This window comes from Manis pentadactyla, chromosome 10, assembly GCF_030020395.1.
Source record: "Manis pentadactyla isolate mManPen7 chromosome 10, mManPen7.hap1, whole genome shotgun sequence".
In the NCBI taxonomy this organism is placed as follows: Eukaryota; Metazoa; Chordata; class Mammalia; order Pholidota; family Manidae; genus Manis; species Manis pentadactyla.
In genome coordinates this window covers 67,730,304-67,874,482 of record NC_080028.1, presented here as the reverse complement: position 1 = coordinate 67,874,482, position 144,179 = coordinate 67,730,304, and the positions used below count along the sequence as shown (strand labels likewise).

General features: G+C 37.8%; 1 protein-coding gene across 2 annotated transcripts; it reads right to left on the bottom strand.

Annotated features, from left to right (window-relative positions):
- Positions 1–26,627: 26,627 nt before the first annotated feature.
- Positions 26,628–111,186, bottom strand: KITLG (KIT ligand). Of its 2 annotated transcripts, XM_036905334.2 has the most exons (10): positions 110,702–111,182; positions 76,913–77,026; positions 66,516–66,578; positions 54,103–54,273; positions 51,761–51,920; positions 50,976–51,059; positions 39,967–40,076; positions 39,214–39,281; positions 38,149–38,225; positions 26,628–31,859 (listed from the first exon to the last, which is right to left on the bottom strand). In XM_036905334.2, exons 1-9 carry the CDS (start codon positions 110,714–110,716, stop codon positions 38,186–38,188), a joined length of 825 nt encoding a protein of 274 aa, XP_036761229.1. In that variant the 5' UTR covers positions 110,717–111,182; the 3' UTR covers positions 26,628–31,859; positions 38,149–38,185. The 2 variants fall into 2 exon arrangements, with proteins under 2 accessions (XP_036761229.1, XP_036761230.1); XM_036905335.2 differs by lacking the exon at positions 50,976–51,059 and having other exon boundaries at positions 110,702–111,186.
- Between the last annotated feature and the right edge of the window lie 32,993 nt (positions 111,187–144,179).

Genomic DNA, 144,179 nt, shown 5'->3' with positions numbered 1-144,179 from the left:
GAGCTTGCTGGGTTCTCATTCAGGCCTCTTCAGACACACTTCCTTCTTGCTCAGTGAAACTGCTAATTGGCACAGGAAACATCCCAGCTTTGTCCATTTTTCTATAGAAGTTGAAAATGCTTCTACCTGACTGTGCTGACAGCATTATATTTTCAATGGTATGAATGCCCCAGACATTTCAATGCTAACTTTGGGAATAAAATAATACACATAATGTAGTTGCGGGGTCTTACACAGCCTCATGCCACAGAATAAGTGGTTACAAGCAAGAATTCTTCAAAATTAGGGGCTAAAAAGTGGGTGCTTAGGATACAGTGATTTAAATTTTATAAAAGCCATACATAGCACTTTCTGTTCCTATGCTCTTTAACTTAATTGGTCCATTTGCACTATTATACATTTAATCTACTTGCTACTAGTTATAAATTAAGAGGGTCTGCTGTGGTCGGTTTCCAAGGAATATTTTTCCGTCAGCTCAAGAAAACATGTTACATTGCCAAGAGTGAAGAAAATTGTCCTTGTATTTGCTGCTGGCCAGGAGCCCATGTCTTCCATATGTGTGAAGGGAAAAAATTCTCTACATTCTTGAATCCATATTTTTAGGTTTTGCCTGCTTTTAATGGATTTGTATAAAGTGAAAGGTAAAAAGGAGATATAATTCCTCGTGAGAGCATTTGGCTGGGTGTTGAAATTATTGAAAATGTCTTAAGCCACTCTCAACATTCTGAATGTTTATTTATGTAAAATTGCCAAAAGCTACATTAAATTTTGTCCATATGTGTAAGTATATGTGTCCTCTTTGGATTCACAGTACTTGTATATATTTTATTGAGACTTTAGAGGATAATGATGTTCTTTAGCTGTGACATTTCATCAAATATGTTGTTATGAGAAAAGCCCATTCAAAACTCTCATTACAAAATAAGAGATTTTTATTAATATTTTCATTTGTGTTTCTGATTATATATGGTGAGGTTTTGAAGTATTCACTGAGAACAAGATAGCAATTCATGACATCACTGTCCTTGTATTTAAAAGATGACATTGTGACAGGATGACTGACCACATTGTGGTTATGTACAGGAAAATTCCAGTCATGACTACTTTTTACCTTACTTCATAAAAGTTTATTCCTGTTGCCCTCTGTCCAGTGTTAGAAGGTATTTGATTCATTGAAATTCTGTGTGCGTATATGTCTAGAACTGTGATAAATAGCTGATTGGATAAAAAAGAAGTCTCCTAGAGGATTTTTATTTAGGTCCTCTAGGAATTGTGATTTCTAATTCTTGCTAAGTGGTTTTGTTGGAATTAACTTTAGAGGGATAGTTTCAAAGAGTAATATTTATACCTCTCCAAATTTAAGATCCATTAGTTTGTGAAACAAAACTAAAAACAATTTTCAGGGTCACACTAAGTCGAAGAGGTTGGTACTTGTCAATAAAACAGAATTGACAGTTCTAGAAATGGAGCCAAAATACACATGGGGATTTAGTGTGTGACAAAGCTGTTATTTTAAAACAGTGGGGAAAGATCAATTACTTAATAGGCAGTTTTCAGGTAGTCAGCTAGCCATTTGGATGAAGACCAAGTTGGATCTCTATACTAAAGCCCTAATAAATTCTTAGTAAAATAATAATAACTTTTAAAATCTTTGGATACAAATTCTTTATTTAGGATCATGAAGTGGGCAAAGTCCGTTTAAACATAAAATATCACTTATCAGGAAAGGAAATGGCAGAATTGACTATACAGAAACTTAAAGTATCCATGCAACAAAAAGTCTCATACAAATGTCAAAATATCAAAGACAAAGTGGGGAAAATATTTGCCAAACATATAATAAACAAAAGGCTAATTTCCTAGATATGCAAACTATTCAAAAATTAATAAAAAGATAACACCTGGAAGAAAAAATTGGCAAAATATAGTGTTCACAGAAAAGTAAACATAAATGACCACTAATCATTTATGCCACAAATGCATGCTGAAAGCCTATGTATGCCAGGATTATTCAAGGTGTTTGTACTCTATCAGAGAACAAAACACACCAAAGTTCCTGTGCTTGAGTGCAGCCTGTCGTGCAGGCTGGTGGTGAGGAAGACAGTAATTACTGCACCTAATAATTATACAATATGTTAGACTTGAGCTCCCAAATTGTGCCAAAGCATCATAAGGTGTTCCCTCAAAATTACACAGACAATGCAGATTATCTAAAATTTCAATGGAAACATGGCAACATCTGTTAGACAATGCACAAATTATTAGCTAAGGTAGCTTGAAATTCCAACATTAGATCATACTAAATTTCCTTCTGTGGCATCATATCTTTTCAAAGTCAGCTTTTCAGTGGTTGCTGTAAGGACAAGCCAAATGCTGTACAAAAATCAGTGTGCATCAGGACATGTGGGTGGTGGTGTCCATTATGATTTCACGTTGATAAGCCACTCAAGATCCAACAGGCACACACATCCTATTAGTAAATAATTATGATTAGTTAAGAATGAACTATCCTCATCATAATGTAAGTTGTTCGTGGGGATAGTAGTACAGCATGGAGAATACAGCCAATAATTCTGTAACATCTTCCTATGTTGATATTAACTGCACCAGTTTGGGTGAGGAGTTAATAATGTGGGTAACTGTTGAACCACTGTGTTGTATACTTGAAACCAATAGAGGATTGTGTATCAGCTATACTTTAATAAAAAAAATATTTTCTTCCAACTTCTGGGTATTAATTTTTCAAATAGTTATTAAGTTGATAGGTCATAAATACTGATTAAGTTGTGTCGACCTAACTATTCAATAAAAGGAATTATTAGGTATTTCCTTTTGCGAGAGGTGCTGTGAGAAACTTAATGGAGAGACTAAAGGCACCATGAACTGATTAAAGTTTGGGGATCTCTGTGGTAGAGAGGAATAAGTGCTATGACAAAAAATGCAGAACATACTAAATTGGTCTGAGCACTGGGGGCAAAAGCGGGGGCAGGTTACTATTTGAAGTATGGTGTATAGGTCAGGCTTCACTGAGAAAATGACATTTAAGTGAAGCTTAAAGAGGTGAGGGAGTGAGCCACGCGGATGGATATCTGAAGGGAGAATGTTCCCAGCAGAGTGCACAGCCAGTGCAAATGTCCTGTGATAGGAGCATGCTTAATACATACAAGGAGTTCACTGTAGCTGCAGCAGAGTGAGCCAGAGAAAGTAGCAGGAGGTAAGATCGAGCAGGGGTCAAAGAGGTAAGTTGTTAAAGAACTTTGGCTGTTGCTCAGAGAGAAAATCAGAATCATTGTATTTTTTTTGCCATGATCTATCCAGTATTTTTTTTTGTTTCATTAATCTACAATTACATAAGGAACATTATGTTTTCTAGACTCCCCCCTTCACCAAGTTCCCCCCACATACTCCATTAGTCACTGTCCATGAGAGTAGTAAGATGCTGTAGAATCACTACTTGTCTTCTCTGTGTTGCACAGCCCTCCCTGTGCCCACCACACACATTATACATGCTATTCCTAATGCCCCCTTTCTTCTCCCCCTGCTCTCCCTCCCTTCCCACCCATCCTCCCCAGTCCCTTTCCCTTTGGTAACTGTTAGTTCTTTCTTGGGTTCTGTGATTCTGCTGCTGTTTTGTTCCTTCAGTTTTTCCTTTGTTCTTATATTCCACATATGAGTGAAATCATTTGGTACTTGTCTTTCTCTGCTTGGCTTATTTCACTGAGCATAATACCCTCTAGCTCCATCCATGTTGCAAATGGTAGGATTTGTTTTCTTCTTATGGCTGAATAATATTCCATGGTGTATATGTACCACATCTTCTTTATCCATTCATCTACTGATGGACACTTAGGTTGCTTCCATTTCTTGGCTATTGTAAATAGTGCTGCAATAAACATAGGGATGTATCTGTCTTTCAAATTGGGCTACTGCATTCTTAGGGTAAATTCCTAGAAGTGGGATTCCTGGGTCAAATGGTATTTCTATTTTGAGCTTTTTGAGAAACCTCCATACTGCTTTCCACAATGGTTGAACTAATTTATATTCCCACCAGCATTGTAGGAGGGTTACCCTTTCTCCACAACCTTGCCAACATTTGTTGTTGTTTGTCTTTTGGATGGTGGCGATCCTTACTGGTGTGATGTGATATCTCATTGTGGTTTTAATTTGCATTTCTCTGATGACTAGCGATGTGGAGCATCTTTTCATGTGTCTGTTGGCCATCTGAATTTCTTCTTTGGAGAACTGTCTGTTCAGCTCCTCTGCCCATTTTTTAATAGGATTGTTTGCTTTTTGTTTGTTGAGGTGCGTGAGCTCTTTATATATTTTGGATGTCAACCCTTTATCAGAGCTGTTATTTATGAATATATTCTCCCATACTGTAGGATACCTTTTTGTTCTATTAATGGTGTCCTTTGCTGTGCAGAAGCTTTTCAGCTTGATATAGTCCCACTTGTTCATTTTTGCTTTTGTTTCCCTTGTCCAGCGAGATATGTTCATGAAGAAGTTGCTCATGTTTATGTCCAAGAGATTTTTGCCTATGTTTTTTCTAAGAGTTTCATGGTTTCATGGCTTACATTCAGGTCTTTGATCCATTTCGAATTTACTTTTTTGTATGGGGTTAGACAATGATCCAGTTTCATTCTCCTGCATGTAGCTGTCCAGTTTTGCCAACACCAGCTGTTGAAGAGGCTGTCATTTCCCCATTGTATGTCCATGGCTCCTTTTTGTATATTAATTGACCATATATGTTTGGGAGAATCATTGTATTTTAAAATAAACTTTTTAATATACTTATATTCCCAAATGAATTAATAGTTAAAAAATGAATACATGGACTCTTCTAATATTTCAATAAAGTACTCTTGGTAGAGTTGAGGTTTATAAAGTTTAATCTATTATTCTGTATATTTCAAAATTCAAGTATTTTTAAAAAATAAATAAATGTACCTATTTGACTTAGGAAACTTAGCTTTCTACTTTTGAAGTGAATCATTTAATGACACCATTATTTAGAATGCAAAGTTGTCCTTCAGAGTATTACAAGCTATAACATTGCTTCATTCCCCACCTCGTTTCCGCCCCCACAAGACCCTTCCAGTAGTTAAGCATAGCTTTGCCCAATCTTAAATCAAAAAACAATTGTGCATAGAAAGTAGAGAAAGATTATTTATTTTATAGTAGTTCTCATTATCAAACAGAGTTGTAAATAGTAACTTACTCTTAAACAGTAGTCTTTAAAGTTTGATTATTTTCTGAAAGCTTTAGAGGGAGTGTTATTCCATAACATTTAAAAATATTTGAAATGACACATATTTTACATTGTATAATTATTATACAACTGTATTTAATTGCATATATGATTTCCTTTTGCCTGAGATGAAAATCCTAGACAGTCTCTATGATCCAACATAAATAGCACACTTGTATAAGTTCATCTCAGAATGAGAATTAGGGTATTTAGAGACAAATATGTATTAAAAATCATGGTATATATCTGTAAAAGAGCAATATACCTTCAGATGTACTTAGGTCACAGCAAAAATATTATTTGTGTAGAATTTATTCTGCTGAATAAACAATTTTTAACTGTAGCAGCCAATACTAGTCATAGAACAATTTTCAATTAATAGAGGTACAAACCTAGGGTATAAAGTTAATATTTCCAAGACTTCATCTGGATAACAGCAACAAAGAAGTTCTTTTAAAAATGTCAGGTTAAGCAGGGATTTTGTATTTTTTGTTTCTTTTTGCAGTGAGATCAGAAGTTCAGTTTTGGATGTTAACTTTGTGTTTATACTCAGATATCCAAGAAGAGAGAGGTTTGGACTGGATAAATTAAGTGGGAGTATTTGTGATATCCGTGTTATTTAAAGACAGTAGACTGAAAGCAAGATCACCAAGAAATGAGTGGATTCTAACAGAAGAGGCCCAATGTTGGAGCCATGCAGCATTCCAACACTGAGAGGACAGGAAGAAGGGGAGGAAGGAAGAGAATGAGAAAGAGCAACTAGCCAAGGAGATACAAGACTGAATAGTGTACAGGGAATGCACAGCCTATGTGGATTCTGAATGGACCCCTGGGATTCATTACATCATAATCTTGATAAGAGCAGTTTTGATGGAGTAATGAAATAAACACCTGATTGCGTTTAACAAGGAGTGCAAAATGGAGAGGATTTCCACTCTAGTAACTTCATAGGTAAATTGAATCAACCCTCCAGATAAGGAAAACTAGACAAATTGGCAAAAAACAAACAAACAAAAAAGACCCCAACTCCTCCAAGGTACTGGAGAACTAACAGAAAACTTAGTGAGCAATGCAAAGCAGTTACAGATGCCTTTTTCTTAGCAGAATCTACTGATGATGGAAATGTCAACTGAAAGGTTGAGAAACTGAATAGAACTTTCAATGACCACTCAGTGCTGGTGGGCAACACTGGACTCCAGGTTTGCCAAGGAATATGAGCCCTGTTAAGAAACAAAAACAAAAACCCAAGTCCCAGTGAGTTGGGATCCAGAGTGAATAGAAAAACAGATCCAACCAGGGACCCAGATTTAGTTTCGAAGTTCTCAATTTCTGATTAGATTAAAATAATCAGTGGGGAGGGGCCAGTTTTGTCCTCAGAGGATATTTGGCGGTCTCTGAGATGTCTTTCATTATTATACTGAGGGCTGCTACTGGCATCTAGTGGGTAGAGACCAGAGATGCTGCTTAAAATCCTAAAATGTACAGGACATCCCCCATGACACAAAACTGATCAGCTAACAATGTCAGTAGTGCAGAGGTCCAGAAAACCTGGATCAAGGTTACCTGGAATAGCTGGTGCCCCTAGTTGCCTTCAGAAAGTAATAAATTCTTTTTAGAATGAAAATAACCCTATTCTGGGACTCAAGCTCTAACTATAATTGGTTGTATACAAAATCTCATGAGAGGTCAACATAATCAGGTACATAAGGAGGTAAGACAATGAGATCAAAATTAAAAGAAACAGAACAGATATGCAGACACATAATGAAATATCTCACGAATTTCATATTTTTAATTTGTATTATGGAAAATTTCAAACATATATAAAAGCAGAAGAAATAGGCATATAGAAAGAAAAATGAACACCCATCTCTCACTCCTGATAGACCCATCTACTACTCAGGAATGCAATAAAAATGAACTCATAAAAGCTTTTGTTTCATCCATCCTGCTCTACCACCACTAATATTCTAAGACATGTTTATAACATTTCATTTATAAGTATTTCAGCATAGACCCCTAAAAGATAAAGACTTCTTTTAAAAATATATTTTATGAACTGAATGTGTACCCCCAAAATTCACATGTGGATATCGCTAACCTCCAAAATAGGATGGTATTTGGAGATGCGACCATGTTCAGAGAAATTCAGCTTCTTCCGTTTTCCTCCCAGAGGGGGCATAGACTTCTTTCCCCCACAGGTAATTATTTGTTTTAGAATTTAACATTTTATATTTTAAATATAAGCAAAGAAAGGCATAAGTATATTCTTAATATATTCCCATTTCTAAGATAAATAATAGCATATTTATTTCTTTTACTGCTTTTAATGTGATACATTTTTTGTTATAGCTTGCTACTTAATGTGAGAGTAATTTAAATTGATTTCCTCATTTATCATTATTGACTTTGTTTCATATCTATTTGTTATTTACATAGTTCCTCATTCTTTAATAAATATAAAGATGACAGGAAGGCATCCTTTATATCCATTTTATATGTTGAAATCAAGAGTTTGTAATTCTTTCAATTGTTTTTATGAATCCTTCCAAAACATCTTTCCAAACTGGAGCTAAATAATATGCCTGAATTTTATCAACTTTTTTCTTCTCATGTGTTTTGACTTTTTGTTTTGAGTCTTTAAAATGAAAAAATATAACAGTTGCATAATACGAAAGTAATCAACCATTTCAAGTACTGTGAAGACTGTTTTCACTCTCATGAGATTAAGGGAATGAATTGAGCAGAATACATACTCTGTGCCCTTACATGTGTTTCTAAAAAAATGCTTGCAGCTGCTCTAAAAAAGAAACTGTTAAACCACAGACTGGCAGAAAATATGTGTAAAACACATATCTGACAGAGGGCTTGTATCTAAAATATACAAAGAACTCTTAAAATTCAACAGTAGGAAAAAAAAAACCAATGTAAAAATGGAAAAAATGAACAAAAGATTTGAACAGACACTTCAGCAAAGAAGATATACAGATGGCAAATAAGCATATGAAAAGATGCTCAACATCATTTGTCATTAGGGAACTGAAAATTAAAACAATAATGATATACTATTACCCACCTATTAGAATGGCTAAAACCCAAACATCTGACAATAACAGTTGCTGGTGAGGATGTGGAACAGCAGGTCTCATTTACAGCTGCTGGGAATGTAAAGTGGTACAGCCTTTGCATTCCCCGCATAGGGAAAAATACAGGGTTTGCATTTTCTTACAAACCTAAATACAGTCAGCGCACAGTTCAGCAATCAGTCCAAATCCAGTCCAAATACGAGTTCAAAATCTTAGGTATTTACCTAACTGATTTGAAAATCTATGTCCACAGAAAATTGTTTACAGCAGCTTTATTCATAATGACCAAAAACTGGAAACAACTAAGATGTCTCTAATGAGCGAATGGATAGACAAACTGTGATACATCCATGCAATGGAAATATGATTCAGTGATATGAAGAAATGAGCTATCAAGTGGTGAAAGACATAGACATATCTTAAATGCATATTGTTAAGTCAAAGAAAGCTATAACACAAAAAATAAAAAAATAAAATCATTGGTTTCCAGAGGTTTAGGGTGAGGAGAGGAATATTGAATATGTAAAGCATAGGGATTTTTCTTTTAGGGCAATGAAACAATTCTGAATGATACTATAATGATGGATATAAAACACTCTGCACGTCAAGACCAGTACACTGAGAAGCCTAAAACATTCCTCACATACAGATTTCCTGGTTCTGTAAACACACAGCAATTTTGTTAAATTTTATTGTGTTTTCTCGCCATTAAGAGAAAAAAAATGTATAGCTTGTTTATAATTGTAGCCTCTACACCACATTACCTAACTGGGGAAAGCTGTTGTTTAGGCCCGGCATTGATGAAGCCTGAATCTTCCACTAACAATTTTACCCATCAGGTGACTGTGATGATTGTGAGAATTTTCTACAAACTAGCTTCTGGCTCCATTCATTTCAACTTTGTTTTTCTTCATTACCCACATACTTCTGGCACCAGGTCCATTGGACACATTCACTAGCACATCATGATAGAGCCTCTGGCCATGGATCTTTGGGTCATAATGTCCAGGTGAGTCGGCACAGTGATCTGTGGGAGTGTTGCTGACAGCCATTCCTACACCAGTGCACCTACTAAATCTTTTTTTTTATATGAAATGGGTTTATATTTAATAAACAATTAATTCTATGATTTTACTTTTTTTTTCATTTTTAATTTTTTATTAAAGTATTATTGATATACACTCTTATGAAGGTTTCACATGAAAAAACAATGTGGTTATTACATTTATCCATATTATCAAGTCCCCACCTATACCCCAATGCAGGCACTGTCCATCAGTGTAGTAAGATGCCACAGATTCACTATGTGCCTTCTCTGTGCTACACTGTTTTCCCCGTGATCCCTCACACCACGTGAACTAAACATACTACCCTTCAATCCCCTTCACCCTCCCTCCCCACCCACCCTTCCACACCCCTCCTCTTTGGTAACCACTAGTCCCTTCTTGGAGTTTCTGAGTTTGATACTATTTTGTTCCTTCAGTTTTGCTTCATTGTTATACTCCACAAATGAGGGAAATCATTTGGCACTTGTCTTTCTCCACCTGGCTTATTTCATTGAGCATAATATCTTCCAGCTCCATCTATGTTGTTGCAAACGGTAGGATTTGTTTATGGCTGAATAGTATTCCATTGTGTATATGTACCACCTCTTCTTTATCCATTCATCTACTGATGGACACTTAGGTTGCTTCTATATCTTGGCTATTGTGAATAGTGCTGTGATGAACATAGGGGTGCATATGTCTTTTTGAATCTAAGAAGTTGTATTCTTTTAGTAAATTCCAAGGAGTGGGAATCCCAGATCAAATGGTATTTCTATTTTTAGTTTTTTGAGGAACCTCCATATTGCTTTCAACAATGGTTGAACTAGCTTACATTCCCACCAGCAGTGTAGGATGGTTCTCCTTTCTCTGCATCCTCGTTAGTATTTGTTCTCAGTCTTTTCAATGCTGGCTATCCTTACTTGTCTGAGGTGATATCTCATTGTGGTTTTAATTGGCATTTCCCTGATGATTAGTGATGTGGAGCATTTTTTCAAGTGTCTGTTGGCCATCTAAATTTCTTCTTTGGAGAACTGTCTCTTCATATCCTCTGCCCATTTTTTAATTGGGTTATTTGCTTTTTGGGTGTTGAGGTGTTTGAGTTATTTATGTATTTTGGATGTGAACCCCTTGTCATATGTCATTCACAAATGTATTCTCCCATACTGTAGGATGCCTTTTTGTTCTGCTGATGGTGTCCTTTGCCATACAGAAACTTTTTAGTTTGATGTAGACCCATGAGTTCATTTTTTATTTTGTTTCCCTTGCTTGAGCAGATGTGTTCAGGAAGAAATTGCTCATGCTTATATTCAGGAGATTTTTGCCTATGTTGTCTTCTAAGAGTTTTATGGTTTCATGACTTACATTCAAGTCTTTAATCCATTTTGAGTTTACTTTTGTGTATGGGGTTAAACAATAATCCAGTTTCATTTTCTTGCATGTAGCTGTCCAGTTTTGCCAACATCAGCTGTTGAAGAGACTGTCATTTCCCCATTGTATGTCCATGGCTCCTTTATCGTATATTAATTGACCATATATGGTTGGGTTTATATTAGGGCTCTCTAGTCTGCTCCATTGGTCTAAGGGTCTGTTCTTCTGCCAGTACCAATTCTCTTGATTACTGTGGCTTTGCAGTAGAGCTTGAAGTTGGGGAGCATAATCCCCCCAGCTTTATTTTTCCTTCTCAGGATTGTTTTAGCTATTCGGGGTCTTTTGTGGTTCCATATGAATTTTAGAATGATTTTCTGTAGTTTGTTGAAGAATGCTGTTGGTATTTTGGTAGGAATTGCATTGAAACTGTAGATTGCTCTAGGCAGGATAACCATTTTGACAATATTAATTCTTCCTATCCATGATCATGGGATGTGTTTCCATTTATTGGTATCTTCTTTAAATTCTCTCATGAGTTTCTTGTAGTTTTCATTGTATAGGTCTTCTTCACTTCCTTGATTAGGTTATTCCTAGGTACTTTATTCTTTTTGGTGCAACTATGAATGGAATTGTTTTCCTGATTTTTTTTCTGCTAGTTCATTGTTAGTGCATAGGTATGCCACAGATTTCTGTGTATTAATTTTGTATCCTGCAACTTTGCTGAATTAAGATATTATATCTAGTAGTTTTGGAGTGGATTCTTTAGGGTTTTGTATGTACAATATCATGTCATCTGCAAACAGGGACAGTTTAACTTCTTCCTTGCCAATCTGGATTCCTTTTCTTTGTGTTGTCTGACTGCCATGCCTAGGACGTCCAGTACTATGTTGAAAAGACGTGGAGAGAGTGGGCATCCTTATCTTGTTCCTTATCTTAAAAGAAAAGCTTTTGGCTTTTCACTGTTGAGTATAATGTTGGCTGTGGGTTTGTCATGTATGGCCTTTATTATGTTGAGGTACTTCCCCTCTATACCCATTTTGTTGAAAGATGTTATCATGAATGGATGTTGAATTTTGTCAAATGCTTTTTCAGCATCTATGGAGATGATCCTTGGTTTTTGTCCTTCTTTTTGTTGATGTGATGGATGATGAGTATTTTGTTGAGTATGTTTTCATCTATGTTCATCAAGTATATTGGTCTGTAATTTTCTTTTTTGTGGTGTCTTTGCCTGGTTTTGGTATTAGAGTGATGCTGGCCTCATAGAATGAGTTTGGAAGTATTCCCTCTTCTTCTACTCTTTGGAAAACTTAAAGGAGGATAGGTATTAGGTCTTCACTAAATGTTTGATAAAATTCAGCGGTGAAGCCATCAGGTCCAGGAATTTTGTTCTTGGGTAGGTTTTTGATTACCAGTTCAATTTTGTTACTTGTAATTGGTCTGTTCATATTTTCTGTTTCTTTCTGGGTCAGCCTTGGATGGTTGCACTTTTCTAGAAAGTTTTCCAGTTTATTACCATATCATTTTTCATAGTATTCTCTAATAATTCTTTGTATTTCTGTGCTGTCCATAGTTATTTTTCCTTTCTTATTTCTTATTCTGTTTATGTGTGTAGACTCTCTTTTTTTCTTGATAAGTCTGACTAGGGGTTTATCTATTTTGTTTATTTTCTAGAAGAACCAGCTCTTGCTTTCAATGATTCTTTCTATTGTTTTATTCATCTCAATTTTATTTATTTATGCTCTACTTTTTGTTATATCCCTCCTTCTACTGACTTTGGGCCTCATTTGTGCTGCTTTTTCTAGTTTCATTAACTGTGAGTTGAGACTGTTCATATGGGATTGTTCTTTCCTGAGGTAGGCAATATGGTTTTCTCTTAGCATGGCCTTCACTGCATCCCACAGATTCTGTGTTGTTGAATTATTGTTGTCATTTGTCTCCATACATTGCTTGATCTCTGGTCTGCTTTTGATTTGGTCATTGATCCATTGATTATTTAGGAGCATGTTGTGAAGCCTCCATGTGTTTGTGGGATTTTTCATTTTCTTTGTGTAATTTATTTCTAGTTTTATACCTTTGTGGTCTGAGAAACTGGTTGATACAATTTCAATCATTTTGAATTTACTGAGGCTCTTTTTGTGGCCTAGTATATGATCTATTCTTGAAAATGTTCCATGTGCACTTGAGAAGAATGTGTATTCAACTGCTTTTAGGTGGAGAGTTCTGTAGATGTCTGTTAGGTCCATCTGTTCTAATGTGTTGTTCAGTGCCTCTGTCTCCTTACTTCTTTTCTATCTGGTTGACCTGTCCTTCAGAGTGAGTGGAGTTTTGAAGTCTCCTAGAATGAATTCATTGCATTCTATTTCCCCTTTTAATTCTGTTAGTATTTCTTTCACATATGTAGGTGCTCCTGTGTTGGGTGCATAGATATTTATAATGGTTATATCTTCTTGTTGGATTGACCCTTTTATCATTATGTAATGCCCTTCTTTGTCTGTTGTGACTTTCTTTGTTTTGAAGTCTGTTTTGTCTGATACAAGTACTGTAACTCCTGCTTTTTTCTCCCTATTAGTTGCATGAAATATCTTTTTCTATCCCTTCACTTTTAGTTTGTATATGCTTTTGGGTTTAAAGTGAGTCTCTTATAGGCAGCATATAGATGGGTCTTGCTTTTTCATCCATTCTCTTACTCCATGTCTTTTAATTGGTGCATTCAGTCCATTTACATTTAGGATGATTATTGATAGGTATGTACTTACTGCTATTGCAGGCTTTAGACATGTGATTACCAAAGGTTCAAGGTTAACTTCCTTACTATCTAAGAGTTCTAACTGAACTCACTTAATATGCTATTACAAACACAATCTAAAGGTCCTTTTTTTCTCCTCCTTTTTCTTCCTCCTCCATTCTTTATATATTAGGTGTCATATTCTGTACTCTTTGTTTATCTCTTGATTGAATTTGGGGATAGTTAATTTAATTTTGCATTTGCTTAGTAACTAGCTGTTCTACTTTCTTTACTGTGGTTTTATTACCTCTGGTGACAGCTATTAAACCTTAGGAATACTTCCTTCTATAGCAGTCCCTCCAAAATACACTGTAGAGATGGTTTGTGGGAGGTATATTTCTCTCAGCTTTTGCTTATCTGGAAATTGTTTAATCCCTCCTTCAAATTTAAATGATAATCTTGCCAGATAAAGTAATCTTGGTTCCAGGCCCTTCTGCTTCATGGCATTAAATACATCATGCCACTCCCTTCTGGCCTGTAAGGTTTCTGCTGAGAAGTCTGATGATAGCCTGATGGGCTTTCCTTTGTATGTGATCTTATTTCTCTCTCTGGCTGCTTTTAATAGTCTGTCCTTATCCTTGATCTTTGCCATTTTAAAATAACTCTATGTCTTGGTCTTGTCTTCCTTGGGTCCCTTGTGTTGGGAGATCTGTGCACCTCCATGTCCTGAGAGACTATCTCCTTCCCCAGATTGGGGAAGTTTTCAGCAATTACCTCCTCAAAGACACTTTCTATCCCCTTTTCTCTCTCTTGTTCTTCTGGTATCCCTTTAATGTGAATATTGTTCTATTTGGGTTGATCACACAGTTCTCTCAATATTCTTTCATTCTTAGAGTTTTTTTAATCTCTGTTTCTCAGTTTCTTTGTTTTTCTCTAGTTTCTATTTCATTTATTGTCTCTTCCACCATATCTAATCTGCTTTTAATACCTTTTATTGTGCTTTTCAACGATTGGATCTCTGACCATAATTCATTCCTGAATTCTTGAATATTTTTCTGTACCTCCATAAGCATGTTAATCATTTTTAGTTTGAACTTCCTTTCAGGAAGATTCATGAGGTTGATGTCATTTAAATCTTTCTCAGGAGTTGTGTTCATAATTTTACTTTAAACCATGTTCCTTTGGCATTTTATATTTGTATATGGTGCCCTCTAGTGCCCATAAGCTCTACTCTCTGGAGCTGCTCAGCTCCTGAAGCAATGTTGGGGGTTTCAGGTGAGTGGTATTGGTGCCTGGAGGGAGGAAAGAGCTGCTTCCTGGCTGCTATGCCTGTTTCCACTGCCTGAACAAGTAGGCTGAGCACACAGGTATAAGCCTCTATGCTTTGTATTTGCAGTTGGTGTAGACAGGTCTTCCGTCTGACTGGCCTAATGCCAGGGTAGCATTTGCCAGTTTGCAAGCCAGGTGGGGCTGGCTGGGACAAAGGCAGAGTAGGCTGCATATCTTGGAGGGGGTCCTTGGAGCTGTACAGCCAGACAGGTAGCTGGAGCACCTAAAGGTTGTGAAAGCTCCCAACCTGCTGGGCAGAGTGCACCTGGATGATTTTTGTCTACCTGCCCTTTCTCCTGAGCAGTAAGCTCTGTGCAATCCTTGCCCCTTTAGCCCCTTTAGCAGCCCTCTTGCTCTTAGGATGTCTCTCAGACTTCCCACCTTTCTTTTGTCCCAGAGCAGTCAGATATGGATCCCTGCTTTCCACAAGCATCTGGAATCTCAGTCTCTCCAGGAATTCTGCCTGTCTTAGCTTTCCAACCCCCTAATCATGAGAGAAACATGCAAGCACCATGTAATGTAGTTTGTGCTCCCAGAGCAGATCTCTGGAGTTAGGTTTTCAGCTGTCCCAGGCCTCCACTCCCTCCCTGCTCTGTTTCTCTTCCTTCTGCCAGAGAGCTGGGCTGGGGGAAGGGCTTGGGTCCTGCTGGGCCATGGCTTTGTTATGTTACCCTGTTCCGTGAGGTTTATTCTTTTCTCCAGGTGTATGCAGTTTGACTCAGTCCTCTTTCCTGTTGCTCTTTCAGGATTAGTTGTATTAATTATTTTTTCATATTATATGTGGTTTTAGGAGGAAGACTCTGTCTCACCTCTCATGCCACCATCTTTAATCCTCTCTATATCTACTAATATCTTAAAGATAAATTGAAGTGGCTGAAAATTTTATAAAAAATACATTAATATGTGAACACATTGCTAGGCCCCCTCCTATGGCTTACAAAGGCCTGTAAGTGAGGACCAGAAGTTTAAGTTTCTGCAGCTTCACAGAAAATCAGGCTGCAGGCACTAAGAGTCTTTGATGTTCTCTTTTATTTTTTTAGTTTTCAAGGTGAAATAATAATCAAGATGATCAGTTAAGAGTGAGAATGGGGATAAGATGTATTTTTTTGGAATAGAAAATAATGTATGAAACAGCCATGAAACTGGAAAAGTTAGTAGACTAGGGAAATCTAGCATGGTTGTTGAGCAGGACTCCCTTTTGAAGTTCATAGGGAAGAATTTATAGAAAGACAGGTAGGCATGATGGTGCATTGTACTTCAGTCATACTTGGCCATACACATGTAGACAAAGAGTAGGTGGAGAATTTTCGCAGGGGTTTCATTTACCAAAAAAATAGAGGGAGTTGACAGGGATCAAGTAAGAAGATGTATGCAAGAAGGTGATTATAGTGCTGGACCCTGGATTTAACCTGTGCAAGGAAAGAAGAGAGGAACCAAAGGTTGACAGTTAGTAGAAAATGGTAGAATCACAGATTGACAGTCCCAGTGGATCAAAAGATTGTTAAAATTGAGTCCGCAGAGAGTAAACTGTAAAGATGCAAAGTGGTGATCAGAGATGGAATGCATGGAATGGAGATACAGATGGGCTGCTGCTGATGGCAGTGATAAAGTCTACATACAGGGTGACCATTGACCAAGTACATAGCTAGGTGGTGTTGATGACAGGTTTACTAGGAGAGAAGTTCAAGGACCTGAAAGAACAGGATGTTGAAATAATCATTTATGTGTATATCAAAATCCCAAGAATTAAGATAGGTGTACAAATGAATTGAATGACAGTGGGGCAGGTGCAAACACCAGTAAGAAATGAGGAGGAAGAACATGGGAGTTAGTACATGAAAGCATCAATGAGTGGCCATGGATACTAATCTGATGACATGAGATTCACATCTGAATAGGGAGGAAGTAAAATGGCCCAGAAGCAGCAATGAGGAGCAGAGAACCCAGTTCCAGAAAGTGACAGTTAGGGAGGAAAGTGCTACCAACTAAGAGGCTAAAGAGCAGACATAGCCTCAGAAGAAAGCCTCATTTTACTTTTGAGTAACATGATGAAGGAAAGGTCCAGAAAGTACGTTGGATTTTGCTGTGTATTATCTGGAATTCCAAATAGCACACATTCTATTACAAGCTCAATGTCTAGCTGTAATTTCCTGGTTACTGTGCAGTGAATAAAGGTTTATCTGAGGTGATGAAGTGTTGCACGTTTTTCTAATAAATGGAAAAGGTGAGGTTAGAGAAAGTGTGTGTTTGTGTATGCATATAGTTTACATATTCAAAAAAATATGGAGGGTAATAAGAAATAGCAGTATTTTCCTTGTAGGGGAAACTAATATGAAAGGGAAACTTTTACCTTTTATTTTATAACCTGCTGTAGTGCAATATTATAGTGCACAATGATGTGAGACAAAATGTGAATACTTATTGGTTCTTTAGTATTAAGGAATTGTTAGTTTTTCTTAGGTGTGACCAGGGTGTTGTGGTTATATTTTAGAAAGTTATAATTTAGAGATGCACATGTATTTACAGATAAAATATTTTTAGATATTTGCCTAAATTAATATGAAACAGAGTGGATAAGAGGTACAGATAGGAGACAAAGATAAAACAAGATCATTCAGGGGTTCAATAATGCTGAAGCTAGATTAAGGTTACATGGGGGTTCAAACACTATGCTGTCTACTTTTTATTCAAATTGTCCATAATAAAAAGTTTTAAAAAATAACTTTTAAACTTATCAGACATAGCAATAGGTTAATATCTATTCAGATCAAATTATTTCAATTCTGCATCTTATTATTTATATTAAATTTTAGGGATGCATTGGTGCAAGTATTCATGATCCTAGCCCTCATGTTTATGGCTGAAAGCAAAATCAGTTAGTAATCTCCTGCAAAGTCATGGGATGGATGGAGGAGGGCTTAGTAAGCCATGTTGAGGAGTTTGGTTTTATCCCCAAGACAGTGAGAAACCATTTTTTGTTTTTCTTTTTTGAGAGGGCATCCCTCATATTTATTGATCATATGGTTGTTAACAACAATAAAATTCTATATAGGGGACTCAATGCACAATCATTAATCAACCCCAAGCCTAATTCTCAACAGTCTCCAATCTTGTGAAGCATAACGAACAAGTTTTTACATGGTTAACAAGTTCTTACATAGTGAATAAGTTCTTACATGGTGAACAGTGCAAGGGCAGTCATATCACAGGAACTTTCGGTTTTGATCACGCATCATGAACTATAAACAATCAGGTCAAATATGATTATTCGTTTGATTTTTATACTTGATTTAAATGTGAATCCCACATTTCTCCCTTATTATTATTATTATTATTATTATTTTTAATAAAATGCTGAAGTGGTAGGTAGATACAAGATAAAGGTAGAAAACATAGTTTAGTGGTGTAAGAGGGCAAATGTAGATGATCAGGTGTGTGCCTACAGACTAAGTATTAATCCAAGCTACACAAGGGCAACAAAACATCCACGGATGCAGAAGATTTCTCTCAAAACAGGGGGGGTGAGGTTCTAAGCCTCACCTCTGTTGATCCCCAATTTCTCACCTGATGGCCCCTCTGCGACTGTGCCTTTCTTAGGTTGTTCCTCCCTTGAGGAATCTTACCCGTCTCTGGCTAACCAGTCATCTTCTGGGGCCATACAGGGAAATGTGAAGTTGGTAAGTGAGAGGGAAGTAATATTGTTTGAAAAGGTTAGCTTTCTACTTCTTTGCAGATTTATGCCCTGTGGCTTCTATGCCCAATATTTGTCTTGAGGTATCTTTACCACTTGGAAGAATTATGATACTCGGTAATTTTGATATGAGGCACGAATTCTACCTAAGGGTTGTAATTAAGAAGGAAGAAGAAAAGCTATAGAGGTAGCAGACGGAAGAAAACATGGGAAGATTGATTATTTCTTTGACATATCTTCTTGTAGTGTAACATAAGCATGTATAGGTTTTAAACTACTAATTAAATTGCATGCACACATTAACATAATAGGAATACAGCTACATAACCAAAGCAGACCTACAATTACCAGCAATATCCAGTGAAACCAAGAAGACCAGTTAGGCACCCTAGGCATTTGTGAAAACTTATCAATGATATGATGGATATTGTCTAACTGAATTTGAATAGTTTGAGAAAAATCAGACAAATTAAAACAACACATTCCTGGGAACTGTTCACATCCCATATGTTCTTTTAACAGTAGATAGTCTATAGTGGCAAGATTTTGGAGCGCTGCAACTTGCACTTCTAATTCTTGGTTGAGTTCCAACAGTATAGATCCAGTCAATTTGTTGTTTTACTGTATGCACAGGACAGCTTAGATATCTCCTTCTTCATTCCCATGGCAAGTCCAGGAACCGGTGGGATGAATGCAGCTACAACTGCAACAGCGCCAGGATCTTTGTTGAAGTTTTTTGATGATCATCTTCTGGAATGACTCTTCCAGGGAATGTTGATGTTAGAAGTTCTTCTTCATATCATATCTTAATTCATTTTCTGGGTAGCCAAATTAGGCTTTGATCCTCTGTATAAACACAAACAGACCCTTTGCCCACACTTTGATATGCCCTTTATACCATTGTGAAGAACTTATTGGAAATCACCACACAGGAACTGCTTTTTTTTTTAAGAGAAAGGAATATTATCAGAAAAATGTACTACCATAGCAGATCATCTGACACCCTTTAAATGATCAAAATTAAGGATATTTAAAGGATGCATTAATCTGTGATTTACAGTTAGTTTTATCCTATCAGGGAGTAATCCCCCTTTTCTTTCTTTCTTTTTTGTTATCATTAATCTACAATTACATGAAGAATATTATGTTTACTAGGCTCTCCCCTATACCAGGTCCCCCCCACGAACCCCTTTACAGTCACTGTCCATCAGCATAGCAAAATGTTGTAGAATCACTACGTGTCTTCTCTGTGTTGCACAGCCCTCCCCTTTCTCTCACCCCCCCATTATTCATGCTAATCATAATACCCCATTTCTTCTTTTCCCCTTATCCCTCCCTACCCACCTATCCTCCCCAGTCCCTTTCCCTTTGGTACCTGTTAGTCCATTCTTGGGTTCTGTGATTCTGCTGCTGTTTTGTTCCTTCAGTTTTTCTTTGTTCTTATACTCCACAGATGAGTGAAATCATTTCTTTCTCTGCCTGGCTTATTTCACTGAGCATAATACCCTATAGCTCCATCCATGTTGTTGCCAATGGTAGGATTTGTTTTCTTCTTATGGCTGAATAATATTCCATTGTGTATATGTACCACATCTTCTTTATCCATTCATCTACAGATGGACACTTAGGTTGCTTCCAATTCTTGACTATTGTAAATAGTGCTGCGATAAACATAGGGGTGCATCTGTCTTTTTCAAACTTGAGTGCTGCATTATTAGGGTAAATTCCTAGGAGTGGAATTCCTGGGTCAAATGGTAAGTCTATTTTGAGCATTTTGAGGAATCTCCATACTGCTTTCCACAATGGTTGAACTAATTTACATTCCCTCCAGCAGTGTAGGAGGGTTCGCCTTTCTCCACAACCTCTCCAACATTTGTTGTTGTTTGTCTTTTGGATGGTAGCCATCCTTACTGGTGTGAGGTGATACCTCATTGTGGTTTTAATTTGCATTTCTCTGATAATTAGCGACATGGAACATCTTTTCATGTGTCTGTTGGACATCTGTATTTCTTTTTTGGAGAACTGTCTGTTCAGTTCCTCTGCCCATTTTTTAATTGGATTATTTGTTGTTTTTTGTTTGTTGAGGTGGGTGAGCTCTTTATATATTTTGGATATCTAGCCTTTATTGGATCTGTCATTTACAAATATATTTTCCCATACTGTAGGGTACCTTTTTGTTCTATTGATGGTGTTTTTGCTGTACAGAAGCTTTTCAGCTTAATATAGTCCCACTTGTTCATTTTTGCTATTGTTTTCCTTGCCCGGTGAGATATGTTCAAGAAGAGGTCACTCATGTTTATGTCTAAGAGATTTTTGCCTATGTTTTTTCGAAGAGTTTTATGATTTCATGACTTACATTCAGGTCTTTCATCCATTTCGAATTTACTTTTGTGTATGGGGTTAGACAATGGTCCAGTTTCATTCTCCTACATGTAGCTGTCCAGTTTTGCCAGCACCACCTGTTGAAGAGACTGTCATTTCGCCATTGTATGTCCATGGCTCCTTTATCAAATATTAATTGACCATATATGTTTGGGTTAATGTCTGGAGTATCTAATCTGTTCCACTGGTCTGTGGCTCTGTTCTTGTGCTAGTACCAAATTGTCTTGATTACTATGGCTTTATAGTAGAGCTTGAAGTTGGGGAGTGAGATCCCCCCTTACTTTATTCTTCTTTCTCAGGATTGCTTTGGCTATTTGGGGTCTTTGGTGTTTCCATATGAATTTTTGAACTATTTGTTCCAGTTTGTTGAAGAATGTTGCTGGTAATTTGATAGGGATTGCATCAAATCTGTATATTGCTTTGGGCAGGATGGCCATTTTGACGATATTAATTCTTCCTAGCCAAGAGCATGGGATGAGTCTCCATTTGTTAGTGTCCCCTTTAATTTCTCTTAAGAGTGACTTGTAGTTTTCAGGGTATAGGTCTTTCACTTCTTTGGTTAGGTTTATTCCTAGGTATTTTATTCTTTTTGATGCAATTGTCAATGGAGTTGTTTTCCTGATTTCTCTTTCTATTGGTTCATTGTTAGTGTATAGGAAAGCTACAGATTTCTGTGTGTTAATTTTGTATCCTGCAACTTTGCTGTATTCTGATATCAGTTCTAGTAGTTTTGGAGTGGAGTCTTTAGGGTTTTTTATGTACAATATCATGTCATCTGCAAATAGTGACTGTTTAACTTGTTCTTTACCAATCTGGATTTCTTGTATTTCTTTGTTTTGTCTGATTGCTGTGGCTAGGACCTCCAGTACTATGTTAAATAACAGTGGGGAGAGTGGGCATCCCTGTCTTGTTCCCGATCTCAGAGGAAAAGCTTTCAGGTTCTCGCTGTTCAGTATAATGTTGGCTGTGGGTTTATGGTGTATGGCCTTTATTATGTTGAGGTACTTGCCCTCTATACCCATTTTGCTGAGAGTTTTTATCATGAATGGATGTTGAATTTTGTCAAATGCTTTTTCAGCATCTATGGAGATGATCATGTGGTTTTTGTCTTTCTTTTTGTTAATGTGGTGGATGATTTTGATGGATTTTCGAATGTTGTACCATCCTTGCATCCCTGGGATGAATCCTATTTGGTCATGGTATATGATCCTTTTGATATATTTTTGAATTCGGTTTGCTAATATTTTATTGATTATTTTTGCATCAACATTCATCAGGGATATTGGTCTGTAGTTTTCTTTTTTGGTGGGTTCTTTGCCTGGTTTTGGTATTAGGGTGATGTTGGCTTCATAGAATGAGTTTGGGAGTATTCCCTCCTATTCTATTTTTGGAAAACTTTAAGGAGAATGGGTATTATGAGTTCTCTATGTGTCTCATAAAATTCCGAGGTAAATCCGTCTGGCCCGGTGGTTTTGTTCTTGGGTAGTTTTTTGATTACCATTTCAATTTCTTTGCTCGTGATTGGCTTGTTTAACTTTTGTGTTTCTTTCTTGGTCAGTCTTAGAAGGTATTTTTCTAGGAAGTTGTCCATTTCTTCTAGGTTTTCCAGCTTGTTGGCGTATAGGTTTTCATAGTATTCTTTAATAATTCTTTGTATTTCTTTGGAGTCTGTCATGATTTTTCTATTCTTATTTCTGATTCTCTTGATTTGTGTTGATTCTCTTTTTCACTTAATAAGTTTGGCTAGAGGCTTATCTATTTTGTTTATTTTCTCCAAGAACCAGCTCTTGGTTTCATTGATTTTTGCTATTGTTTTATTCTTCTCAATTTTGTTTATTTCTTCTCTGATCTTTATTATGTCCCTCCTTCTGCTGACTTTAGGCCTCATTTGTTCTTCTTTTTCCAGTTTTGGTAATTGTGGTGTTAGATTATTCATTTGGGATTGTTATTCCTTCTTCAAGTATGCCTGGATTGCTATATACTTTTCTCTTAAGACTGCTTTCGCTGTGTCCTACAGAAGTTGGGGCTTTGTGTTGTTGTTGTCATTTGTTTCCATATATTCCTTGATCTCTATTTTAATTTGTTCATTGATTCATTGATTATTTAGAAGCATGTTGTTAAGCCTCCATCTGTTTGTGAGCCTTTTTGTTTGCTTTGTAGAATTTATTTCTAGTTTTATACCTTTGTGGTCTGAAAAATTTGTTGGTAGAATTTCAATATTTTGGAGTTTACTGAGGCTCTTTTTGTGGCCTAGTATGTGGTCTATTCTGGAGAATGTTCCATGTGTACTGGAGAAGAATGTATATCCTGTTGCTTTTGGATGTAGAGTTCTATAGATGTCTATTAGGTCCATCGGTTCTAGTGTGTTGTTCAGTGCCTCCGTGTCCTTACTTATTTTCTGTCTGGTGGGTCTGTCCTTTGGAGTGAATGGTGTGTTGAAGTCTCCTAAAATGAATGCATTGCATTCTATTTCCCCCTTTAGTTCTGTTAGTATTTGTTTCACATATGCTGGTGCTCCTGTGTTTGGTGCATATATATTTAGAATGGTTATATCCTCTTGTTGGACTGAGCCCTTTATCATTATGTAATGTCCTTCTTTATCTCTTGTTACTTTCTTTGTTTTGAAGTCTATTTTGTCTGATATTAGTACTGCAACCCCTGCTTTCTTATCGCTGTTGTTTGCCTGAAATATGTTTTTCCATCCCTTGACTTTTAGTCTGTACATATCTTTGGGTTTGAGGTGAGTTTCTTGTAAGCAGCATATAGATGGGTCTTGCTTTTTTATCCATTCAGTGACTCTGTGTCTTTTGATTGGTGCATTAAGTCCATTTACATTTAGGGTGACTATTGAGAGATATGTACTTATTGCCATTGCAGGCTTTAAATTCGTGGTTACCAAAGGTTCAAGGTTAGCCTCTTTAGTATCTTACTGCCTAACTTAGCTTGCTTATTGAGCTGTTATATACACTGTCTGGAGATTCTTTTCTTCTCTCCCTTCTTATTCCTCCTCCTCCTTTCTTCATATCTTGGGTATTTTGCTCTGTCCTCTTTTTAGGAGTGCTCCTGTCTAGAACAGTCCCTTTAAGATGCCCTGTAGAGGTGGTTTGTGGGAAGCAAATTCCCTCAGCTTTTGCTTGTCTGGGATTGTTTAATCCTGCCATCATATTTAAATGATAGTCGTGCTGGATACAGTATCCTTGGTTCAAGGCCCTTCTGTTTCATTGTATTAAATATATCATGATATTCTCTTCTGGCCTGTAGGGTTTCTGTTGAGAAGTCTGATGATAGCCTCATGGGTTTTCCTTTATAGGTGACCTTTTTCTCTCTAGCTGCCTTTGAATCTCTTTTCTTGTCCTTGATCCTTGCCATTTTAATTATTATGTGTCTTGGTGTTGTCCTCCTTGGATCTTTTCTGTTGGGGGTTCTGTGTGTTTCCGTGGTCTGTTCGATTATTTCCTCCCCCAGTTTGGGGAAGTTTTCAGCAATTATTTCTTCAAAGACTCTTTCTATCCCTTTTCCTCTCTCTTCTTCTTCTGGTACCCCTATAATACGGATATTGTTCTTTTTGGATTGGTCACACAATTCTCTTAGTATTGTTTCGTTCCTGGAGATCCTTTTATCTCTCTCTATGTCAGCTTCTATGCGTTCCTGTTCTCTGGTTTCTAGTCCTTCAATGGCCTCTTGCATCTTATCCATTCTGCTTATAAATCCTTCCAGGGTTTGTTTCACTTCTGTAATCTCTTTCCTGGCATCTGTGATCTCCCTCCAGACTTCATCCCATTGCTCTTGCATTTTTCTCTGCATCTCCGTCAGCATGTTCATGATTTTTATTTTGAATTCTTTTTCAGGAAGACTGGTTAGGTCTGTCTCCTTCTTAGGTGTTGACTCTGTGATCTTTGTCTGCCTGTAGTTTTGCCTTTTTATGGTGATAGAGATAGTTTGCAGAGCTGGTATGAGTGACGGCTGGAAGAGCTTTCCTTCTTGTTGTTTTGTGACCTTCCTCTCCTGGGAGAACAGCGACCTCTAGTGGCTTGTGCTGGGTAGCTGCGCACAGACAGGGCTTCTGCTTCCTGCCCGGCTGCTATGGAGTTTATCTCTGCTGTTGCTGTGGGTGTGGCCTGGCTCGGGCAGCTGCTCTGATATGGTGGAGCCGCATTGGAAGGGGAGCGGCCAGGAGGCTATTTATCTCTGTGAGCGCCCTCCGTGCTCCCTGATGCCCAGGGGGTTAGAGTGCCCAGAGTTCCCCTGATTCCCTGCTGCTGGACTAAGTGCCCCAGGACGCTTCCGTCTGGTTTTGGGGTCCCTGTCCCTTTAAGACTTCTAAAACGCACTTGCAAAAAAAAGTTAATAAATAATTAAACAAAACAAAACAAAACAAAAAGCCACTCGCTTTTCTTTGTCCCTGGGCTCCGGCCTCAGGGACCCGCTCACAGGTCTTGCTGTCCTGTTTCCCTAGTATCCAGGACCCCACGCATGCACCGTGTCTGCGCTCTGGTCCGGATGGCTGGGGCTGGGTGTTTAGCAGTCCTGGGCTCCCTCTACCTCCCCGCTCCGACTCCTCTCCTCCCACCAGGAGCTGGGGTGAGGGGTGCTCGGGTCCTGCCAGGCTGGGGCTTGTATCTTACCCCCTTCGTGAGGCGCTGGGTTCTCTCAGGTGTGTATGTGGTCTGGATGTTATCCTGTGTCCTTTGGTCTCTATTCTAGGAAGAGTTGTCTTTGTTATATTTTCATAAATATATGTGGTTTTGGGAGGAGATTTCCGCTGCTCTACTCACGCTGCCATCTTGGCTCCCTCCAAGAAACCATTTGTTTTAACCAGTGAAATATGTCATCAGCTGTCTCCATGTTATTTGCAGTGATGTGAGGAACTAATTGAAAACAGGTTGAATGGTGGAGTAGTGTGATCATTTAGGAGGCTATTACAGTTGTCTAGGCTTACACTGGGGGAAGTTTGCAATATAATGGGTGAGCAGAGAGGGAGACTCAGCAAAGAAATTGGAAAGAAATGGTGAGAAAGTGTGGTATTGTAAAGTGGAGGGATGTGTCTCAAGGGTTAAATACCAACCAGGAGTTCAGCAGGATGATTATTACCTAAACTATTTAAGCCATAATAGTGTTTATGCTTCTTAGGAGCACACCATGGCTTCTCATTGCCCCTAACAAAAACGTCTAGTCCTCCTTGTTGTGGCATTCAAGGCTGAGTCTCATCTCTCTATCTCTTTATGCATTATATGCTAAGGACACACTGCTTTGATCTGATGGAATGAGAAATTTTACTTCTTGCTTTGGAAAACACTGCTCCAATTGAGCATAGTTCTCCTTCTCTATCAAAATTTGTCTCATCCTTTTAAGTTTTAACCTGAACACTAACCCATCCATGAATTTATCTACTCTGTATCCATTTCTCCTTCCTTCATACCCTCAGCATTTTAACTGAACCTCAGCTTTTTTTTGGGGGGGGGGCGGGCATTTAGGTAGTTTCTTCAATGTGGCTCTATGCATACTATAGTGGTTTTCATATCCTCTCCCCAACTAAGTTAGAAACCTCATGATATAAATGTGTTAATTCAACTTTTCATTACCTTCCCTATTTTAATAACCAGTATTTATTAAATTTAAATGATTTATCTCCATATTCAACAAAATCCAGATTAATGAGTGTCCATTAAAAAAAACAGATTTTAGCTTAAAAAATGCTGAACAATGTTGTGAACATGTATGATAACCTTAAGATATCAAATGACAGGGAAAATTTATGAGAGTGCATAAAATTCTTTATTTAGAACAATAAAGTATATGTATATATAATGTAATTTTGAATTCAAACCTGTATAAAAAAGGGTCAGAACATATACCTATTTTAAAAAGTACACATATAGTATATACACATACACATCACATTTTACAACTTTTAATTAACCTTCAGTCATAATAAAACTATTTAGAATAGTGTTGACATACATTTACATTACAATATGCAAACTTCAATCTATAACTGAACTAGTAATATATCTGTGCATCCATCTAAATGTCTGAATACTTTTCAAGTCCATTTATTTAAAAAATAGTGGCAAGTGGACACAATAATCACACATTAATCCTTAGAATATAGGAGAATTAGGTATTTTGATTGAAAATTTTTGAGTCTTATAGCTCTGTGATCAAATAACTAAAGATATTATGGTTTTAAACAGTATCATTTTTATTTTTAAAAACAAGAATGTCAGAGATGGCAGTTACACATAAACTTACAGTGCTTAGGAAACATTTTAGGATCATGAATACCCATTTTAATATGGATTTCTAAAGCAATACCTTGTTAGGAAATTAAAGTACCATTATAAAATCTTATCTTTACATACAAAAGCATTTCCACACTTGTGGAAAGCAGCAACACTAGAAATAATGTGATCAAACACCACAAATGAACTAGTTAGAATTTCAATCTGAGTGTTTATATTTTAATGCCAATTTCAATATTGTTTCAAAAACAAGCTGTCTTACTTTAAAATTCTTATTCCATTTTCCAATTTTAAAATGTAACTTATGGATTACCCCTTTCCAAACGGATTCTAAATTCTTTTTGGCATTCAGAAACTTTGTGAGCATCTTACATTTTCTGCTGTTAGCTTTTAATAAAATGAGAGTATTTAAATACTTAATCTGGTGTATTTGCAAATGTGATGCACATCTTATAGTGTCTCTTCCTGACTAAAATGTACTCGTAATTTTCATTCTTCAGGAGTGATCCAAAAACATTTAAGCAAAGGAAAAAGCCATCTCTTGTCTAAGTGGTTATCCAATTCACCCTACATGAGACTGAATTTCACTTTTACTAATGGACCCTATTTACATTACAAACAAGAACAGCAATGACTTTTTATGTTCAAATTGCTTATTCACAGAGATCAGAGTTAGATATTTTGTATGGGATAGTTGCAGTGATATTTTATCTTGTCAGTCATATACCAATAGGTTTCATGCCTAAGGTTTGATCTCTGACTTCACCATATAGATAAAAAACTGAGATCCAAAGAGGGGAGGTGAATTACCAATATCAGTTAATGTCAGAGTGAGGCTCCTGACAATTCTCCCCCAAATCCATCCCACTATGCCAAACAGCCTTTTGGAAAAATAGTTTTCTTAGTTAAAGAAGAATAGGTAGGGAATGGCTAAAAGCCACATATTGGAATTACATTTTGAAACCAAAACCTAGCTGCAGAAAAACATTAAGAAATATCCATGAATTCTGAATGGATTTTTCTGTCAATTTAAAACTTCAGTTGAATTAGAATACCAAAATATGTCACAAAGTTTCTCCAAAAGTATTTCTATACTCTATGAAATGTATTTAAATCTTACTAAAAGCAAACACTTTCATTACGGACACACTTTTTCATTTTCATTTTTCACATCGTTGTCTTTAAAGAGAATAGATACTTATTCCATTATCTTATTGCAAAAGATGTTAATTTATCTCTGACTCATTAAAAAGTGGCAGTGTGGTAAGCACATTAGATTGTAATGAAAAATCTAGCAACACTTTGATATCACTGGGCAGGCACCATTTATTACAGAGCCAGTTTCTTTATAGACTTGAGTTCTACCAAACAGGTACAAATTTCCAATCTGCAGACTTCTAAAATCATTTTAAAAGGCAAATTTGAAACTTTACAAAAGAGACATATCAGTTACATGGCACTAATTTAAAAGCTGATTTTATAGTTTATAATGTCAGTTTTAAGTGTTTCATTGACGAACACCGATGAAGGATATTCAGAACACATACTGGATAAAATGAAGCAAAGATAAATAAATAAATATATATGTATATATATATAAAAATGTATATATACATATATATATAATCTCAAAGCAGATATGACACAATTAATTGCCAGGCAGCTAGCATCCAAAATAATGTTCAGCATTTTTCTATTGTTCATGCATTTTATTGAACTTCAGTGTTTTAAAAATTGGTAATCCACATAACTCTCAATAAACCAATACATTTAATTAGGCAGAATACATCTCCCCCCTCCCCTTGCCTACCATGCCAGATTTCATAACTTGCTGACTTTGCTTAACTGTACTGATTAGGACCATGTCCTTGAGTGTTAAAACCCAGGTACTCGCTTTGAGAACAAAAGTACATTTATCATACACTCAATTTCATTAAGTAGCATTTTTTCACTTGCCTTAGAAAATCTAAACCATTGGTGAAATTAACTATTGAGAATTGAGGTGTATCAATCTCAGTCTACAAATACCTACCCACATAACTCATATTAATCTATTTTCCTCAAAACAATCAATGTCACACACTGAGACAAGTCCTTTCAACAGCTGAACTGATCTCTGGTTTTATTACCCATCAGTTGTGCTGTGGGATACTGAGGAGACTGACTAAGTCAATGTGGCTTCCCAAAGCATCAGGGTTGTTACCTTAGAGAAATGACTAGTGTTTGAGGAACCATGGAACCTAGAAAAGGAAGGGACTGTAAAAGTCATCTGGGCTCTGGCACAAGAAAGAGCAAAGGCCATGTAAGTGGAGTTTTATTTCAATAAGCTAGAAGAACTATGCTAGAAATTCTTGGACTTTTGAAATCAGAGGAAAGCTAGAAGGTTTCATGCCAATAATGTTATCACAAGGATAAGGTATAATGGACGCTTTAGATTACTTTATGTGTGTGTATGTTCACAATATTTTAAAACAACCCTCATCAGTGTAAACCACAAGAAATCACTTTTTGCCTTTGGTCAGATATTTCTTCGACTATTAAAAAACTTGGCAAGGGAAAGTCACATAAAGTCTTACAAGTCCTAGTTTAAAAGTACAATGTCCATCTTGGAAGTTCCTGCCAAATTCACTCTTAGTATGAAAAACGCTGTTGCACATTTTAAATAGCAAACTGACATGCATAACTACATAAAGCTCTCATTTTATTTTTAATTCATAAGCTGTAATGAATATAGGGTGCCTGATTTTAAATAAACGGCTCCTTTAAACTGATAATGTTGATTATACTATAAATAATGAAAGCTTCCTGATTCCTTGCATTCTTGTAAAAGCCAAGTAACCTAGTTTTCAATACCCATTTAGCATGTGCGTTTTTTCCTAACCTTAGAATCTAAAATTTTAATTTATTTTTATTCTCTCCGTTGGTGGAAATCGAAAATGAGACCTTCATACATTCAGCAAGTTCTCCTAAGTCCCTTTACGTAGCTCTATAATAGGTTGAGAATATACACATTTTGTAATGTATTTTGCAAGCATGATTTATACACTGAAGCGGAGAAAAGACAGCTTCACCAGGGGAGCCAGACGTCCTCCTCAGCGACTGACTGGCTGTTGAGTGTTCACAGCTTCTTTGTGCCACGACCCGGACAGCCTCCCCACTGCAATGGCATCACTTTTCCCCCTTAACTTCATTCAATTGATTTAAACTATAAACAAAAATAAAAACAAAACCATTTTTCCATTTCTCCCCGCACTCCCTACCCCCAACTCCTGCAACCATCAATCTGTTCTCTGTATCTATGAGCATGTTTTTTTTTTTTTTTTTTTTAGGATTCCACATATAAGAGAGATTATATGGTATATGTCTTTCTCTGACTTATTTCACTCAGCATAATGCCCTCAGGGTCCATTCATGTTGTTATAAATGGCAGGACTTCATTTTATTTTATAGCTGAATAATATTCCATTGTATATATGCCACAATTTTATATGCATCCCTTGATGGATGCTTATATTGCTTCCATATCTTGGTTATTGTAAATAAGCAATGAACATGGGCATTTATATATCTTTTCAAATTCATATTTTCATTTTACTCAGATAAATACCCAGAAGTGAAATTGCTTTATCACATGGTAGTTCTCTTTTCAGTTTTTTGAGGAGCCTCTATACTATTTTCCATAGTGGTCAAACCAATTTACATTCCCACCAACAGTGCACAAGGGTTCCCTTTTCTCCACATCTTGCCAACACTTGTTATTTCTTGTCTTGTTGTTATTAGCCATACTAACAGCTGTGAGATGGTATTTCTTTATAGTTTTGATTGACATTTTTCTGATGATTAATGATGTTGAGCATCTTCTCATGTACCTGTTGGCCATCTGTATGTCTTCTTTGGAAAAATGTCTATTCAGATCTTCTGCCTATTTTTAAATTAGATTGTTTTTTGCTATTGAGTCGTATGAATTCTTTGTATATTTTGGAGATTAGCCCCTTATCAGATAGGACTTGCCAGTATTTGCCCCCATTCAGTAGGTTGCCTTTTCATTTTGTTGAGACATCACTGTTCTATTCAGTACTGGCTCCTCTGCCTAGATAGGTCCATCCAACCATGTCCAAATGTCTAGTGGGATACTGGGTGAGCATGGTTTATGTCAGCAAGAGACCAAGACCAGACCCGTATCATTAATCACCAGCTATAAGGCTGACATGTGGCCTCCTTCAATCACTTTGTTCCCATCGCTTTTTCTACATACAGTGGCTGATACTGAGTTTTTGTTTTACACTCTTTTCTAGATTTCTTTGAGAAAAATTATTACCCCCACTATCTAGTGAAATTTACTTTCAGAGACTGAGACCGTAGACAGCAGGTTGTAACTGAAAATGAAGCTATGTGGCTTTTCAGCAATTAGACACTTGTGGAGGCATGCCAAATGGTGCGTGCAGTCCAGGACACATGCTCTCTCTCCCTTTCAACATCAGTTGCAAGTTGTAAACGAGACCACAAGCCCCTCATGCCCTTAAAACAGAGTCCCGTTTGGCGCGATTTCTTCTTTATAGATGACCAATTCAGTGCCGGTTTCACAGTAAAACATTTTGTTCCAATCATCCATTTTGGTCTGAATTATCCATACAGTCATGGGTATAAGTAAGAACAGATAAAGATGCGGTCTGTCACTCCAGACAGAATATGAATTTGTTTATAGCTGCTTCATTTATGAAGCAAACATGAACTGTTACCACCTAAAGAGGAAAGAAAAAAGAGCAATTACGGCTTGCCTGCTTTCTACCTTCTTTTCATTCTCAGAGGCTGAATTCATATAACCACAGAACGTGTAATATACTTACAATATATGTTTCACTTACACAACCTCAAGGAACTAGATGAATATTTTCCTAGATACAATGATCAGTCCCTCTCTCTGATTCTTGGTAGCATGTAACATTATCTGAAATGATCTTACTGCCTACTGACTGTCTCCACTCATCAGAATGTAAGCTCTTTGTCTGTCTTTTTTGCTGTTGTTACCAACACCTAGAATAGTGCCTGGCACAAGGTATATACTCAATAAGTATTTCTGAGCATAAGAATGGATGTTGAATACCCTATAGCTTTCACACCGCTAGCATATCACAGATTATCTCCATTTGTGGTGAGACGGTTACCAACCTAGTAGCCTTGGGTTTCGCCTATCAAGGCTATGAAAAGGTAATAGACATGTGGTGAGAGGAGAGGGCTTGTAAGACAAAGGCAGTGTCTAGAAGGGGAGAAGTGGAGAGGGATGGAGTAGCAAGAGATATCTGGGGCAGGTGGAGAAACTGGTTAGAGGTCACCAACAGCCTGGTGGCCACTGAGCAGTGCCAGTATCTTGACTGCCTAGCCAGGTTCTAGCAATTACTTCTCCCAACTGAAGAAACAGCCATAGCAAGGTCTCACTCAATACTGTCAGCCAAAAAAAAAGACAGAGATGCTGGCACCACATCCTGACAAAGCCTCTGGGGAGGTTCATTTGGTCTCATCACAGCTTATTGTACTTGCTGAAGTATGAAAGCCAGACTTTTAGTTCCTCAGGACTGGTGTTAACCACTGAAAGTTGGACTCAGCTTTCAGATTTTTCAACTTTCAAGTGAAGTATTTGTACATTTGTCCTTAACATTTTGAAAATAAAGCGTGGTTAGAAAATCAAAAGAGAATCTCACGCACACACACACACACACAGTAAAAGGGTATATATTTTTTTCAAAAGACATGAATAATTTGAAACCCTAACTTAATCAAGTAGGGAAGCCAGGTTGGATATCTATTTCTAATTTTGTTCTTGGACTCTTAGTAAGGAAAATAAACTAGAAGGTTGACAATTTTTCCCATAGAACAAAATTACAATTTTTATAATGATACCCTGGATTCTAGCAATGTCATGAAATAAACAGTATAAGCATTATTATCCCCTCATTATATTTGAAAAAAAAAAAGAATAGAGATAAAAGACAACTGACTCACCCAGGAACCTACAGCTAGTTAAATTGCAGAGCTGAGTCTTGAACCTACATCTAATCCCTTCTAATCCTCTGGACTGCAATGAGTCTATAGAAAAAGAGATCAAAAACAAAATCTCCAATGCTCCAGAAATTTTTAGAAAATATCTGCTAAAGTGTCACAGGTCTTGCATTTTCTAACCAACCATTCCCAAGTTCTATGCTCTAAATGACCAAGTTTGTCTTGAGCTCAACCATATTCCAACTCTAGGATCTATTATTTTCTGTCTTAGCTCAGGTCTATGGGAAACGTCCATGTTGTGTTTATTTTATGAATCTTTCCACCAGCCTGATTATAATAATAATTACTTTCTATACTTAGCATGCTGGGGTAAGTCAACAAACACTGTTGAGTGTCTACAAACTCATCCTATTTACTGTCAAACAAACTGAGCTTTCTCTGTGACCACACTGTCCTTTTCTAAAGGTCTTAATTAAAATTCTTTGTAGTTGATTCCCAAATCACAAATACATTATTTTCAGCCCTGACTGTTCTCTGAATTTCCAGTCTAATATATTTGGTCACTGATCAGTGTTTACTAATAGCTCCTTCTTTTCAATGATATCATCTGATTTGTCCCCAAATCTTTGAGTGATGTCAAGTCTCACATCCTATCAGTAGGTAGGATTTGTTGATTTGTTTACTGTAGTGTCTCCAAAATGGTTCATGCCTTCTTATTTCCATGACCCTGACTCTAGTTCCGGGGGTCATCCTCTCACATCTTTTTTTTGAAGATTGGCCTCTGGCGTAGGCTTCCTGGTTCCAGCTGACCTCTCCCATCCATCAGCCACACCAACATCAGGATTACTTTCCTAAACCTTTGCTTTAACTGTATCACTCACAACTTTCCTTAGCCCTCCAGCAGCTCCTTGTATTACTCAATACAGTACTGATGCCCACCCTTTCTTCTTGGCATTTTAACCCTTTATGCGTGACCTCCCCTGGAGCCCAACTGTACAGCCTGACTCTTGAGCACAGCCTGTTCTTTTGGCCTCCCTGACTTAGTTTATGCCAGTGGCAGATTTGAATTACCCCTTCCCTTTTGCTAATGAAATTTTACCAATCATCCAAGATCTAGCTCAGTACAAATGCTTCCTATATCACCTACAAAAGGAAGCCTTTCTCCTATTGCTACTGATTTCTTTTTCCTTCCAAAACAGGCAATTGGTGTATGGTGCAATTTTAAGAGATGCCATCCACGCCAGCACCTAGAGGTATTCTGACAGCATAACCTATACAACCACCATCTCCTCTTGCCTTTGGTCTCCTACTGCAATTTCATTGTAAGCTCCTTTTGTTGCTTTTTAAACTCTGTAAACGTCCAGTTTCCTTTTTAAAATTGGTTATTATGCATACGTCTTGTTCCCTTTTGGAGGTTATAAGCAATTTGAGGACACATTAGGTTACATTAAGCTTTGCACCTGACAGTGTGCCTACTAGAGTTTGTGAGAAGAATAAAGAGCACAATTTTTTTACAATATTCTCTATTTCCTTCTCTTAAACTATGCTACATACAACCCAATAAGTGAAAAATTCTTGTGGGATACCACATGTGACTACTTGGCATTAGGTCATTGACTAAGTGGATTTTTAACTTTTGTGTAGATTATTTTCATGTTTGATGTCAAACATGGCCTTGGTATATTTTCTCTTAGGATCATTTTTTTTTTTTTTGGTTGTTCCTAGTTCATTACCTTAACTCCTTCCATGTTATTTCCTTGTATTTAAAGTACAAAATCTCCTTTATTTTCCCATTACAGGTTATTTGCTCATAGTACTAACTATTCCATGTTTTCTATTCTGATGTCCCAGGATATGTCCTGAGTTAATTTCATTTAGTTGATGAGACTTTCATTTTAGGGAGAAATCCTTGTCATAAATCTAAGTCATCTTCTGTATTTCTTGTTAACCAAGAAAGTGACTATAATCCCAATTATATATAATTTTAAAAATATATATTACAACTCCATATTTCATTTCTACCTTGGTACTTTTTACTACTGTTACTCTTATTTCTTGTCAGATTTCCTCTTCTAGCATGTCATAGTCTGCTCTCCCAAACCTTTCCCTCTACCACACCCATTTCCTCAAATTGTCCTTAATGTTCCTTGGCAGGTTTTAAACCTCTGTTGGTATAGAGCCATGCAAAATCTTTATATGATGGGCACTCGGTAAGTGATTACAATAGCTACATATACATTTTAACGTAGTGCTCTGCAGATTCTTGATAATGAGCTGGTTTTCTTTTCTCCCTTTTTCCTATCTTTCCCTCAGCTTTTGACTTCTTATTTACTTCAACATATACAAGCCCATTTTTGTTTTTATTTCCATAAATTTTATTCTCACATTGCAATTCTCTGAGATACTCATTCATCTCCATTTTTCCATAAGTATTTAATCATCACTTGCATGCATAAAGCATAACATAAATAGTTTAGTTAGATTTCTAAATGAAATTTAGAAACAAATCCTTCCCTTCAAGTGCTTATGGTTTAGAAGAGGACATAGAACGCCTATACATAAGCATAACTGTGACATCTTACTAATATATCAGTATTTTATTAGTATGTTATATGAAATGTTATATGATATATAATTAGAGGGCCAGAAAGAGAGAGATGACTTTCATTTGGGAAGTTAGTTTTCTGGAGGTGGTAATATCTGATCTGAGAGTCTTGAGAAAGCCTTGCAGAGATGATGTGTAAGATACTCTGTGAAGGAGAATTGACAGTTCTTCATTCATTCTGCCACCCATCTCACACTCTATTTCTAAACAATTCAAAGTTCTTTTTATTTTGTAACATAATTCAATTTGTTTTATACCTGAATAGTAACTCATAATTTAAGAAAGCTAGAATTTCCTATATAGTTGTATTTCTACTTCCTAGGCACACTTTACTGTCCCATAAACATACACACAAGATCAATATAACCCCTATTTCACTTTTTTTAAAAAGAGTAAACAAATTTTTAAATATTATTGATGTAAGAACACTTAATGTAAGATGTACCCTCTTCAGTACTATATATCATTGTCGATTTGTAGGCAAATGTTGTACAGCAGATCTTGAGAACTTATTCATCTTGCAAAAACAAACAAACAAAAACAAAACCCATACTTCAGAAAACTATCTTCCTCAGCCCTTGGTTAAACTTTCATTTTGGGTTTATAAATTCACTCAGTCATTCATTCAATAAACATTTACCGAGAGCCTATACTGCATAGGCAACAGGTGAGGTGCCTGGAAGGAAAGTAAGAACCAGGCAGATTCAGTTCTTGTCCTTGAATGGTCCCTGACTTGAAGACTTGACCGTGGTTGCTTTAACAGGCCAGCTTTTTTTTCTCCTAAACAAGTGCCCTGGGTTTTCCCATCATAATCTACTTTCCAAATGTCACAAGACAAATGCCACAAATTAAAAACCACATGATTAAAGATGTGTGCTCAAACAGGCGTCCCAGCAATGCGATGCAAAACCAAACAACAGAGGACATTACTTGAGCTTTTAAGACTCAATTAACCATCTTGTGTGTGGTTTGTGGATGTCTGGCTTACAGGAACTGAGATGGCACATGGAGAAGAAATGGGCTCATGGAGGGGTTGAAGGGCATAGAAATAGGTGTCTAGGAAAAAAAGGTGACTTCAGATTCGTGAATATTGCTCCAGACAATAAAAAGAAAGTGCAGGGTCTATTCATTTTTATTATTTGATAGGGAACATGAGCCTGAAGAGGAGCGAGGATGGGGAGCAGAAAGAAGAGGTGCAATTTTTATGTTTTTGGACCTGGTCCTTGAGGGCATGATTAAAGGCAAAAAATGAGAAAGTCCATGTCATAGAAAGGCTAAAATGTTAAAGACAATGTGGCATAATTATTATTATATCATGTTACCTTGGGTTGTTGAAAATGATGTTCTGTAATGATAAAGAGAGCTCCTGGAGGAGGCAAGCAGCTCTCTGATGCAGTTTCCCTGGGAAAGGTTTAATCTAGAGATAAATCTTTGAATCTGGGACAGAAGTGAAAGCCAGAAGGACACTGACCTGTCAGGAAAAGGTGGTACTCATCGCAGCCTGTATCTCTCATAATGCAGGAGAGTGAGTGGTCTGACAATGAGGGTGCAGAAAAGAACTGAAGATTTAGGAAGATGAGAGAACAGTCATACACTACTGTCATAAATGTGCTTGGGATTCCATGGGCATAGCAAAATTAACAGCTAGTTAGCAGAATGAAAGTGAGAAGAGCATGAATTGGTGCTGAATCAAGTTAATGCTATTTAGGGCGCTGCCCCCATAGCATCTACAGCTTGGAAGCCAAGGAAGTAGACAGCAAAGGAGACATGAGCATCAGTGCCTTCTGGCCATGTTTTCTTACTCTCCTTTCTTCCACAAGCCCTCCACAGACCCCAATAATCACAGCGGGTGCCTGTCACTGGCTTATACTTACTGCACCTTCGGCTTTGGCCTGTGATGAAAAACAATTATTACCAGTTATGTGACAAGTGGCACTTTATCTTTATAATTTTCCTCTCCCCATTATAAGATATTTTGACTTCTTTACCTTAAAATAGCAGAGATATAGTTTTGCTCTAAATGCTCTAAATGCTAACAAATGAGATACTTTTCCTATCCTGTCATACTAGTCACACCTAATTGGAATTGGTTTTATGTATTCTCCTGTATTAATATTTTATTTTAGTCCTAGTTTGCTCTATTCCCCTTGTGTAAATTATTTCCTGGCCTCAAGAATAGTAAACATTCAACTGTTAATTTTTTGTGTTATCTCCTATACAAGATGAATCCACTAATCAAGAATAACACTGATTGCCTTTCAAAATTTGCAACACACAATGAATTAGATTTGCACAATTCAATTACGTAACAGCTTCAACTAACATAGTGACAGATTGATAGAAGACAATAAGTTTTGTCTGAAAAATATTGATGTCTAAGATGCTATATAGTTCTTGTTAATCTTTCAGCTTGAATCCTAAAAACTTACCAGTGTATGAAAGTAACAGTGTTCACACAAGCCACAATTACACATCTTGAAACTCTCTCTCTTTTTCTTGCAACATACTGAAAAACAACAATTAGAATGCTTATTTGCACATGGAGAGAGATTCTGAAGTACACCATGATCTGGACATTGTAAAAGGCAGTTTTTATGTAAATACAGTAGCAAAAGATCAAAAAATTGAGTAGGAACCTTACCTTCATAAGTATTTCTGTGAACAAGACTTACTCTGCCTCAGCACAGTTTCCCTAAGTAGGGAACATTCCCTATGCATATACACATATTCAAAACGCTTCTATGCACTTAATTATGTGAATATGTATACATACAGGCCCCATATGAAAGTAACATGCTGAAGGAAAATTATAATGATATAAATCAAAGTATTGGGCAATATGGGGTAAGGTTTACAAAAAAGCAGTCTGGGTCAGCTCATTAAAAGAAAAGTACAATTTTTGTATTTGGCTTTGGAGAAGCTACTGGATAGGCTGGAAAAAAGTTAAGGGTTCTGACAACTAGAGTGAAGTCAAATATATTAAAGCATGCAAGAGAAATCCACTACTGTGGAGCTTAGAAACGCAAAGGAGAAGAAAGCCGCTACGGTAACTCAGCCAGTATGCGGGCTATGGGTGAAGATAAAGACTTGCTAAAAGAGAGATGAACTTGGGAGGAGACTGGGAGGGAGGGCTCAGTGCATCTTGGCCATAGCGTGGGAAAGGAGAATAAGCAAAGGAGCCTCCAGACTCCACGGCCGGGAGTCTGAACGAAACACTGCTGCATGTGGAAATAAAAGAGAGATGACCCCTTTTGGTATCCTAAGAAGGGTTACAAAGACAATTATGTGACGGTATTCTACTGGTAATTGGAGATGTAGGCCTTAAGGGAGAGCAAGATGTCAAAAACTGTGGGTAATTAATTGGGGGGACACCAGTTGGAAGCTGACCTTCTGACAGGAAACAACTTCTCCCAGACATTACGAGAATGTGCACTGCATGTGAAGTGGCAATGTCAAGCATATTTATTATGCACACATTTAGCAAAACAAAATACCTTATCTCATTATCCTCTTCATTAATCTGTATATTTTCAACTGCCCTTGTAAGATTTGGTTGTTTCTTCTGGGAAAAGAAAAGTGATATATATTGTAAAAGCATCAACAAATGATATGTTTAAAAGGTAAACTGGTTTCGTTTTTATTTTTCTGTCAAGAACTCTGACAGCTTTTTCAGCATGTAGCATGTAAAATACCTTTGCAAAAAAAATTATGAAAAATGCACAGTATGATCAACTCAGTATCTTCAGGATGTTGGAAGTAAAGAAACAAAATCAAAGATTTAGATACTAATCAAGATGGAAAGGCATTTCAAAAAAGCTGAATCTCCATGACTTAGCACTTTAAAAAATTTCAGATAGGTCTCAATCAGAAGAGAACAAAAGAGTAGAAATAAAAAAAGCAGGTAATACAAGCAGTATTTCTATTTGGCTTTAGGTCCATCCTATGACAGCATATTTTTTCCTTTTTATATTTAGTTCAGGCTATTAAAACCAGTTCCCATTTCTTCCATGTGCATTCTCAGCTAGAGGAATTATCTCCAAAGCATAATGAGGAATGGGGGAGCCTCTCTAAATTTTGTGGAGACTCAGTTAAGGTAGGATGTAACCTAACTTGCTGGTTTCTTGTAGAATCCTTTCTCAGAAAAAGGCTGCTTGTGAATCCTTCATGTAAATATAGTATGAACAAATAAATACATAAAGTTCAGAAAGTTTTTGATCAAGAAAAAAATAAGGAGTAGCAATACATACCTTCCAGTACAAGGCTCCAAAAGCAAACCCAATTACAAGAGAAAAGAATGCTGGCAATGCTATGGCTGCCCATTGTAGGCTGGAGTCTTCCATGGAATTTAAGGCCTTCCCTGCAATGTAAACAGCACAGTGGTGAACACAGCACATCCGTGCCAGGGGGTTGGATCTTAACGCTGCAGTTGTTCCCAACTGTTTCCATCATGTACTCTTGACCTGTTTCCATTTAAAATATTTGAAATGCTGATTTTTCTGCTGTGTATTGTTTTGGGACAATAATACAAGATTGTGTAGTCACCAAAAGATGAAGAAAAGAAAGAAACCCCATAGACAGAAGGATATGTGACTCAGGTAATGTCTAGTTGACACATAAGGACTCCGACAACAGATTCCTGAAAATGATTTATCTTATCAAGCAAATCCATCTTCTATGCCTTTATCTTCTAATACCTTTTCATGTTCGCACTCTTGACGTCTTACTAAGACATTTTAAAGAGGACATTCTGCAACCCAGATCAAGGTCTATATGCATTAAGCTATGTTTGGGCTGCTACAAATATGAAGTCATTCTACATACACTGTGGTCAGAGTGTTTTTAGTAATCATGCTGTTTCACTGTCATATCTTCAGTCTACATTTGTTGGATACCAGGTAATGCCCAGCACTGTGCTTGGACTAACGGTCTGATTTTTCACAAGTTCTGTGTTGGAAAGCCTGAGACTATCGAATACTTCTCCCCATTCCTTACTCTGAATAAGTAACGTGCTGAGAGAGAACACATATGAGATTCATTTGGGACAACTTTCTCGACCCTGCTTCGCTCTTCTATGAGAAACAGAATGATTCATGAAGTAAAACACCTCCCATAGGGTCTCTTCCTCCTAACACAAAACGCAGAACATTTTGACAGATTTTTATGTTACAAGGAACAACTTAGCTATCTGAGACCCTGGAACACGTGGGCCAACTTGTAATTGTTAAACTCTGAATTCCTTTGAAGATGTCACAAATTTAGAAATTATATTTTGATTCTCTAATTGTTGAAAATGTATAAACTAATCAAGGTGAAATGACTGTTATGTCTGTAATATTTTGCAATGGTATTTGGGTCACCATGTCAGCCCTATGGTCACCCACTGAACATATGAAGAAACTTAAGTACATGATGTAAGAGAACCAAACCACTGTATGTGTATCATCATTTACAAGATAAAAATAAACCCAAAGATTTAACCTGAGAGTCAAGAAATAATATTATTTACTAAAGTGATTTTTTAAAATAAATCTGATTTACTGTAGTGAATTGAGAATTTCCCCACCACTCGTAAACTGGGAAGAAGAAATTCACTAATTCTATGATTCCTGTTTACAAAGAAGCTCTGAAGCTCTAATTCAAAGAAGTTTGTCCGTGTGCTCACATGCATGGTTGTGTGTTTGGAGAGGGGGTTAGCGCGTCAGGAGTGGTCCTTACACATAAGGGGCAGAGGGACTGGGCAGGCAAGTGGGGTCTTTCATTCACATATCTATAAATAATTTGGCTCTTTGTGCTTATATTCCAGTAGCATGTTTGAATTCTCCTTGTTGGCCAACCCAATATAGTCCACACTGTCTGCTGGGATTCTTGGTGTGTGGCTGTGATTTCACCAAGTGAACTTGAGGGGCCCAAATCAATGTGTACAGAGCAAACAAAGAAAGCTACGGATATTCTGTACCCAGTCTCCAGCAGAAAACAAGTGATCCAGGACGGTGCTTCAGAGAACTCCATTATCTATGTGTGGGCAGCCAGATGCCCTGAAATCAAGGCTGCAGCTCCCGTGCTTCCTGTTCTATCAGAAAGCCAGAGCTTGAGTTGTGCCATTCAGGCCACAGGAAAGACCACGCCCACTAGTGACAAGCGGAAGGGGCTTACTGGAGAGTGGGGTGTCTGAGCTCCCTACTCAGAGCCGTTCTCAGGGAGGAGGCCAGCCCCTGCGGGAGGTGTTCCAGGCAAAGCCAGGCTGGAAGGGAGGCCTGACGGAAGAAAGCTCACCGAGCTCCCTCACAGTACTGTGACTTTTTAACTACTTTGAAAGTTCCACCCCTAGGACTATGATCCCAAACAAAGTCCTGGAATCTGACTAACACCCAGCAGCAGTGCTCCTGCAGGAGAGAGAGAGAGACCTGGTGAAAGCTAGGAGGAAAAAGGGACCGTAGGAACTGAGCTTCGCCTCTAACAGAGGTCAATGTTATTTTGTTTTTGCTATTTCTCTTGTTAATGCAAATGACTTAAGAGCCAGGCCTTTGGTTTTCTCCAGTGATTCTTCTATACTGCTTGCAGGGAGAGAAAAAAAGGTGTTATCAGACAAGCTTTGCCTACACCTCCAGGGCAAGAGCCCCGATACTTGCTATGCTGCTGTCTGATAGGGAACAGTGAGACTTGAAGTGTAGGCCCCAAGGCCCATACAAAGAGAATCTGGGGCCCCAGCCTAAGCCAGTCAAAGCTTTGCTTTAATGTAAAGATTGCCCCTGAAACCTTCCGGGGCTGGGGAGCTCATCTGGACATTTGAATTACCCTAAATTACTGGGTTGTTATCATATCAACTGTATCTCATTATTATGAAAACTGTCCAAACTGTGAGAACTAACTTGTTTGGCTGGTCTGATTATCTTGATATCTGTAAAAATATAGAAAAATAAAAAAAACTGTGCTACTACTTTGCAGAGCTCCTTATGTAGAGAGTCTGTTTGTGGGCACCATGTCTGTGAACAAGGATTTCTTGGTGCTCAGGAAACCCTTCCTTGTTTCAGTTTCAAAGTTCACCATAGGCTTGCCAAAATCACTGACCCACAGGCCTAGCACATGTAAAGGGTCTAATAATTATGATGGACATATACACTTAGCACAGCTCCAAATACCTGTGTGCTAACTCATTTAAAATTCACAGAAATCCTATGAAGGGGGTTTTAGCTGGGGAGTCCACAGAGACTAAGTAACTTGTCCTAGGTCACACAGCTAGCCAAGGGCTAGAGCCAGATATAAACCCAGGCAGTCTGACTCAAGACTATCCTTCTAGAAGGCCTGTAAGGTAATGTCAAAGTAAGGTTTTCTTCCACAGCACTTAAATACTGTCTGCAAGGATCTCAGACATTTATTAAAATATCCTTCTAGCTTGGTATGAAGACTATTACTATTACTTTGAAAACACGGCTTCCTTTGGATAACTTGTATGCTTTTGTATTACCACATGGTTCTTCCTGATAAGCTATGGAGAGGCAGCTCACATCTCTGGACTCCTCCTTTATATGTTCTGGTTCTCTGGCCTGCATGGCTGCCACTTTTTTGGGTTTTACCCCTGAAAACTACCATGCTTACTTCAAATTTCTCAAGATTTTTCTTCTACAGCATTTAAATACTGTCTGCGAGGATCATCAACATTTTTTAAGCATCCTTCTAGCTCAGTATGAAGACTATTACTATTACTTTGAAAATGCAACTCCCTTTGGATAACTTGTATGCCACTATTTTGGGTTTTATCCCTGAAAACTAGCATGGCATGCTTACTTCAAATTTCCGTGATCCTACTCCCAAAAGTCTTACCTTTTTTATGCTACAACTGAAAACATTTACATGTTCCTATTATACATCTAATATATATAATAAAATATACATTATAAAATACCATGAGTATTTTATTTGTCTGTTTTTTTTATGAAAATGCAAGCCCCATAAAGAGCTAGTCTTGTGCATGGGAATCTAAGTGCCATATTTAGGAGTGACATCACCTGGCCAAAAGGTGATTATGCAAGACCTGTATTTTTTTCACAAAAAATAAGAAAAAAAAGCAAACAAAAAGGGTTAGCCATTTGTTTTGCAATTTAAAAAGTACCTTTAGACTTAGAGGCACAGGACTGAATTGATATTTTGCATTCAGTTTGTCTTACAAAATAAGTAGGAAAGACTTTTGCTTCCAACCATGATAGTGGCAGATTAGCCTTCCCAACCTAAATAATGAGGCAACTATTTTCAGATATTAGCCAACAGGCCGTACAATAGTGTAATCCAAGAGACAGCAAAATAACAAGGAAGCCCATGACTGTCCTGATTTTCTGGCTGGGCGGTGCCTTCAGACTGAGGTGTGGCAGATAGAGCACAAGCAGGGCTCAGTAGCCTGAGACAGGGAATCAGGAATGAATGAAGTTCAGGGCTGCTCACATGGCTGGAGTTTGTGGGGCAGGGTTGTTTGCCAAAAATGAGCTGTATAGAGAAGGAGCGCCAGAAATTTCTGGAGGAATCTCCATAAGTCATTGGCAGAGTAATAAGATGTATAGGCACAGGGCGATATTCCACAAACCTGACAAAAAACTATGTCCAGAAGCTATGACTGTCTCAGAGCCTCTAGCAGTCATGAGACACTAAGGAGTTCAGCAAGAATGGAGAGATTTTTCTAGGCACTCAAGAGATATCTCAAATTCCATGCCTTAGAGGGAGGACAGAGAGTAGCCTTATTTCTAAGAAAGCTTATAAAGCAACCTGGGAAGGAACATAGAGCCAGTCTGCCAGTAATGGAGCTGCCTATTGGAATAAAACTCAACAGTCTTTAAAAGTATGCTACCAAATCCAGATGCTCAATAACACAGTGTCATAATATCCAGGATATATTAGAAAATTACTAGTTATCCAAAGGGAAATGTGACCCATATTAATGGTAAAAGAAAACAGTCAATAGCAATCAAAATATTTCAATAGAAATTGAGATTAGGAGATAAGATCTTTAGAGCTTTATAATTATATCCAGGGGTAAAAATATATCGTCAAAGTAAATATGCAGGTAGAAAATCTCAGCAGAAAACTATAAAATATAAAAAGGATCAAGTGAAAATTCTACAATACAAAATTAGAAATGAAAAAAATGCACTGGACCCAAACCAATAGAATGTCTAACACCAAGAGTGAAATTCAAGGTAAACTATGGACTTTGGGTGATAATGATGCATGAATGTAGGTTCATCTATTATAACAAATGTACCACTAAGGTAGGGGATGTTGATAATAGAAGTTATGCATGAGTGAGGGTAGGGGTTATGTGGAAAATCATTGTATCTTCCCCTCAATTTTGCTATGAACCTTAAAGTGCTGTAAAAAAAAAAATAAATAAAGATGATAAAAAATGGCAAAAAAAAATGTACTGGATGACCAATTCAGCAGATTAGAGATGGCAGAAGAAAGAGGGAACCTGAAAACAGGTAAGCAGAAATTACTCATTTTGAAGAATAAAGGAAAGAGAGGTTGAAAAAAAAATGAATTAAATCTCCATGATCTGTGAGATGATATCAAACTGCCTAATGTATGGTGCTTGGTATATGTGTACAGGAAGACCTCAGAGATATTGCAGATTTGGTTCTAGACCACTGCAATAAAGTGAATATTGCAATAAGGTAGATTAAATGAAACTTTTGGTTTCCCAGCGCATATAAAGGTTATGCTTAAGCTATACTGTAGCCTATTACATATGACATACCATGTCTAAAAAGAAAACCTAAATTAAAAAATACTTTATTGCTAAAAACAATAACTATCAACTCAGCTTTCAGCAAGGCATTCTTTTTGCTGATGGAGAGTCTTGCCTCAGTGTTGGGTGGTACTTGATGAAGGTTAGGGTGGCTGTGGCAATTTCTTAAAAATAACACAACAATGAAGTCTGCCACAGTGACTAAATTTCCTTCTCTGAATGATTTCTCAGTAGCATGCAATGGTATTATGATACATTTTACCCCCAGCAGAACTTCTTCCAATTGGAGTTGATCCTCTCAAACCCTGCTGCTGCTTTATCAACTAACTTACATAATATTCTAAATCCTTTCTTGTCATTTCAACAATTTTCACAGCATGTTTACCAGGAGAGTCCATCTCAAGAAACCACTTTCTTTGCTCATCCATAAAAAGCAACTCCTTATTCCTTAAAGTTTGCAGCTATTCAGTCACATCTTCAGGCTCCACTTCTAATTCTAGTTCTCTTGCTCTTTCTACCACATTTGAAGCTACTGCCTCCACTGAGGTCTTAAACCCCTAACAGTCATGTATGAGGGTTGGAGTCAACTTCTTCCAAACTCCTATTCATGCTGATATTTTGACCTCTTCCCATGAATCATGAATGTTCTTAATGACATTTAGAATGGTGAATCTTTTCCAGAAGGTTTCAGTTTACTTTGCCCCAATCCATGACAGGAGTCACTCACTGTCTATGGCAGTTACAGCCTTATGAAATAAGACTTGGAAGTTAAAATTAATCCTTGATCCACAGGCTGAAGAATGGATGTATTAGCAATCATGAAAACAATATTAATCTTAGTGTATATCTCAATCAGAGCTTGTGCTCTGATTGCTACAATTGTTCATAAGTAGTAATTTTTTTCTCTGAGCAGTCGGTCTCAACTATAGACTTAAAGTATTCAGTAAACCATATAAACAGATGTGCTATTATCCAGGCTCTGTTGTCCCAAGTATACAGCACAGGTAGAGTAGATTTAGCATAATTCTTAAGGGCTCTAGGATTTTTGTAATGGCAAATGAGCATTGGCTTCCACTTAAAGTCACCAGCTACATTAGTTCCTAGTGATAGCCTGTCCTTTAAAGCCAGACATTGACTTGTCTTCTCCAGCTATGAAATTCCTAGATGGCATCTTCTTCCAATAGAAGGAACATTGACTCTATTTTGAAATTCTGTTGTTTAGCATTAGCCACCTTCATTAATTACTTAGCTCTATCTTCTGGATAACTTACTGCAGCTTCTATGTCAGCACCTGCTGCTTCACTTTGTAGTTTGATATTATAGAGAGGGCTTCTTTCCTTCAACCTCAAGAACCAATCTCTGCTGGCTTCAAACTTATCTTCTGTAGCTTCCTCACCTCTCTCAGCCTTCACAGAATTGAAGAGGATTAGGGCTTTGTTCTGGATTAGTCCTTGGCTTAAGGGAATGTTGTGGCTGGTTTGATCTATCCAGACCACTAAAACTTTCTCCATGTCAGCAATAAGGCTGTTTCACTTTGTTATCATTCACGTGTTCCTTGGAGTAGTACTTTTAATTTTCTTCAAGAACTTTTTCTCTGCATTCACAACTTGGCTAACAGTTTTGGTGCAAGAGACCTGGCTGTCAGCATACCTTCCACACTAAACTTAATTTCTCACTTTTGAATTAAAGTGAGAGATATGCAAGTCTTCTTTTCACTTGAACACTTGGAAGCCAGTGTAGGGTTATTAACTGGCCTAATTTCAATATTGCTGTGTTTCAGGAAACTGGAAAGCCTGAGGCGAGGGAGATGGGGAAACGGCTGGTTGATGGGGCAGTCAGAATACCCACAACATTTATTAAGTTCACCACCTTATATGGATACACTTTGTGGTAACACAAAACAATAGTAACGTCAATACTATCATTATTTATTGCCATAACAATGAAAAAGTTTGAAACAGTGTTTGAATTACCAATGTGACACAGACTTGAAGTGAGTAAAATGCTGCAGGAAAAATGGTGCCTACAGACTTGGCCACTGCAGGGTTGCCACGAACCTTCAATTTATAAAAAATGCAGTGTCTGAAGTACAATAAAGCAAGTGCAATAAAATGAGGTCTGCCTGTAGATATACTGCGTATATGTGTGATTCCTCTCAGAAGGACAGGGGAGAGAATGAAGAAAAATGTTTGAAAAAGTTATAGCCAAATTTCCCCTAAATTTTGGGGGAAATAAAGGTATATAATGCCTAAAAGCTTCACAAACAAGAAAGATACACACAAAGAAAACCATCCCTAGTTACATCTTATTTCCACTGCCAAACAAGAAAAATTTGCAAGGCAGAGAGAAAAGGGCTCTGTATGTAGGAGGAAAAAATCCAAATGTTGGATTTGTCATAAATGACAGAAGCAGCATGACAGTGTTGTAATATCTTAAAAGGATTGAAAGAAAAGAACTGTTAGTCCAGAATTCCGTATCTAGTCGTAAGTACCTGCAATACTGAAGATAGAAACAGTTTTCAATTAAAAGAAAAAAAGATTGTTACCAGTAGATCTATACTACAGGAAATGCTAAAGGAATTAACACAAAATGGAAACTTGAGATTATAAGAGGGAATGAAGAGTTCAAGAAGTAATAAATATGTAGGTAAATATAAAAAAATAATATTTTCTTCTCTTACATTCTTTGAAAGATATATGATGGCTGAAAGCAATAATTTTAAGACTATTGTGGAGTTCATAATTTACATAGATCTATATGAACAGTACAAAAAATGTTTGTGGGTAAGTGGAACTATCCTATTTCAAAGTTTGTTAGTTTTTTTCTGAGGTGCTATAATATTTACTCTGAGTAGCATGTCACAAAGCAAAGGCTGTATATTGTAATTCCTAAAGCAAACACAAAAGAATGCAAAAAGGTGCATTTGGGAAGCCAGAATAATTAAAGAAAGAACACACACACACAAATTAGCCCCGAAGAAGGTTGGAAAGGAGGTATAGACAATAAATGGTGCAAACAGGAAACAACAAAACAGTAGCCCCAAATCCAACCAAATTAATAATTGTATTAAATATAAACTGATGAAATCCTCTAATTAAAATTCAAAGTCAAAAGACTTGAAAAATTGACTCAACTATATCCTCTGTCTCAGAGATGTCCTTTAAAAACAATATGCTGAGAAACCTTCTGCATCCGTGGATGTTTTATTGCCCTTGTCTAGCTTGGATTAACACTTAGTCTACAGGCACACACCTGATCATCTACATTTGCCCTCTTACAGCACTAAACTATGTTTTCTACCTCTATCTTGCATCTACTTACCACTTCAGCATTTTAATTAAAATAATAATAATAATAATAATATTAAAGGGAGAAATGTGGGATTCACATATAAATCAAGTATAAAAATCAAATGAATATTCATATTTGACCTGATTGTTTATAGTTCATAATGACTGATCAAAACCGAAAGTTTCTGTGATGACTGCCCTTGTACTGTTCACTATGTAAGAACTTATTCACTATGTAAGAATTTGTCCACCATGTAAGAACTTGTTTGTTATGCTTCAGAAGATTGGAGACTGATGAGAATTAGGCTGGGGGTGGATTAATGATTGTGCATTGAGCATTGACTCCCCTATACAGAATTTTATTGTTGTTAACAACCATTTGATCAATAAATATGAGAGATGCCCTCTCAAAAACAAAACAAAACAAAACAAAAAACCAATATGCTGAAAATTAAAGGAAGAAAAAAGTATATACTATGAAAACAGTAAATGTAAGAAACACTGGGTCAACTAATGTCAGATGAAATATACCTCAGGACAAAGAACAAAAACCAGAAGTAATGAGGGATATTTCAGTAAGACATAAAGATGAATAACTCAGAAGACACATAATAATAATAAGTGTATAAGCAACTAATAATAGAGCTTCAAAATACATGATGTGAAAAACTCTGAACCAAAAGGAGAAATGGCTAAATCCACAATCAAAAAAGAAAGATTTCTAATGCCCTTCTTTCAGTAATGGATAAAAAATTACACAAAAAATTTAATATGAATATAGAAATCTGAGACAAACTATCAACCACTTTGATCAATTGAGAATGCTACACTTGACAGTTGAATAATACACGTCTCAATAAATTTCAAAATATTACAGCATTTGTTCTATGATATTAGAATTTAGAAACCAATAAGAAACTACATATTTAGACAAACAATCCACTTTTATATTACCTATGAATCAAGAAATCATGAGACTTAAAAAAATATTTTTCCATAAATGATAAATGGAAACACAAGATAACACAATGTGTGGGATGTACCCAAAGTTCAATGATCATGTTTTTCTACCTTAAGAACTTAAGAAACTAGAACAAGTTGAGCAAATTAAACCCAAAGTAGAAGGAAACAAATAAAAAACATTAGAAATCAATGAAATATAGACTAAGAAGTCAAAAGTTCCTTCTTTGAAAAGGTTAGTAAATCCTGTAGTTAACTGACTAACAAAGTCCCATTTTAAAACTTTTAGATCGCATGTGTTACGTGATTTAATATTTTAGAAGGTTCTGTCCTGAAAATATTATATATTATATAGTATCCTCAGGTCTGGATAGCACTTCAGGTCTGGATAATCAAATACATTAATATTTCTGTAATGAAATATATAAATATTAGCTTTTAGAAGGATAAAGACTATAATAACCTCATCTCAGCTCAGGTCAAGTTTTGGTGGCAAAAATTCCAAAACAAATTGGATATTGGAGATTTGTGAAAAATTCTGAATTGCAGAATTGCCATTGTGGATTTGTACTCAATTAATTATTCTCTTTTACAGATAGGTCTTCTATGTCCCTGAACATATGATAGTGTCCCATTACTAAGTCTTATGGGATGACTTTCTTAGCTAAGATCACAGGATGAGTTTTTTCTTTCTACAGCTTCCATGAGATTAGAGAGTCAGAATATTTAGTAAATCCAATGACCTTTGCTTGCATTTGAAGAGAAGACATTAGACTTCCAAGACACTGGGTTCTTGGTGAAAGAGGACAGAAATTCCAGATAAAGAAGCATTTTCTCTAACATATAATTTTATAGTACAATATCAAAGTCATCAAATTTTCAAACACACAGTAGTAAATACTGAAACATCCTAGAAATTCTGTATGACCAGCATTTGTACTTTCCATTTTAGAATGTTGTCAGGCAAATTCCACATGAAACATATTTCAAGTCAATGATGAGAAAAGCTTAAATTATATTTTAAAAATTAATTGCATGCTTTATTTAGAATCTTAGCAGAAAATTTATTGGCCCAATTACCTAACATTGTCAAGCTATAGGGAAGTCAATTCTACAAACCTAATATTTATTCTCAGGAAGACTATAACAGGGAGAACAGTAACAGAAGAGTATTAATTGTAATAATTGTAGAAATTTCCTTTAAAACCCATGCAATACTCCTATAGATGCTAATTGGAGCCATGCATGCATTAAATCAGATATGTGTACTTACTATTACTGCTACTGCTGTCATTCCTAAGAGAGCTGGCTGCAACAGGGGGTAACATAAATGGTTTTGTGACACTGACTCTGGAATCTAAATAGAAAGCAATAATGTGTCAGTGTTGTATGGTGATTTACATAAGTTACAGAGTCCCCAAAAGGCCAAAGTACAAAACTAGAATACTTTCCAGGTCTGCTTCCCAAATCTAGATTATTCAGATCCTATTTATCTCATACTGGGTCTTGCTGTTCTATTTTTTGTTAAGAAACTCACCGCAGTCACCTTGTAGAACAAAGCTTCATTGCCTCCATATGCCAATAAATATAAATAATGCAAATTATTGGTCATTTAAAAAAAAATCTATGAAATTAAGATTTTTGTATTATAGAGACCCAGTGAAGAAAAAAGGAATCTCAGTACAGAGTAAGTGGTCTAGAAGGGAATTCGTGACTCATAGATGTTTAAGGAAAAGAGTCGAGAAGACTGGAGGTGAAGAATAATATAATTGTAAGTACTAGCAAATATCAGATAACAATTATGAGTGACTATCTCATGTATTGTTTACTCATACATAATTCTTTAATTTGAAAATGATGAGTGCTGTTTTGGTTTGAAAATTGACAAATCAACAACCATTCATTTCTTTCAGGCCATTGATACTTGCTTTTATATTAGACATACACACAGATCTTTCTCTAGCTACACATAACTGAGTCAAAGGCAGATTATTACTTACATATATAAGATTCAAACTTGCAATTTACTTTTCTAAATTAGAAATACTTGTGTCTTACCTTTTTCAGGACTCAATGTTGAAGAAAACATGCATTCACTAATTTTAGGTGCTACCATCTTCAAGTCCTTAAAGGCATCGATGGATCTATTAAAAATGCCAAAGAATTCTTCAGGAGTGAACAGCCTGGGCTCTGGGCTCTTAGATGATTTTTTTACATTCTAAAAAGGAAAAAGCAGGATTATATATTTCAAATGGTCTATACAGCTTTAACTGATGTAAGGTGAATAGACTGTAAGTATGTCCTTCAAATCAAGTAAAATTAACACTTTTAGACAACTATTTTAACACACAATATTCAAAATGGTACCACAGGACAGTGATCCTCCAGGGCTCAACTCCTGATAAAAGCGATGGGGTGGCAGTGCGGGTGAGTAAGGTGAACACAACATCATGAAATAATCTATGCAACAAACTCAAGACACTGTTCTTCAGAGATGCTCATTAAAATCATTACTACTAGCCCTTCCATAACACATGCTCCAAGTAGCCCAAAATTCAAAATCTGATGGTATTGAATGCTGGTAAGTATAAGGAGCAAAGGTGACTCTTACACATGGGTGGAGTAATATAAATAGGTACAGTTGACAGTATCTAGTAAAATTGGACACATGCCCACCCTATGACCCACAAATTCCTAGGGTAAATACTACTAGGTAAAAACTACTAGGGAAATACTCTAGTGAAGCTCTTGCACATATACACCAGGAGACATATAAGAAAATTCTTAGCAGCAGTGTTTATACACCTTTACTTCAATCATCTAGGGAGCAGTTTGATAGTGACATAGTGAATCAATGGAATACTCTATAAGCAGTAAAAAAAATTAACTACAAATTAACTACAACTCTGTGCATCAATGTGGATATATTTTATAAACACAGTGCTAAATGAAAGAAATCACAAAAGGATAAAAAGAGTGTGATTAATTTCTATAAAGTCCCCCAAAAAGCAAATCAAGGCTATATTTTAGGAATTCACTGATGCAGGATTATAAAGAAAATCAGGTAATATGAGTTAACCCCTCTGTAGCACTTACTCTGTACCTGCTTTAAGTGCTTTATACATATTAGCTCAGTCTCTAAAGCAACTGAGAAATACCACCTGGTATGAATCATCTGGGTTCCAAAGTGCCATGATTAGTAAACATACATTAATCAGTATTTGTAATGCTCTTTCTGTCATTGCTATTTACTGAACATCTAACTCATTTTTTAAGCCCCAATGCATATAATTTCCTTCATGACACCTTGTCTGATATACTCTACTTTTTGTGACCTCCAGTTCTTATCAATACCATTAGCACACTATTTGTACTAATACAATAAAAAAGGAGATGTTAACTCTAAGATATCATTGATTGTAAGATACATTCTGATTCAGAAACTAGAAAGTAAAATAACAGAAGTGATGAAATACAGTGATTAGCCTATTAGCAAGGAAAGAATTCTGAGATTGGAGAACACAAATGGGACTGATATTGGGTATTAAAGAGTAATGGCATTTGGATGGGAAAAGGAGTATTTGAGTATTACACTACAGAATCACATTTAACACCTTGGGTTTAAACTTTTAGAAGGCCTGTAGGCTACACCTTGGCTTGGGAACTCTGCCAAAGAGGCTTCCCAAGACTTAATCTAATACAGATATAGTATTATAAAATAATACTAAAAATATTAACATTATTTTGCCAGATGCAGTGCTAAAGCACTCATCCTGAATCATCTAATGTCAAGTCTATGAGCTGACATGTCACTGTTCCCATTTTAGGCATAAAGAAAGTGAACACACAGGGGTTAAATTCACAAAGCTAATTAGCGAGACGATTTGAACTCCAGCTTCTCAGTCTTAATCTTTAGAAGCACACTGCCTCTTGAATACGCTTAGAACCCAAAGTACTGCTATGCCTATAATATGAAGTTGGTGAAACAAGTCACCAAGCCACGTGGAGATGTTAGCATGCCCTTCTTTGCTGACATGATTGCCATGGATGAGAAGTTAATGTCGGTGTTCATTATGGGTGTTTCCATTTAAAGGTCAATGAACATTTGTAACCTAATAGGAAGGTTATGAGAACTATACTCTCATGGAATAAATTCAGGGATGTTTTTACATTGTAGTGAGAATAAACTTTATTTGTATATTAAGTGACAACATTAAAGTCTCAATGTGCATTTTGGCATTGTGGTATAACTAGAAACATCTATTTTCTGTGCTCATCTGAAAAAAATTTTAAATTAAAAGTTTATAAATTAAAAATCACACAAATAAAGATGCCACCACCAATCAGCATAAGTTTTAGAGAAGAGTGGGTAAAAGCAATCCCAATGAGTATAAGGTTACCTCCAACGGGTGTCCTTCCATGCATTCCACAAGGTCATCCACTATTTTCACAAGTTTGTCTATGATAGAATAATTACTCAAGCCTTCAGAAATATTTGAAAACTTGTCCAGAAGATCAGTCAGGCTGACTGATAACTGTTTCACCATCTCTCTTATCCAACAATGACTAGGCTGCAAGAAATTGAAGATAAAGCATCTATTTATGTTAAGTATGGTTATCTCAGATCATCTTTCAAAGCCATCAGTGTTTTAGTCATTGACTGCTGGACAAAGGATTTCCTTATAACAGGTCAGTTCTTGTATTTTGTTCAACCCAGATCTAACATCTATTTCAAAATGTACAAACGCATAAAGACCAGAGGAACATGTTGCTGGTAAAGATTTTGCTCATTTATGGAAATAAATCAAGATGAGACAGAGACAACTTGTACCCTTGACAAGGTCCAGCTAGTAATAAAATTTATTATTTATTCTTCTACTGAAGAATATTTATTGTTCACTCACTTTCTTAAAAGGGCTTTAGACAGAAGGAATAACAAACACTTGTGGGAGAGAGTCCTAGACCTCAAGGAACTTCGGTCTTTTGGTGAACTGGATATGAAACAATGGATTAATAGTAGCTTACTTTTCTCAAGTGCTTGACAGTTTTCAAGGCTTCTTTATAAATGAATTCACAAAGGTGTTTAAAAACAACAATAACAGAAAAAACAGCCCTGGCAGGAGTGTGGTCTGAGAGAAAAGCACATTTGCCTGAGTGATTTTCTCTACCTAAGATCAGCTACATAATTTGTGGTGGTAGGGGAAAAATGAAAATGTATTTATTGTTCAAAAACTTGTTCAAAAAATGATTAAGAATTTCAAGATGGTGACATAATAGCATGAAACTAAAGGTGAAGCGCCACCTATGAAGCCAGCCTCCCCACTGGTTGGAAGCTCAAGCCTAGGAGTCAGCTATAACTGGGCTCTATTCTGGGAGACAGTCTCCAGGCAAGCTACTTAAGTTCTCTGAGCCTCACTCTGCCTCTCCATAGAATGAGAATAATGGAACCAGGTGGCTGTGGGGAGCTGATGTACAAACTCTTAATGTAAGTTTCATGAGGGCAGTATTTTTATAAAATCTTGATCCCTGGGGTGGTATCTTTAGGGCCTAGAACAGTGTCTGGAATATAGGCATCGCTCAGAAACTATTTGCTGAGCAAATGGGTTCAGAACTTGATTGAATGAGAAAAAGCACTCTAGGGGTCCACACTTTTATAAAGGGGCCAGATGGCAAATACTTTAGGCTTTGCATATCAAGAGGCAAAAACCAAGCATATTTTGTAGAAACATTTTTAGAAAACACATTTCAACAAAATTTTTATTTAAAAAATTAAGTGTAATAAAAATAATTGACTATAATTCTTTTGCATAATAGAGTTTAATTTCTTTTGTCATGTAGGTCTACCAATAAGAAGAATGGAATTCTTTATTCTGGTGTCAATACTTTGTGTGGTTGGGGTTTGAAGCATTCTATATCAGCAAATAGCCCACAAATGTTCATTTGAAAAAACAATCTCACTGGCTCTCCACACAAAATCTGGCCCTATGGGGTGTATCTGCTTACCCCTGCTATAAATGGCTGTGGATAAGTAAAGGTTTGGGTTATTAGGAAAAATTCTTAGAGCATTAGAACAGATTTTAATATTTTTAAAATACATTATTTAAAATATAAAATTGTTCATAAATTCATATACTTCTTTATTTTAACATTATCCCTTATAAACATCTTTTAAGTGAAGACTCTGGTTTATTTTTTTTTAAGTCTTCTAAAATGTAACAGTAAGAAAAATAATTGTTAGGGATAGCTAAATTTGTCTTAGTTTATTAAAATCCTAGATAATATAATTTCTATTGTAATAAAAATATTGTAATCATAGAGTACCTGACGCCATGTGAAATTAATCTAACCACTAAGTTTGTTTGTCTACTAGCACACTATCTCTGTGGGAGACAGTCAAGTAATCTATTTATTCTAAATTATACAAGGAGGTTATTTTATATTCATTTAACAGAATAGTTCTAATTAATATAATACAGCCAAAAAGGAAACTAGTTTATCTCTGGATAGGTAAGCCCCAGTTCCTGGAAGCATTAAATGTCATTCAAAACTTTAAGGAGTATTGGCTCTGGCTTCAGATAAGTTGAATAAACAAACTCCCAAACGAGAATTAGTTAATTAGGACATTTCATTCAATTCGTCAACCAAGTTCTCAAAGACTATGTGTTCCCAAAGTATGTTCAGAACGGATTCTTTGTTTTGATAAATCAATGCTTATCTCAAGCACATGCAAGTTCATATTTGCATCATTAAAAGTCTCTTTCTAAGCTGTCAGTCTTTCTTTTGGCACTGCATTACTCTCCAAGTTTCCCTTCATTTAGGCATTGGGAATTCCCTTTAGATAGTTGGCCTTATCAGAAAGGGGCAGATTTCCTAGGATGTGGGATACAGCACATACTGTAAATTTTTTTTGAATAGTGCTTATATGGTAGAATAGCCTTCACTGATTAGTTCATTTTGGTGTAATTATGCAAATTTTTCTGTGGCGAGCAGATTCCATGTATTACTCTCTTCAAACTCTGTCCTTGCTCTACTTTATAAATATGCCTGCCTGTCCTCATCTCAGATCTCTGACATGTAGGAACCAAAATCAAAATCCCTTGTTTTGAACTAAGGCACCCCTTTTGTTTCTGTGGCCTTTGCCTTAAATGAACAGATTCCTTCTTTTTGCCTTTTTTTTTTTTTTTGCTTTTTTGTGGTTAAAGTAGTAAAGATTTTGTTTATATGTTTCTTATTTTTAAACTGGGGAATTCTGGGGTGCTTACTGCCATTTCTGTTTATCTCTACTGTCAACTAAACTATACTTACACTCTTTATTCAAGTTCTCATTTAGTTCTGACCAGTCCCTCACTGGGAACCTCCCTACCCCATCTTCACATACCAAATCAGTAGTTCCAGTAATCAACTTTTTCCAGTAAAATGTTCAACCCTAAATCTGCAATTTCTTTAAGTTAAGTCATGGAATTCTCACAATCTAATCCTAGCCTAGTATCTGCTCTTTTAAACTTATGAACAATTTGTTGATCGTTGATATGAACTCCTGGACTATGCTGTTAGAAAAAGTATTCTAAAAAGTCCTATAATTGTATTTCACTCATTGTTCATTCTTGACCTAATTTCCCTGGAAAAGACTGTTTAATCAATGCAAACTCCTACCTTTTCATTAAGCTGCTTAAAGAGTTTTGTTTCTGCTTTTTAACAGTGTTGGATTTATTGAAGATAAAACTAAGGTAAACAAGTAATATTAAGTATCAGTCAGTTTTGACCCATTTGCCTCCAAGAGAGGAAGCCAGTTTCAACTAGAACATCAAGCAGGTTCATATTTTCTCTTTAATTAAATATAGTCAATGATTTGCAAAGAGAACAAAACAAAATGAACTGAGTACTTCATTGGTGAGATAATAAGAGGTCTTTCCATTTTTCGACTCTTCCAAGATTATGATTAGGAAATGGATGTTTAAAGGTTGTGAAGTTCACAAATGTAATTTTTTTCCTTTGCCTTAGTAACAGTCATTATTGTCACTGTTTCTTATCTTTCAGAGACCATTTTATGCTTAAATAGTTCTATATAAATATTTAAGTTAGACATTCATTGGAAGAATGTAAAATATAAAAAAAAGACATTCTCTCTTTCACTAGTAGAATAAAGTGAAGGAGAAGGAAAGTTGCTAAAACTGCACAAGATGTCAGAGAGGTGGAGGAAAGAAAGTACCATGAGTTCCAAATGACTGATTTAACTAAATGGTTAAACAAAAGGTATAAAAGCTACTAGAATTAAAGGCATTCTAAACATAAATAAGAATATGACTGCTTCTGCAGACCAACAATGAAAGTATACATGCATATTCTAAACCAACAAACTTAAAATAGATGATAAATGAATTTTACAACATGTGTGATATCATACTTCTGCATTCCCAGAGCTGGCAGCTTTGAGACCCTGGCTGAAATAAAGTGGGTGCTTTACAAACATCCTGAGGACTTGCTAATAAGGCTGGTATGCTTCCTCCTCTCCATCCCTTGCTTTGTTCAAGAAACTACTGTGGTTTATTAGTTGAAAGAACTGGACACATTATTCTGCATCAGTCTTAGAGGCAGAGGAGTCTCTAAGAGCAGTCCCCTAAGGTGTGTGGAGTCAGAAGGTTTCCCCATAAGGAAAGGAGACAGAACATGCTGTGGTATTTCTGCAGGACCGCCCTTGGCACTACTTTCCATCAGCAGCTCTCTGTAGAGGGAGCCTGGTGTGCTGGCTCAGTGGACCCAACGTGGTAGGCACCTACACAGCAAGAGAGGTCTCTACAGACAGTTTGGGGTAAAATACCATTCGCGATTCTGAAGGAGAAAAGCCCTGGCTCTTAAACTATGAGGCCTCTGAGGAATATTCACAAGGAGTATTCACCCAGTCTTCTAATTCAACTAATCTAATTACCAGCATTACCACCCAGTTTGACTGTTTTTGTTTTGTTTTCTTTAATGTGGGTCAAATCTCAGTCTTGCCAGAATTAGAGGTATGAATGCCCAAGACACAAAGCATCTCTCTTTCCTCTTGTGCTTCCGGCATTTGCCCCCACTGTTGAGCAAGCAACAGAATCCAGAGCCATGCCATTAAAGTCCCAAGACTTTAGATCTGGGAGGAATCCTAAAGACCATCTGGGCTAGTCCCAGTTTCTAAATGGAAAAGCGAGGCCTAGAGCAGTGAAGTGGTTTGTTGAAGGTTATACAACAAATTTAAGACAGAAGATTTAGAAGCAAAGACTCCCACACACTAGCCTCATTCTTTTGTCAGCGAGTCTAGCCAAAGAACATACAGCTAAAGTATTTTTTTCTGCCAGGTTCACCATGTATCTTGTGTCTCACGTCTGGACCAGGCACACTAGTCCTGAGGCTTAATTCAGAGATTCTGAGGATGGAAATGGCTCTTTCTGACTCATTTCCATGAATCCAGAGCCATACTAGTGACAGTGAATTTCTCTGAGGAAAGGTTATAACCAAAGAGCAAAAGTTAGCTGCCATGAGTGGACTCTGTTTCTTCCCCTTCTGGTTTCACTTTTAGGATTAGAAGCGGACATTCCCCTGCCACTCTCAAACTTTCCATGGGCAGGCAAATTTAAAGCATTCCTATAATGCACTTCGCAAAATATTGTGCGTTCACATTACTAGTGTGGGTCTCTAACATCTGAACTGCCTTTTGGGTGAGCTGGGTTTTGTTATGATTTATTTTAGTCCTCTCCCTAGACAATTCATTGGGGACATCAGTGTTCACTTTAAGTATCTATGCATTTTCTGGTTTGGTTATGTAGAAACCTCAATCTGCTTAATTTGATAATCAGCCCAAACACTATAAATATGTGTTGTTTTCCAAAGCAGGCCTATAAATGGCCCCTTAGTCAGACACAACATAGCACAGTGAGGAAGGAATAGCATGGGGAGGTGAGGGCAGCCATGATAACTGCAGGCATAGTTTCCAGTCCCAACTCTGTACACACACTTTGTGATTTTGGGCAAGTCATTTAAGCCATTTAGAGCTTCAGTGTCTCTTTCCATAAAGGGTCTGTCTTATTTGTGCTGGCCAATCATTAGCCACTCAAAATGTGTCTAGTGTGACTGAACCACTAAAATTTTAATTTTGCCCAATTTTAACTTGTTTATGTGTAAAATATTTGATTTGGTGACTATAAAACTTTTGGGAAAGCTTAGGTATGTGAATCTGCCTTTTCAATTGTAAATTGTATGAAAATATAAATATGGAGTAAATATTTTTGAAAATTTAGCATCCTTACTGGAACATGCTATAGGTGTGAAATGCCTACTAGGAAAAAAGAGGTGAAATATTTCATAAAAATTTTATACTGATTATAGGGTAAAATAACATTTTGGATAATTAGACTAAATATATTTAATTTCACTTTTTTAAAAATGTGGCTATTGGACAGTTTTTAAGATTAAATATGTGGCTTCTATTATATTTCTGTCAAACAGTAATGGTTTGGATATCCTGAACAGTGTCTTAACACAGTCACTTTTTACTAAGATGGGCCTATAGTTTGAGTACACAAAAGAGTCATTTAAAAATAGTATTTAATGTTATATTTTATTCATTTAACTAACTTTTTTACACTTACTCCTTGTAAATAAATATTCTTTTATTATATGAGAGAGAGAATTAGATAAGTATATAGCATCCACTTGGCTGACTTATTCTATTTCTATAGGAAGTACTCCAAATCATAGGGGCTGGACCTCAGGGCCCATACTTAAAACTGGTGAACTTACCTTGTTCTCTACCTGATTGGACATTGGTGGACCCGAGCCAGATGGGCAGTCAGGAAGTCCCTTCCCAAAATTGGTAGTGGTGATAGAAACTGAGAATCAGTCTTGGACCAGGGCCAACATTTGTAACATGTAAATTTGGGAAGCCTGAGACAATTACATTCTACCAGGTGAGTGGAACAGAGGAGCAAAATTCTGCACAAGCAGAAAGAATAAGGCAGAGGTGGGGAAAGGAAAAGCTGGAGTCCCTCCATGAGGCCTGGCTGCATCCTTGCCTTGACTAGAATGCTATTCTTCACAATCCTTGTGGTAATGAGACCTGTTGCTGTTGTTAAGCTTGAGTTCATTACTGTTAGAACCAAAGCAGTCTTAATGAGTAAGACAGGCTCTTGAAATCAGACTTTTTTCTCCACCAGTTAAATGTTTACTGGCAAGTAGTTTTTGAGTAGCTACTACCTGCCTGAAAGATAAAGAAATACAAAGGAGTGAAATATCTGTTCCCTAATCTTCAGATAAATAAAAATGCAGTAAAAAACAAAAAACATAACAAAATGATAATGTTGACATCCGACAATTATTGTATATATACCATATCTTGGATTTTTCATCCTAATTATATCTCACACCAATACTTGGAAATAAATACTCAACATATACAATTTTAAACAGCTATGTAAGCAATATGATCAGCTACCCAAATAGTTTCTGGACAAATTCTACAGAAATTCAGAGATAATGAACAAAATGTAAGGTCCACAGAGCAGACACCATGTTGGTGTTATTGACCACTGGTTCCCCCAGAGCCAAGAAAAAGCAGAGTTGGGGTGATATCAATTTTTACTAGCCAGATGGTATAGGAAAGAGAGAGCAAAAGTGTCTGGATAGTAGGAATTGGACTTGTGAGAAAAAAGGATCCTAAATTGACCTTAGAGGAGATGGCCACTCACATACTTTTAGGCACAAGATACTGTATGATTGATTCTGTGGGTAGAATTTGGATGTATGGATGGGAAAGAAAAAGACATCCTTGGCAAAGGGGTAGTAGCACTAAGCAAAGTGTTGGATTGCGAATAAGTTCAGCGATTTTAGGAGTCAGGGACACAGCTGGCTGGGGTGGCAGACTATGGGTTAAGGAATAACAGGGATTAAGACAAGGCAGTTAGGATGAGGGAAGATGATGGAGAGTCGTGACTGTCAGATTCAGGAATTTGGCTTTCAGCCTTCAGTCATTGGGAACAATGGGAAAGTTCTTGAATACAGAAATGACTCAATGAAAGTAGTGTAACAGAAGGCTCAAGGCAACCATGATACCTCAAAATTGAATAATACTCTTACACCTAAGATTTTGTGTAAAATGCACACATATCTAAAAGAAGATAACAATAACATTGAGGTGCAGATATTGTGTGATCAGTTGCAGGCACCCCCATCATCAGAACAATCTTGTGGACTCTATTCAGGTCAAATTTGTGCCTCAGGGAAATTCCAAGTGAGGACATGCTGGGGGAACATTTCTCCTTCCTTCCTTCCTCACTTTCTTTCAGCAGATACTTATGAAGTGCCTATCATCCATGAGGCAGTGGGATATAAGAGCAGAAATATACAATTCCTGCCCTCAAAAAAAGTTTACAGGTAAGAGGAACATTATCAATTACATAATTCTATAAATAAATGGAAAACTGCTACTCTGAGGAGTGCTATGGAAAAAATCTCTGATGGAGCATTTGGGTCCAATAAGAAGGAGAGGGAAGGTTTCCTTAAAGAAGTGAGTTTGGAAAGGAAAGAGTCAGGAGTTCCCTAAACAAAAGGACCAATCAGCATTTCAGGTACAGAGAAAGCCTGCCCAGGGGAACAGTGGCAGCAGGGGACATGTGAGGATGACAGACTGAGAGAGGATTTGGAAAGGTGCCAGCTTCAGGTGATAAATTCCTGGAATGGCAAGGAAATGAGAAGAGCACAGAGGCAGCAAGGCAGGCAAAAGAAAGTGGGAATAGTTAAGGGAAATCATGCACACCCCAGGGAGGGCGCTGGAAGAGGGCTGGAGGCTTATTGTTAGAGTAATATTGCATGTGGCCAATGACTTTAACCCTGACTTTAAAATAATGCACATGGTCTTAAAGTGTCCCCCCAAAAGATTGGTTATAAGTTGCTAGTCAGTAAATACACAGAAATAGTGGAACACCTTAACCAGGTAGTCAAACATCACATGACAGGAAGATGGACCCTGTGTACCTCTGGATGTGATAACCTGATGATGTAGCATCATGGCTTAGAATGCATAATCTGAATATAATCATTAGGAAATATCAATCAAATGTTCAAAGAGAAACATTTTACTTAAAGGGGACAACTGTATGATTAAAAGATTTCAATGTCACAAAGACAAAGGCCGAGGGACTCTTAAAGTAGACTAAAGAGATATGATGTTTTAGTGCCCATGAACTTGATGGGCTTAAAACAGCACAGAAGTATTATTTTGCAGTTCTTGAGTTGAGAAGCCCATAATTGTTTTACTAGGCTTAAATCTCTTCCCTTGCCTTTTCCAGCTTTCAGAGGCTACCTGCCTTCCTCATCTTCAAATCCAGCAGTACAATCTCTGAAGCAGTAAAATCTTCAGACCTCTGTGTGGCTCTGACACTCTTGCCTCCCTCTTATAAGGATTCACGTGATTAGACTAGGCCTTCCTGGCTAATCCAGGATAATCTCTCCATCTCAAAATCCTTAATTACATCTCCAAAGTCCTTTTTGCCATGCAAGGTAATACATTCATAGCCCAAGACATCCCTGAGGAGCCATTAGTCTGCCTATTACACGTTATCAAAATGCAAATCATGATCCTAGATTGGGTCTTGTACTGGAGGAAAAAAAATGCAAAAAAAAAATTTCTAAAATTGAAACACAGCCAACAGATTGAAACATTTCAGTGATTGCTAAATGTACTGAAGCTGGCAACCATACCATGGTTATGTAAGAGAAAAACCCTTTACTTAGGAAATGCACACTCAAGTATTTAGGGGTAAACAGCCAGCATGTATACAGTTTACTCAGTGGGTTTAGGGAAATAATGAAACACACATGTGCACACCAAAAGCAACCATTTAGTAAAGCAAACAAGGTGAAATGTTAAAAATAGATTAATACGGATTAAAGGGTATATGGATGTTCTTTGAATATTCTTATAAGTTTTTGGTACAAATAAAGTTAATACTCATAAATACGTAATTTACTTTAATTAAAAACTGATGAGTTTTTTACTCAAATACCACAAGCAAGTCATAGTTTATAAAATATTTAAGATGTTAGAATGACTGCAAATGTGCAGCACCAATTCAACAACTCAATTTTTTGTTCTTTCTGCAATCACATCAGTAGGAAATGGAAAGGATCAGAGATGTTTGGGAATTTTAAGGCTAAGAAGAAAGGAACAATCTAGCAATATTGCAGTTTTGCAAAGAATTTTAGGTAGAATTGGTAATTATTGTTGTATTTCAATACTAACTGGTTGATCATACCCTGCTATTTGGGAGAGAGAATCTGCTAGGTAATTTCTAAGAAAGCCCTTAGAAAAGTAACCTCCCCTTTTCAGTAGTATTTAACTGATTTTTAAAATAAAGCAAAAGATAGAGTGTATTCTAAGAGCTTTCTTCTTCCAGTGCCTCAGGGAAATTTTACCGCTTTGACCCCAGAGAATCTTGTACCACTCTGACTCTTACTCCACCCTCTATTGTTTAAAAACAAAAAATAAGGCTGCTGGGACTCTGACCACTGATAATCAGGGGCCTCTCTATTGGGAAACTCATCTGGTCTTGGCAGAAACTAAAGTTTTAAAATGAAGGTAAAACAAAGCTTAAAACTCTGTTGTTTCTGCCTAAGCCATGTGCACGGGCTTGTTCTTCCTTGCCAGCTATGGTAGCCAAGAACAGTTTCTCTAGTTGTGCCAGGATGGTGTGCCAAGATCAAATAATAGTGGACTTTTCTCAATTACAGCAACAAAAAAAAATATGTGGCAGTGAATCAGCTTTATTTTTACAAGTTTGGCTCTTGCCATTGCCAGCCAGCACGGAAATCTATGATTTAGCACAATCTATGATTATACCGGCACAAAATAATCTGTTTTGTTATTTTCAATATAACATTTGTTGTTTTTGAAAGGGCTGCATGATTTCTTTGAGTGAGCTGGGCAATCACAGGCCTAAATGCTTCTACAGTTAGAGCAGGGTGCATCTTTATTACTTAGATGCTTCCCCCAGGACACCGCACCTTGCTACTGTAGTTATTTAGCTACCCACACTCTGTACCCCAGGGTTAAGAGTCAGATGACCTTAAGTTTCTTTTTTAAGACTCTCACTTTCTAGTTGTATAACCTTGGGCAAAATACTTCTGGGCTGTAAACCTCAGTGTGTCATTTGTAGAATAAGAATCTCAGGAGCTAACCCTCCCACCTCACAGGGGTTTTCTAATCATCCAAGGAGATAAATATGTGGAATCATTTTGAGAATAAAAAGCATTACAAAAAGGCCAGATAATTTCCCCCTGGTTATTATTGAAGTTTTTGAACACAGGATAATTGAAGTGTGCTGGTAACTCAGAGTCTGGTAAAGTGCTGGCTCCATAGTTTTTCCTAAATAAATACTGGCTGCCTTGAGTGATCAAATGATTAGACCAATTAACCTGCAGGCTGCTCTTAACTTAACATTCCTATTTCCAGAGAACTCCCCCTAATTCAATAGGACAAACATTGACCTAGACTTGAGGATAACTGGTTCAATATGAAGATACATGTTCTAAGGACCTTTAGGTAGGTCATGCTAAAGTGATTACTTTACTTATGAGAAAGAAATATGCCTTTGATATTCTCTTGAAATGATAAAAAGTCTTTCAAAGATTGCTAGGTTAAGCATGTTACTTGGTGATGTGCTTAACACACTTAAAACTGGTATACTTTTGGTTGACTGATATACGTAAGAATTACTCAAAGCCTAAGACAACTTGCATAAAGTGGATTTGTAATAAGTATTTGGTAAATTATGGAGAGATGCTGGTTTGCACAGCAAGAGGTAACCCAAATGGTTTTAAATTAACTCAGGGAATGCAATACAGTAGTTAAAATGAATCAACACGGAGCAGCACATTATGTCAAAAGCATGTTGCAAAATATAAGTTCTGAAGTGGTATATGCAACAGAATGGCATTAATATAAAATACAAAAATATGCACAAAAATACACTATTTTATATATGGGTGTGCAATTTGCATTAAAATTATTAGAGCATGTGGGGCTGCTGTGCTCCGTTGCTACAACTCCAGGGGATTGTATTCTCATACCAAGCCCCAAAAACATGAATTGGAATGAAAAATTTCAGCTCAGAATACTTGTTCCTAAGAGACAAACTGACACTAAGAGACAAAGTGGGGACCAATGGAGAGAGGAAAGGAGCATACAGGGGGTGTTAGTTTATTTGTATATTTCATTATCACAAAATATATCTGAAGCAAATACTGTATAATGGTAAGGTTTGACAAGCTATGTAATGGGTACACAGGCATTACATTGTTCCCTTTGCTTGAAATATTTGAGTCTGACTTCTGATATTGTGTAATGAGAAAAATAGATTTCTTGGTTTCAATTTTTGTAAGGTTCTAAGAATCTATGGCACTGCTAACAAATCCTGAGATAAAATATTTTGTGTCCTCAAATAAGAAAGAGATGTATATAAAAGAATTTACATCATTTTACACTCAAGCCTTTTTCGGGGAAGGCTAAGGAAAAAGAGAAAAAAACCGTGGCTAGCTTTTAATGGAGATGATATTTTTTACTTTGGTAATACAGATCTAAGACACCTGCTGAAATGTCCACCTACAACTAAAGTTTAACAGTTGTTTGAGAGGTGGAAAAAACACTACATAAGTAAAATTCCAAAGATACCTTCTTTAAATCTTGACAATTAGCAAACTCCTAAATGGCAGATAATTTCCCATTTCAATACAAATGATCCCATCTCTTTTATCAGTTACTATGAAACTCAGAAATGTATAGTTTACATACCAAAACATCCATCCTGGGGACATATTTGAGGGTTATCTTATAGTCCTTTGGAAGATTTGCTACCTACAGAGACCAAAACAAGAAAGGAAAAAGAATTCATGAGAAAATCCATATATGTCAATAAATCATACTGTTTTAGGTGGTTTTTTTTTAACAACAAAAAAAGCTGTTATGTTTTTGTAAGTTCCACTTAATTTCAGTACTTACCTAGTGATTTTTCATTCTTCATTTCTCTTTGTAATCAAACACACTCTCCCAAAATAAAGTAAGTGATAATATCAATCTTCTGGACTCCAAATTCAGTAATGGGTGGTTAAGTATAATTTACTGAGTTTTGGAAACATGATCTGAATTTCAGTTTTCATCTGTGGTCTTGACATTCTCTTCCAGGACTATTTTCCTACTTGTTCTACCACAGAGGCAGTAATATAATAAAGTTTCTTGTTAGCGGTTCTCAAAGTTATGTGTTAACATCCCCAGAGAACGTGTTAGAAATGCAAATTCTCAGGCCACACCAGACCCACCAAAATCTTACTTAACAAGGTTTCTAGGTGATTTCTATGCATGCTCAAGTTTGAGAACTACTGTTCTGTGTTCATCCTAGAAAAGTGGCAGTGAAACTTCAAAACAGCAATGCTATTTAGGAGATGCAAATGCTTTCTAACTTTTTAATGTTTTTAAATTATTTGGAAAGATTCATTTCCATGACATAACTTAATCCACTCACTCAGGGTTGAACGTTTAAGATACCTCAAATATTTAGCCAGCTTCTTTTAAAGGCTTTCAAAAAAAAATTAATACGTTTCCTTCAGTCCTTTCAGCATTGGTTGAACAAGCGCCTGATTTGGACCCAGGGAATTTGGAACAAATCTAAACTCTGTTCTTTGGTTTCTCTCATTCATAAAATGGAGATAAAAATGCCCATGTCAAACAGCCAATTTACAAATTGAGATGAGTGTGACAAACACATCATAAACACTCAATCCATGTTCTTTATTGAGAACTTCATTGGCTTCTCAGAACTGTAACTGAGAAGAAGTATAACTGACTTCTGAGGCACATGTCCTGGTAAGTTGCAGAGTTCTCGGTTCTCTTTTTTCCTTTCCTACATACAGCACTGGCTCTGTCATCCACCCTTCTAGCACTGTTAAATTTTCCAGCTGAATAATATAGCCAACAGCTGACTTAGTCCACTGGGTTTTAAAACAATATACAATGTGAAAAAGTGGTTTTGCACTATTATATCTTCAACGGGTCTATGTTGCTTTTGCAGACATACTTTTGCCCCCTTCATACTGTCTCTGAAAACTTTAACTGTTCCCCATAGTAAGCTGGGATTGCATACATATGGACTAGATCATTTCTGACATGTCTGCCATAACACAATCCATAAGTTTCTTCATGTCAATGTCAACAGCTTCTAGAAATCAGAGGGGAACTATGGAAGTAACATGTCAAATTTTCCTGACTACCATTTTACCTCCTGTGGTACCACCTCATAGTCATCTCAGCCTCAAGCCTAACATTTAGCAAATATTTACTATATGCCAGGCACTGTGCTCATTAATGGACTGATCCTGCCCAGTCCTCGGATCCCTGTGGCAAGTTTTCTCTATCTAACAGATGAAGAACAGGAGGGTCAAAGAGGTCAAGTAACTAGGGTCACACAGCTACATATTACATCTGGATTAGAACTCAGGTCTCTGACAGCACAGCTTCCATTGACTCTTAGCTCTACTACATATCTTCACCTACTCTCTGCACACCTGTCCAGGGTATTTTCCTCTCATGAAGCTCCCCATGATCCTTCCTCATGCCCTTCCCAATGAAATGCTAGAATCCTCACTGCTTATTGAAAACACATCTGGGCTGCTACAGATGGTGGTGTTTTTTATTTTTAATTTAGGAGTTACTCTCTTATTATACTTTCTCCCTCTCGATCAAATTTCCCACCATGCTTCCAAAATTTGTCTTTGGATCTTCACCCCCATCTCTGAAAATCAAAATGACCTAATAATTTTATGTTAGGCCTGGGGGAAGATCAATCACGTAAATGTTATAAACCAGCCATTCCAAATGGAGAAATGTGTCAAGAAGTGACAGAGGTTCTGAATGCAAGCCACTTGACAAGCTAGCACCTATCTAACATAATGTACATTATCAAAAATAAAGAGGTGGTCAAATTATTAATCAGAAAACTTATACACTTAAAAAGGAAAGAAAATGTAAGGGGTATACTGGCCAATAATTATGTCAATAACTTGTATATAAAAATTGATTCAAAGAAGTCAAAGAAATAAGTTCTCCGGCCAGCAAATTGAAATTTCCACACCTTGCTACTTGTAGGGTGCATACTAATTTATGTTTTTTAATTGACTGACTGATACTTAATTTCTGATGTGACTAGAAAGAAATACTATTTTTTAAAATGCTTCACAATTTATAACATGCTTTCCTATATAGTTTCTATCACAATTCCATGATACAGATATTATTAAGCCTAATTACAGAGGAAGACCTGGAGCTAATAGAGGTTAACTGGAATCTCAAGGTCACAGGCATGAGGAGTTCCTGGTGAGGTGGAATGCAAACCTTGGTTCTGTGTTCTGGGCTCAGCGCAGTTATCTACAGAGTAGCCTCCCTTTTGTGATTTTCTTAGCTTGCATGGGTTCCTTTCTAATTCCATTTGGAAGAGAACTTTGGTAGTCAAGTTGTAGATTTTTATGGTCGATACATGACTTATGTTCCTCCAAGCATTTAAAATATGCTGAATAGCACTCATAGAGCACAGATACCCTTATGATCAGCTTCTCTTATGTATATTGATCATTAGGGAAACTGTTAGACTAGAGGAAGCACTTAGCCAAGGAACTTGGAAGTTGTTCCTTTGAAATAGTCAGTTGGATGTAGAAGTCACAGCACAGATTTTGGGGGGACAACACACTGTCCAGGTTGGTTCCAAGCCCTTCCATATGCTAACTCAGAGATCTTGGCCAAGTTACTTAATTTACTTTACCCTCAATTTCAGCATTAAGTATGGAGTGTGAATGAGTAGGAGTTTTTATTAGTTGCAAGGGAATGGGATACTCTAGATAGAGGAAGCATCATGTGCAAAGACAGGAAAACAAAGTGTGTTTGGGAGACTATGCATGGATAAATCAGGATCCAGCAGATAAGAGAGAGGGGATATACCAGGAAAACCATCAGAGAGAGACCTGAATGGTGGGCTAAGGAAGGCAGTGAAGTTAGCGGGTCTAGCTCTGCCACCAGAACCCTATAGCCAGTCACTTCTGCCTTAGGCACATTGCTTCCTCTCTGTGGAACTTCAGTTCCTTGTTGGTAAAATGAAGAGGGTGAACTAGATAATCACTAAAAACTTAGTTAAATTTAAGTTTCTCATGTAAGCAGTGGTGCTACACTGAATGTGTTTGAGCAGGGAAGGAATAAGATAGTAAATTTAAGAAGATTATTTTTTAAGGATGGACAGGAGCAAAGAGAATAGATGGGAAATATCTGAGAAGACCATGAGGGAAGAGCTGAATGTGCTTTCAATATTTATACAGAGACTGGAAACTGAAAAAGCAGAAACATGGTTTAGATTTCAAGGAAATATCCTGTTGGTGGGTTCAATGAATAGGTAACCAAGACTACAGGTTTTGAAAACACATTTATTCTAGTAAATTAAGTTCAGGGCTAAAAAGTAAAATAAAACTTTACCAAAGGCCAAATTATTCTGGCAAGCTCTTTTGATGACAAGGATATCAATACTATGCCAGATTGTAAAATACATAAAGCTGTAAAAAGAAGTAACTCTGTGACGACCTCACTCTACTAGACAGGCTATATTTGCTATCACTTTGGACATCTTAAGGATTGACCATACTCAGTGACATTGGAAAGAGAAAAAAAAATGTGTATGGGCACAACATGCGGAAATGCTGGAAACTCAGCCAAGAAAAAGTCTTTGCAAGCCAAACAGGCCCTGGCTGAATACCATACCCTGCAGGTATTTGGACTCAGAAGAAAAACAAAGTCAGAACACTTAACTCCCTTCTCTAGGTCACTCATCTAAAATCTTTGGATCTCATGATGTGAATGTCATTTGAAGTCTCCAAATCTCAAGAAATCTGTGGCTTCTTAGACATCCCGGTGAGACACTTCCTTGACTCAGTTGTTTCTCCCAAGTTCAAAGTACCAGTCAAAAGCAGCAGGAGCTCATTATTCCTTTGACAGTGTACATAAAATGTTGTGCATATATGAACCTTTTTATGGAAAGAGTCCACAGCTTTCAGTCTCATCAGCCCCAGGGAAGTTTAAGAATCACTGCTGTAGAGGAAAAATTATCTCCATTGTATTTAAATATCCCAGTTCACTCAGTTACAGCAGCTTGGTATGTGATGTGGGTTGTTCAGTCTTCAGAATTATCACTGGAGAAAGGTTTCTGCTTTTATTTTTCCTTGTAAATCATCTCCTGTTTATATTGACCAATCATCTAACTTGCCAGTCCAATTACCTTTAGTTTAGTATTTGTTGTTTTTTTCTTTAATGATAATTAGTGATTTATAAAAAAGATAACAATGTCACAAGACTTCTCTCATCTCTTCTCAGTGACGAATACCTAACTGAAGTTAGATGACCTTGTCTCCTCTCAAAAATGATGAAGAGATGAAAAACATCCTTTGGTCTACTTCACAGACACCCCTTAAGATGATGACCCAATTCAGCAGTACTGATCGAAATTTCTACAATAGGATCACTTCCTAATCATAAGATAAAGTCACTACCACCTAGGAAATAAAGTTCAAGGTTTCAGTGATAATCCTTCAATTGCAGTTGACATTATATATCTTAAATCAAGACAATCATAACTTATGAACTGGGTTCTTGTGCTCCAGAGGTAGGCAGTTGTGGGTTTAAACCTCTACTCAGCTCCCTATTTCCAGATAAGAGTGCTCAAGTTACTTACCTTTACTAGTCCTCAGCTTCCTAACCAATAAACTGGGGGTAAAAATAATAACCTCCAAGGGTTGTGATAATTAAGGAGTGAATCCATGCGAAGTGCTTTGGGTGCTCACATAATAACTACTACTTTAAGAAGTCAAAGAGCAGGGGAGTAGTACCTAAGTGTTTTATTCTATAAAGGAAAAATAATTTTTCTTCATGATAAGACTGACACTCTTGGAATATAGTAGGCCGTCTAGTTGTTAATTTTCACAACTATTATTTCTAATACACTTCTGTCCTTTGAATACTAAAAGTTCTAAGTTTAGTTTTAAATAGAGACATTTCTACTGACCACAGGAGCAGAAATCAAACGCTAAATGTTGTAAACTAATAAAAATAAACTTTAAAAACCTATTGAGGAATCAAACCATTTGTTTCTTCAATGGTCAAACAGAACTATATGAAATCTCAGCTTTTAAAGTGAAGATATGCTTAGAAAAGCTCAGAATTCATCTAGAAACGGGAAGACTTGGAGACTCCAACCCTCTCTGTTAATGCAGTGGTAATTCTGTATGAAGAACACTGTATTTGAAGAATAAAAATCAGAATTATTCAAAATTGTCCATTCAAGATGTGAAATTTGTTAATCTGAGGATATGTTTATACTCTCTCATTATGGTAAACTTCCAAAGTCACATATTAATATAACCTATTTAAAATAAGTGGCTACCGGAAGGCCAGGAAAACCATTAATTCCTCAGTTTTCATTCTATTCTACTGATTTGCAGACTGACCTTGAAAAGGGAGAGTAATTTCACCTTCACAAATGGGAGTGGGGCAGCGACCTACCTTAAACGTTTTGAGGAAGACAAAATTTCTCAATAGATATTTAAAGAAAAAGAGATTTTAAAAAAGCAACAAAGTCGCATTTAACCCAATTCCCCCAGATGCAGGAAAAATATCATCACAAATGAAAGGAACAGTAGGAAGAACAAGAAGGGAAATTAATTTGAACTATGTCAGTGTCTGGATTCTTCCTTACACTAACACAACCATTAAAAGCTGCAGCAAACTGTCACATGGATGCAAGTTTTTGAAGTTTGATTCATTCTCTTTCCAGATACTTGACCCTTTCTTTAGGTAGGTCTAACTTTGCCATTTAAAACAAGTCTTGCAACATTTTTTAGAAACAAAGCAAAATGTTCTGTAAATAGATGAACTGTTATGCTAAGTAAACATGCCAGAAGGATTCCAAGTGAAAACCATGGGGACAGTAGGGGTAGTACAAAGTGTCCAAGAAGAAATTAAAAAAAAAAAAAAAAGAAAAAAGAAATGACAGTAAGGTCATAAATCATGTGCTTCTGTGTCATGAGAACCATTCCAACCAAGCAAACTTAAGGTCTGTGGGCACAGTATGAGCTGTCACCTAATGTAGAAGTAGATCTAGACAGACTGTAAAGGAAAAATTTCAGTTGAAGAAATTACTGTGGGCACAAGGCAAAAAATACTGTCAACCCACCTTCTTACCCTCAAATAAAGTGTATCAAGGTTATGCCTGCAAAGCAAATTCCTCTTGCTCTATATAATTCCTTTAGTCAAGGCAATACTGAATTATTAAAAAGCGCAACCTGTATCATTGTGGAATAAAAGAATTTCGGAGCTAAATAAAGGCCTCTAAAGTTATCTAATTTAGTAGTTCTTACCTCTCTTGGGATCATAGAATTCTTTGGGAAGAAGATGAAAACTATATATCCTCTTCTCAGAAATGCACATAAACACATAGACACAATTTGGAGTTCCATTTGCAAGGGTTTGAAGTTTATGGATTCTAGATTAAGAACTGTTGAGCATGTCTTTGTTCCTCCTTTTCAAAACCAGAAACTGAATCCCAGAGAGCTTCATTCAGGATTTATTATATATACATAGCTAAGTAATATCTGAATTGGTATTCAAGCAATCCAGTATGCCTGATTTACTTCGAGATGCTTTGTCCCGCTATTCTTTATAGAGATGTGGTTATATAAATCCATAAAACTCAAGTCACTCATGTTGCTGTTTGAATTAGTGACATTAATGAGTTTTACTCTAAGGATGGGAACACAGCTTCTTTTCAAACATGAAAAATAACCATTGTAAGTATGAAAGCCTAAGCAGTGCAGGCACTTCTATGAAAATATCACCTGAAATGCTAGCCATAAATATTAAGGCTCCTACACCTCATCTACACATGTTGAGATTCAGTATTTTTGTGGTGGGGCCCCAACAGCTGTACTTACTAAGTAAATACCTACGAGATTGTGATCGGATGGTTCTCAAATGATACCCCATAAATGCAGATTTAAAGCAGCAGCTTTCATATACTTTTTTCATCAGTTCGATTTTTTTTTTAGAAGCCAGATACATATTTGGAAACCCAGACATATATTTGGAACCTCAGACACATAAATAAAAGCAGAGCGGCTGGGTGAGCTCTAGGAGTCAGTCTGAAAACCACTGTTCTAGAAGACATCACACTGGTAATGGGACCAGGAACTGGGCTTCACCATCCTCGGGTCTCAGTTTCCTTAATTATAAAATAGTTTTCCCAGATTGTCTCTAGATTCCCTTCCAGCTTTGGTATCCTATGATCCCCCAAACTACACTACTACCACTACCTAATATTAAGCAGGCACTTCCTGTGTTCCTAGCACTGTTTCATTAATTTATTTAATCCTTACAATCACTCTCTGAGGTTACTTATTGTCAATACTGAAGAGGAAACTGAGGTGATGTGACAATAACTTTGGTAAAACGATTCATATACAGATTCTCTTACTTAATCTACGCCCCCAAATATGAAGTAGGACCTGAGACTCAGAAAGACAGTTACATTCCAAGGTCAAAACGCTGAGACTTAACTCAGGTTTGCCCCATTCCAAAATCCATTCTCCTAACCAGTACACCAGCACAGGTTGAGGCCTATGTTATAACCGTAAAAACTTTTAAATGGCAAGTTATATGTTGTAATTGTGGTATTAGTGACTAGTGACATGCATTTATATTTTTATAGAGATGGTTTATCTCCCAAACTGGACTATTAACACATTAAGATCAGGGATTACTTCTCCATTTCCTAGTCGAAGACACACAGCATACAGGCTGTGACTTATGTAGATCTTTAATTAGAAATGATTTTCTGAGTCCTATTTTTTGTTAACTTGATTTTTTGCACTAACCCAAAGTAAACATACTAATTTCACTAGATCAACTCTTGAACTTAAAAATTTTCCCCAAGTCAGTTGCTGAAAGAGGAAAAAAACAACCTTGTTTTCTTCACATCTGTCTTGGGGTGAGGAATTATATTTTAGTGTCAATATTAATAAGTATCCCTTTTTCGTTACTGTTTCCTGTCATGTTTCATTGTATCACCTGACAAGTAACAGAGTGCAAATAAGCAGACGGTTAAAGACAAGAATAGAAAATCTTGGAAGGTGCTTTTAATATCTACCTATGCCACTTGAAAATACTGGCTTGACATTTTCACAGAAAGTGGTACTCATTCAGTGGTATTCTTCAAACACTTAGCAAATGCTACCTACAAGTAATTTTTCTTAAATACCATGCTAAACTTGGATATGCTTGGTCCGTGGGCAAATATACCATCATCTTTCAACTATGATCCCTTGTCCATATACTTGAAATTTGCTCCTTAGGACCACTGCAGATCACCCGGGCTCATTACAGCTCTGCAGTTATACTAGCAGTCCCATGAGAGCTGTAATTTCCCAGTTATTACCTTCTTTATGAATATTTTTGAGACTCATATTAATTTGACATCCATATAAATCTATAACACAGATAAAACTAGTCATAAAAGAATTGAGATTAAATGAGAGTCAAGACACTCTGGTCTCTAAACTTTGACCAAACAGACCATCTACAGCAGAAGTACTTAACTCTCCTTTCAGAAATTTCAAAAACTGTAGGTGCCTGGAGCACTTCCTCAGACCTAGTGTATCAGTCTCTTGGACTGGGGCCCAGGAACCTACAATTTTAATAAACACCACACATGATCACAATGCTCACCACAGTGAAGCACATCATTTCTTCATTCACTGGCTAACCTTTAATGACTACCTTCTACTGGTACAAAATTTAGATTATAATAGTGCATTTTTCTTTTTAGTATAGTTTCTTGGGTCACAAACTAACAAGCAACTTGGGGAAAAGAACCAGGATAAGTTTTTTTTTTAATACTTCCCCCTCAACCGCAACACAACCCTATACCCAGTACTGAGCCGGGCACAAGACAGTAGGCAAGTGTTGCACTGCTTTGGCTACCAGACCAGGCTGACACATCTTCAGGTCTTGCATCAGGGAATACTTTTAAACCTGGACCCGCTTGGGTGTCTTTCTAAGGAATCTGCATGAACTGTGTGTGTGTGTTCTTCTTCTGCACTGAGGCTAAACTAGCAAGACTCTGACCCTACCATTCTACTTCTCTTTTGAAGGCTGGCTATAACCCCCCAAAAAAATTATGAACAGGGGAATGTGTATCAAGAGTAGGGAAGATACGTATCTCAACAAATATACTTTTCTTTTTTTTAATTCATATTACAACCCTCACTTTCCTATTCTGGTATCACCTCTGTTCTCTGCCAATATTCAGATAACTGAATGGCACTTGGCTATTTTGAACCAGGAGCTTGCAAAACTGCTTTCCCCTCAAACTTTGTCATCCTGCAAACACATGCTGTAGCCCAAATGAACAAGTAAAATCTCCCCAAGAGCATGAGAGCTTGGAAGAGTACATTCCAGATGTTTTCTCTCTCCCTGGAGTATGCATTGAAGAGAAGCATGGCATAAAGCCGGCAGTGACCAAAGGGCACCAGGGTAAAATGGCTTTTGCTGGGGGAAAAGGTCCAGTGTGGCAAATGTGGGAGATGAATCTGTTCAACATTTGGACAGCAAATCACTCCCATTATGTTCACCAACGGAACAAATACACACCCGCAGAGGGCAGGTCTTCATGTTGTTTGGAAGGGGAGAAGGGCCATCTCAGATCTCCTTTGGTTAGACTTATTAGAGGAAGATAGAAAGTCATGTATAGGGGAAATAAGACACCCTGAGGAACTCACTACAGATACAGTGGGGAACAAGCTGGTGCTGGCACATGAGCACACAGAGAATCCCCAGTGCCCTTTATGGCCTGTGACAGAGATGAAAAGACCAGCAAAGAAACAGAGTCACTGCAGTTGTGTTCAGTGAGCCAGTTTTGTCTCCAGATTTCCCAAGACCTGAAATAGGTCCTTACATGCTCTCTGTAAATCCAAAATATGTCCCTACCTGCTCTCTGTAAGCCCATAAATATAATTCAGTGATTTCTTTCCTTGTCTTAGAAAGAACTAATAAGGGGCAGGAAAACAACTGGCCGAGAGAAAGAGTCACAGCTCTTGAAAGCAGTCCTGACTTACCAATTTAGTAACGTCTTTCACATCATCAGTGACACGGTTCCTGCAGATTCCTTTAGCTTTGACCAGAGGATTCAGTAGGAGCAGTTGAAGATAAATGCAAGTGATAATCCAAGTCTAAATGAAAACAGAAAAATTGCTGGTGACTATCAGCTAAAATCTATAACCACTCAAACTATTAGCATCTTATACCTTAATGTGGAAAAGGCAATCTACCACATTAAAAAAGAAAACACTCCTGGCTTAAATACAATTAAATGCTAAGTATTCAAACTATGCTAACCAAATTTAAAAAAAATTCTCCATTAAAATGTGGTTTGGATTTTTCATTTCAATGACATTATTGTTAACTTTTATCAACAGTTTTCTATAACCAATTTCCTAATGACAATTAGGAATGATCTTGTGGTAACATGTAAATGATTTATTACTTAAGGTGTTTTCTAAAAACTAGGGAATGCAAAACATTTATACATTAAGGCATCAAAAGAAACTTTCTCTACTTTAAATGTAGACTGCTTGGCAAGTAACAACATATCCTAAACAGTGCTTTAATCCAAGAACCTACAATAGTACACCAAGTTAAAGTGAGGACAGGAGAAAGAATTCTAGATCTAGAATAGAATTTTACTTAACTTCTGAGACATCAAAAGAACTGTTGTTTTGAATCACAAGCTTTTTAGCTGTTTAATAAGGAAAAATATTTCCCTAGTTAATAGAAAGACATTTGGGAACCCTAGCAAGAAGTCATCATACACACACCTGTATTCCTGCACAACTCCTTGAAAAAATAACACTTTCAACATGTATTATAGTCACTTTTAGGCATGGCTTATTTTTTCTTATTACACTGCATTTAAGGCTTTTAAGAAATTGAGCATCTGATTTTTTTCCAGTATCTTCCAAACACATAACACAGCACCTTGCATATAAAAAGCTCTTAATATAAATATTTGCTTGGTCACTGACAAATCAGTGACCAAAGTAGAAACAGTCCAATGCTTCAACCCATTACCAATTTATTGAGCAAGTATTATGAGATGGGGCTGTGCCAGTCACTAGAGCAGAAAGGTTTATGAAAGTGCCCTTGAAAATCAGAGGCAGGTAAATAAATAACACCTGCATTCTGTGATAAATGTTTTGGAAACACAAAGGAGGAAGCAATTAATCAGCTAACCTTTGGGGAGAACCAATGGCAAGAAGAAAGTGCCAAGAAAAGCCAGAGAAAAAATATGTCACTGGCTGGATTTTGGAGGACAAGGAGGAATTTGTAAGAGTTGACAAGGAAGGGTAGAAAATTCCAGGAAAAATAAACAGCCTGAGCAAAGTCATGGAGTTGTGAAGGTATTTTAAAATGTGAGAGTTCTTTTCTGTGTTAACATTCATCTATGGTATCTGAAAATTACACAAAAGCCCATGTGTACATGGCTAAAAATCTTTCCTATTTTTGTAGCTAAGTATGTACTAAAGGGAACTGGATTATGCTGACAAGTGTATATATATATATATGTCAAAATTCAACAAGCTGCATACTAAGATTTGTGCATTTTATTGTATGTACCTCAATACAAATTTTTTTTAAAAAAGCAAAAAAGATTCACAGTGGGATTTTAAAATTTTTAAAAAGGAAGTGGATTATTATTTTCAATTAATATCTACAAGATGATTAGATACTATACCGGACCAAGTGATATTATCATTCACTATAATTTCTAAGATTATGTATATAATAATGGCTTATAAACAAAATTAAAAGCCTTTTATTGTTTTATCATTGTGATCTATTTAGCAGTAATCCTGCTTAATTTTGGTTAAGGCTACTCTGAGCACTGTAGGATCACGCTCCCCATCATACCATCACCCTTGGACCAAAATGAAGACTAAATTGTGTAATTGATTTGTTTGAGGGATTCTTCTATTTAGGCAATCCCAACATATAAAATCTCCTCTAGTAACTTAGTCTTCCTTCAAGTATATAAATTAAACTCAAGTTTTCTTTATATTCTCATTACTAAGACCTAACCTCCCCCACCTTGAAGTATATTTCTCAAAGACCCTCTGTAGTGATGTCCTTTGAACCCTCCCTAAGGATCTCTGTAAATGGCCAATCTTACTAAAAAATACATTGATATTCCAGGGTCTAAGAAATACAAAGGCATAAATTCTGTTCTCTTTACCATACCTTATGACTGGTACTGAGAAACACTAACACATTTGTTCACTCACTCATTCATTCAGTAAATATTTATTGAGGATTTAGTGTGCTAGGCATTTTTTCTAGATGCTTGGAATATATTAGGGGAAAAAAAGGCAAAAAAATTCCTGTCCTCAGGAGGCTTGCCTTCTAGTGAGGGAAGGCAGACCATAACCAATAAACAGTAAGTAATGAGATTATAGAGTACACCAAAAAGTGTTAAGTACAGTGGAAAAGTAAAAACTGTATCTAGATAAAGGGGTCTGGACTACAATGCCTCCTCTGCTCTCCCAGCGCGGGGGTCCTGGGTTCAAGCTCACAGCCACGAAGCACTGGAGGCTCCACCCAGCACCAGGTATGCTACTGAGCTTGAGGGAAGGATAGAGGCCATGCAAGAAAAGAGCGTGCACAGCAGGGCAGGAGTCACATGCCTCCCAGGCAGGCTCCAGGGTCTGCATATTGCTGCACGCTTGGCATGTGCATGTCAAGGGAAGGCGATGCTGGGAGTGCAGGATCACTTCTTGGGCTTCTGCTTCACTGGTTGAACAGCCCCTTCAGGACAGGCAGTGAGCTCCCATTCATTCTCCAGCACAGCTACTCACCACCAGTCCCAGTCCCAACAGTTAAGTATGTACAAGTGCTTGTTCTGCTGTCTGGTCACTTCAGCAGGATTGTCTTAGATGAAGGATAAGTATACTCCTATACATAGCTGGAGTTCTTGTAGGGGGATTATAGAGGGCCAAGACCCCAGATCTAGGGAAAAAGCCCCAGAACTAGCTGGTACCCCTTTCTTTACAGAGATTGTAGTATGTGGGGAACCAGCTTGATTTTTTAGACGGGGTGGTATTTGGCGGCACCTCATTGAGAGGACAATATTTCATAAAGATTGGATGGAACTAAGGGAGTGAGCCATGTGGACAGAGAGAAAAGCTACTACAAAGTGCCTAACATCTATTTAAGGAACAACAGTAAACTAGGAGGCGGTAGATTATAATGCTAATGATGTCACAGAAGGAGAATGGAGAAGCCAGATCATGCAGGGTCTTAAATGGAACTCACCACAGGATTTTGAGCAAAGGAGAGGAACATTAAAAAAAAACAACTTGTCTGACAGTTTGTTACAAAGCTAAACAAATGATGACCATTATGACCCAGCAATTGCACTTCTTGGAATATACCCTAAGGAGCTGGAAATTTGTATCCACACAAAAAACCTGAACACTGATTTTCATAGCAGATAATTCATAATTGCCAAAACCTGGAAGCACCCAAGATGTCCTTCAGTAGGTGAACTGATAAACTGGTACATCCAGACAATGGATTATTATTCAGCACTAAAAAGAAATGAGCTATTAAGCCATTCCAAGACGGGGAGGAAACTTACGTGCATATTATCAAGTAAAAGAAACCAATTTGAAAAGGCTACAAACAGTATGATTCCAACTACTATGACATTCTGGAAAAAGCCAAACTATGGATGAGTGGAAAGATCAGTGGGTGACAGGGACTGGAGAGGGAGGGAGGAATAGATAGAGCACAGAGGATTTTCAGGGCAGTGAAAATGCTCTGTATGATACTATCATGGTAGATATATGTCATTGTATATTTGTCCAAACTCAGACTGTACACCAAGAGTGAGCCTTCACGTAAGGTACAGACTTTGGGCGATCCTGATGTGTTCATGCAAGTTCATCAGTAGTAACACATGTACCACTCTGGTGGGGAATGTGAATAATAGGGGAGGCTATGCATGGGTGAGGCAGGACATATATGGGAAATCTCTGAACCTTCCCCTCAATTTTGTTGTGAATGTATAGCTGCTCTAAAAAAAAAAAATGAAAAGTCTTTAAAAAAATTACGTTGATTGCTGTGATGAGAACAGACTTTAGTTCTGACAATAAGTAGGAACAAAGAGACCAGTCAGCATGCTATAAATCCACGCAAGAAAAGGTTGTAGCAATGCATTGACCAGAAATGGTTAGATTCTTGTTGTCTCCTGCAGGCTGAGCCATTAGGATTTCCTGACAGTTGGAGTGTGATTTGAGAGAAGGAGTCCAAGATGATTCAGGCCTGAGCAGCTGGCAGGATTGTGTGGCGTCAACTGATACGGAGAAGGCTGAGGGAAGGGAAGGTCTGGAGGGCAGATCAGGAGTTAAGTTTTGGGTGTTCTGAGGTTATTTGAATCTAGATTAAGGAGGAAGGTTTGGCCTGGATATATATAAATGGAACCTTTGATACATAAATGGAATTTTAACCAAGGGGGAGATGAGGCCATCAAGGGATAAGTACAAATAGAAAAAAGAACAAAGGATGATTCCTATGGTGCTCTGACCTTCAGATGTCTGGAAAAGGATTTAGAACTCACAAAGGAGCCTAAGAGAGAAGCCAAGTTAAAAAAAGAAAAGTACCTTAAGGAGAAGGATGTCAAACTAAGTCAAATACTTGTAATAGGTCAGGTAAGAAGAGGACTGAGAACTGACAGCTGGACTTAGCAGAATAGAGGCCACTGGTGATGTTAGTAAGAACATTTTCATTGAAGCAGTTATAGGAAAGTGCCAGTCTGGAGTCTTTAAGGGAACATGAGAATAATTAGAATATAGGCAGCTCTTCGAAAGAGTTGTCCTTCAAAGGAGAGCAAATGAATCAATAAATAAGTAATAAAGCAGGGTGGTAGTAGATAAGGAATTGGGTTCAGGGGAAAAATTTTATTTGTAAGATGGAAGAAATACCAGGTTGCCCACATGCCTGTGGGGATATTCCAGTAAGAGGATACACCTGGCAATGTGGGTCAGAAAAGAGGGAGCTGCTGAGCAACGTCCTTGAGAAGGGAAGAAGCGGTGAGATCCAGTTTTCAAGCAGAGGCCCTGGCTTTACATAAGAGCGTGTCTAGTTCACCGGTGCTATCAGGCTGGATGCCTGAATATGTAAGCACTGGTGCTGGTGTTTTCTGAACAATAACGGCTACCATTTTACTGAACACTTACTGTGTACCAAACATACTGTGTATCTTATCTCAAACAAAATTTAAGTTTTGTATGTCATAATTTTAGAAGACAAAGCATTTGAGATTTAGAGAGATTTGGTGACTTCTAAGTGGTAAAATCAATATAAAAACCTAGGTCTGTCCAGTTCTGAATCCTGTCCTCTTCACCACACCATAGACAGCATCTCCAGGAAGCTGTTAGATCACTGATGAGAGGACTCTGAGAACTCATCTCTAAAACTTTAAATAGTAATTTTTCAAACATCAAGCATGTTACGGACAAGTTTGTTCCATTTTCCATGCAATACTTGAATATTCTGAATGTTTCAGATTACCATAATATACCTTCTTTATGAATATACCTTCTTTGGTAGTTTTTAGAAAAATATACTAATACAGATTCTATAAAAACCGCAGAATAATTTCACCAGGGCATCATCGATATTTTTTTGCATCTGCAAAGATATGATTATGCTTACTTTATAGGAATCTATTTGATCAGGGCTAAAATTAAATCTGTTAATACATTCATATATCCTGACAAACCTATTGCTTGAAACACTATTTTAAAGCTTTAGATAAACTCACATTGTAATTTAATTTTATATACACTTTGCTCCTGGTAAGGAACATTTACTTTGCATAAAATTCAACAATTCACTCTGCATAACTAAACATGAGGATGGAGGAGTAATGAAGGTAGAAATATTTTAAGAACTCTGCACAGCAGTAGAAATACCTCCTCCATCAGCCTGCTCATGAAAGACTGAAATGCAGAGCTTACTTCTTTATATGGAAAGGGAATTTTTCAGTTTTATTCTATACAGAAATCTTTCTAACACACAGTACACACCCTTCTCTGATTCCCTAAACAATGGATAGAAACATTAAACTTTTTTGATGATTCATGTTCATCAAATAAAGGGACGTCTAAGTGAAATAAGCCAGACACTGAAAGAAATATCATATGCTCTTACATATATGATCTTGTTAAAAAAAAAAAAAACCCTCACACTTATAGAACTCCCAGTAACAAAGAGTAGAATGGAATGGAAGGTACGAAAGGGTGGAGGAAAAGGGAAGATATTGATCAAAGGGTTCAACAGGATGAATAAGCTCTGGAGTCCCAATGCACCCAACAGTGGCTACAGTTATTAATACTTCATTGCATACTTGACATGTACTAGAGACTCTCTCAAGCGTTCTCACCACACACATGTAAAAGGGTAACTGTGTCGTAATACTTGGATTGTGGTCATCATTTCACAATGTATACATATATCAAAACATCACATTTTTATACCTTAATTATTTGTCCATCAGCCTCAATAAAGCTCAGGGGGTTTGGGGTAAACAGTTTGAGTAAATATTTGTGACTGCCCTTATCCAAGCTGGTCCAAATTACTGTACTTGTTTGAATGTTTTAAAATTTTTATTTCAGTTTTTGTTCAGTTTATCAGTTTACCTGTTTCTCCCAGACTCGCAGGTCATTATTTACAACATATTTTTACTATTAGAATGCCTATTTCTAGTTTTCTGTGGGTTCCATGGCAAACAGAACACATGGCCCATGGTGGGTTCTTATGGTAGGCAGAATAATGTTAAAAAGATGGCCCCACCCTAATTCTTGGACCTTGTAAATATATTGCCTTATATGGCAAAATGGACTCTGCAGATGTGATTAAGCTAAGGACCTTGATATCCTGGATTCTCTGGGCCCAATCTAATCATAGGGATCCTTACAAACTGATAACCCTTTCCAGCTCTAATCAGAGAGATGCAATGATGGTAGAAGGGACAGAAAAATGTGATGTGATAAAGACTTGACTTGCCATTGCTGGCAATGAAGATGGAGGTAAGGGGCCAGGAGACAAGAAATGCAGGTAGCTTCTAGAAGTTGAAAAAGGGCCAAGGGAACACTCTCCCCGAGAGCCTTCAGAAGGGAACATAGTTTCACTGACACCTGGATTTTAGCTTGGCAAGCCCCACTTTGGACTTCTAAATTGCCAAACTGTAACAAAACAAATTTATTACAAGTCACTAATTTGTGGTAATGTTACAGTAGCAATAGAAAAATAAGTCAGAGCTCAATAAAGATAATTTCTGCAATGAATTAATGAATGAACAGTGTAGTGTCATGACATTAAAGCTGTTCCTGGTAAGGAAAATACACTGAGCCCATCAGTGTTCTGGGTCTGCAACCCCTGCTTTACACAAAGCAGCTGAGCTTTTCTTCTGTTTTATTTGTTCATGCTTCTGGGTAAGAATTTGTCTGAACAAAGGTTTCCAAGGGCAAGAAAGGAAAAAAGCCATGCTTTTGAACACTGGTGGTGTGATGGCAGAGAAGGGAATGTAGATCCAGAAAACCAGAGCCCCTACCCACGTGAGGTCCTGTTAATCCCTCTAAGGATCTGTTTATCAGTCTCTAAAACGAGAATAAGAATAATTTTTGCCTCACCCACATGATGGAGAAGCAAATGCAAACTTTTCGAACTACATATGTGCAATTATTCGTTGTGTGGCTTATGGGTTTGGATTGTCTAGGGAGCCAGGGAAACAAGTGCTTCGAAACCACTGAATAAACAGAGAGAGGACGTTAGAGAGTCAATTCCATGAACAAAGAGTATGACCTTTAGTAAGTGGGTATTTTGACATTGATTTTGGGTTCAGATGCCTTTTTCAATTTATTTTCTAGTTCCCAACTGTGTTTAGAGTGGCTTCAGTTACTAGACAATTGACTTCCAATTAAGTGAGTTATTCCAATATATCAACAAGATATTTATCTCTGTCTTCTCCCTCTTCCTCTTTAATTTCTGGAAACTCTAATAAGGGCCTATGAGTGCCTAAATGTGTGGGTGTGTGGGTGCGCACACACCCTATTGGAGATAGGAGGATGAAGCATAAAGTCCCTGTGTTTGTAACTTCTGCTTTAAAATGTATCTTCTTAGTTTGGGTAATCTTCTCACTGTTTTCTGTAGCGTTCTCTGCTTTTGCTTATGACATTTTTCTTCGGCTACTTTGTTAGCATCAGCCCAACTTTTCTCTCTAGGTCACACTCATTGTATGATAACCTCTAATTCCATGAAACCTTTCATTACACAGACACATTAAACTAAGAGTATAGTAGGCAGTTCTAGATGTTTTTATTTAGAGGTGTGCATCAAATGCGGGCCCCGCATACTCCCCACAACACACAAAATTCCAATAACCCTTTCATTGCTAAAGGTTGCCTTTAAATTATTTACATGAGGAAAAAAGCTATTGAGAAATCTGTATGCACTGTTAGAACTAAGTTGTGCAACAGAAACAGTTCAGAAAGAGGGAAGTAACAGTGGCTAAAATTCACACTCAATTTTGAATAACAAGTATAGCAGAAGTTTATCTGGGAGCCATTTTTAAGAGTGGCACTTAGTACCTCAAAGATACTTTAGAGAAGGGAGGAAAGGTTATAGGAAGGTGAGGCTGGAGACCCTCAAGGCAAAAGTCTTATCTAAATCTCATTTTTGATGAAAACCAATCTCAGCAGACTCTGGTGGCCTATTCACCCAATCACCAATGCTTCCTGAACATAAGAACCTTCCTTACACTAAAAAGCCACATGCTAGGAAAAGGAATGATGAGGTCTCCCTAAAGCAAATTATTTACTTGATCAGAACATGTTATAACACAAGTCACTTTGTAGACTTCTTTCCTTTAGCACAAATTAACATGTTACCAACATCATCAGGGGAACATATGCCGTTCGAGAAACCAGAAGATTCCAATCATCTAAACTTGGGGAAAGAAGAAACCCAAACTTTTCTATGAATGTGAGAACGGATTTTAAAATATTCATTGCTAGGGTCCATAGTAGAGACTTCTCAAAGTCAAAAAGGAAATGGAGTGTTGGTGTAGCTCGTTTTTTTTTTTTTTTTTCATTAGCAGACCTACAAAATGGTATTAGGACTGCCCTGAACAAAACAGCAGCTGCTGCCAAAAACAACATTGATCTTCCCTTTAATCTCGAATGCCAGCTAGCAAAGCAGGCAGTTCCCTTGTAGCCCAAATGTGCTTTGGAACAGAGCCAACTGGCTCAGCTATCCAGAGTCAAGAAAGCAAGTTACCAAGATACAGGTATAGAGATTGGTCCTGAGTTTGGGTCTTCTGAGGTCAGATGAACCATAGCCTTCATAATCTTGTATTAAACCAACAATAGATTGTTGTTCAGTGAGTATTTAATTCTATATGGCTTCTTACTTCAGATTTTTTCTTAAAATATTTATCATTAAACATTATAGAGAAATTACCTAATCACCCTCCGTGGACTCAAATTCTTCTGTAGTGATTGTCCAGCAATCTCAAAGGAGCAAAGGAATTACTTGGCAGATTTGTTTTTTAAATTGTACTGCCATCAGGAAAGGCATTAACAGGATAGTTAAGTAAAACTCAAACCAGCTTGAAGTCCAACTTAGTGCACAAAAGTCTGTGAAGATACTCTTCCTCCTCTTTCCATATAGAACTTTTTTTGAAGTGAAATAAAAGTATTAAGAAATATGTATGACCACTAAAATATGTGGTGAATGTGCTCTTATAACAAAAGCTGAACATCCAGGATGGCATGTCTAATATAAAAAGGCAGACAATGGCTTTAATGTAAAAGGAGATCTTAAGGATTTCAAGGTATGTAACCTATGGGGGGAAAAATGGGAAAATCACCCTAAGTTAGTCAGTCCTTACTCTAAATGTAAATGCTACTTAAAGTGGAAGACTCATATACTGACTCCTACTATGGGGCACACATTAGAAGAAAGTTTTCAGATATTTCATATAACCTTCCCATCAGCCAGTAGATATAATTACTCATTTTGCAGGTGAGTAAAACACAATTTAATGAGATTAAATAACTTATGACCACTGTGCTAGGAAATCCCTGAGCTTTGGGTTTAGACTAAGACTTATACTATACTGGGAAGAAAAATAGTGGACCAGTCAGATACTAAAACTGATCTAATTCATATTTAATGAACTATTCAATTGTATTTATAATGTCGATGCTGTGGACAGCGTATAGGTCCCTTTTACTGAATCGGTTTCTAGTTGAAATCACAATGTCAAGTTTTTACTAGGCTGGGTAAATAGGTAGCTCAGGTGAACCAAGTTACACTTCACCATAGCTTAAAAAAATTACATAGCTAGGAGGGAAAAAACCCCAAAAATGAAGTTATAAGTTGTTCTTTCTGATAAAAACAAAATTGAGTGCTTTCAGACTTCTAAGAAAAGCTACTTATTCATTCAACAAATATGTTTGGAGTACATAAGTACATAAGATAAAGAAATAAAAGATATGAGATATGGTATTTGGCTTCTGGAAGATCAATCTACTAGGACCACACAAGGCGATAGACTCACTTAAAGGCAAACGGGTGGGGAGGGACAAACTTCACTTAGGGGACAAGGGAGGGCAACTTAAGGAGGGGCTCAGAAATAGCTCCTGGGAGGAGGCGATACCTTCTTTAATGGTAAGCAGGAAGCAGCCAAACTGAAGGGAGCTGGGGTGAAGATGATTCCTGACAGAGAAAGTAGCAGGTGCCCACAGAAGTGAGGGAACAAGACATTGTCCTAAAACTTCATATTTATGATAGCATTGGAAAATGAGTTAAGGAATAAGCAATAATAGATGAGGCTAGAGATATATGCAGAAGCCCTCTCAGTTTTACTAAATGGTTTGGATTTTATTTTAAAGGCACTGGGGAACTCCTGAAGGACTTCAAGCAAGGGAGTAGTAATATCTGATTTACTTTTGAAAGGTTTATCAGGCATCAGAAAGATGAAGCAATAAGCAGGCATCCAGAGTCACCTTATGAGGGCCTCAGATAGGGCTGTGGGAATGGAGAGAAACGGACAAGTTCAAGGACATGGAAGCAGAACGGAAGGACTAAGGTGACTGACATAAAGTAAGGGTGGGAAAAGGGAGAGGAGTCACAGTGACTTCCAGGTTCCAGTTTGGGTAAGTGGGTAAAAAAATGGTGCTATTCACTAAACCAGTATGTATAAGAAGTAGCAGTGGAAGCCTGGAAGTCATCACCAACACCCCAGAGTCAATGCCAACATCTCCACCATACAAGGAGGAGAAAGAAGGAATGAGAGGCCAAAATCATGAAAGGCAAATAGGTTGATTGGTGTTATGTGGCCAGTGGAAAAAGCAAAGGACCAAAAGGAGAGTATTATCAATATAACAAGCACTAAAAGATGCCAACCCGCTGGCTGCTAAGAGCAGCTGGTGGAGGTGACCTTGACGAGGACAGTTTCCATGGAGTCAGACCACAGTGGATGGACTACAGGGGTAAATGAGTATGGGGCATTTCAGGAGTACAGCAGAACAGCTTGCCTAGGAAAGGAAGACGAGAGTCGGTAACAGCTGGAAAGGTTAGAAAGTTAACCTCAGTCTTAGCAGAAGGGAAGACAGTTCTGAAAGAGTGGGGCTGAACTAAGCCTTCCTCTTTCTTATGTGGTCTACACAGGGGGAACAGCTCACCTGTGGTTAATGAGAGCAAGGGGAGCTCAGAGGTTTGTCTGCTGTGTGAGAATCCCTCAGGCTAAAATCTAGGACCCACGTTTTGCTGTTATTATTTTTAATAGAGACACATGGTAGCATAAACTTTTGCACCTGCAATGGAGATTATTTCATTAGAACCAACAGTAAGGTACAGGCCATCAGCTGTTCATAAATATGGTTCTTTAGCAGTTAGATAAAAGCAGAGGAAGGAATCCTCCCATACAGAATAATCCATTGTATTTAGGGAGATGCTAGTCAATGACTAGTCAGTTTTGTGAGGATGATATGTAACAAACGGAACTAGTCTAGAAAGCTGGTGGGAGCTAGTTCAATGTTGAATCTAGATTTACATATCTGTTGTCAATTCTTTTTGCTACAAGTATATATTTTCAAAGAAGTAAGAGAGACTCCAGTTATAGGAACACGGCAAAATAAATTCACAAGGGCTCTGAAATCCACATACCCATCTTCAGCACTCCCCATGCTTCTCTGTGGATGGCTTTGTTCACTATTATGTCAAGTGGTTGCTCTTAGAATTGAACCACCACGATATGCAACCTGGGGGAGGAGCTTTCCAAAAACAGCTACAAAAACCTAAAATGTATACCCTCAGAACTATGTGATTCGCTTCCAGAAGTGTGATTGCATGTACATCAAAAGCTCTGCAATTCTTCAATATCTGTAAAATCTTTTGAACTCCAAACAATTGAGAGATGGAAAATGAGTGAGAGGCTATAGTTGCTGCCCAAACCCATGCACTGAACTTGGGACTGAATGCCTGAACTTTCCAGAACTGCCTGTGGTTTTTTTCCCCTATGATTATAATTAAATGTGCTGAGATGTCTGATCAGATCAGCTATTGGGAGCCTGACAAGTTTGGTCTCACAGGGCCTTTTAATTTCTGAGAAAACTTAATCTGAGGAAGCAGCTTAGGAACCCTCCAAAGTATTTTTCCCACCTGGGTTTTTTTACTATGTTAAAATAATAATCATTATACTCTGCTTTAACTGCTTCCAAATGACATCAAAACCAGTGGTTTTAAAGGCACGAGCTCAAGAACACTCACAATCTTGATCATTTTCTTCATCTCATCAGATGACAAACCTGGTTTGCAAAGGTCACTGCACAAACATTCCTGAGTGTGCAATGTGTGCTGGACATACCAACTGCCTTTGGCTGAGCTGAAAATCTGCTGAAATGTTCATCCTTTCACTGAAGGAGCCCCAGCTGAGACAAGGGGAGTTGGCAGTCTTACTGTTTAGAGGCAAGTGTAATCATCTGGGATGCTTACCAAGAATGCAGATTCTGAGGCACCATACAGAATCCAAACTTCTGGGTATGTCGATCAGAAATGTATACTTTTAACAAGCTCTCCTTGTGATTCTTAGGTACTCTCTGAAGTCTGAGACTTACTATTTTCTAGTTCAAGGGGGAAAAACAAACAAAAATGTCTAAAAAGGTATATGAGGTTGCATTTGGTTGAAAGGCAACATATTAGGGGCTCCTGATTTAGAGCAACTTGAAAAAAGAAAACTTGAATGTGGCAAACATGGAGGATACCAAGGATTGACTCTTTCACTTCCCATTCCAGCATATTCTCTTCTTGTATATTCTTCTGTACTGTAGTAGCTGCAAAACTAAAATCTCCATTTCTCAGACTCCTTTGCATTAGCTGCAGTTGCAGGTGTAACTTAGGTCCTGCCAATCAGGCACAACTCCTTGAGATTTAATACAGGAAGGAAATCCTTGCAAAGAGAAGCTGGATGCTGAGGATGCATTGGCTGGCATGGGCGGAAGCGGGGAAACAAGACCCCATGGTCAGCAGCATTCACAGCTTCCTGTGCTGACTACAGCAGCTTTACAGACATCTCTGGACTTCACTGGGCTTAGGTGACCAGAAGCTCTGGAAGCTCAGTGCCCTCTTCTAGCCTTTCCAGGGGTATACAACATCAATTTTAATATATCCCTTTCTGTTTCAACTAGCTGGAGTGGATTATACTGACTGCAACTAAACCCTAAAGCAATATGAGGAAAAAAAGAACCCAAATTACTAAGCATTTATTTCTCATAAAGATCAGTTTAAACTCACCTTAGGAATTTTCCACTAGTGTTTCAAAATTCAAATTGTAAAATAAGGATCATTTTAAAATTAAAAAAAAAAAGGTGCAATCTTTCATTGGCAATCCATGAGAATGTTAATATAATTCTACCACCCAAAGTGCAGTAACCATTTACCTTTGGCATGCCCAGGACGTGTTCTTCTGGTAACAGTACACTTCTGGTAACAATAACATAATGCCAAGTGCATTCATTATGAAGGAGATGATATTAGGAATAGATGAAATGAACATCAACAAAGTAAGACATGGATTCAAATCCTTGTTCTGTCAGTGACATGCTGTAAACTTGAATACATTACGTAACCTCAGTGAGCCTCAGTTTTGTTGTCGTGATAGCATTTCTTTGGGTTTTGAAAATATTAATGTTATGTAAAGTGCCCATAAGATGGCTGGCAACATGACAGACCAGGACATGACTGTTAATGCAATAGTTATTTTATCATTTACTAATCTTTTAGCTGTTGAATTCAAAACAAAAAGCTGTACTAAGAGTGGATGTCACAACCCCGTTTACGTTCTGCCTCCCCCATAGATTAAAGAACAGCACAGGAAGGTGATAGAAAGAGGTTGTGAAATCACATCCTGGGCTTGGATTCCAAGCAGCTCTCCCCAAGCAGGCAGGCTCATCTCTACCTAGTGCAAAAGTGAAGCGCAATTGTTTGGGCAAAGGGTGAATGTTAACCTAAATAGCTGAGTTTCAAAAGTCAGCTTTAGCTTCAGTAATAAATCCAAGACAGCTGTAGAAAACTGTGTTTGCTCATGTACAGAGGGGTGGTAAAGAACCTGGGGCTGGAAGGCAGCACGTCTAAAATCAGGCTGCCCAAGTTTTAATCTCTGCTCCATCACCACGTGGTTCTGTGGCCTCTGGAAAGCCACCTCATCGTTCTGTACTTTAGTTTCCTCCCCTGTAACATGGGCACGATGACAGAGCCTACTACACAGGCTGGTGGAAGACTGCATGGAGTTACGTGTAAAGGTCCTGGAATAGGACCTGATGCACAGCACACGCTCCTAAATGTTCACTGTGGTCGTTCTCATTGCTGTCTTTTCAACCACACCTAGAATGAACATCTGCAATAGTGTCATTTCCCAGCTTGAAGCACCGTGGTTCAAACTAAAGCTCAGGGCACCAGTCCCAGTGCTATTTCCCCATTTCCACAACCAGTCTGTCACATCCTATTAGTTCTCCCAGCAAAATCAATCTTGAAACATTCACTTCCCTCCATTTCCGTATCGCTAGTGCTTGTGCTTAGCTTAACACTCCTGCCTGGAAGGCTGCAAGGACTGTCTGTCTAAATTGGTTTTCATGCTTGCTACTCACAACAGTGTGGTCTTCTGGTAATATGAAACATCATTGTCTGCTTAAAATCTCTGAATGCCTTTCCATTATATTTAAAGTAAAATGTGAACTCCTGGTCAAGGCCTACAAGGCCCTATTTAACATAAACTTGTCCACACCCATGCTCATATCTTACCACAACCTCCCCCCAACCATATTCCAGCCACACCAGCCTCCTTTCTGTCCCTGCAATACCTGAAAGGTATTCCTGCCTTAAGCCCTTTGCACTTGCTCTGCAAGCTTTCTCCCTCTTGGCAAAACATACATCTTTCTCATCATTCAGGATTCAATTAAAAATATGACCTGTGAAGACAAACCTTCCCAGGTAATCTTAGTTCCAGCATTCTTATATCACAGTTTTATTTCCACAGAAACACTTTCCATCAGAAATTATCTTGATAACCTAATTAGTTTACTCTTTCAATACTTGGTCCTTCCGGCAACAATGTCAATAGTGTGAGGAAAGGATTATATTTTTCTTGCTCACCATTCTTTTCTCTAGCACCTTGACCTGTTCCCTTCATAGTCCACGTTCCTTCACATTTATGGATTACGTGCATTGCAAACTGCTACTAAAACACCCATAAAAATATTCTTATAACCCAATTTTCTATTATATAGTACAGACCATGAGGTAGCAGTATCTCAATCATTTGAACAGAGAATAAACTCAGGAATATGAAATAGGGCACCAACAAAGTCTGGATAATGTATGACTCAGTCCCTAGCAGATTTTGTCCATAGTCACACAAGGAAATTACAACATCACCCACCTGTTTTCCTTATTATCTGTCTCCTACACATGAGTTTGGGCACCATAAGGCACGTACTTTCAGTCCTTCACTGTTTTGTCCACAGTGGGTACAGCAGTACCCAGCACAGAACAGCCTCTCATAAATGTTTTTTAAATGAGTGAATGAAGAATACACAGATGTTTTGCTCATCTGATGGGCATAAACCATTGTCATCTTTCTCATTCCTGTGTCCAATAGCTGCTAAATCCCAATGACGACAAGTATGAGTCATGTTGCAACATTCTCTATAAAAATGACCCAAAATGTGCCATTAGCTAATGCTTCTCAATTTGAAGTTTTAATCATTTTCTTTGTACCTTTAAATGCTTTTCTAGCTCCAAGAAAATGGCAAATTAGGACACAAAACCAGGGGTAGACTGTAAGTCCCATGAAGAACAGGAACAAAGTAACTGCTTTGATCAGTTATATCTCTAGCCTCTAGCTAGCACACACCTTGCTTATAGTAAATGCTAAATAAACATTTTTAATGAACAAACAACCAGTGGAAAATGCTGTTCCTGGAAGCTGTGACCAAAGTGTGATTATCAAAGTGCTGACCTGCCTGTAAATCCCCAGAGCTCCCTTTCTAAAGGAACTAGATTAACTATGATGTGAATTTATGTTCCCTATTAACCCAGCAAAGGAATAAAAAAAAAAAAACTAAACAAAAAACCCCACAGACCTGGAATGCAGACCCTGTCCTACAGTAAGGCAAATGGAAGTTTCTAAGAAGTTTGCAATTCTGTACCTTATTTAGAAGTTAGTATAATATGCAACTGTAAATTTCTCCATTTCCCCAAAGAGCTGCGATCATCAAAGTCTCTAAAGCAGCCATTCAAAGAAAAAAATATTCATGGTGATTCTGTACTGGAAACACATGCAGTCAATATGCTTTCACTTAGAAGCAGATGTGTTCAAAAGTGATGACATAGGGACTCTCTTGTCCCCTCCTGGCGTGAGCTGGGAGCTCTGTCCTTTCACTTTATCTCTAAATAAAAGCCTGTACCTCGCTCTCCTACCTTGACTGTTTGTGAAGCTCATTCTTCGTCTCCGCAAACAAGAACCCCGGCATCATCTTTGGGGGCTCGTCCGGGATAACTTCGGAGATGAGTATCGGCATCCAAGCCTGCCTTTTCTTTTGCTGTCCTTATAGAAGGAAGCCGGCTATGGCACACAAAATCAGGCGCTTGTCAGCCACTTAAATGGGACTAGCCTGGCTGCCGATCTCAGTCTCGAGCGACAGGTTCCCTTGCGTCTCCCTCAGTGGATCCCCCATCTCCCTTGGGAGCCGGGAATGTCAGCTGAGTGGAGGCCAGGATTCCCTTTCAGAGGCATCTCCTCGGATACGAGGGACTGAGGAAAGCCTTGGGCAACTGCAGGAGTCTAGGCTGAGGCTGCACTTCAGCGGCTTCTCAAAGGTCCGCGTGTCTGGAATCAGACCCCGACAGCCCAGCTTGGTATCCGTGAGGAGCGCCTCTCTGTCTCTGTCTCTCTTTGACTTCCAGCCAGCTTCTTCAGGACGCCCTGGCCTCTGAGTGAGGCAGGGGGCGTCCCTAACTCTCTCCAAACTTCATCAGTCTCACGGAACCTGACGCTCACCGCTGCAAGGTGGGAGCTTCCTCTTCAAGTTTAAAGCCAGACATGCCTCTGGAATGCATTCTGAGGAACTGGGAGCAATTTTGATCCCCAGACCCTGAAAAGGAAAAAGTGCTTTATCTTCTGCACACAAGCCTGGCCTCAATACAAACTCTCTGATGGAGAGGCTTGGTCCTTGAGAGAAGTATGCAATATAATAAGAAATATCAGAATTTCCTTATGTCAACTCTCTTACAAAGCCACCAAACTGCAAACAGTAATAGAAATGGAACCTGGAATAGAAGTGCCCATCTTCCGAGGCCCTCTCAACCATCCACTGATGAGGACCTAGCTGCATCCCTTACTGCGCCCCCTCTCAGCATGAAGCAGCCAGAGCAGCCATTGCCCCCTTTCCCTAGCAGCAGCTAGGGTCTCTCTCTATCTGTAGAGGGGGGAATAAGACAGGGACCATGGATGTAGTCAGAGCAGGGTGAGAGCCTCCGGAGGGGGCAGGGCGGGATATTTGCAGTCAGAGCAATGTAACTACACGCAGGGAAACCCCCCCTTCTAAAACTCTATGTTAAACATTGAGCTCTAGAATCATTCTTCAGTGAGATCAGTTAATGTTCCCCAGATAAAGAAGAGTAGCACATGTTTTATTATGCTAATCATTTGTAACCATGTGTAAGATTCACTTTAACATACTAAAAGGCCCAGGCCTATGTGCTGTCTTTCCTCCTTCAGATCTGACAGGTGATTTTACAAACTGAGCAACTAACTTAGCATGCAGACCCAGCTGTAGACAGCATGGTTAAAGGCAGGAAGAATTCCATCTTAAAGATAAGATTGCATTTTAACACCCAGGAAGTTCAAGAGGCAAGATTCTTTAGCAAGTAGACAATACCTCAGCCCACCTTGGGGGCTGGGCAGGCAGCCTTTTGATATGCTCCCAAACCAAGGTGCCGGTGCCCCTTGAGAGAAATCAAGGCAGGAAATTCCTTACAGTTAAGTTAATTTTCAATATTCAGGGACCACTTAACAAGTCCCCACCCCTAAGTTTTTTCATGTTCTCGAAAAATCCTCCAACTTCCTATAAAACCCCCTAGACAACACGCACCACTACGGACTCTCTTGTCCCCTCCTGGCCTTCTGCCGTGAGCCGGGAGCTCTGTCCTTTCACTTTATCTCTAAATAAAAGCCTGTACCTCGCTCTCCTAAAAAAAAAAAAAAAAAAAGTGATGACATAGGTTAAGCTTTTAAATGCTAATCTTATCTCTTCCCAAAGCATTGGTTGACTCTTATCTGTCATCCCTACTGAATAAAGCAGGCCAAAAATACCCCCAAAAAACAACAACCAAAAGAACTGCTTATAGAATGGAATTCTTTTTTTATGTCACCCAGACCCATTTGTAGTTTTGACTAAGGAATAAAGTATAAAACCAGCTACCTTTTCTTCAGAGTTACACAGGCATAGTATTTACTGCCCCTTGCTCACATGACTTGTTAGCAAGAAAAAGAAAGTTGCATGCCAGCCTACACAAGAGCTGGCTCAAATGACACTTCCCCTACCTGTAAAATAGGCTCTATTATCTCACTGTCATGTTAATAAGTATGATTAAGTGGCAAGTTCTTTTACTCCAGTTTTTCGCCAGGATATCCATGGAGTTATGCCTAGCATTCTCCATACCACTATGGAGGAGGAGACTCCAAACTCAATAAACGAAGGTGTACAACAGAAATACAGACTTTACAACCTATCAAGATATGAGTGTATTGGCATCACACTTTTCGTTACTATTTTTTAAAGGGTCTGAATTAATCTATAAAGTGAGTTTAACTGTGTTCTGAAATTCTTCCTCAAAAAAAAAAACTTAGAAAGCTTATCCATTAAGATTCCCAGTTAAAAACAAAAGAACATAGAAAATGTACTTTAAACCCTCAAGCCCTTACTCTAAATAATGCCAGAAGAAAAAAAAAAGAAAGGAACTTTCCCATCTGGTCAGTAAAGAAGGTGAGTGGGTAACCATGGTAAAATAATCCTTCGGGCTTCTTGTCAAAGCAGAGTAATCAAAAGAAGATGGAGGGAAAACTGTGAAAGGGAGACTGCCTGGTTGGCAGAGCACGTGCCTCACCATGTCGGTGAGAGTGGGGGTCCACCACCCCAGGAAATGCAGAGAGGCCTCTACGAGCATTGCATTCAGCTAAATGCAATGTAAAAGATATACTTCAGCTGCTATATGACTGAAGTGTCAAATCGACACAAAGCATTTTGCACATTTACTTCACTGATAACATTTTGTATGTTACCTCCTCTTCTCATTCATGGTACTTTCTGGAACTTTTGTTTGCAGATTGAGACAGGAGGTAGACTTTGCTCTTTGTGATATCATAATTATTTAAAACTTGAAAGCTCTTACGGGTTCCAGAAATGTTAGCCTTTCAGTTCCACATCCAAAACCAAGAAGCTTACCTTTCTGATGATTCAAAAGAAAAGTAAAACAGGCCAGGTTACAAGGTGGCATAACTTTAAAAACTTCAGAACTTTGGAAACTTGGCATCAAAAGAGACTTACAAACTTTTTAAGTGAATTTTTAAAAGTACACAAAACCTTCATTTAGAGAACTGTATCATAAAGCAGTAGTATTATTGCCTTGGGTCACTAAGATGGTGAATTTTAATCACAGATGAAATATGATAACATCATTTCTTGTTAATCCCCAACTTTCTTCCTCCACCCTTAAATATATCTTTGAATGCTAATCTTACCTCTTCCCCATAGTATTGAAAGAGTATTTTTACTAAACCATCTAAAATTTCTCATATTGTCAGTATTTCTGTCTTTCATCATTTTCTGGGTAGAGATTATACACAGAAGTATCTGAAACTACCTGACATCCTGTCCCTGCCCAGTGTACTGGCTAACTATTAACCAGCACAAAATGTGGAAAGAAAATATGAAAGGAAACATCTTGAACGTGGGTGAGCTGGGGAGGAAGAATCCATTTACTGTATTTATAATAGTCCTGTGCATTCTACATCAAGGAAAACATATTATCCAGGCAAAAGAAGATGACAGCAATACGAGTCCAAGCAAGGAATTAGTAGCAAACAGATCAGTTTTGAAGGCAATGAGTTGTACTGAGTAACTTGCTCAGCCTCCCTAAGTCCACATTCCTGTTCTGTAAAATTAAATGTTCACATGACCATCCTCACAGATGGAAAGGATCAGGCAAGATAAGGATGTAACAAACTTGGGACCTCACACTTCTGATGAGCAGTGGAATCTGCATTTTCTTCATCACCATCAACCATATTTTAGTCCTAAAATTCTTTCTGGCGCTTCAGCTCTCTATACATCTTGAATTAGCAAACAACTGCCATTCAACTTACTATGTTATTTCCTTAAAGATGACAAGCAACTTGCTTTTCATTTTTTTCTCATCCACAGTCTTCACTCTCTCCTACAGGCCCAAATGATCTATTTATCTCTCCTAACAGAATTATGTTTGAACAATGTATGTTTGTGTGGGGTGGTGTTGTGCGCACATTTTTGTGTTTCCAGTTGACATCAGTGTATAATAGTAATGTTCTAAAGTTCCTCCCACTTTCCAAATCACCCTCCTTGTCACCAACCCACATATCAGTACCTCACAGCTGAATGCAGGACAGGGATCGCCTGTGTTGTCAGCAAGTTCTTGTTCTGATTTTCCCATATTACCCCTCAGATGCCAGGACACAAATTTTCAGGGAAAGATGCAAAACTTAAGCCCCATTGCAAAACAAGCTTTCCTCCTACGCAACTAACAAAAATAATACATATCAATGTTTCTTTCCCATTATCCTTTGTGCCTTTTTTTAAAAAGATTGGAATTATACATTTTTTTCCTTTTTCAGGATTTAAAGAGATTTTACTTCTGGTTTTCGCAGTCTTGGTTCAAGGTTTGTGTTAGATCCTACTCTGAACTGAACCCAAAATGATTTCATACGTTTCTGGGTTGTGACTTAATCACTGAAGTAGCTAAAGTCAAAGATTCAGTCAAGAAACCTCTAGAAACATCTTTAGACTATATGACTTCAGAAAACGGGAGCTGTTTTCTGTCTTTCACATGTGCTTTGAACAAGTCAGCACTCCATCAAAAGGAACATAACAGTTTAATGTTCTGTGAAAGAATGGAATGCTTGTTTACCTGAAGAAATGGACTGATAAAAGTACCTTGCATCTTGTTTTGATTGATACAAAACCTACTCTAAGATTAACCTGGACAATCAAGCCCTTAAACTCTAAACACAATCACCACCCACAAGAAAATAAAAGCTGAATTCAAAATGGAAACATTCTCAAACTGTTGATCCTATACACTTATTAAATTTAACACAGGCTAAAAAAAAAAAAGGCTTTAAATTCAAAGACACATTTTGCTTTAAAGCTGGCATTTACCTAAGTTTTCTAGGTATCTGGCATGGAACTAGCTCTTCTCATTTTGGTTTATTTAATCCTCACCATCACCTGAAGAGTTAGACACTATTAAAAACCTCATATTTAAAATGAGAAAAGCAGAATGTTCAAGATTCAAGTGAGTCAAAGTCATCCAGTTCAAAGATCTATAGATATGTGAGTCTCCAATGCTATTAATACATAATATATATAAAGTATTTGGAAGCTCATTTTGGAAGACATTAATAAACAGAAAACTTTCATGAATTTAGAAAGTTTGAAATTTTCATCACTCAAGGCTTAGAAAAATAACATGAGCCGAGGCCTCTGAATGGAACAGCAGTCTGTAGAACACTGCTCATTACCTCTCTCTCCCACAGCTTGTGAAGCAGCCAAGATGTGTGTCGGCATCCTTAGTTACACGGCAGTGGGGGAGCGGTACTGATTCTGACCCAGACTCTTTACAGATCTCAGTTCATGGTTACCCAATCCCATTTCCTGTAATTACTCATGATCTCTCTGCTTTTCAATGACAACAGGTTTTAAATTATTAAAGCCATCACACAAATGGAACAAACAGTCAAGGAGTAGATAGTCTGATGTATACTGATCTGTTTACTAGTATAATCCAGTCCCTAAAGATTAGAGATACCACTTAAGGAACATCAGTTCTGGGTCAGCCAATTTCCATGTATGATCTCATTTAACCTTTGCATTCTTCCAACTATGTGCTATTACTTCATTTATATATGTATATGAGGACATTGAGGCAGAGAAAGAAAGAAAGTAAGTAACATGCACATGGCCTTGGTGAATAACAGAGATAGGACTTAAGTCTCATTCTAACTCCAAAGTCCATGTTTCTTCAAGTGCCTGTGAGGCCAATGGAGTCAAACACTTTGTGCAAACATAATCTAGTGTTAACACAGTTTCTTGCTAAACTAAGTCTACAACATGTGTTTAATAACAATATAATTCTGTAAGTAACAATCATAAAGCAGATATACAACATACTATTTCTAGGTTAAAAAAGTAAGAAAGGGAGGGAACATGAAAAGGAAGGAGGGTCGAGGAACAGGAAAGGAGGGAGGAGAGATGCAAAGTATTATTTTTCTATTTTATAGAAAAGGATATTCAGGCTGAGAAAGGTTAAATAATTTGCCTAAGATCCCTTGGCAAGAGCCAAAGGTAAACTGAGATGCTATGACACAAAAGCCATGCTCTTTCCACTCGCCCTTGATAAGTGGCAGCATTTCTGTTGATGCTAAAAATGACCTCTCCTCCCCAAGACAGGGGAAAACAGGAAATCACTCACCAATTCATGGGAAAGACTCATGTTCTGTCCCCCCAGTTCCAGGTGTAGCATGAAGTTTAGTAATTCAGGCTCAGGGTCCACACTGCCTGATTCATAAGGTGGCTCCACCACATGTTGGTTCTGTGACCTTGGGCGCATGATAGAAAGAAGTAACTTTGCTCTAGGTAAACTGTCTTGCGATTATAATTAAACATATTTAGCTCTTTTTTCAGCTTTTATTCAAGTAGGGAACGAAAACAAATTATTCAAGTCTAAAGTGAATTTGAAGCCTGAGGTATCTGGATAAATTGCTTCAAATTTCCCTTTTACTATGACAGTGGAAACTGAAATTTAAGTCTTTTTCTTTGCAGAGGATTCATCTCTACTGATAACTTCACCTGTTGTTTAATGCTAATAATAACAGTAACATTGTTTCCTATATACTAAGTACTAGACTACGGGCTTTTTGTGCATTATTCATTTAATCTTCATAACCACTTTAGAGAAAGGTGCCATACTGCTCTCTCTGTTTGGCGAATGGGGAGACAGAGGCTCTGAGGATTACATGTTAGTCAACCAAAGCAGGCCATCTAACTGTAATCTGTTTGGTTCATTACACCTCTGTTGTCTCCTTCACCTGCACTCAGATAATGCCAGGACCTTTTAACTGGTGTTTCATTTCCACTAAACCACTGATGAGTAAGTTATATAGTAATATTGCTGATAAAGGTGTTCCAACAGCCATTTGTTTAAAAACACTGTAATGTCAATGCAGATAATGAATTTTTACTATTCATGCAGTTGGACTGACAAGTAATTACAAAAAAAAGGTCAGAATTTACACGGCTGATAGTTTTGAAAACCAGACATAAGCATAAAGACGTTATTATTAAATAAATATGATCACAGCTACTTTTAAAACTGTCTTACAAAACAGCATGAAAATAGTGTCAGAGCAAATTGATTCAACTAATCCCCGAAGCATTTTTTTTCCAAGAAGTTATTTCAAAGCACAATTTAAAGATATTCTAAAACCTGCCCTCTGGCTGACAAAAGTACCATTTTATTTGAAAGACACCAAGGTGTCTCCCTCACAACAGACAGAAGAAGCAGGCGTTTGAGGACTAGGGAGGCGGAGATGGGAGAGGCTGGTGGCCACACCCAGGTTCGCTGGCACGTGGGAGAGTTGCCATTCATTACAACCATTTATGCTCTTGGGTAGTACTGAGGGGCAGAGGCGCCTGTCACTCATCCAGGAACACAGCTTTGTCTACTCTCAGTAGTCCCCGAATAAGATTAAAAGCCATCATGTCCACACACAAATTTTTTTAAAAAAGCTCACACCTTACAGATTGCATGTATACGTATGCATGTATGTATGTATATAAAATATGGGTGCATTCTACTGCAGTGGTTAGGAGAAATCTCGTCTTTAGAATTAAACAAGTTTGGCTTCAAATCTAAAATCTTCACTTACTTGCAGTTTTTACTTCTAATAGGCAAATTTTCTTAATCCCTCTGAGCTTTAGTTTCTTTATTTGTTAAAAAAAATTCATTAATAATATCTCCTTCATAACTTCTTTTTGGTAGAATCAAATGGATATACCAGTGCAGTTTGTGGCATAGTGGCTCATCCACGATGAGTAATCAACAAACAACTTATTAACTAGTCTTATTTCCTTATTCAATAAATTGCTATTCCTCTTCTTAAGCAGCTTGTCTTTTGACCTATTTTGTATAGGCCAAAATCATGGAAAGGGGGGAAGATAAAATGGGAGTAAAATTTTGTTTAGCTTGCTAAGAGCGCTTGCAAGTGTTAGGAAAGTAGATAACCTATAAATCAAGCAGATTAAGACATAAATCTCTAAGGATTATTTTAAATTCCTGTATTCATGCAAGTCCTACAGCCCAAGCCAAGAATTGCTAACAATGGATTTATTTCTTACAGCATGTGGATTTGCTGTAATGTTTGATTATTCACTATTTCATCAGAGAAGGAAATAATTACTAAGGGCAAGTGACTAAACCATCAGTCTATCTCCATCATCACATCAATACTACTAACAGATATTTCTATACCCATTTTAAAAATTGGGACAGTAATATTCAGAGAGAAACAGTTACTGAAGGCAGAGCCCTACCACTTTTGATCTGTAAACCAATCCGATGTTTTCTGTTTTCTCACATGGCCTCCAGGTTTGCTCAGTAAATGACAATGCATATTCACGGAAAACTAATTCTGTAAATAGTGAGCAAAGGAGGTATTCCAGTCATCACCCAAACATTGTGTTTAACAGACCCAGTACGGTAGTAAAAATGTGCCTTCTGTTAAGGGAAAAAAAAGGAAAAAGGAAAAAGAAAAAAGAAAAACACTTCTAAAAATCCTATCAGCACTTAAACTGCATTAGGCATTTATTCGTTCCACACCATTCTATATGCATTCATTGAGCATCTAGCCATTCTGCTGGGCAACTGGTATCATGAAATTTTTGTTGTCCAAATTCTATTACTGGTAGCTGTTTTGAGTATCTGAATTGCATTTGTTTTTTTATTTTATGCTCCTATAAAGAGAATGCATTTCTTTGAGATAGTGAATAAGCCACACTAATGTGCTGTGGCTGTACCTGCTAAGTCTCTTTGGTTGTTAATCTTGGCAATGAACACTTGGAGCTGACAGGAGAAAGACTTTATCTTAGTTTCCTCATCTGTGAAATATGGTTTTAAATAATAGTACCAACCTCCCAGAAGAAAAGTTCTACCAATTAATTAATCTTTCAACTGTTTTCTATTAAGTGCCATTCTGGCATGATCTTAAGTGTATCAGGGTGATTTGATTTTAATAAAACAATGATGGAATATTTTAAACGATGTTTAATATGGCTATACATTTAAATGTCAAACACTTGTAAATTTCATTCCTTCAAGCTGAATCATTGATGTGTGACATTTGTACAAAAGTACAAACAATAAATGGTCAAGTCAGTTTGGGATTTAAAAGTGTATTGAACTGTTGAAGAATAAAAAACATCCAAGTTTCAAATGGAGGCAAAAAAAGTTCACTGTTTTCTAAGTACTATTAAGACAGTTGTGCTATAAGTACTATAGTAATGGTACATTTTAAACATGTACTAAAATTTTAAAAATACTTTTCTGGGTAGGGGTAAGACCAAAAAAAAGGTTAGAATTTGTTGTAAAAACAATGGAAGGATTATATATACCCTATTTTGTAGTCCTGTGCTTTCCTACATAGAATTAATTTCAACTGATATTAAAAACATTATGCTCCTTTTCACTAAAAAAAAACACTCGTTTATTATTCCTACATTTCAGTATCCTTTTTGGAACACCTAGAGGCAGAAAATACCACCCATGTCCAGGTCCTGTGATAATCTATCTTTCTAACACGTAGGAGAATGACATGTGCTAGTCCTCTGCCTAACACAACACACCGGAGATCTCTCGATAGGACCAGTCGAATAGGGCAACTTTCCAAAATCACCTGAGATTCAAACTAAAGCAATCACAGAGGTTTTAGTTAGTCATCAAAAATGGAAATCCCTAATGTGTTGACTGTTTCAGAGGCATGAAATTGTAGGTTTATACAGAAACATAAATAATGATGTGTGGCCGCTGAGGTTTGTTTTGCAATCCTCGGGTCTTCTGGGTCACATTAGAAACCATTTTATATGAACAGCTCTATCCTTCCCGAACCCATCCAAAGTTCTGCAGTGAATATACATTTCTGACAGCAATCCACATGAACAACACATTCCAGGAGGGGGACAAGGCCTTTATGACCCAACCCACTTTCTCTGCTACCCTCTTCTTGGAAATCAAGGATTCTGTGTTTTCCTAAGGCCGTTGTTTAGGAGGGCATTGAGAAAGGGACCCCAAATAAATAGTGAAAAACTGAGCAAAAGGGGAGCCCTCACAATACACAGCCACTGTTCAATTTTCAGAGGCCTCCTGGTTTACTACCAAACACTTGTACATGAAAGAAACAAGCCCATTATGAGATTCGATTCAGTCCTGGGGTTTCCTAAAGGCACTCAAATGGAAAGGTCTCTCTTTTCAGACATTTTGTGTCAAGGTGAAAAAGAGGCAAATGTTCCAAGCACTCACAGTGTGTTCAGAAGATGAACTTCTCTGTTCCTGAAAGGGCAACAGCCTGCAGACAAACACAAAGCCCCCCTCCCGGCTGTGCTCCTTCCTCCCAGCCCTGGCCCGAGGGCTCTTCTGCAGCAGAGATGTCCTTTCTGCAAAGGTGAAGGCGGGGGAAACTGGCTTTTTCAAATGCTCATGGCCCAGGGGTTTGCTCTCTCTCTCTTCTCCCCCCTTTTGCACAGTCACCCTAGAGAACAAAAGCATTCTTTGCAAGGCAACTGCCAGATTTTTGTCCTGCAGTCTGTGCACCCAGAACACAGAGAAGGCTGCCTCTCTGGCTCCAGTAAGACCACATGCTAATGGGCGGCACTCAAAGCCCCAAGGCAATAGCTACACCTGCACAGTGCTGAATTCCTGCCTCAGATATCCCAGAGTCACTGCTGCTGTTTTAATTGTCTGGACCATCGCCTCAGTTCTGAACTTTGTTTCAGTGGGTAGCTCACCAGACTGTGCGGGCGCTGAGAGGAAAAGAGCTGTCATCATTGTCACAACTCTACTTTCTGAGGAATCCATGGTCTCTTGGCTGGATGAGGGGGTCCAGCTGATCTTTGAACTTCCTTATTTCAGCAATGAGAAGACAACTGTCATGGCTTGTGACTGCTAAGGAGCACCTGCCACTGCACTTTTCCCAACTCTCAGCTGCTGTCAGTCCTAGAGAGAAGTTAAGGAAAGGAGGTAGGCAACTGATGTTGCAGAGGGTACTGGTCCTGCAAAAATCTAGAGCAAGGAGACCCTCTGCACAGTGTCAGCCACAGGCATGGTCTCTCCCTGTGGCAGAAAAGCTGCTCCTTCCCTTTACAGCTGCTGTGTCTCCAGTTGCAGATCCCTCCCCTCACCACTACTGTTTTAGGATGAACTCTAAGGCACAATTCAGAGATGCTCTGAAGACTCAGTGACTTGCCCATGACTTGCCCAAGACTCAGGGACTGCCACTGCAGTCAGAGCCAAGCTCTAGACCCACTGCTCTGATTCTACCATCTAGTACTCTTTCTACTTCATGATCAGATTCTCTTCATTTCTACTCCATGTCCACGGGTAGTGATCACTGCAGGGGCAGTGAAGACAAGCAAATAGAGGAGGCCCTCACCACCTCCTGCAAGCTTGATCTCCCCTGGATGTCTGACTTCTGCCGTATGATTCCTCCTCACTTCACTTAGAGAATTTAAAGATTAGAAGAAGGAAAGTAGAGATTCTCTTCAAGTATGGATATTGCTAAAATAGGAAAGTGTAGATATCATTCTTATTACAGAGAAATATCAATAGTAGGTGAAATGGCTTCAAGTAGAGCAGTCTAAAATTTGTCTCCTTCGCTTATCCGATTGGCTAGTTCATAATCATAGAACAATGGTGACAATTGTATTCACACCTAAGCAATGCCTACATACATCTCAGAACCAAAGGAAGCTTAAATCCCATCAGGTTCAAACCTCTATTTTACTGTACCTTAGAAATAGAGAATTTCAGGACCTGGAAGGCACTTTGAAATCACCTAGTCTTATTTTCCCATTTTAAAGTTGTGGTAACGGAGGTTCAGAGAGATTCAAATACCTTCCCAAAATCATACAACTTAGTTTCCAGGCCAATAAAAGAACTCCATCCCCTAATAGCTAAGTCAATGTGGCATCCCAGAAAAATAGGACAATGTAGCCAAAGACAAAGACAGCCGCTTTCTTTAGATGGCACACATTGTGATTTATAAAAAAAGAACCATAAGGTTTAATTATAAGAAAATTAGCCACCCCACCACCACCCAAACCTCATTTTCTCAGGACAAGATAGAGATGGAATAATGACTATTATCTCAAACTTCTAGCCCTTGTAAACAGTGTTCAGTATGCCCATAATTAAGTGAAAACACAGAAACATCTCACTGCATCTAAAAATCAGAAAGGCTAAAGTCAATGGTCTTATGAGACAAAGTCTATACAAAATGACACTGAAAACCTCATATGTTATAAAAGCATCCTGGTGTTCCCTCAATTTGTTCCATGAATTGTTCTGTCTACACAGGTGACTAACACCCAAAACGGAATCTCCTGCCTGCTCGTGAGTCATATACTAGAAACAAAGACAAAAGATGACTCCTTAGAGATTTTATATCCAAATGCCTTTCCCTAATTTACAAAAGAGAACATTAAAGTAATGGAGAAAAGAAAAAGAAAAAGAAAAATCTACCAAACTTGCATAACAACAACAAAATGTAACCGCATGTTGCCTGGTAAAGAGAATAAAGACACCCTGCAGATATGAACGCCTCATTCAGAAGAGCAAGTGCATCAAGGTTAGAAAGCTGACCAGGTCTCTTTAGTCTAAAGTTAGAAAGCAATAGGGTGGAAATATGAAAGTGAATCAGATATGGTGATAACATTTCCATTATTTCTATTTTCAATTCTAATTACTTCACTTTCACCTTTAAAGAAAACCGTTAAAGAATTTAACATCTCTCATGCTACATATATCCTTTGTTTTCACATATTCCTACTTTGATATGTGTTAAGTACAGCCTATAAACAGATATCTGCCTCTAATGGCAGGTACTGAATCCACACGTCCCCTTTTAGGAAAACTTGGTCTCTGCTTTCCTGGCCAGGCATGTTGTACCTGCAATAGCCAGGTTTTCTCTGGCTTAGATGTTAGCGGGCAGGCAATTCTCTTCACAGGGACAATAAATTCACGGTGTAACTAGAGTAAGCCACTGTGCTGGAATAAAGCTACATATAAAATCTCGTTTAGTCCCTAAAACTGTCACATGAGAAAAATCTTTATTTTATAATCATTGTACCTATTGCAGAACAGAAACCCCAACAAGTGTAACCATTTGCCTAAGGTCATCTGTCTCACCAATGATAAAACAGGACTTAAAATCTAAGTCTTCACAGAGCCTAGGATCTTTCCACTATACCTGAGGTGCTTCCTGGACATGGATGGGGAAGGGGACACACAGGGAGCTCAAGAGACCGTACAAGAAACCTCTAATACTCAGACTAGCCATTCGGGCAGGGGCTTTTCTTTTAATATATGGTGATGGCAAAATTTCAGTCACCTATCATTAAAGAACAAACGTGTCTCACAATTTGCTATCTTCAAATCAGCAGTTAGACATACATAAAATCAAGCAATTTTAATTGGGTTGGCTCAGGCCTTCCAATTTCCATATGGTCACTTACCTTGTTTTATGTTAAATAAAACTGACTTAGCACTTGTGTTTTAAAGTCTTGGCAGAATTCATCAATTAAAAGCTATATTAATTAGTTATTTAATGCACATATTCCAAACTGAGTGATTTTTTTTTAGTACAAAGTTAAGAAATGCTCTTTTCATAAATGTTAAATTTTTTCTGTACACCTATATCATCCACCCAGATGATGCACTTCACACAGATAAAAGAGGGATGTTTTCTTTGGAGTAACAAAAGCTAACTAGCATTCTATTTGCTTCTTCTCTGAGAACTAATGTGTGGCTAAAATGGTCTTTTTACATTATTTGCAAGATGATCTTTTCCTGTCTTTGGATTTCTAAAACTGACAATAGTCATGAAAATTCTCACAAAGCATCTCAAAACCAAAACAGAAGTATATCAATAAACATGGCACCAGGCCCATTAAATTGATAGCACTTTCTAAGTGGTCTTGCAAAATATGCTGCCCAATTATTATTTAATATACCAGTGTGTCAGAGTGTTACACTGAAAACAATGATCATACACTGAAAGTGTTTTTTCTAAGCCAGAGCAAATTCCCTTTAAAAACTAAGACCCACATATGAATAGAATACAATCAGAAATCTGAAAAAATGCAAAGCTCATTCATTTCTTTATAACTGTGAATAACTTTGTTACAAATGCCCCTCATGACTACTGCCTGTGTAATTATTTTCCAAATACTTAAGTCTATTACACATGCTCTATAAATGAATCATTTTTCAAACCCCAAGTGGTTGTTGATGGAATTTCACATTTATTTGGCTTAACTGAGAGGCCAGAATGCCTGGTGCCTCTGTAATTCTTATAGAACTGCATAATTCAAGTTAAGGTTTATTATTGTCATTATTATCATTTTATCTCTTGGGTAATGGGAGAGTACAGAACCATTTGACTTACAATAGACATTTGGTATCGATGGCATCTTCATAAATGACTATCAACTATCGACTACGAACAGATTCCTTCCTGGCAAGGATGCAGCATTAGATCTAGTAGAACCATTGATCTTTACCTCTCAGTGTCTGATTTCCTTATGGTGTCTTCATTCATCCAGTTGCACAGAAAATTTATTTGTAACTTTTGGATTAGAAGTTTTAACGATATGAACTAAAATCAACCCCCCCCCATTATCATGGAATATTTTATTGACCTTCTGCTATTTCCAGTGTCCCCTTTTTCAGTGGTAAGAATGTGGAATTGCTATAAGTATCCTTAAAGGAAATCTTGAAGGTCTTTAGATCCCAGGCCATGAATGCCTTTATTCACCAAGGGCACTGCCCTCCTTTGCCTGCAAGACCTTTAACATCAGCAAGTTCCCCCAAAGGGCTTGCACTTTAACTTGGTCCGAACAGGTCACATTTCTAAAATGTCTCAAATGTCCCTGGTCGGCAGCACTGAGTCACTAACACCACAGCCTTTCAGGGTAGATGGACCTCTTTCTAGCTTCCAATGGAATTATTCCATGTAATCCGATTTACACAGCCATTTAATCAAAGAGAGAAAGAAGATTACAGAGCTCACATTCGTTTCGCAAAGCAAGCAAGGATCATCAATCCTACTGACTCTCAAAGTGACGGGATAGTACATCGCCCCCCTTTGGAGTGTTTGGTCATTAACCTGATCTTGTCTCCGGTGCTCTTGTTTAAATAAAGGTTTGGGCTCATTTCCTAGATTAGGAGGTAGCGGTTTCTCCAAGGAGATCTCAGACCTACTATGCACGCGACCATATGCTACTACTAAGGAATTGGTTCCTCGCGCTGGCTTACATACTGCAGAAAGCGGAAAGTTTGTGCAAATCAATTAATTACAATAAAACTTTTCTTTCGTTGCCAGAGTCTTAAATATTTGCATTTCAACAGCACACTGTGTGATCCCAAGTGCAGCGTTTGATGCTGTGCCTGTAAAACTAACCTGCTTGCAAGACCGGAGTCAGCGCTGCTCCGAGACTCTTCATCTTAGGCTGCTACCCTAGCGATCTCCCTTCTGCCAGGCAATCTCCCTTCCCCCTGCCCTTATCCACACCGGTGCATTGGGGGCTCGATTCTTCCTACTTCCTTATCAAGGTGTACATTTACCCCAGGACTACTAGACATCGATTTAAAATATGATACTAAGGGGGTCGTTTAAAAGCATTTTCAGCACATGGGTGCCTTCATTCTAAACTGATGATTTATATAAACCCCTGATTTCCCCCCCGCCACCATCACTTCCACTCCTTCGACAGACCTCAGACAGAACCGCGGTGCTGAAAGGGCAGCCTTACCCAACCTGCGGCAGATAACCAGAAAAATTCCGAGGGAAAAAACTAAAACAAGGTAAGAACTTCAAGTGGTTAAAAGAACTGTGGGTGGGAGTACCGCGGCAGCCCTTTCTAAACAAGCCAGATATTTGTTTCCAGGAAAAAAAAAAATCTAATTGTACCCCTGGGCCGTTCTTACCCACAGTGTTTATGTATAATGCACAATTTAGCAGCCCTGGGAATTATCTCAATAACTATCATTAGAGGTGCCCATTAAAAAAAAAAGAGCCAAAACCCTTTTTCTCTTTTGTAATGGAAGAAGGTGTCTGCAGTCTGGAAGTATTACCCCGTCTAGAGGTCACCAGAGCCGCAAACCGGGCAAACGCCGCGGGAGCCGCTTCCCAGGCTTGCCGGGCAGGTTCTCCGCCCCGCGGGGAGCTGCGGCTGAGCGGTGGCACCCTTGCGCACGAGCCCCGCGCCCACCCGGGAGCTGCACAAAACTCTGGGCCCCAGAGCAAGCGTGGTGCACGGAGCGCTGTGTTGTAATCTCCCGGAATCCACGGAGAAATGCCTCCCGTGCAAACACATGCCTTGCCGTGATAATAAACTCTCCGGCCAAAGAGCAGATCCGTCCATCTTGGAGGAACTGCGGTTCCCGACCGACAGTTCCAAACTTCACGGCTGCGGCTACAAACTTGACACCAGCTCCCTCTCATCACTCCCGCTCCTCCTCTCTGGCTCGCCCGGCCGGGCGGCTCCGGCTCGCACGCCACGCACGCCTACCCCGCACCCTCTAGGCGAGGCCGGAGGGCCCAGCCCCACACCCCCGCAGCCCGTGCCGGGACGCGCAGTGCTCTCGCGGGCTTCGCGGGTGGCTTTCTTGGAGAGCCGGCGAGCTCCGGGGTGCGCCCTACTCACTTGTGCCTTCTTCATAAGGAAAGGCAGCGCTGTGATCCAGCCCAGGCAGCGGTGTGGCGAGTCCGTTCAGCTGTTCTGGAGCTCCAGCATATTGCACGAGCAGCGGCTGCAGATAGTCCACGCATTGGTAGCCCTAGTGCAGCGCCCTCCTCCGCGGCCCGTGCTCCTAGCGGCGCCCGAGAGCTCGGCGTGAGGCAGCAAGCGAAGCCGGGCCCGGCGCGCCGCCAGCACTTTTATATCGCTCCCTCCCGCCTGCTCCGGGCACGCCTCCTTCCCTTCCGGAGCCTGGGAAGCGAGACTGGGCCGGGGCGCGGGCGGGGAGACCCGGGAGGGCGGCCAGAGCACCGTGAACGCCCCTGAAGTTGGACCGATCTGGCCAAGCGCGTCCCCTCGCCAGGGGCCCCGGGCGCGCACGGGCGGGAGGCCACGAGGGCGCCAGGCGCTGAGGGAGAAGCTGAGCAACCTGCAGCCGTCGCTCGCGCTGTGCTCCGGGCGCCGCGAGTCCCAGCTCGGCCTCTCAGAGCGCCGGGGCTCACCTGGCACCGCCCGGAGACAGGCCTCGTGCTCTGGCTAGGGCCGGGAGCTCCCTCCTTTCTGCGGAGGCCGTCGGGGAGAGGAGTCCAGTGGTTGCCCAGCAAAGAATACAGCCCGACACTCTTTAGAGAGATAAAAGCTTAATTAGGATCCGCAAGGCCATTGTCCTACCCCCTGTACTTTTCTGAAACAATTACTCTAGTGAATGAATATTTAATAATTAAAAGAATTGTTGACTCAGGGTTAAGTATTGCTAAGGGAGATGCTATTTTCAAAATGGTTTATTGATGCTTCTTTAGAAATTAGGATAGAACAAGAAGCAAAGTGCAGGTTGCCAACACAGCAGCGTTTGAGAGCTGTATTTTTGTGTTAGGCAAGTTTTCAAAATCAGAAAGATAATGCAACAGTAACTAACACCATATGTGATACTCTTAATTACATACCAGGCGTTACACTAAGGACTTTACATAGATCGTCTCTTAAACCTTTTCCTCAAACCTGTTGTATAGGTCCTGTCACTCTTAAATTTTATAGATGATGGAATAGAGGCTTAGGGAGCTCAATTTTCCCAAAACATGACTGATGGACGGCACAGCTTATTTTGAATCCAGAGCCCTAGCGCAACAGACTTGAAAAATACTGAAAATAACTAGTTTATTAATTCTCCAAAACCCTTCCTACCTTTGTTCTTATAACTGGAAACCACTAAAAAGCATTTTATTAATGTTTAAAGGAAAATGTTAACTGGATATTTACACCAGCAATCTTTTGAAACTAGATTAATGTGTAAATTTAAGAATTAGGTATTTTAATACAAAAGTAGGACTTCAAATTTACCTTCCTTAGTTCAGTGTGCCTTTGTTAAGGATGAATATGCCAAAACTATGCCCATGGGAGATTAAGAAACTAGGTAAAATTTTAGGCTCACTGTGTTTCCTATAGTTGCTGTAACAACCACAAACTTAATGGCTTAAAACAACACAGTTTATTATCTTACAGTTTGGAGGTTAGACATCCAAGATGTATCTCACTGAACTAAATGTTGGCAGGTATGCATTCCTTATAGAAGTTCTCGGGGAGAATTCCTCTCTGCCCTTTTCTGGCTTCTAGGTGCTGCCCATCTTCTTTGGCTCATAGCCTCCTTCATCCTCAAAGTCAGTAATGATGAGTTGAGTCCTTCTGATGTACAATCATTTTGACCCTCCCTTCTGCCTCCCTCTTCTACTTCTAAGGACTTTGTGAGTTCATTGGTCCACCGGGATAATCTAAGATACTCTCCCTATTTTAAAGACAGCTGATTAGCAATTTTAATTCCGTCTGCAATCTTAATTCCCCTTTGCAACCGTAACAGTACATATTCACATACAGTAGGGATTAGGATGTTGACATCTTTAGAAGGGGTAGTAATTTGTCTACTCAATAGCAAACAAGTTTGGGAAGAACATGGGGTGGAAATGTGGACTTGGTTTGTTACTGGGCAGCCTTCAACAAGTGCTTCACTCCAAGTGGCTGGAGCTTCCAGCTAGAAGACAATTGCCTTTCCGTAGTTATGAAAATAAATGTTTGAAAAAAGGACCACAAGAAAAGTTCAAAGAACTAAATAATTGCTTTTACTTCTAAAACAAAGCAGTGCTGCAAGCCATTTCAAACAGAAGTAGAAAGAAGTCGGAAAACAGAAGCAAATATGACAATACTGGAAGATCATTTAACAACTCTTCCCCGGTAATCCCAATCTTAACACAACCAGCAATTAGGAGTCATTTTGCGCTGCAAAAATCTTCCAAGCAGTAGTACATTTATTATGCACAAAAAAGTCACTCTCTTGAAGTGTGCTTATGGTCTAATGGAAAGGGAAACTAGTTTGAGAAAAGGGGGTTCTGTTTCAGTTCCTACTGCAGGCTTTATGACTTTGCTTCAAATCACAGGTTTGCAGGGTGGCATCCATAATTGGAAAGGTTCCCCAGATGATTTTAGGTGGTATACAGATGAACTTATTTATCAAATGAATATAAACTGAAATGTATAGTTTTAAAATGCATATATATATATCTCACATCAAACATGATTCCAAGTTGATTGTTTCTTAGAAAAAATTTTTGTAACACCAGTTTAATGTACAGCATTACATAAATAATAACTCATACTAAAGGAAGGTGTATACAACAAATATCATGAAGTTGGTAGAATTGCTGGGGCTTGGGAAACATCAATCTAACCATGCTAATTTTATGACACCAGTAGGAAGGAATGGCCTAATAATTTAGACCAGGCTTAAAGAAACCAGGGTTTGGACCTATCAGAAATTCAGTTTAATTTATTTCATTCATCTCAGTGCTTAATATATATATATATCTCCTACAGTACGCCCTCACCCTCTTCTCTTCCTTCCCTCCTCCTCCTGGTCTTTTTCCTCTCCTTCTGTCTCCTCTGCCTATCTCCAAGGCTTCACGTCTCTAGCACATCAATGTCATCACTGACTGTGTCATCCATTATTCTGTATCTTTTGTTTCCTTCATACTGCTGCACTACAGTTTCTATGTATAATCATGTTACTTGAAATCAAGTCAAGAGAATATAAAGACAGATATCAAAGGGATTAGAAAGAGCTAGCATGCAAATCAAAGATTATTGGCAAGCTCATCAGGAGGTCAGAGTGGGTCAGAAAGACTGAGATCTGTCTTTAAGGTAGGCCTTTGAGAGAAGACAGAGGCCAGCATCCAGTACCTTCGCAGTAGATACTCAGTGAACAAGAGGTTTAAAAGTGAATTAGAGGCAGGGCTGTGTCCCAAGTGGATAGGAGGCATGGGGCACTTTTTTCTTGTAGAAATAGTAGGTTCCCTCTACAGGGTGTGGGGAGTTCAGCATTAGATATACAGAAATTCCACGATTATATAGTCTTCTGTGCTAGTTGGTTATCATGTTATTTTTGATAAATTGTTGGAAAGCTTTTATTTCTTTTTTTTTTTTTTGAGCTTTAACATTTGTTGTTAAGAAGCAGGTCTACTTTAATAAATAAATTTTGTAAGTTTTGTCTTGTGCACATGAAATATCTCTTGTTCATTCACAACTCTGTGGCTCCCTAGACACACATTTTGTTTCCAGTACCCTTCTTTTAAAAAATGGCACTGCAAACTGAAATCATTATTGCCTGACCAGGCCAGAGCAGAGGGATGCCATCTACCCCCATCTTGAGGGAAGCAGAAAAGAAGGATAAAAATCACTATTTGATCATGTAACTTCCTTTGCTGAAAACTCTTTGCTGGCTTGCCAGTGCTCTTGGGATAAAGAAGTAAATACCTTGGCAAAGGCTTCATGCCTTCCAGGGTCTGCCCTCTTGCTGTCTCTCCAAAATCAATTCATTCTGCGCTCCCCAACTCCAGAGGCAAGGTTCCTCAGAATTTCCTCCCCTTTCAGAGCCTTTGCATGTATCCTTTCTTCCACCTCTGCTTAGACTGCTTTGCCTAGTAAATATCTCCTAATACTTTAGATCTCAACTAGTGTTTCCCTATATTCTCTTCCTCAAGCAGATTTCCCAGGAATAACCTCTGATTTGACCAATTCTCTTATTAGAACTCAAGTACGAATTCCCTCTTTTGTAGCACTAGACGAAACAGCAGTAGTTCAACATGTTTGTGTGATTATTTGATTAAAGTTGCTTTGACTGTCCTCATTTATTATTTTATCTTCACTATCTAGTACAGTGAGCAAAGCAGTGAATTTCATACATATTGTTCTAATTACATTACTGATGCCAGACGTGAGGCAGGAATTGCGCAAGGCCCTTAGCTTGTACTATGTCACTAACTTCTCACAGCCATCATCTAAAGGAGACAGTTTTTCTATTGAATAAGGAAACTGAGGACCAACAAAGTAATTTATTCAAGAATCCTCAATCAGTAAGTGGAAAAAGCATCAGCTAATCCAGGCATTTGCACCATGGTTAGGATTTTTTTAATCTGCTCAGCACACTTTCCTATTCTTCTTCCCCTGCTACCAGAACTTCACTTTCTTTTGTGGAATTCACACTCGATTCCATGTCTTTCAAGACAGATTGCCATTCACCAGGATCTGTTTACCCTCCCCCTACACCTCCACTATCAGGGTGGGCTTTAGGATCCAGATATGTTAGAGGTATGAGTACATCGCCTGAGGTAGGCCAATCAGGATCCACTGTGGGACTTACCTCCTAACGATATTTGGAAATATTCTCTCTTTCCTGGAGTTGCCAAATTACAAAAATGTAAAGCTTCCTTTATTCTACAGGTGTGTGGTTTTACCAGCCTTAAAAAATGATGAAAAACATCAGTTTACAGAGTATTCTTTGAATAATCCAGATTTCCTAATATTCAGGGAATACCATCAAACCCATTTGTTTTATTCATTTTTTTTCATTGATTATGGAATAAAGATTAGCAAATATTGCTAAGGATAGCAAATACTTAAATTATTGGTAGTTGGCCTTCTTTTCCCTGTATTCTGTGCCAAAAAATTAATCACAGGTCCAATATAAAAATCAACAGTAAATCATTATATTCCTGATAAAAGTTGAGCCTATATAATACCAAAACAGAGATTTTTATTTTTTTAATTCTTGTGAACTGTTAGAAATGTTTATAACATTCTTTTTAATGTTATCGATAAATATTGATTACATATCAAATAGAATTTGATTGACAAAAAAAAAGAACTAGTGTTCCATAGAGATAAATATAGTACAGATGGATTATTATCATCTGTATCTATTGAATAATCAAGAAGATATTAATCATCATGTCTCAATGAAAAAGATTATCAAGACATTCTAAAGGAATAAATTTACTTAAACATTCCTATTTAAAGAGAGGGAATTTCCTGGTATATTTAAAACTGGTAATTCAACTTTGCAGAAATAACTTATTTTTTCATTAATCAATTTGACAAGTATTTTTTAATACTTCCACATGACACTAGTAATTCTCTCTAAAACATATTATTCATTTCTATTATCACTGTCCTACTTCAGAATTTCATGAATCTCATCTAAACTATTTCAGCACATTCACCAATGGCCCTTCTGTTTCTGGTCTTTTCTTACTCCAGTCCATTTCAATACCACACTGCCAATGTTATAGTAGCATCTATAAAAATCTTGTCATACCACCTCACTGTCTATGAATATATTTTGATTTTGGTGATTCAGAATGTGAAATCCAAAGCTTCTCATGATTTGGCCACAGTATATGTAGTTCCTAGACTCTTGTACTAGCCCCTTCCTTCCAACTAGCCATACTGGACTTCTCAACATTTTCTCTTTGACACCTTTGTTCCCATGTTCACATTGTTCCCTTAGCATAGAGTAGCTTTCCCTCTATTTTCTGCCTGAAATCTCCTTTTCATCATTCAAATCCTGGTTCAAATAACACTTCCTCTTTGAAGCAGAGTGACTGCTCATTCCTTACCATCTTAATTAGGTTTACAATCAATGGGAAAATTAATTTGTAATACATGAGCCCTCACTCAGTGAAGGAGAAAAGGATGTTGCTCAAAATGTGCTGAGTGAAAAATTCAAGTGAGCTGTGGGAATTTGATGGGAACATTCTAGAGAGAGAATATGCATATAGGGCTTGACAAAAGTTAACTATGTTTTCATGCTGTTTTTTTGCTTCTAAAAGTTTAAGAAGTTTTTTTTTCACTCAAAGATTTTGTTTTAATAAAATGTTATATTATTTCATTCAGCTTATTAAGCATTTTTGTTTATGTCTTTTTTTAATCTTTAGAGATTTCAGAAATTGAGTTATTTCATGAACACATAAGTTTCAAAATTAGAAGAGAATGTTGATAAAATATAGTTTACACAACTAATCGACAGATGAAGAAATAGAGGCCACAGAGGGGCTAACTTGAATAAGGGGTAGAACCTAGATCTCCAGAATTAACTTAAGAAGCACTTTCCAGATAATCTGGAAGCACTGCTCCCAAGGAATCAAGATCAAAGAATAAATAAACCACCATTATGTATAGTAAAGAGAATTATTATTTATTATTATTATTTATTATTAATAAAACAATGATTTTAAAGTTATTCAGAGAATAATTTCTAGAGAAGAAAAGGTGGAATTGATTTCCTAAATGACATATATTCTAGGAATATAGATTCTATATTCCCAGAATACAGGACATTGGTGAATGTGTGTGTGTGTGTGTGTGTGTATGTGTATGGCACATGACATAGAGTGGGCAATATCATGAAATTACAACTTTTATATATTTTACACAGGTCTCTCTTCTCCATGACATTTAAAAAATATATTATTTAATTGTACCTTTTTGCATAATTACCCTGGTTACGGCTTTCATTTATGTTTTATAACTTTTATGTGTGTTAGATAAGGTAATTTAGGTTGGTGTTCTTGGCAGTAATGTTATCCTCTTCTTTTATCTAATCTTGAAAGGATTTGTGGCTCTGTGGCAATGTTCTTTCTTTTATCCTACCTTTGAAATGTGCATTCTCTAATGAATCATTTAAATAAGAAGGTTTTAGAGAATAGCTTATTTCCTAATTGACAAGCTTGCTCTGTACAACTCTTGAATGATACAATTAATAAAAAATATAGAGATACAAACAAATATCCCACTTGGTAAAGCTCTACCACAAGATGTAATGCAACTTCCCTGGCTATCTTTTCCTATAAAAATATACACAGTGAATGGCAGAGAAGGTCTCACATACTTGGGACTTTTTTGGTTAACCCTCTTTGCATAGGATGGTGATAATCATTGCTCTTATTTAGAGAAAGAAGCAAGATGGTCAAATCTGCCTGTGAGGTGGGTACAGTTATCCTGTTTTACAGATGAGGAAAGTAAACTACAGGGTGGCTAAGTGACTACTCAAGGTCAGAAAGCTAGAAAGTGGCCAATCTTGGATTTAACCTGTGCCTGAGTGACTCTAAAAGCCCATCCTTCTAACCATGATCTTTGACTGCATCCCTTTATGAGTCGTTCTTGTTAAATAGAAGAATTTATGGGCCAAGAAGTGATATAAATATTTCTGATAATATAGTATTTAACATTGCAAAATTTTCTTTTGTGGTCAAAAGGTAGGAAAACAACTTACCAAGTGCTAGGGCATGCTGGGTAGCTGTCCGGACTATAGGATAATTAGACACCTTTCAAAGCAGTACTCTCAGCATGGAAAATGTCCTTAAAGGACTTTGATTCAAATGACTGATTTCATGATAATGAAGGGCTCTGAAAACGGAACAAGGTTCTTTTATGTAGAGCAAAGGAAATAGGCTAGCACTGAGTCCTTTCAGGGCAAACATTGGAAGCTGAAGATTGTCTGTGCTGATTTTTTCCCTAATCCCTGTTACTGGGTTTCTGGTTACTCACCTTACTATAGCTTGTACAATATCATCTCTGTAACCTTTGTGTTTGTCGGTTTATCTCAATCAACTATCAGTGCAAGGTGAGAAGCTGCCTTTCATCTGGTTTCCAATGGTGCTAACTAGAAAAAAGAGAAACTAAAAAGTTTGCATTGAGCAGAAATAAAGTAGTCAAGGTATTAAAGCACCAACAGTGAACCTAAAGAAGTTATTTGAAGAAGGAAGGTTTCCTAGGGAGAAGGTTTGCTAAAGAATATCAACACCTTAGGACATTGTGAACAAAGAGGGTTGGCTAAAATCTTGATTATTTGTAGTGGTACAAAGTTTTCTATTTGAACTTAAATAAAGAGTTTTTGTCAATTCATCCTCATGCTGAAGCTGTGCTCCTAAATCTAACGCATCAAAGATCTGGCATTGTTAAAGAAGATACTCCTTGAACTCTGGATATAAGCAGAGCTAGCAGAAAAATTGAAAGTGTAATGCTACATAAACCTTCCTGTCTGGAAAGAAATAGAACAGGTTTGACTTTTAGAGACCAGTTAAATCAGGTGGAAGAGCAGAGAGAGGCTTTGTAGCCACAGAGGGAAGAAAAAGTGAACATGGTAAAACACAATATCATTTATCTTACAACTGTTTATTTGGAGGAAGCACATTTCACTTACCTAATGTGCTTCTTTTTACACTGTGTTGTAGTGGAAAGAATGTAAGTTTTGCAGTCAATTGGCCTGGATTTAAAACCTGGCTCCACCACTTTCACTTGGGAGATTTCTTAGGGCAGTTTCGTTACCCTCCCTGAACCTCAGTTGCCCAATAGGTTAAATGGAGCTCCCCTTACCTGTCTCCTAGAAGTGTTGGGGCTTATATCTGTCACTAACCTTTGACTTTAGGCAACTCAACCTCTCTGAGCATCAGAAGCTCCAGTGGTAAAATGGGAATAATAATGCTTCTGGATCCAATCTAGAACTTTTTCCTGCACAAGTAGACAAAATATGTAGATCTTGAGTGTTTTTCTGTCAAATCAGAATAGTGAGTACCTGGTAGTGGCATTTTAAAGATTAGGCAGTAATGTATTTCAGATCCTTAGTTTGTAGTAATTAGGTAATACATGGCACATAAAAGGCATACAGTAAATATTAGAACTTCATTATTAAATTCACAGATTGAGTGGTGACATAGGCTTACTCAATACTTGCTTTCATAGAGAAGAATATATGCCATAGCAGTCAACATATGAGACAAAAATTTCTCATTAAATTGTGTTCTCCAGTTTTCAAAGCATTATATTTTCATGGAAGACATACATACTTTATATTCCCTATTTTCTGGAAAAGAAAGCTGAGATCAAGAAAAATTTAGTGATGTTTACCAGAGATGATATGAATTTAAATGGGGGAGTCAGGCCTGAAATCTGGTTTCCTGAATTCCTTCCTAGTGATCTCCTCATTATGCCACATTCTCACTGTCCTACGGGTCTGGCATACCTTTCCAGAAATCCTCTGTTAGGGTAAACTATAGGAGCAAGAAATAAGCAAGCAAAATAGGCTTTCCTCTTATGAGTTGTGATGTATTGATATTCTTGGCTTATTGTTTCAGTTTTTTAAATATAAAAAAAGATAATGAATTCTCTGTAACATTGAGAGAGGAACAGAATGAGCACAAGTTTGCTAAATTGAGTGGACTTGTGCCACTATCAGCTTGAGCCTTGACCTTGTTTCAGACCTTTCAAAGCTGAAAATTAGCAAAATGTTTTGTCATTTTTTAAGAAAAAATGATATACATTTTTAAAATCACAAGTCAAATTCATCAACTCTAAATAGCTAAGGAAAAAATATTTTGATCAACAAAGAAAACTGGAATTTAACAGAATTAGTAATTTTTTTGAAAGACCTCTACTTAGAATATATGGTTTCCGACTACATTGTTTAAAAACATTGGGTATATAAAAATCAAGCTCAAACTAACTTTGATTCCTTCATATACTTTATTTTGCCAAGCTAAATACTTAATATTTGATAAAAATGTTTTCTTTGCAATATTAAAATACTTTCATAAGGCAACAGAAATAGAAACTATTATGTAAATGTAAAATAATACCTATTTTAGTTCAGTCCAACCTATAATAATTTAATTCCACCTATAGTATTCATAGAGAGCTTACTCTCTAGGTCATAATGCTGGCCTGGAGATAACTAAGGTCTCTGCCTTTGAGTAATTCAGGATCTGAGCTTTACGGTAATAAAAGCTTATAGTTGCTACCTTTTATTGACCTTTTCTATGTATCAGCCATTCTGCCAAGAGTTTTGCATATGTTTCCTTATTTAATAACCCCACCTAAATTCTTTGATGATAACATTTTACTAGCCCCAATTTATAGAAGAGGAAACAGTGGCTTAGCTTAACGTATTTATCCAGGGTCACACTGTTCATAAAATGGTTTAATTTATTCACTTAACTGGTATACTATTTCAGTTATATTTTATACAGACACACAAAAAAGTATAAAAACATACTTTTTATTTTTGTAAATTGAAACAAAGTAGTTGCTTGTTGTTTCTCCTGCCAGTATATGATTAAATAATGATTATGTGATGTAGAATCATAATTGTGCAGAAGGGCAATGCATTCATAATCACAAAGGGGTGCAAAAGCCATTCATGGTTATTAAGCCCAAATGCTCTGACCCTAACCTGCATTTTGTTCATTTTTTTAAAAGATAAATTATAAAAAAATGATATTTAAACCCTATAATAAAACTTCATAATAAAACATCTAATTTTAAATCATATTTGCTTTTTTCTAGAAACAATGTGATAATAACATGCTTTGAATATACTCAGAACTATCTTTTATAAAAGGGTCCCAAACACCTAAGGCTAGAGGACCTTAGACATAAATGCATGAGTGGCACAAGTGTGGGAGGGCAATTCAGGGAAATACAAGGTTTTAAAAAGAATAGCTTTCCTCCCATTTTATTTAAAATTTTCAGATAAAAACACTCCTGATAGACTATTTAGGAATATATTAGAGATATCTAATTCCATTCATGCATTTAAATAGTAGATAGAGTGAATCTATTAGTTTACTAGGTTGCCATAACAAACTACTATTGACTAGGTGACTTAAACAACAGAAATTAATTTTCTCACAATTCTGGAGGCAGGAAGTCTTAAGATCACAGTCAGCAGGGCTGGTTTTTTCTGAGGCTTCTATCCTTAGATGCTTCCTTACTGTCTTCATATGGTTGTCCCTCTCTACCTACATGCCTCAGGCATCTCTGTGTGCCCAAATTTCTTATTTTAAGAATAGCAGTGAGATTGAATTAGGGCTCACCTGGTTGGCCTCATTTTAACTTGCCTCTGTAAAGGCCCTTTCTTCAGATGCTAGGTACTGGGGGTTAGAACTTCAACATATAAATTTTAAGGGGACACAATTCAGCCTGTAACAGCGACCTTTAACTGCAAAGAGCTGAGAGTTCTTCCAGATCTAGAATTTCATGCATCTTCTTCAGAATTTTCACTGCATATAAATTGACCACAATCTAATTTGATACTTTAATGCTTTTCTTTATTTATTAAAATTGATATTCATGTTTTTCTGTGCTACCCAGAGAGGGGTCCATACAGTGTTGCTCTGGGTTCCCCTTATAACTTAAAGGGAACATTCACAATGCCTGGAGCCCTTGATGTTGTCTAACTGCAGAAGGATGTCTTCAAATTCCTCACAGCAGAAACCCACTTGGGTGGTACCAATCCTGACTTCCAAACGCAACAGAACATCTACAAAAGGAAAAGGGATGTGGCTGCCTCATAAATCTGAGGAGAACGTGGGAGAAGCTTCTGCTGGCACCTCGTGTTACTGTAGTTGAAAACCCGATTGGCTAACGTCAGTGTCACAACCTCCAGGAAGGTTAGCCAGCAAGCTGAAGTTTGCGGCCGCCGCTGGAGCTGCTCCTGTCGTCCTCCGCTGCCCTCGGGGACTTCACGAACCAGACCTGAGCTGCCTTCCGGTCGCCACTGCTCCCAGGGCTGTCCTCCAGTGCCTCCCCGAGGGGTCCTCTGCAAACCCGTTGGTCACCGCGCTGTGTGACACAGACCCTCCTCCGCACCACGGAGACACTGCAGCGCCTGCAGCGAGGCGGAGCCCCCTCGCTGGGTGCCACGTGGTGGACGCTGGGGGTGCCAGATCTGTGGGTGCGTGGTACCGTCTCCGTTACCCGCCATGGGGGCACTGTCTGTTTCTGTTTCTGCTTCTGCAGAGATTCTGACCCAGGAAGAATTTCAGGAAGAATTAAGTGCTCCAGGTCCAGGGGGAACTGTTTCAGCTCCCAAGTTCACTGCTCCTCAGTCTGAGGTCGCAGACTGGCCCGAAGGTGTGCCTATTGGGCAGTTCCCTACTAGCGTTCAGCTTGCTGTGGAGAACCTTGCAGCAACTACAACTGCTCGGGTCAAAAGGGCAAGAACAACCACTGGGTGGTCTTACTGTATTGCATAGGCTCTGATATAGAAAATGGAAAAAACTTCGACGGAAAATTAAGTTTCTTAAAAAAAAATGACATTTCTGAATTAAACTTAGCAGGACATTTATATATAGCTGTGTGTGCATATATCCATAAATATGTATATATAGTACACACATATATATGTATGTGTTTGGGTAATAGATAGACCACTGTGGTTACGGCTACCTTTTATTCACTCACACATTTATAACCAAAAGTAAGCATCCATTTATTGCCCCATGTGATATGACCAAAGGACTAACCCAAATCACACTTTTTCATCATGTTAAAATCATGCTTTCTAAAAATGCAGTAGCCTAAGTTTCTTGTTTAGATTAACCTACAATTTCATGCTAGCTGGTATTTTAGTTACCTTATTATATAGACTAAGATAAGATACAGGCAGTGATGCTACAAATTAAAAGTCATCCCAGATCCATTCAGTAAGAGCCCAGCTGTTGTGGATTGTGTTTTCCATAAATGATTGCAACAGTATTTCCAGTCCCACAGACCCTCCCAGTCAAGGGGTGGAGCCTTTGTCTCTCCCCCAGCCCTGCCCACCTCTTTAAAAAGTGGAAGGCCTTTATGATTGCCTCAAAAAATAGAACGCAGCAGAAGAGATGCATAAAGAACAATACAGCAATTACTTTTATTTGCTCTATTTTTAGGCATGTTCTTCAAGTATATGTTTGATTTTTTTATGCATGTAGCTAAAATTTTTACTTAATTCCTTGAAGATGATTCACAGAATAAGTATTGATGTTTTCATACAATACATTCATTTGCCATTCTGTAAAGAATAATCATCTGTTTTTTTTTTTTGTGGAGATGATAACTTATAAGTCTTGAATTATTCTGTCTACTATCTTAACTATGACATAAATCAATATAACATGCTGAAAAGTTCATTAATAGTCTCAGGTTGGCTGTTGTTAACTAACCAATATTTTACTTCTCTAGACTAGTTTCCTCATTTATTAAAAAATGGGAAGTTATGATATATCAGTATTTTCTAGGCCATATGAATCACAAAATTACCCGAGAGACTTGTTATAAAGTTTGAGAACCCTATCTGTGGAGATTTAGTAGGTCTGGCAAAGTGCTCAGGAGTCCTTTTTTTCTTTTTTTAACAAGATTCTTTTATGACTTTTCTGGTTAAGCAAGTTTTGGAGTAATTTCTAGTTGTGCAATTCTTTAATACAGAAAGTTTTCAAACTAAGTGGAATCACATTTAATTCTTAATGGGAGTAGGATGTTAATAATATAAGGGAGGGAATAATCCCTAGATTTTGTACTTCTAGATTCCAAATGAGTTTTGCATTATTTTCTCTATCATTGTATAGTCCTAATTATTCTTTCTCATTGAGATATAAAAATATTAATTGCAAGATCATTATCAACCTTATACAGTACTATGAAAATTTTTTAGAAGATACATTTTTCTTATGATTCAATCATTTCACTCTTCAGAGAAATGAGGCATATGTTCATACAAAGACTTGGAAACCAGTATTTAGGCTTCTTTATTTATAGCAGCCAAATAATGAAAACAACCAACATTTCAAACAGATAAATGGATAACTAAACCATGAAGTATCCAGTAGTGGAATACTACTCAACAATCAATAGAAACCAACTAATGATACATCCAAAAACATGGTGAACCTCAAGGTAATTATATGGAGTGAAAGAAGTCAGAAAATAAAAAGGTACATTTTTTGTACTGTATGGTTCCATTTATTCAAAATTCTAGCAAATGCAAAGTAATCTATAGTGGCAAAAACCAGATCAGTTTTTACCTTGGGGCACAAGTGGGTGGTGAGTGAAAAGGATATAAAAGTATATAGGAACTTTTTAATGTGCTGAATATGTTCACTACTTTGGTTAATCTGATGGATTCATGAGCATATACATATGTGAATTCCCATCAAATTGTACATGTTAAGTATATCCCTTTTTGAAGGCTAAATATCCTTCAAAATAGCTTTAGAAAAAACATTAAAATATTTAAAATTATCCAAAATTGTGTGAGAGCTATGCAAAAATAAATAAATAAAAATTTAAGACTTAAAAAATGTACAGCAACTGTAGGACATTATATTAAATTCTTAGAATATTTCTGCCTCTACTGAATGGCATGATGGATTTTTCAGTTTCCAATTTTTGTAATTATATATTGTTTAAGTACTTTTTATAATGACTTTACATTAATATAAGAATAAGTATTTGAACAATTACTATAAATCCATGGTCACAATGCATAATGCTCATAAAATGTAAACAAATAATAATATATAACTTAAAAATCTATGTACAACAAATGTTAATTTATTGCTACCTAAATGTTTAGTTTGCTGTCTTGCTAAAAACTTTTGTTTCCTAACTTGAATTGATGCCAGTCACTTAACTCAGCATATTTGAACATTATGATACAGGTTGTGGGTGGTGAGAAGATGTGTAAGCAGCAGAGAAAGTTTGAAATCAGATAAAAGAGTGAAGACTCATGCAAATAAAAAAAGAAAGTGCTAAATGCCTTGAAGGAATAACAGAAATCACAGAAAAAGAATTACAGAAAGGATTATTAAAAAATAATTACCAAAAGAACCCCAGACAAATTACCTGTGGCAATTCATCGCTTTCAATGGATATGTATCACATTTCTATAGCTCACTTGTATCTGAGAAGACCAGGGATATCTAATGGTAAAGAGGTTATTTGAGATGGCACTTGAAATCAGGATAGAATTTGAATATTAGGATTTGCTCTGGAGAAAGAACATTCCAGATTAAGGGAACTATGTGTGTAAAATGCCAGATGCCTGTAGAAAATCTTGATGACTTTAGGCCTGAATATTACTGTGTGTAGGCCAGTAGTGGAAGACTAGTTGGAAAGGTAAATTGGGATCAGATCAGATCTCAAACATTGATATGGATAGACTTGAGTTGGTAAACTACAGGGAACCATCAAAAGTATTGAGCATATCATGGCATGATAAGATCTGTATTTTAGGAAAATAATGTGGCAGCTGAGTAGGAGAAATTGAAGGAAACAGAAAAAATATTTTTTTTTTCTGTTCCAAATAGTTTTTATTCCTTGAAATGGTCACCTATATTGCCAAAAGCTGCCTTAAGTAGATAGCATATTGTCTTTTTTAGGGATGCCAAGAAAGAATGGTTAGTCATTAGAAATGGGGAAGTGTGGTTGGAGAACTAGTGACTGTACAATCCACCTGTAGACTCAGGTTTCCTAAAACTCTGGAACTAGATCATACTCTGGACAGAGAGATATTTATCTTCACTGTTGAGGCAGCTTTTGGCAGAGTATACCTCTATGCTAAGTATGGACAGCAGAAGGATAGGGTAAGTGAAACAGGGCAGGACTGAGAACCTGCAGACAGAAAGGGTCAGGTGGGCAGGATGATACATCTGTGGAAGTCAGATAAAGCAGGAATCACTATGCAAGTTCTCCAAGTTAAATCAGACGTGAGTTAGAAGCAGTGATAGGGGGCTAAAGGAGAGGAAAATTGGAGGTGCGAGCCAATAGCCCTCATGTAAATCTCCTATCATGGCCAATTCAAGCTACCAAAGTGAGATTAATGGGCTTAAAAAGGATCTGAAATTTTAACAGTCTGTTTTTGTAAGCCAGAATGGCCCAGCTCCAGCTGTCTAGTACTCTACCAGTACTGTCACAGAGATTTATAACTCAGGCAGAGATAAATGGAGGAGGGATCAGGGATTAGGCAAAGAGACTTGGTAAGAAGTTGTCTGAATTCAGGCAAAGCATTTGGGCGCTATGTACCAGTGTCATCAGTAAGAAAAAGCTAGCTGCATGATAGAAAATTGTCTGAGCTGTGGACTCCCTTCCCTCTGTCCTTTTCTCTGATCTCTGTCGCCGGTAGGTCAGGGTCTGGTGGAGGCAAGTTGCAGTATCTGTCAGAATAAGGAAAAAGGGGCCTAAGCAGTATCATGTGGCAGTTCCTATCTGCTTCCTGGGCAGGTATGATGGCTTTCTGGATCTTTGACTAGATGCTTCATTCTCTAGCCTACAGTTTGACAGGTATAGAAGGAGGGAAAGCATTTCTCTTTCTAGTAGTAAGTTGTTTGCTTCTCACCAACTTTAGGAAAGAGATAAATGAGATAATTTGTAAAAAAATCTCCCAGCCTCTCTCTCCCTCTCTCTCTCTCCGCTTTCTCTTTTCTTTATAAATGTTCTGCCTTGCTTTTAGCAATCTATCATTCCAAGTGATGCCATTCACAAATATGGTATTACAAGAATATTCTTTAGCTCACATTCTAGGATGGGAGGATTCAGTGTTCAAATCTGTGAATTTATAACACTTTATTCCCAGAAGAAATGTACAACCTAGATAATAGTAAAAGGAATTATAAAACAACAGGATATCTGTAGTTTTCATCACTTACTAAATCCTTTAAAAATAAGATTAACTTGACAATTCCTGTAAGAGTCCTGCCTTTGAGGACAGTTTTGGTAATGGTGCTTCTAGTGAAAATTGCTGCCAATTACTTAAAGGTTAGAGAAGCCCAGAGAAACCTTCCAGAATGTCAACAAAACAATTAAATATGGTATTTGAAGGTTCTGAATTTTGTTAAAGACTGAAAGTTTCTTTATTAGAATATCCCCTTTCCTTTCAAATGATTTTTGCTAGTTGTAACTAAATACCATCATGCAAATAATTCTGGAAATAGTGTTTTCTAAAGATACACATCAGCCTTACACCGTAAAAATTGGAGACACAATTTTTAAAAATGGAATATATAAAATCATCAGGATCATGAAATTGGAAATAGTTTGTGATGAGTTCCATGTCTCCCATGAAGGAGTAAAAGAGACAAATGAACAAACATTTGAAATCTTACTCTTAAAGGCATCCTGCCTAAGCTTACTGCCCATTTCATTTATCATTCCAGGACTCTTAACCCTGGGCCATTTCTGATTTTCCATGCTACCAAGCCTGCCCTGCCTCACCCTGACTAAAGAATTCAATCCAAGCCTATCTCTAGTAACAAACCCAAGCCTCTTCCTCAGAGTTCCATCGAGGCCCTAGAGCTTCAAGCTTTCTCTTTCTTACAAAGTCTAGAGGTTCTCCCAAGTGTATGGACTTCTAACTGTATGCCCAGGTTGACAACATTTCTGTCTCACTCCTTATGAATCCATACCACATATTGGTATGCTGTAGGCTTCTTTGTTTACCACACCATTATATACTGTATTCCCCCCTTTTTTATCTCCTGAGGAAGGACTGGGAAGGTAGGCTTGGTATTCCCTTCCCCCTAGATTGTGTAAGAAGCCACCCCTGGTTTATAGTCAGGAATTACGCCACCCTAGGCATTTCTTGACTTCTCTATTTAGAATTGCCTCCCTCAAACCTTTAACCTCACTCTCTATCCTCTTTTCAGCTTTATTTTCCTCCCTAACCTTCATCACTGACTGGAATGCCATATATTCTAATTATGTATTTGTCTAAAGTTATTTTTTTTCTCACATGAATACAAATTGCAGGTCAATCCTTTTGTCTTTCTTGTTCACTGCTGTGTCCCTGGGACCTAGAGCCATGCCTGGTATGGGGAGATACTAAATAGTTACTGAATATGTGCATAAATAAGAGGATGGATGAATGAACAAATTCTAGAAGACAGGGCTCAAAGCTGGTAATAGGGTTCAGAGCTGTGGCTTTCTAGTTACCAACTTCATAAGAAATAAGAAAATTTCCATGTCGGGCTATTTATTGGAAATAGATGTTTCATTCATCCATTCACTTAACAACAAACACCAGTTGAGAACCTACTGTAAACAAGGCACCATTCTATCTGCTGGAAGTTGAGGCAGAGTTGCAGGTTAGGAGGTCTCCTAGAGTAGTAGGGTTTAGAAATGATGCTCTTACAACATACTGTGTGGATGCTTACTTCCTTGTTATTTGAAGATTTATGTGAATGAAGGTGGGATGCAAAGGGGCAGCATAGAAAAGAGCGAGTTGTGGAGGCTGTGGAGGTGTGTTGCCAGGCATGGATTTCAGAGGAGAAAGCCTTTATTTTATGGACTGAATGAGTTGTTGACAGCATTCACCATGGCCTGAGGGAACCAAATGGTCAAAAACATAGATGAAAAAGCTTATGTGTGTTGGGGAAGTTGCTGAGTTATTTATGACCAGAGATAATGCTGGAAATGTAGGTGGGGGCAGGGTTAGAAAGTACCTAAAATATTAAAAATTTATATCCTGTAGGTTATGGGAAACCACTTAACAGTATTAAGTGTGGAGCGACACGTGGTAATGTGTTTCAGAGACATGAACATTTTTGGAATAAAATGCTTGGGTTTGAGCATTCTTCAACAAACTAGAACAAATAGTTTTAAAATTCGTATGGAACCACAAAAGACCCAAATAGCCAAAGCAATCCTGAGAAGAAAGAATAAAGCTGGGGGGATTACGCTCCCTGATATCAACCTCTACTGCAAAGCCACAGTAATCAAGACAATTTGGTACTGGCACAAGAATAGATCCATAGACAAATGGAACAGACTAGAGAGTCCTGATATAAATTCAAGCATTTTTGGGCAATTAATATTCAATAAAGGAGCCATGGATCTCCAATGGGGAAACGACAGCCTCTTCAACAGCTGGTGTTGGCAAAACTGGACAGCTACATGTAAGAGAACGAAACTGGATTATTGTCTAACCCCATACACAAAAGTAAACTCAAAATGGATCAAAGACTTGAATGTAAGTCATAAAACCATGAAACTCTTAGAAGAAAACATTGGCAAAAATCTCTTGAATATAAACATGGACAACTTTTTCCTGAACGCATCTCCTTGGGCAAGGGAAACTAAAGCAAAAATGAACAAATGAGACTACATCAAGCTAAAAACCTTCTGTACAGCAAAGGACACCTTCAGCAGAACAAAAAGGCATCCTACAGTATGGAAGAATATATTTGTAAATGACCTATCTGATAAGGGGTTAACATCCAAAATGTATAAAGAACTCACACATCTCAACACCCAAAAAGCAAATAACCCAATTAAAAAATGGGCAGAGGGTATGAACAAACAATTCTCCAAAGAAGAAATTCAAATGGCCAAAAAGCACATGAAAAGATGTTCCACATTGCTAATTAGCAGGGAAATGCATATTAAAACCACAATGAGACATCACCTCACACCAGTTAGGATGTCCCACATTGAAAAGAGTAGGAACAACAAATGCTGGTGAGGATGCTGAGAAACGGAACACTCCTACACTGTTGGTGGGAATAGAAATTAAAATGTTCAACTATTGTGGAGGGCAATATGGAGGTTCCTCAAAAGACTAAAAATAGAAATACCATTTGACCCAGGAATCCCACTCCTAGGAATTTACTCAAAGAAAACAACTTCTCAGATTCAAAAAAATATATGCACCTCTATGTTTATTGCAGCACTATTTCCAATAGCCAAGATATGGAAACAACCTAAGTGTCCATTAGTAGATGAATGGATGAAGATGTGGCACATATACACTATTCAGTCACAAGAAAGAAACAAATCCTGTCATTTACAACAACATGGATGGAGCTAGAGGGTATTATGCTCAGTGAAATAAGTCAGGCAGAGAAAGACAAGTGCCAAATGATTTCCCTCATTTGTGGAGTATAACAATAAAGCAAATCTGAAGAAACAAAACAGCAGCAGACTCACATACTCCATGAAGGGACCAGCAGTTACCAAAAGCAAGGGGTGAGGGAGGGTGAAGGGGATTAAAGGGTATTATAATTAGTACACATGGTATGTGGGGGGCATGGGGAAGACAGCTTAGCACAGAGAAGACAAATAGTGATTCTATAGCATCTTACTACACTGAGGGACAGTGACTGCAATGGGGTATGAGGGCAGACTCAGTAATATGGGTGAATGTAGTAACCGCGTTGTTTTCACTCTTGTGAAACCTTCATAAGAGTGTATATCAATGATACCTTAATAATAATAATAATAAAATGCTTGGGTTTGGAGGAGGAGAGAGATTTCATATAGGGATGCCTGCTAGGGAGCCAATACTTTAGTCCATTTGGGAATGATGAACACTAAGGTAATAACAATGGGAGTAGAGAGGAGGTGATAGAGCAAATAAATATTTTGGAGATGGAACCCATAGGATTTAATAAAATAAGGGAAAGGGAGGAATGAGGAATAATGATTAAGTTTCTAATTCAGGGAACTGATACATTGTTTTATCTTTAACTGATGCGAGCAATATTTGGGGTAGGGGGAAGATGCTTGGTGGACAGATGGGGAGGGAGACGCCAGTTTACTGTTAGATACTCCATTTGAGTTGCCAGACGCTATTAACAGAGTGAACTCTAAGCTCAGGGTAAAATGGAGCTGTAGATGAAGATTTAGGGGTCCTTGCTGAGGCTGTGGGGTTTTATGAGCTCCATCAAATGGATACAGAGCAAGAATAAAAACACACCTAGCATGCAATCCTGAAGTAGATGAATATGTAAAAGCAACTGTAAAGATGGAGAATGACTACTCATTTTCAGAGTAGCTACCAGAACCAGAAGAGAGAGAAGGGAGGGGAAATCTTTGCAAAAGGAAGAATGGCCAACCAAAAGTTGCTGCAGAAGTCAGGAGAATGAGGTTCAGCAATTAGGAGTCCCAAGTGACCTCAACAAGAGCCATTTCAGTTGGATGCTGGAGGTAACGTCTGGATTATGAGGTCTGGGAGGTGAGAAGGCAGAATGAATGCTGTACATTTTCTATGAAGACACAGAGGCATCCCCTATTGTACCCTCAGCCACACCCCACAAAACTTCTCTCATAGGAACAGTTTCTCAGTCTTGCAGGGCTACTGGGAGTTGAATTAATTTAGCATCTTGTGTTTGCTTGAGAAATCTATAATAGTATTCACAAGTTTACATGATAGGACTACTAGCCCTCTCCTCTTCCTTTACCTCCCTCACAGATATTTTTTTACATGGTTAAGGAACACCACTGATTGACCAAAATCTATTTGAGGAGGTGAGTGAGGTCCAGGAAGTCTTCATTTTTAAAAACATGAAGGGAAGATGCTCAGATTACCAGTAGCAGTGACACATCCTGAGATGTCCTTGATTTAAGTTTGATTGCTTCTGTGCTGGTGACAGTATCCTTTGTCACCTATATAATGAAAAAAAATTGTCAAGATCATTTTATAAACAGAACTTTCCAAAAGTTAAAGGGCAAAATGTACACACATACCTATGTATCTATGTATGTAAGTGTATAGGAAAATCTAAAGGATATATACCCAACAGTTAACAGTGAATAACCTTGGGTAAAAGATGAGATTAGGGCAGAGATACAGGTAGGACTTCGTTTTAATTTATATTGTTCTGCACTGTTTCAATTGTTCAATGAACATATATTCATGCATTACCTGTACAACTCCTTAAAAGATGTAGCATCTCCTTCTATGGGAGACTGTCCTTTCTCCACCCAACTGCAGACAAAATACTGCATAGCCTTTATAATGCACGGAGGATTTCAACACGGCTCTTGTTGACTCATCAGTCATAATCATGTGCCTGTTGGTGAAGGGAGAAATGGGAGAGAGGCTAACCAAGGAAAAGAATGCAAGTAGGCCTGAACATCATGAGCCAAATTTGTTGCTTCTTTCAGCAGCAGCTGGACAGTGTAGTACATCTTCCCAGAGTGTGGCCCACTTGCATGTGAATCCAGGTGGAGCTCAGTAGAAACAAAGATTCCCAGGTCCCAGTCTTGCTCTCCCAAATAGGATGCCCTGAGGATGAGATCCAGGAGCCTGCATTTTTTAAAGAGTATCACTGGTGATTCTCAGGTACCCACATTTGAGGATCGCTGGTACATGTGAAAGTACTAACTTAGGAATCTGAGGGCCTGAGTTTTAGCCCAGAGAACTTTCCATCTGAATGGTCTTTCACAAATGGCTGGTTGTCTTTGATCCTCACTTTTCACCTGAGAATTGAGCCTTCCCTCGCCGTTCTAGGAGTCTGTGATCTGGATGATGGTATGACTTAGCACTGTGAAGAAGAAACTTTCCTCCTAATAAATTCATTATGTTTATTTGTGGCAAGTATGAAGACGCCTTTAAGGAAATCATGTTTATTGTTTCAAACTTTTAAAATCTGAGTTTAACAAACCCTCACGTGCTTATCTCTGACAGGAATTCCTACTGCTAATGGCCACGGTGTCAGTCATGGGAGGCAATCCTTGCCTGTGTTACAGCAGTCGTTAAAATTTCTCCTATTTCTTCCTAACTTGTAAATATTTAGATGTGATGTGTCTGTAAAGTGTCTGGGGCAGGAGACTGGGTTAGTGGAGGATGCATGGGGGACAGAGGGAGGGTTGTAAACATAAAGAAGTTTGGTTCCTTAGGGTGGATGGCATCAAATACTAAGCTGCCTTTAGTGTGGGTGTGATACTTTACTCTCACCTCCTATCTATGTTTAGAAACTGGATAATTAGATCTCCTACAAGCTTGCTTTGCTCCTGCTTTGCAACTTTGGAACAAATGCCCTGTCTATGATAGGGGGTTAAGTTGGCAAAATGGCCCTGGAGTTACACAGAAAGCTGGAGCAGGCCTTTGGAGAATATCAGGACAGAGATTCTCTCTTCTGCTGACTTCTGCTCTGCTTCTAAACTAGAAAAGAAAAAAAAGAAGGCCTGCTGTTACTTTTGGTATGTCACTGTACAGAAATTCATGAGAGTTTCTTATATTTATTGAAAATTATAATTGTTAAAGACACAAAAATGTGGTTGCACTGTTATGTGTAATACCTTACTGAATTAAGAATAGCCTGGTATGTACCACAAAGAAGATAACCACATGCATACACACACACACACACACACACACACACACACACACTACCCTGAAATTTCCTAATGGTATATAGAACACCAAAGTCCCAATTGTATTTTGCAAAGCACTGTGTCCTTTTTTTGCTATGTTTCCTTTTCTTTTCCAGCCCTAGAACTATTGCCTCCCTTTCTCTCTGTTCTTCCTTCTTTGTCTCTCTCTCTTACTTTGAAAATAGACATGTCTAATATATTTGAGCTCTGACAGCACTTTTTCATACACTGATTTGATATGTGCAGTGGAACTACATTTTAAAAAATGCAACTATTTATGAATTCTATGGTGAGGGGAGATTGGAGGGCAGCACAATTCAGTTTTGACTGGAGACTCTCCTTTTGTTTGGAAAAAAATCACCTTAACAGGACTACTGATTACAAAAAGGCAGTCTAGAGTATGTCTTTGTACAAAAAAGAAAATTTTGCTGTGGTAAATAGTGAGAAAGACAGCATTCACTAAGGAAGCAGCCAATTCTGACAGATTGTTCAGCAAGCTGACTTTGCCTCCTCTGGGTGGTAGATAATAGGAACAGAAGACAAGGGTCAATGGGAGATAATGAGGGAATAAAAGACAGAATGAAAGGACCTGGGGGAGAAGGAAGGAGATCACAAGTAGAGAGGGCTTCTCATGGAACAGTGTGGCCAGTGAACTTTAGGAGCTCTGATAATACCTGTTCTTAATGTTTTTGATTGTTCTTATTCCTTTATTTACACCTAAATTTTCGACTAAGCTTTATTAATTAGTGAAGCCTGGATTAAGCTTTGAGGAGGGAAATTGTGAGATGGTTCTTTGACCACAGTTGTATTGCACACATGATGTGAGCATAGCTGTTTCTTGCTCTGAGGCTAATGTGAAGGCACAGCATCCTTCCTAGAGATGTCATCAGGCCTTGCATTCTATGAATTGGCCAGCTACAAAGAAAATGATTTATGAAAGAGCAAGAAATGAGTAGTGACACCCAAGACTGGCCAGTAGAATGTGCAAGTATTGTCCAAGGTCTCTGTAAAATTAAGAAAGGGAAGTATGTCTGAAATCATGCAAGATGGAGAGTCGAATTGTTTTCATTTGAATATTAAACTAAGGGGATCTCCAAAGTCTTGCAAACTTGGGGACCCTCAGGTTAGTTATAGTATATTGTGTTTTTAAAATACCTCACATTTAAGATTATCCATTTTGGAAGCATGAATATTATACTTATGCATTCTATAAGTTAATATTTTAGAAGTTTCCTTGCATTTAGGGATGTCCTGGTAAAAGTGATTTCGTATAATATTAGACCCCACTTGATGCTATGGAGGTTAAATCTTATCCAGATATGCAAGACCTATTATTTGATGAAAAATATGGGGATGTTAAGGAGACTGAACTCTTACAGGCCATCTAACTTTTAAAAGATGAATGAAGTTTACTTGATTGACAGAGCTCATAGAAGAGAATTTTGGTGGAAAAACAATCTGACTCTGTAACCAGTCACAGTGTTGTTTTTCACTATTACCCTGGAATTCCACCATTGATACAATGCCTGCTTTGCAATCTGTTTTTTCTTAGTCACTGCTTCAAAATTCTCTTCAGTTTAAGAAATACAAAGCCACACTCAGTTACAGTGATTCATGAATAAAAAATCCACAGTCCTTAAAGCTCTGAATTTTTTTCTCCTTGAGCTTTTCTGTTTAAAAACAAATAGAGACACTTCTGAGAAGATTAAATTAATTTGTCTTAAATTATTGTCATCAAGTTAAAAATCGTCCAATTCGTACTGGTCTCATTCTAGCCCAAATGGTGAGGGTTTTACAGATAATATTCCTTAAGCATAATTAGTTTTAATGTTTGAGAAAAAAGAATCTCTATTACTAGAGTCCAGTTACTGGGATTAGAAGATGAGCACATGGGTATGAATTGTGGCTGACACTACATACCCTACATCAGTGATTGTATCAGGAGTCAGGGGCCTTAAAGGGGGATACAAATTCGTGCCACAGACTTGGCGCCAGGCACAGACAGGGCCTGGCTGTGAGTCATGACAGATGTTACTCTGTCAAAATGATTTCTGGATGTTGTGACCTATTTCGAGCTCCCCTGTCCCGGGATGCACAGCCAGTATTGAGTGAGCTTGCTGTAAATTTGTATTTTTGCTTTTGTATTCTCTTACTTTTCTTGCCTCCCTTTCTTCATTTTACTTCATCAGTAGTTAAAAGACTACAATCTGGACAGTGACTCTTGAGCAGTCAGACTGAGAGGTCATGATTGAGGCAGAATTGAAGAACTAGCTCCCAGGGGCTGGAAACTCACAGAGGCACAACCTCAGAAAGTGTGGATGTTGGGAAAGGAATTAGGAGGAAGACAGTACAGAGAGAGAAACCTTGGGGGATGAGGGACTTCCTTACAGGATGTCATGACAAAAAAGAGACAGCCTGGGTGTTACCTGGCAAAGAATCACCATGGATTAAAAATCAAAGGGTGGAAAAGAAGGAGGAACAACTGTTCAAGAAGAGATAACAGAGAGATATAGAGGTTGGGAAAGAAAGCACAAGCATGCTTAAAAAAGAACCATGTGCTAGAGACCATCTCAGAGTCTCCCCTAATTGATGGTATGCTCTCATGCTTTCCCCACACCTGAACATTTCTGTAAGAAAAGCAGAGGTGTTGAGATAAATAATTAACTATCAATAGATGTTCATTGAAATAAATTTGCTTATTAGATATGACAATCCTATTTCCTTTTTTGCCTTAGGTCTTCAGAACCTAATAGAAAAGGGCCTCAGAGGATTTTCCTTAAATCATTACTTGAAAAAATACTGTCCTCTTCTCTTCTGCCATTAAAGTCTTGCGTGGCAGTGAACCAAAGTGCATTAGAGTTACACCAGGGAGAGAGATACTGGCGAGGACATTTACAGTAAAAGTGGATGAGAATGTTTCTGCTCCCTTCTGTGCCATGGTCTCTGTCTACTAAAGTCATTGCCAGCATTTTTCTTAAGCTGGATTTACTGTATATGTTCAGTTTAAACACATAAGCTTTATTTACTTTCTGGATTATCTACAACTCCTTTTAAAATTTGATATCCAAATATTAAGTAAGGTTTTAGGGTCTGAGTTTCCCTCCATTGTGCAGTTGATAGTTGATCATGAAGAATGGCATGGTGTGTGTTGACAAAACTTAGGAAAGTATGATGTGAAACTTAAACATAGAGAACATCTAAAATCAAATAAACTATGCTTTCATTTGTGCACGGTTTGAGATTATTCCTGCCATTAAAATTACTCCTTCTTACAAGTAGTGACTCTATAGCATCTTACCACACTGATGGACAGTGACTGCAATGGGAGATACAGTGAGGACTTGATAATATGGGTGAATGTTGAAACTACAATGTTGTTCATGTGAAACCTTCATAAGATTGTATATCAATAATATCTTTAAGAATTTACTCCTTTTCATTAACATGGGTGATTACCATTTGACCAAATTCTAGGGCCTGGAACTTATAAATAAACAAGAAGACTCAAATGCTGTAAAATCACTGATGGGTACACTCTTAAATTACCAAACATTGGATCCTTTTCCAGAATCACCCTTGATCTCGCTTTAAAATCCAAGCAATAGTTAAAAGAAATTGTTCTTTCAAAAGTTGCTATTTTCTGCATTTATGATATGGTGGGTAATATTACATTCACATTTTTGCAAAAGTTAGGCCATTTCTGCCAAAATAAATATTATGTAACCCCTTAAACTCTCACAATGGCCCCAAAGTAAACTTAGAACAAATAAAAAGAAAACAACCCTTTGCAAAAAGCATGATCAGCAGGGAAGACATTGCAATGTATTCCTGATAGATGTTCAATACATACCTTTTCTTAAATCAAATATAAAAAGAAAATATTTTTGCTTATATTATGCAATAAGATCTGAAAAACAGTTCAGATCTTTTAGGTTTTTTTAGTTTGCTTACATAGAGAGGAATAGTATAGTATGGTATCAATATGTCCTCTTGATGGCTTTTGTTAGCCATATTTACAATACAAATAGCATCTGAAGTCTTTTTTGTTATGCTCTGGACAGTGGTTGTATTCCCCTAAATGTGTCTTTGGCCATCCTTGGTTGGTTAATTTTATGTATCAAATTGACTTAGATCACCAGATATTGGTAAAGCATTATTCTGGATGTTTCGGTGTTTCTGGATAAGATTAATGTTTAAATTGGCAGACTGAGTAAAACAGATTACTCTCCTGAATGTGGGTGGGCCTCATCCAATCCGTTGAAGGTCTGAATAGAACAAAAAGGCTGAGTAAGGGTGAATTTGCTCTCTCTGCCTCTTTTTGAGTTGGAATATCAGTTCTTCTCCTGCCTTTCCAGTCAGACTTAGACTAGAATTTACATATCAGCGTTCCTGGTTCTGAGGCCTTCAGACTCAGATTGTAACTATTCCATCATCTCTTCTGTTTGCAGACTGAAGATCTTGGGACTTCTCAGCTTCCATAAATGCATCAGCTAATTCTTTATAAGAAACTCTCTGCTTTCCTTTCTCTTTCTCCCTCTACCTAGATATATGCAGATATACCCTATTTATTCTGTTTCTCTGGAAAACCCTGACTAATACCATCACCTGTTCAGCTTTCTCATGAGATTATCAACAGGAGCTATTCTTAGCTATATAAACACTAGTTTCAAAGATTTGAACTCCCTCCCTTGCAGTCTCTTCAAAGAAAGAACTCTGAAAGGGAAAGTAAAGAAGAGCCATTCCCACTCCTGGGCCTAGACACGGCCTCAAGGCAATTCCATTCAAACAGACCAACAGAGCTGGCAAGTACTGCTCTGAACCTCCTGCCTCAGGCTCATTTCAGGTAGCTCTAGGTCTATTTGTCTTTGGCTTAGAGTCTCGAAATGCTTTTAGCATGTAGCAGTCACTTGGTCAGTGGCCAGCTGCTGTGGCTCAGCCATGGAGGGCTCAGGCTCCTGAAGACTGTATCTAGCCTCCAGAAGTCATTTTTGCTGCTGTTATTTCTGAAGCCTACCAGTGTGGCTGCTTCTACTGGGGCTGCTTCTGACTTCCACAGGGGAATTTACTCTTGCATTGATGGATGGGCTTCTGGAAACCCTGGAATCCCATGACATTTAAAGAAAATAAGTGTGACTATGTCTTTCTCTGGTTAACAGATCATATAATTTTTTTCCATCAGATTTTCAAAAGATCTTGGACCCAAGAAGGGATCTTTGTCCTAGGGTATGCTCGCTGGTTCTTTGAGACATTCTGGTTCTTTTTCTGGCCGCGGAAGAGACATCAATATTGTCAAAATGCATAGTTTGCTTTGTTGAGCCCTAAGGAGTTCAGCAATATCTTAGCACTTTCTTAACCAAATGTCCCCCCCTTCACAGAGGATGTTACATCTACTTTGTCCTCAGAAGGACACACTGGACTTTTTCAGCTTCCTCAGGCTGAGAAAAATAGCTCAAGGTTAAGCACAGCTGTACACTCTTCAAGGAAATGCTTTAGTCTCTAAGCTTTCAGGGTACAACATAAACAAGTTCACAGTTCATTCCAACATTATGGTACCTTGTCTTTCTTAAGCATACTTACAAGTTTTTCTGACAAACACTCCTCAATTGTCTCTGTTCTTTTACTGCCACGATTTTTACAGTTGTAAGCTACAGCAACAGGGTAAAGTCACTGCCGTGATTTTTCCATGAGTTAAGGAATAGTACTACAATCCATTTGTATTCTGCCAGTTTGCTGCTCTTCCACCATACTTTAGAAGTTTTATATTTAATTACATTTCTGTTGCCCAGCAGTAGACTGGTCTTTGTCTGCATGGAGCTATCATCTAGCAGGAGAAAGAGCTACACGCTTGACAGATAAATGGTGACAATCAAAAGCAACAGCTATGATAATGATGTCTATAAAGTGCAATGGAACTACAGTCTGGTGAAAAGTTAACTCTCTTTCCCTATGTGCACATGTGGGGGAGAGCCGGGGAGAGAATTTTCTCTTGGGTCCTGACATGAACATAATTTGGCCGGAGGGACCAGTGGGAAGGGAAATGAGAGATCTAATAATTGCAAAACACACAAAGACTTGAAAAAAATCTAGAGAGGCCTTATTTCTTAAACTGATGTTTGGAAAACAATTATTGTTTGAATAAGAGTGTTTAAGTGTTCCTATGTCTTTAAAATGCTTATTTAAGACCAAGAAATTTTGTTCTAGTTTTTTTAAAATGGAGAAACAGCTGTATGTGTTTAGTGCCTTATTAGTTTCAATTTTAAACAATTTTAAAACATTTTAAATAGTAGTTTTTCTTTCACTTTTGAATTAAATTGATTCTTTTTATACAGAGGCACTCTAATTTCCTTATTTGTCTAATGTTTATGAAGTGTTTTATGTTCTTTATCTTATATATGTTTACTCTCTGAAGAAAGGATTTCATGCCTTATATAAAGCAGAATTGGTACTGCTACTATATGATTTGATTTATTGCATACGTTGATAAGCTAGACTCGTTAACATACTCCTTCCAAAGGGTCATTCTGGAAGAAATTTGATTTAAAATTTTAAAGCTGTTATAATTACTGTTCAGAATTTCCTGAAATATTTAATGCTCTATTCCAGTAAGGTATCAGAACCCTGTATTCTTTGTGCCTTCATAGATTAAGGTTATTTTTTTGGCAATTATTTGAAGAAATATATTTGAAAACATTTATGCACAATTGTTTAGCCCTTCTTATTTAAATAACACTTCTGTGACTATAAATTTTTGTCACATAAAGCATCAGAGAAGGGAAAATTATGAAGCCTTGAGTTCTGTTTAGGGAGAGGTGAGAAGGCTGAGAAAGGTTGCAGAGGAGATGGGATGTTTGTAATGGATTCTAGGGGAATGAGGAGAAGAAGAGGATCTTAGTTTGCAACATCGTGAGCAAAGTGAGTGAGAAATAAGGCAGGAGTTGAGACTGGGGACAAGGCTGGGGGTGCACTGGGGAGGGTCTCCTGTGCCACTGAAGCTGAAGAGGAAATGGTACATCGTAGAGAGATCACCTTAACAGTGGAAAGGAGAATGGACCCTTTCCAGAAAACAGCAATGACAGGGATACCAGTCAGTAGTTAATAGGCAATATGAGAGCCCCAAATGCAATACTCACAGTGGAAACAGACAAGACAGGTGAATATCACACTGGAGATTGTGGACTTGACAAGAGCAGGTGACCAATCAGGCAGAGGAAAAAGGGTAGACATAACAGAAGGGGAAGAGTGGTAAAAAAGAGTGGTAAATTTTTTGGTTTGGGAAATAGAATAAATCGTGGTATTATTAATTAATCTAGGAAAGATAGGAGGAAGAATTTTGGAAGAAGCGAAAGTGATTAGTTTTGGAAAGAATATGGATACAGGTTTCAGTTTGGTTCCGTGTTCTATTACTTACTAGCTCTGTGAAGCCTGATCAGACTCTTTAACGTCTCAGAGCCTCCTTTTCTTCTTTTAAAATAAGGAAAATTAAACTCACTTTGCAGAGCTGTTGGAAGGATTAAATGACACAAATGTATGTAAAGTGCCCACAACTTTCTGAAATATCAGAGATACTCAGTGTGCGTTATTTTTACTTCTACCTCCTCCTTCTTTTGAATTTGAGGGTCAGTAAAGGTCCATGAGAGTTAGCCAGGCAGGCAGTAGAGTTGGTGAAAAAAAATTGAATGTCGAGTCAAAGGGAGAAATCATCTGAAAGGTTCTGGAGCTTTTTTTTTTTTTTTTTTTAGAGGGCATATCTTATATTTATTGATCAAATGGTTGTTAACAACAATAAAATTCTGTATAGGGGACTCAATGCACAATCATTAATCAATCCCAAGCCTAATTCTCAACAGTTTCCAATCTTCTGAAGTATAAGGGATATAATCGATTTCAGAATTCGAAATGTACTCAGATTCTTGTTTGAGATTATATTGGTTATGTAAAATTAAAGCATCTAGTCTTTAACATGACCAAATTCAGAGAAAAGTAATTTGACCATTATTATTGCTCTTAGATATTGTCTTACTTGTAATTAGTATTATCTAATCCTAATCTTTGTAGTTACTTTAGAAATACATTATATTCCAAACAATTTATTTCTGTTGGCTCATCTACCCAGTCAAGACAAAATTTGGCTGAGGAGTGCTGAGGAAATGAAAGCCACTACATTTGCCAGAGTAGGGAATGTATTCTAGAAAGTGTGTTCTAAGAGAACATCCAAGATGAGATGTAGTTGTTGTATTACTTTTTTGCTTCAATCATGATTTGTTGGTTGAATAGTCATGTTTCATTGAGCATTTTGAGATGAATATATATTTTAGACCATTGTTCTTCTAAGTCAACATACATTCAGTATTTTTTCTGTTATAAATGTAAAGAAACATTTGCCTACCACAGAATGTCTGCATATTCTACAAATGTCTCAGTGTCAGATTTAATATTCTGCATAGGTTTGTCCAGTAAGAGAATGTGCACTCTGAGCACAGAACTGCATGGTCACACCTCATCTTTTCTTTTCTTTATTCTTTATCCAGAAGAGACAATATAAAGTCCTGGGAAGTACAGGGTTGCAGATCTAGCTCCAAAGGGACCAGGATGGTGGTTTAGGGAAAGATTGGCTAAGGTTTGGATTTTGTTAACATTGTCATTCTAGATAAAAGTTTGCTTCTAAATAAACTGATTTAAACCTTCTTCTTAGGATTGTGAACAGTTATACCACCTCAGAATTTGCCTATAGTCTAAGCTTGTGTTACTCGTTGGCAGGTGGAGGCTCTACAGCTGACAGCATGCATTTTTGGCTTCTCAGACCTTCCATGAAGCCTACAGGCTTTGGTTTGTAGGTCTATGTTCCCAAACATTCCAGGCCTACCTACATAAGAGTTATTGCTTCCTCCCAGGATATTTTCCAGTCCCTGGAAATCTTCCCTCCTCAAGTTAGGATGAGCCTCTTTCTTTCACTCCTGGGAGGCCTTCTCTCTCTAAAATAATCCAACTCGTCTTTAGTTAAACTCAAGGACAAAAGGCTCTAGAACACAAAATTCTTGCTCATCTTTTAGAAAGGGAGGAGGAAAAATGAGTCTCATTTTCCTGATGAACCTATGGAAAAAGTAAGTATGGTCTACTTCTTCATTTGACTGTCCTGTCACATTGGCTTACTGCCTCTTCCTACTTTAATGGCATGAGAAGCTTCTAAGTGGCTGCTAAACGATTCTTGTTGTAAAAAAAACAGGTTCCAGAACTGGAATTTTATGTATAGAGGTCTCTTAGGTTGAGAGGAATTCTTGTGTGTATTTTTATATGTGCAAGTATCAGTAACTCAGTATGACGTATAGTCAAGTAGAAAATCAGGTATTCATCCCAGAATGATTTTACAGGGCACCATTATGTTCTAGGTATTATAACTGACATTGGATTTGGGGTATAGGTGTGAACTGGAAAAAAAGATAGGATCTTATATTTTATCAGGAATTTTTCTGGGGCAAGAAGATGATTAAGATGATGATAGGTACCATCGTAAATGCTGTATATAAATAATTTTATTTAGTGTTTGCCCATTTTATAGATAAGGAAACTGAGGTGGAGAACACTAAGGTAGTTTAACAAAGTTTAAATTTTCTGTAAACCCTTGAAATATTATTAGAATCCAGATACACAAAGCCTGTACTCCAGGCCGCCACACTAGTCAAGATGTCCGTGGAGACTGAGAAGATTTTTTTTAAATAGATGGACTCTCTCGATTGCTTCTTCTTAACCATGTTTCTCAAATAAAATTAAGGTGCAGATTTATTCAGTGAAAATTAGAGACAAACTTAGGGGTTGAATTGTGTCTCTTTCGAACTCATGTGTTGAATCCCTAGCCACGAGTCCTTCAGGATGTGACCTTATTTGGAAATAGAGTGGCTGCATATGTAATTAAGTCAAGATGAGTCATACTGGAGTAGCATGAGCCCCTAATCCAATATGACTGATGTCCTTACAAAAAGGGGAAATTTGGACCCAAAGAGATACACAGAGGGAGGACCCCACTTGCACACCAAGGGAGACAGAGGAGTGATGTGTCTACAAGCTAAGAAAAGCCAAATATCACCAGCAAAACCAACAGAAGCTCTGAGAGAGGCATGAAATAGATTCTTCTTCCCAGGCCTCAGAAGAAACCAAACCTGCCAACATCTTGATCTGGGATTCTCTAACCTCCAAAACTGTGAGACAATACATTTCTGTTTAA

Coding starts and splice junctions, on each gene's coding strand:
- KITLG (XM_036905334.2), bottom strand. Junction 54,274..66,515: donor TCCCCAGGATGGATGTTTTG/GTATGTAAACTA, acceptor AATTTCTTGCAG/CCTAGTCATTGTTGGATAAG. Junction 51,921..54,102: donor TGGAAGGACACCCGTTGGAG/GTAACCTTATAC, acceptor TTTCCTTTTTAG/AATGTAAAAAAATCATCTAA.